The 144,179-nt window shown below is 39.0% G+C and overlaps 1 protein-coding gene across 2 annotated transcripts; it reads left to right on the top strand.

Annotated features, from left to right (window-relative positions):
• Positions 1 to 45,877: 45,877 nt before the first annotated feature.
• On the top strand, positions 45,878 to 140,204 carry LOC113029339 (cadherin-18). Of its 2 annotated transcripts, XM_026180171.2 has the most exons (12): positions 45,878 to 46,096; positions 67,674 to 68,206; positions 86,905 to 87,199; positions 91,334 to 91,453; positions 101,868 to 102,035; positions 103,061 to 103,248; positions 103,885 to 104,138; positions 114,937 to 115,073; positions 117,796 to 117,917; positions 120,386 to 120,503; positions 132,686 to 132,937; positions 139,377 to 140,204. In XM_026180171.2, the coding sequence occupies exons 2-12, from the start codon at positions 67,976 to 67,978 to the stop codon at positions 139,880 to 139,882; spliced, it is 2,391 nt and encodes a 796-aa protein (XP_026035956.2). In that variant the 5' UTR covers positions 45,878 to 46,096; positions 67,674 to 67,975; the 3' UTR covers positions 139,883 to 140,204. The 2 variants fall into 2 exon arrangements, with proteins under 2 accessions (XP_026035956.2, XP_080162313.1); XM_080306187.1 differs by lacking the exon at positions 45,878 to 46,096 and having other exon boundaries at positions 67,137 to 68,206.
• The last annotated feature ends 3,975 nt before the right edge of the window (positions 140,205 to 144,179 follow it).

Genomic DNA, 144,179 nt, shown 5'->3' with positions numbered 1-144,179 from the left:
AAAACCAAGACATCTGTTTAGCAGTATTAAAGACTATCACTTATTCTCATGGGTTTTAGCATATTTTAATAAATATGGTGGCAAGGACTAGAAGAGCCATAACCATCCCTTCCCACACACAATGTATTGGTAGCGACTAAAAAAGCGGGACTCTGTAGACACAGCTTTTTCAAGGATGGTGACTTGAGGTCAATGTCCCACCTAAAAGTGCAATTAATATATGAGATGTATGAAAGGGAAAGGGTGAAGGTGAGAGAAATGAGAGAAGGACAGGGAGGCAAATACAGTGGATACACTGACGGTCAGATACAGTAGACAGTCATTTTCTGTGTGCTCTGCATTACCAGCTTCATAATCATGCTTTTCATGCTTTTCATTCAGGGCCACATTACCATGGCACACACCCTACAGGCTGTCTGATTTCTCAAAGGGCCTTTGCATATTGAATCAATTCAAGTGAAACAGAGCCAGCACAACGTAATAGGAAATCCAGCTCTATCACTGTAGGACATCAGAGTCTCCTGTATGACAAAAATTTTCATTCAGCTGCTCAATCCGAGCTAAAAATCCAAACAATGCAAATGTTTTTGTTTTTTTTATTTTATTTTAAAAAAGGCTATTAACATCAATCTATTTATAAGACAAGAATTAGAGTTCACAGCATCCTTTAGATTATTTCAGATGTTTTTGGTTGTTGGGCAATTAAAAGAGAATATGAAGGCCATACGGGAACAAATGTAGCCTTTTGTCTACTTTGATCGTACTTAGCGAGTATAAGAGGAAGAATTATTTCTGGGATTTCTTTTTTAATTAATTTATTTTTTTTAATCGGGTGAAGTTGTTTTGTGTGCAGTTCTTCTCTCTGTTAGTGACGAGTACTAAAGGACACTTTGTGAGTATTTCTGTCACCCCAGCAGCAACAGACAGAACAGCAGCTTTTTACACCATTAAACAAGAAGGTGCTGGACATCTGGAGTTTATTACAACATGTCTTTCATGCCTATCCTCATTTAGCTTCTTGATGCGTTTGACTGTGGTGAAAATGGCACTGTAACCAATTTTCCTCTTTTTGTTTGTAGCTCAAAAGCATTTTGGTCGGTCTTCAGTACAAAGAAATGATTGCTCTTTGTTATGAACAATGCCGGTAGCTATTTTTCAAGTGTCTGTCCTTTGTTTCTTCACATGACAAGAAAGGACCTAATTACATTCATTCAGAAAGTGAGCTGGAGTGTTTTCAAGTGTAAGATGGAAACATAAACACACAAAACAAAGCCCAGACATGAGGTCAGTTAGTTGACTTATATCGATGTTTCTCACTGTCAGCATGGGTCAGTACTAATGCAGTTTGCACTGACAGAAAGGTAGACGGCAACTGTGACTGTAATTGTTTAGATAAAAATCGAATTAACAAAGCAATTAATCAAGTGTGGGAATTATCTTTGTGAAGAATAATAACAATAAATTACAGTGAACCTGAGGCTGATTATAGTACCCTGCTAAGCAACAATCAATCTGACTACATTTTTTTAAAGTGGCAATGACTTTTACAATCTCATTCGCCTGCAGCAGTGTACCACTATTTAGATATTCAGTTAAGTTAAGAATAAAATGAATTGAAGGATGCTGACAAACCTTTTCTCTTCATCACGTGGTCATGCCTTTGACATGTGTTTCCACTCCACAATCTCCAGCAAATTGTTGATCATAGAAAAAGTAATTTCTGCATACACAGTAGAACCTCAAACATGTTTCTAAACTTTATGCCCAGTGACGGACATCACATTAAAGGATGCCACAGAAACTGAATAGAAAACATTGATGGTGCCATGTTTACATTTTTGTCCAATTACTCACCATAATGTTTCATCGGTGCTTGTGTTCCTTTCAAAGTGGCGTTTTGTACTCACAATGCAGAATACATTTGTTGTGCAAGGAAAACATCAGTGATGAAGACGGCTGAAAAAAATTGGCATGCTGTCAAGAACTGAAACACTTTTCTTTGTGCAGGCACCAGAATTTCTCTTCTTTTTCTCCTGTTTTCTCCCCATCGTGTTTGCTCCTGCAAGTGACATTAAATGTGTTTTTGCGGGTGAGTTGAAAATCCATAGCATGTCTTAACCTGCAAATGTGGCCTTATTGTGGGCTAAAAACCTCAGATTCCACACAACCTTTCATTTATGTGTGGCAAAAGTCTGATCGGTGTTTAAAGATTTCTTGGGAAGTTTTGTTTCACTAGTAGCTTCTGACTGGTTTTTGAATTCAAATTCCTGAGAGGGGGAATTAAGAACTCTTCTCTCCCTGTGTCTGCTTGTTTGCTCTCTGGCACTAGTTTAGCTTCCCCCCTCTTTCCACTGCTTCCCGCTGTGTTCTTAAACATTGGCATCTGTGTCTCTGCGGCAGGGTCGGTGGATCAGCTCGGCCGCCGCGGTGGCGGTCACAGCAAAGCTGCGTGCTCCATGTCAATAAGACCTCAGCTCAGCTTCAAGACCCTAGGCTGTCAGAGCCTAAGTCTCATCAGCTCGCAGTAGGACTAACAAAAACCTCAGCAGTTCATGCAAATGCATTCTGGTTTTGAGTCCCTCAGCGGTCCTGTGGTTTTTGTGCAAAAACACAGATTCCAGTGATTCCAAAGGCTTACTGAACCAGGGTGGTCCAACAGAATTAAATTATTAATTGCTACAAAATAATATCAAACTGGTGGTCAATGGGATGATTTAAAGGGTGGGATTGGTGATTTAAGTTAACAATCAGAAAGACAGAAGGCCTGTTTGCCCTGCAGGTCTGTTTACAATGCAGGCACAGCTCAGAAAAGACCAAATCGATCCAGAGCTACTCACCGACTCCAATTACACTAACAGGAGAATGATGATGGGGATCATCTGGTATGCCACACAAACCCAGTCAGGGTCGCATCGGCCACATCGCCTACTCATTTTCTCATTTTTCACTCAGAATCTCATGGGCTCCAAACAACCGTGAACTGATGATATGTATTCTAGCCTTCCCAGTATGAGATGGGAGTTTGCTGATTTAGAAATATAAGTTTGCTCCTTATTGGGCATAGATGTTTAATGATTAATAATTCAACGGGTGTAGAGAAGCTGCTGGACAACTAAATTGTTAGATGACACTTCTTCTTTTGTTCCTTTTTTTTGCTTTAAATATTGGGCTTCATCTGTATATGAACAAACCCAAAATAGATGAGCATTTTACACTGCACGTATTAATGTGAAATTCCATGTAACAATCTGTTTTCCACTGGAACAGCAGCTGGTGTTGTTTTGGTTTTTTGGGGTAGTATGTATTAAAAAAAGAAAAAAAGGCTGCAGTTGGAAATACTCTTTTCTAAATAAACTGGGTAATTTATTGTGCATATAAAATTACAGGTATACAATAGTTACATTGGTTGTTACATTTAGTCTTGTGACGTTAGCTGGGAAGACATAGCCGTCAAATTTGAAGGTTCTATTATGAAGTAATAGAACACAAATAGTTAAAAAAAGAAGAAAACTGAGTGAAAACAGAATACAACTGAGTCTCTGCAGCACAAACAATTCCACATTGGCACATACACTACACACAACAGAAGACAAATTTTCAGAGTGCTACCACTGTCACAGAAGTCCTGGGGCTAAGAAGCTTTCTGATTTACTTTGGTAATCCCAGCTGTAAGTCCCCTTATGACTGTCAGTGTGCACCGCTGATGCTAAATAAGAGAAGAGAGCGGTACAAAATGTAATTACTTTAAATCTTTATTTTGTTTGGATGCAATTAGCAATGCAACGCTACAATCTTGGGAAGATTTCCATTCATGCCAACGATCTGAAGTAATATTAACTGTACAGTCATGGTTTTGGGAGGGCCTGCTAACCACAAAACATTACGAGTTTTTCAGATTTTATATAAATGCCAGTGCTACCTCTACAGAGCAACGTAAATACAGTATGGTTTTTAAAAATGTGCCGTATTGCCCTTGGACAGGTTTGCTGCTTTTACATTTTTAAGTGAAAAAAAAAACACAGATGAGTGGTTTTTAATGATGGTAAATGATGTTAATAAATACAAAAACTGGTCTACAAAGAACATAGAGGCATACAGGTCAGCAGCTACTTGCAAGAAGGGGCATTTTGATGCATTATTACGAGATGCCTTCTTTCCCCTGGGAGAAACAATCAGACTTGCATGGAGATTGTGATTCTCAGACTGGGTGAAACATAATGCACTTGAGCTATGTGCCACACAGTAGAGAGAAAAAATGGCTTTCATTAAATTACACTAAAGTTTATACATCAGCGATGATAAGCTCTCAGAGGGGCCAGCCATAAGATTGAAATGTGCCATCTCTCACTATATGAGGGGAAAAAATGAAATATTCAATTGATTTTCTTTTTCCTTTTCGAAACGTGTATATATAAAAGGAAATCTCATGACAGAGTAAAGACAAGGTGAAGTGACAAGAATGTTGAGCATCACAACCACTGAGCTCATATGTTGGCACTGAGATATGGACACCAGCAATGTAAGTGCTTGAACAGCGTGCCCACAGCTACACAGTGGAGCTTAATAATGAGTGTTATTACAAAGACCAGATGTTCTGCGCATAATCCATTTTCTAATTTGATTAACAAATTGTCAATATAAACTCAGCCTCTTTAGGGAGGCTACATTAAGTTGCATCAAGCACTAATTTAGCTGTCTGGTAACCACTGCAGCTTGTAGCAGGATGTGCACCAGATAGCATGCATATGCGAGTTTGTTTGCCCTTTTAAAAGTAATTTCAAGCATATGTCAAACAGTGGTGTCGTCACTGTCCAGATATTATGAAATAGGTATCATTATCCCTCTATTCAGCTGGCAAACACATTCTGAAAATCCTACTAGATGCTCATGACAGTGAATGTTCCATAATCAATGTGGTTCCTTTGCTAGAAGAAGAAATGTCACAATTAAAGCTAGGATGACTTGAGATGCTGCTGCTTTCGCAGTTACATTTTTACAAATTAAATCAAATTGACTTTGCTCCGGTTTGATTTTCAGTTCCACTGCGTGCATTGGATCTTCATCAACACTAATTGCTCTTCAAAGAGGGTAAAAAGATTGAGGGATCTGCTGTGACAGCTCAGGACATGGGTAGTAGGCATGTATCCAGAATACAGTAGTGGGGAGAGAAATGGAAAATATACCCTGCTTGGTTACAAGATAGAGCAAAAAATTAGTTTTCACACTTGCTCACGTTCATCATCATCAGAGAGAGAAAGAGGCATATGTGACAGGCTCTAAGTGGTTAAAGCAATCTTAACAAGCCAGCCTTTGGAAAAATTACAAAATGGTAAAACACTTGGCTACCATTTGGACATAGTGAATTAGGATAGTTGCACTTAAACTCTAGAGCTCTACAGTAAAAGATGGATGGCCGTATCAACGAGCTTTATGATTCAATTTGACGGGATGACAATGGGGGTTTTTTTGCTCTGTGTCAGGAAAACTGTTTTCTATTCAAGTTTGTTGATTGCATAAAAGCTTCATATCTCACTTGGGACGGCTGATAGTGACTTGATAGATCCAAGGGCATTAATCTGTCAGGATCCATGACCTGCCATCTTTAGATCATTTTCTTCTGAGTAAAAGTGTTGTCACTTGCACTGGACTCAGTACCTTTGAGTTACACATTATCAAGACCCTGTGTTGCAGCAGAGAAATGTAACCGATAATCTTGATGTGTTGAAAGTTCCTAAGTGTGTGGTCCACACTTATCCAGACGGACAACAACAAAATTTGTAGCTTTGTGAAGCTTTTGGAGTGAGGAAGCATAAAGATGATCTTAGTCTCAGAGGTGCACGAAATGACAAAACATCTTTTAACTTCGGTTTAGGAAACAATTCTGAATATTTTGGACCCAATCTTGTTGTATATACACACCAAAAGTTCTGCATTTTTATCAAAATGGTATCCTCAAAAGACACACTGGCAGCAGCAGGAAGAATTTCACAGTTTGACCCAGTAGTTGAAGCTGTATCACGACCACTTTCATACATATATCAGATGTCAGTGGGGCAGTTTGAGCTCCTGTTGGCAGAGTTGGGACCAGATCTGAGGAGGCAGAGAAATAATTTCAGCGAGTCGATTGACCTGGAGCAACATCTAGTTGAGTGTCTGAGATAAACTACTGGAGAATAATTTCACTATTTCCATATAACTGTATATTCAGTACCAGTTTTGAGCTACGAGGGCACTTGTTGCAAAATGCTGTTGTCTGATTGGTCAGGTATGTTTATTCATACAATCAGAAAAGTCTAACTTGATCAAAAACTAAAATAAAACAAATTCTGTAAGTTCGCCCTTCAAAATCACACGGTCTGATTCATGGGCTGCATTAATAGTTGAATCTAAAAAATATTTTTAACCCTCAAAACATTTGCACAAATTTCACACTGTGTGTAAAGGCCTTCAGGGTCACAAAGGCTGAGGTGTATAATGCATAAGAGTCACCAATGCTCTGCTGACTCAATAACTGCAGAACTGCAAATCTTCTCTTGCAGTTAAATAAAAAATAAAGAACAATGTGCACCACTAGCTTTGTTATATGGCATTTAATCTGCAGGTTGCTCAGTACTTTTATCCATATGGATTAGGTAATCTGACATTTTTGTAGCAACATTTAAATGTGTCAGTCATCCTTTAGTTTTGCAGTGTTATCACAGAATAAAAAAACTGTTTAAATGTTATCTATTCTCAGGAAATCATGCCGGGCATCTTATCACCAACATTTATTCATCATTTCCCGTGTCAGCTCTAAATTGGATTAGTTTACCTAGCGCCTATGTGATAATGTGCAACATTTCACACAGGAGGAGTTTTAGTTATATATTTGCAGTGAATCCTTAACAAATATGTCATGTTGGATTGTGCGACTGTGGGTCGAAAAAGGCTTTTTTTTCTTATTCACCTAGCAGCCTTGACTTAACAGACTGTTTTACAAGTTAATGTGGGAAATGACTTTGTTGGAGCTGACAGCTCAGATCACTAATGAGGATTTGGCTTTGTTCTGATTGAGGCACCCCATTCTGAATCAAACAATCACACATCAAATGAATGATGTTGTTTGCATTTGTCGCTTCCCTTGATGAGGGGGCAGGAAAACAACAGAATCTGTTTGTGTTCGACTCGTTTAACAACCAATTAGTCATAAAGCTTAAGCTTTAAGCACAACTCAACTGGACAAAATGAGAATTCACATTCCCCACTATGTGGAATTAAAAGTGCTTTCTAACTTATAAGCCTATTTTTTTCATGCCAAAACAATATTAACACATTTTCTTTCTTTTTTTTAAGACAGAAAAGTCCTCCCATAGGAGCAAAGAGGCCATTATCAGCGGTGCACATGCAGTATCACAACCAGCATAGTTGTCATCTCCCTGCTACAGGTTATTCTTCATGCAAGACCTTCATTAGGGAGCCTCTGATTCATTGTCTAGTTAAATCCTTCCTCATCACGTCAGAACGAGGATAATGTGTTTAAGGCTGACATGCTGAAATGCAATGTTGCATCGCAAAAAAGTATGAAGAGACAAATCAGGTCATCTCTCTGGTAGCAGCAGCAGCTCAGGAAAATATTTTAGGTGTTTAACCGGACCATCATTATCTGAAAAGGTAGAAATAACCCTTAAAACAAGAACATTACAGTAAAATCGGAGTCAAGCAAGCGATCCTATCAGTTATGTTTGGTTTGTTGGCTTTTTTAAAAGTCTTTCTTTTGTGAAGCAAATTGCTAAGAGACATCTGTGCATGGCCAGGAAGTTTCTTTTTTAATCGTGATTACAAAAGAAGGGAGTGTATTTATTTATTTTTAATAAAAGAGATGTCATTTGTTTTTAACAGACTCAACAGAACACATTTGTCTCATTTTGTATCATTTTGCTCTCCAGAATTTGACTGTTGTTTAACCATGCCCAGTTAAAGAAGATACCAGTGAGGGAGAAAGCGGTAGGTGTAAGGCATGCAACACCAGGCACAAAGAGCATTCCAGTTCTGCCATATGAATAGAGTCGAAGACTTTAATGATGGTGATGGTGATGATTTTTGTTATTATAGCTGGCTCTTTCCAGAACTCGGATGTTTTTGAAAGGTGTCAGAGAAGCATCGTGGTGCAGTTTGACAACTTTTGAATATGATTCAAAGCTGCTCTATGTCTGCAAGGCCAAACACGGGGTTATTTCAGGAGTAACCTTGGTGTAATGTGCTGTAATTTTACAGCTTCCCCTCTATGAGATCTAAGCACATAGTTCCAGCTTTCATTAAAATAGCTGCCATTTTCATCACAACAGATGCCCCTGCACTCAGCACATGTCCAAGGTCATAAATCCAGATTACCTACTTCTTGTGTCGCATCTTGCGCCATCTGGTGTGATTTAAGCAGCAGGCAACAGTGTCTTTTTTGTTGTTGTTGTTGTTTTTAACTCCAGCCCGTTTCTGACCAAAGAGAAAGATGGTAACTGCTTAGAAATTACTTGGCCACAACTTCAGACAATTAAAAAAAGAGCTTAAAGCTATTAGTGATTCAGCATGCTCCCAAGATTTTTCTTTTTGCTTATTTGTATTTTTGTGTGTTTTGAATTAACATTTGAACTCTTGCTGCTCAGAAGGAATCTGCTTTAAATTACATTTTGCTGCAGAATTTGTCTTTTATGTTCTTTTTATGATTCCTTGGAAAACAAAATATAAGGAAGTAAAAGAGTTTGCTGTCTAATTGCACTTTGTTAATTGCTGTTACTCAAACAGGTGATATGGAAATGATACCGATGAAGCTGTTTGGACAGTGCAGTTGACTTTTAAAGTTAAAATTGCAACCTAATGCAACAATACATTATGATAATACATTGTTGTATTTTATGAACATAAAAAGAAAAAGAAGTCATAGTTGTGGAGTGAGTAAATGTTTGGACACCCAGCTAAGTCAGTGGGAAGATGACACACTCTTTGAAGCTAGTGAGGTTTTCTCATCTTAATTTGGATTTTCTTTTCAGCCCTTCTAACGTCAGATTACTTTAGGTTTTAAGGCTATTTTGCGCTCATAATAATGTTCAGTCAAGGACATTGTGAAAAGTGTTCCTACTTACACTGCCTTATGTAGTTCATTGGTTCATGGATGATTTTGTAGTACAGTCATGGTAAAAAGAAAGTACCCCTTCCAATTGATATGTTTTACATATCAGAACATAGTCCGAATCATACCAGGACTTAATGAGGCAATGAGGCGAAAAGCAAAAACATGTATGTAAACAACTAAATACCCCCTATGATTCAATAGCTTGTAGAACAACTTTTATGATTTTAAGTAGTTGTTTTTCATATGACTATCAGTCTCTCACACATCTCTTCACAGCACTGTCTGTTCATTGAGGTTTTTGGGGATGTGTTTCAGCACATCTCTCTTAAGTTTTCCCCCCACAGCACTTCAAACTGGTTGAGCTCAGAACTTCGATTGGGCCTTTACAATACCTTGATTCTTTTCTTTTTCAGTCATTCTGTTGCTCATGTGCTTGGGATCATTCTCCTATTGCATGATGAAATTAGCTTTAACTGTCAGACAGATCACATTTGACTGTAGGATGATTTGGTATATAGATGACTTCATGGCTGACTCACTGACTGAAAGTTTCCCAGGCCCTGTGGCTTCAAAACAAACCCAAATTGTCATCTTTCAACCACCATAGTTGACAGTTGGTGTGAGGTGTAACAGTGCTATGTTTTCTCTGAATGCAACTATATGGGCTAAAATCGCCTAGAAGTCTTGTGATTCATTCAGATACAGCTTTTGCAAACCAAAGCTGTGCTCTTATGTTCTTTTTAGGAAGTAAAGGTAACTCCTCCAAATAAGCAATACTCATACATTCTTGTAATTCTAGTTTCTAATTGTACTGTAATGAACTTTAACATTTAACATGCTAACTGAGGCCCGCTGGGTCTGAGATGAAGCTGAGATGTTTTCCACTGGTGAATAATTATTTTCACTGTAGAATGATGGACTTCAGATAGTTTGGAAATGGCTTTATAACTCCTCCCACACTGGTGGTCAGCAACAACTGCTTCTCTAAAATAATTAATGATCTTTCTCTATCAGCCTTTGAGGCTGAAGTCAAGGTTTCTTTTTGTTGCTGTGAGAAGGTCTGAAGGAATGAAAGCTCCTATGCAGTATGCAATATAAAACTTATCTTTTTAATCTTATTCTATGTATTTATTTGTTTTTGTATTATTTTTGTCTCTTGTTGCTCTTAACTGCTTAAGTTTAAAGCATTGTCCTTTTTCCATTAGGTGAGATAGTCCCAGGAAAAGGGAAAAGACCATTTGCTCATATATACAAGGTATATTCCTGTTCTGGATTCATAAATTAGCTTCTTTTCAGAGCTCTTAGTTGTTGACAGTTATTACAACTTTTGAAGAGTCTCATAATTTAGCAATCTCAGGAATTGTCAAGAGATGACAAATGACAATTCTTAGTGTATCTTATAATAAATCAATGAAGGTGTGATTTAGGAAATTGAGTTCTGAGACCTCCCATCTGTAAGTATTCTGATACGCCCTTAGAGGGTCGCATTGTCATTTTGATTGACAAGGCCATAACAAATTATGTAATCTATTAATTACCTGTCATTTTAATTGTCTTTTGTTATGATAATGATGCAAATATTATGGCAGTTCATTTTAAAAATAACTTTATCACAATAATATCTAGTTTACGACACAGTATGCAGTATGCATTTGAGGGCAAAAGATGAACAGTGGCACTGCTCGTGTGGTCACTTTTTATGTCAGCACCCCAAATAGGAGATAATTATTTTCCCCCATAATAACCTCAGGGACCACTGACACACCACAGCTATTGTGCCTAAACAGGCAAATATGAACTAAATTAACTTAAACTGGATCCTCGCTTGATCGGGGACATTGCTCCAGAGGCAGCTGCATGCTGTCTTTTAGTTTTGTATTTTTCCCCAGATAAATCATTTCTCATGTCCTATTTAATTTTTCTCTGAATGTTGAACTGTGAATGCTTCACTGGAACACCGGTAACTAGAATTACCTGTGGTGTCTAATGGCTCTGTCTTACAAGACTAAAAAACAGGGCAGCAGACTCCTCGCTTTTCCACATTCAGTAACCGATTGCAAATATCTATAGCAACTACGTCATTCTTTGTGACGGACTTTCTGTTTCAACTATACAAGATTCTGACTGAATTCTGTTGCTATCTGCATGCACAGAAATTCACATTCATTACTTGCATTCAGAGTTTTTTCGGTTTGTAAATCAGTCACAAACTGGTAGCAGCCTGAGATTTTTACCATTTTATCACCATCTTGGCTCAAAGAAATCTTACAAAAGTGAACTGGCTCTCACAAACCTGGTCCCTGTCTGTGAAGCAACCATTTCAAAGGCAACAACATCCAAATTCACTGCACACATTAGCAATAATCTTGGTTTTTAGATGGTCTCCAAACACTATTTTCCCTAGTGTGACTGTAGCAAAAGCCAGAGTTTTGAGCGACCGTTCCACCTGGGCATTGATCACAAGTTGTCAAGATTGTCTAAAAAAGGGACTTCCTGTGAGCAATAATGATTTTTCTTTCATTTTCCCATATGTTTATTCATGTGCATTTATAGAAATCACTTGATGAGTGATCAAACATGATGTATCTACTGATTTATTATTCTTTTTGTTCTTTTTTTGGTTAATTGTTCTAAGGGTGCAATTTGAAAAATGTAACTGATTCCCTTATTTTTCAGTTTTTTTTAACCTCCTGGGACCTGGCGTCCACATATGTGGACATCACATTTTGGGTTATTTAGACCAAAATACTCAATTTTGCTCTACAAGGGCCTGATATCCACTTACGAGGACGTTATACTGCTACTGTTCTATCGACATTTTAAACGAATATCCTCATATGTGGCTCTCATTTTTCTTAGAAACAAAAATTCTGTAAAATAAAAAATCTATTATTTCTTTGTTTTTACATTCATCAGGTCCCAATCAGCCCAAATATCAAAGAGAAATTAAAAATGCCGTGGAAAAGTTCAGGTCTTAGGAGGTTAAAGTTCAGCCAAAACTTTAGAAGACTAATATTTGACCAGTCCATTTATATACTGCTGAAGTGTCAAATAAAACTTCTCCCAAGCTCCAGTGCACAGTCTGATGTTGAGCCAATACATTCAAGAATAAAAAATAACGGATTTATATCAAATAACCATTAATGCTTGCTTGACATACACTGGTATCTAATCTTCTGTCTGTAGCGATAACTTTCTGCGCACTAGCTGGAAGTTTTTCCCATCTAGTGAGTTTCTAGGTGTTGAGCGAGACACCTGTCACATTCTGTAAGAAATTAAAGAAATAAAAAGTGTTAAATGTCAGCTTGAATGTCAGCCGGAGGAAAAAATAAAATCTTATCAGTTGAGGCCATTTAGTGAAGTTTGTACTTCACTCTTTCATTTTCAGTTCGCCTGGTTTGTACCTCGCTCAAGAATTTTATCATGGTTCAGGACACTTTTGTTTTCAAGGAAAGACACAACAACACTCTAGTATATAATTAGGTATGTGGATTATGAGCATAATCCATAAGGTGCAAAATCCTTTAAACCAGCATGGCTAAATCACAGAGTTCAGTTATTGTCAGAACAGTTGTAAACTAACATTAGCTAACAGTGGCGCTACCTAAGCCATTTGGAGAGCACTTGGATAACAATTTCTTTACCACCATAAGTGTTGCAATCAGTGGCCCACAATACAATCTCATAACTCTGTTTATGTTATATCTGAGTCTTTTCCCTTTTCTTTCCTCTCCTCCAGTTATGTCTAGGTGTCTTGGCTCATTCAGCTGTCCTGCTGGTTTGCTGACATGATCAAAGGACCACACACTAGTTATGTTGTTATTATTATTATTTTTTATTTATTTAAAAGGCCTGCAGTTTAAATTTTCAGTATGCTTTCAGTATGCTTGGACAAATTATGACATCACCGTGCCACAATAGAATGTGCTTGGTTGGGGTTGCTATGGAAAGGAAGAGGATATTTTTTAAACTTGCTGAAAGAAATATACCATTAGAATATATGTAAGGGCACATGTTCACAAATTATATGAAAAAAAATAGACATGTTACAGATTAGCAAGGGGATAATCACAGCTTTTCTTCCATGTATCTGTCAGCAGAGTAAATAAACTGTCTTTCCTCCAGATGAAACCCACTGACAAAGTTTGCTTGCTTTTACTTGCATTGCCTTTAGGTAGCAGTGCTTTGACCATAAACAGCAGGTCCAGACAAAGTAAAAAGTGCTAGCACTGCTCCTCTCCTGGGTCTCATTTTGAGTGCTGCCCACTGGTGACACTTTGTCCTTTTATGTAACATTCCTGCTTAGTGCAGCTTTAATTTTGGATTCTCGCTTTAGAATAAAATCAGACACTGCAGTCAGTGGCAATAGCTGTGCCAGGAGGTCTTCTGTATCTGCCAAGGACCACTGACGATATGGCACTTCTTCACTGTAGCACAGTGGGAGAGCTACTGACACCTTAGTAACCCTGGGCCCTGTGATGGAGAATCTCGCTTTTCCAGGTGGACATGCTCATTGTCCGACTGCCTTATCTCTTCAGGGCCATTCCTCCTGAAGATCACTGGGACTGACAGAGCCGAAGCGTAGGCATTCCTACAGAAATTTCTGGAGCAGGCAAAGCCCCGGAGAGAGTGTTGGCGATGCAAGCAGGAAAAATCTAAGGCGTCTGGACTAAAGGCTGTCTGGAGTATCCTAAACGGTCTCTCTGAGATTTAAAATCTAGTTTGTTAATTACCATCGCTGGGCTATATTAGGGTGAGTGGAGGCTCTCTCTTGCTTTCACTGCCATAGTGTTTAAGTGGTAGTGAAACAATTTAAAGCACCCTTGAGACTGGATCGATGAGATGGCCCATTTGTGTCCTAATCCATTATATTTGACAAGAGATTCTATATCTCAGGATGAATTGTCACTGAAGCCTGAGTGTAGTTTGATGGGATCCCATTACAGAAGAAAAGTTTAAATACAGCTGACATTGCGCTGTCAGTGTATGTTAATAGAAATTACTTTTTTTTTCTTCATAGCAAGAAAATTGAATTACCTGGTATGATTTTTTTTTTCTTTGCAGGTTCTCCCTGAACATATATGGGTTTCCTCCCACAGTTCATGTGTATGACCATGTTAACTGGTCATTTTAAACTGGCTGTAAAGGTCCTTTTAAGGTGCGCCCTGCAGGGGGTGGCAAGAGCACAACAGAGGGAGGTACCCAAGAAATCTGAATATTTATCAAAAATATAATAAACGTACAAGACCGGTACCTGGTGGATCTACATAAGAATTTAAACACGATCTTGTGTTGGATATTTGGTTTGCAAACTGTTAAAGTATTTCAACCTTTTACTTAAGTAGATTTATTACTGATTCATAGTGAACGAGTATATTTGAAGTAACAATTATTAAATGGAATGACACACTGTACTCCTGATATCATGATACTCACCAGAATCAAAATTGAATCATAATTATTGATTCACTGACATTCATATTACTTTAATGCTGCAGCCGTTGATGTTTTTAATTACTTGTATATTGCTCGGTAGCTTGATCTATAATAATGCAATTGATCAGCACCATCTAACTAAAGTTTTAAAGTAAGTAGCATGGAGTACAAAGAAGAACAACTACACCCAAAGTAAAGTGGTGTAGAAGCAGATGACATTGAAATATTTCAACAAAGTACAAAGTTTTTAAAATACTTGCAGTTAAACACCAAAGAGGGAGGCAATCATATTTCATGGGCCAGGTGCCATGCTACACCCCTGCCCACACTTGACCACAAGCTCGACAGGTGGTTAAGAAAAGAGCTGGATAGTAATGTACCTACATATATATTTATTATTATTATTATTTATTTATCATGTAACCTACTAATGGAAAGTAATGTTATGTTAGCTACATTTTTTTTCCAATTTGGCTTTGTATTTTACAGAACTAAATTATGTTCACAAACAAACTCACTGTTTGTATTTCTCCAGTGGATGTATTTGTTCCTTCTTTTTCTTTTTTTTAATGCTGCCACCTGGTTAGAAAGATTACAGTGATGACATTTTGAAAGTTCAGAGATCTGTACCAAAAAAATAAACAAACAAAACGATAAAAAAACAAGATAATAATGATTTGTTACAAATCAATCATGCAACAGCAATCTCTTTATCTGTTTATTTCCCTGAGTTAATAAGAAAGGATTAATCAGCTAATAACGTCAAGCCTGGATAAAAGTGTCTTACACTTGCTGTGTGTTGCTTTTCACACAATGCACCTGCTGATGTCCATGTGGGATTTTTCCACCACAGTGACTGGAAATAACACTGGACTCTGGAGTCTAAACTCTTCTCTCCTGTGCTTGGAATGAGAATTTTATTCCACATTATACAACTTAATGAGGTAAGAGATTAAGATGTTGCCCTTGCATTGCAAAGGCTGTATTGGCACACTGGACTCCAAATGACTCTGCTCAGCAGTTACCTCTCATTGCATTGTTTGGGGCGAGAGTCATGGAGTGGATTCTGATTACTCAACAAATCTGTAATTTGAATGTAAATTCTAGGGGTGGAATTTGGAGTTGGTAGACGGGGATTTCTTATGGCCTCTTAGGTTGACTGGACAATTCGAGACAGAGGTTGAATAATGTGCTGATTCTTGCACAGATAAACAGAGGTTTATTTAAAATAAGAAGCATGAACATAATGGCATTATTATTCATATCTAACAGGAGTTTGCAGTTCGTCTGCTAGATTCCTATCATACTTATGATACAAGTTTACTGGGTTGCATTGATATTTGAAGAACCACAATTCAAAAACAACTTAAATGAAAATTATGTCAAATTCTCTGAAACTTTACTATGAAACTATGAAAAGGAAAAAGACTGAAATGGACACCACAGAAAGTAGAATAATTTACTTCCTTTCATAGATTCGTTGCGACAAAGTAAATCTTCTCTAAGACTTCTCATGTCACACTTAAAAGGTGAAAATGAGGAAGTGTTACATTTGAAAGGCTCTTTCATAGTTGAGGATATGGTATGAACAAAAGATGTATTTCAACTTCTATATCAACCTCAGAGGTAACTGCCTCTGCCTCCATGGGTCAGCATGCAACGCTGGAGGGCTGTTATGGGTGGATAGTATTGATTGGGCTAGGTGTAACAGCAACTGACATGGGAGTTCACAGTAAAGATTATGTGATTCTCCAATCTTGGATGCACTCTGTAGAGAGCCTCTAGTTTGTAAGTGTGATGTCTGGAGGTCTGAATTTGTTAAATATGGTGGTAGGGACACAATTCCTTCTGACCCTATGGTAAGACATGGTTCTTTTGGGCAGTGTAAAGAGGAACCTTACTTCTCTCGTTATTTATATGCTTTTAAAATACTTACTTTTTTTCTTAAATAAAAAAAATAAATCAACAAGCATAGAAAAATAAACGCAGCGTTATCTCACAATTATTTTACCTTCTGGTAATCTAAAAAGAGACTACAAAGCAGTATTTTAACTTTCAGAGTATTCATAACTCAGCGACCTGTTCCAGTGAGTTGACCTACAAACACAGCTTGTTAGAGTAGGTGAGACGATTATCTCACCGGATTCTTTCTGCCATTCTGCAGAACACCAGCTGGAGGCCGTATTTAGCAGCAGACGCTGACTTGCGTGACCTCTGCCATTGAGACGCAAGCTGGATTACCTGGTGATATGGTCCTGATTCTCTAATCCCAGATCTGTCTCTCAAAGATTAGTGCTAAGGAAATCAACTTTACATGAGACTGAGAAGTGACACGCCTCAACTCCCCACAGTGCACCCCACCACTTTTTTTTTCTTTCTTCTTGAGCCGCTCTGCAAGTAGCTCTTAGTAAATAGCTGCTGGTGCAAGTGGTTTTAAAATATTAATTGAGCTAATTCCAGCTTCCCCAAACATTGCTCTCATTAGATAATGATTTTTCCCACAAGCAGGAGAAGGAGGAAGTTGTTTGTTGGGTTTCATCAGAACAAAAACACAGTAGACTTGTCATTTTTACATTTTCACTTCAGACAAACTATGCCCGGATGAAATAATTTGCTCTACAGTAACTTGAAAAGAAAATGTAAAAAAATAACGGTAGTACTTTAATTAAAAGAAATGTTTTAATTAGTAAATATTATATCAAATGTTCATTTGAACAATGCTTAGCATTTCTTGAGGATTGTTGTCAGAGTTAAATTCTTAATTTACATCTATGAAAAAAAAGGCGAAGGATAACAGTCTGACAGAGATAAAAAGTGATTCCCACAACAGAGGGAGGTCCCCAAGAAATTTCTAAAGAGCTATTGGTGTGATGAATTTAAATTTGAAATTTTTTTTATTCAAATTTATGTCAATATGTACAGAGAATGTCAGGAGAGGGGTACAACAGCCATCTGTAAAAAACAGTGGAGGCTCTGTCATTGTTAAGGGCTTTATTCCAGCCAGTGGAATTGGAGATCTTGTAAAAAATTGGTGAGCACTGAGAAGCAGATTTCTATCAACCATGCAATGCTGGAACACATTTGGCAACACAGTGACAGTGTAGTAAAGTCGTATCTGTGTAGAGAAACACACAATAGAATACTCATGGATTGGCCTCCCCATAGCCCTGATGTCAACATTACTGAAGCAGTGCCAGATCATCTCGACAGAGAATGGAATAAAACTAACTCTTTATCCCAAAAGGTTGATTCTGTTGACGTAACGTTTTCAATGGGAGAAACGTTTCGTCACTCATCCAAGTGACTTCTTCAGTCTCAGCTGACAGCAGGTTTCCCCGACCTTATAAACTTAGAAACCATAGAAACATTTGCATAATGACAGAAACTAGCACCACTGAATGAGCATGCGCTGTGAGGTCAATCCCCATTAATATGCAAATTCTCATGACAATTCACATCTTTATATATCGCTAGAAAGTAGTTTCAGGAATTGTATAGACATGATATGTATTTTTAATATTGTTAAGATTTTATAGCTTTTTTTTATTATTTCCCAGAAAATACTTGGAGCTAAGGTGTAAACAGCTGAATTCTGCTGTATCCGAGACACATGGTCTTTGAATTTAATGTCTACTTTGGTGTTATGGAACATAATGAGTGCCTCCCATGGAACACTCTGTGTTGGAGAAAAGAAGCTGAAACAAGGCCTGCATACAAATCGAGACGCTTGCAACATTTGTGAACAGTCTCACTTCTCAGTGGGAGAGCATCTTGTTGCTCCAAGATTATGGAGCCTTATTCTCAAAGGAAAAGATAGTGTAATTTGCCAAAGCAGCCATGACTGAATGAGAGAACTATTCTTTCTCTGTAGAAGATTTAAAGCATGCCTGATTATGATCATCTTTTTTTTTTTTTTTTGCATCATGTCTTCTTGGATCCAGAGTTTTCCTCAAAATGCTTTTTTACCTGCACTGAATAAGGACAGAGGTTTATTGCTTTAGTTTGAATATGATTTTATGAATAAAACAAAAGTTTGACATGACAGTATGATACCTAGAGTGCAAAAGAAGTGTAATTTTTTTCTTCCTAAATGGTGTTACTCCATGCTATCGTAAGACAGTGTTTGTTCTGCTGAGAAATATGGCTTATATAATCTGAAACTGTCTGTGTGGCCGTGTGCCTTTTGATAATATTGTGCTTAGCAAACTCAGCTCATGGTTACAGGTCAGCAAAGCCAGCTCGCCCACTTAGTTTCTGTTGCAACCCATGTGTTTAAAAAACACATAGTAGGCTCAAGATTAGAAAACATGTAATTATGTTTACAGTAACGCAGCACTGTAAAGCGTTAATGTGCTAAATTCAGTAATCAGATTACATTTACAATTATGTTGTTACTTTATTTACAAAGGTGTTTCAGTTATCTGCATGTCGGGTGGATAGAAAGAATACAAAAGTAGTGGAGGTGTGGTCTGCAGGGCTGGTGCAGCGGGCAGCGCAGCTGGGGCCACTCAGGTAATCAGGCTATAACTATTTTAGTGATGCCGGTACCCAGAGGAGGGTGGTCGCCACCAGGCTGAGATATGTTAGCTTGAAACTTGCCACACCAAAATAAACGCTGTGTGTTTTCACAAACATTGAACAAACACGCTTTTGTCTTCCTGTCCACTTCCACGACAACAAGCTGATTTTAGCTGATGTAAAATTGGAAATGAAAAATGGTGGAGCAAAACAGCGATGCAGCTTTTCAGAAGCAGGGATATGGACATTACTTTTATTTTTATTCCACAAAAGGAAAAAGCATGATAGGAAAGTGCAAACTGCGTCCAGAAACGCTTTGTGTTTTTGCAAATATCTGCACAGACAGCATACTAACAGAAAGACAGCCAAGAATCCACAGTGATGATAAAGCTATGAATGCAGATGCCAGCCCAGCGACCAGATCCCGATCTTTAACAAGTAGCAAACTGATGAACAGTCTTCGTTTTTCATGCTCGTGTTTCTACAGTAGAATCAATCAGGCGATAGCTTTGAATTCTCTATGAGCTATTATGTTTTTTTTTTGTTTCTTTCTATTTTTGTATTTTTTTTGGGGGGGGGGGGTTGCTTTTTGTTCACATGTAAACTTGTAGGAAGGATTGTATGCGTGTCTTCATTAGGAAAGGGATTGGCGTTAGTGTGTGGGACTGTAACTGAGTAATGAGAAAGTAATATAATGAGTGGTGCAATAAATTACTTTCTCCTTTCTCCAGCGAGTAATTAAGTAAGGTATTGAAAAGTAATGATTGGGTGAAATGCATTAATTTTTTTGTAGTAACGACCACAACACTTGTCATGATTGTCTTGAATGCCGATGGTGGGCACACCATTGTTTTTCCATCCATCCTTTTCCACTTGTCAAATTCAGAGTGAAAGGGGGTTCACAGCTTCACAATCTTAGGGTAGGTGTGGGGGGAGGCTGGGGGTGTACACTCTGGACAGGGTGTCTGTCTGCTGTAGGGGAGACAGAGACAGACAACTTGTCACGGGTAATGGGGGAAATACAGACTCAGTCGCGGAGCTCTGGATGCGAAGCAAACAGTGCGTTTATTTACAGTGCTCAAAACAGTCACAAAGCGAAGTACAAAAATCCAACGGTGATCATCTCCAAATTCCCAGTGGTGTGCAGGTGAGTCTCCCAAGTGATTATCTGAGTGTGTTTCTCCTCCGAGGGCTTAATCCAGCGGACTCCTTCTCTCCAACCTTCTGCTCCGTATCACTTCCTCCTATAAACAAGTGACGACAGCTACAGGTGAGAAGGGTAGCCGGCTAAGGCTATGTTAAAAGTAAGAAAACACTCTTTACTACCGAGCCTCCAGTACAATCCAGCGTCGACTGCCATCCAGACACATAGTTAAGTACCTCAGTCCACAACGAGGATGATCAGTGACAGCTGGATGGCAAATTAGGTGCAGGTGTGTCAGCCACTGGGTGGAGGAGGAGAGAGAGAGAAGCACACACATACACACACAGACAGGTCGCTCCGGGAAGGACCGTCCGACCATGACAGTACCCCCCCTCTAACGGGAGCCCCCGGGCGACCCACGAAACTTGTCAGGGTGCCGACGGCGGAACTCTCTCACCATAGCGTGGTCGAGAACCGCAGACCGCGGCACCCAGGAACGCTCTTCCGGACCGTACCCCGCCCAATCCACCAAAAACTGGAAGCCCCTACCGCGGCGCCTGGCATCCATTATGCGAGTAATGGAATACGCCGGAGCGCCAGCGATATCCAGGGCGGGTGGCGGGGGCCCGGGAGGCGGGCACAACGGGCTGGTCCGGACCGGCCTAATTTGAGAAACATGAAACACGTCGTGTATCTTCATGTTGCGCGGGAGGGCCAGTCGGACAGTCACTGGATTCAGGATGGCTTGCACAGAAAAGGGTCCAAGGAACCGGGGAGCCAGCTTCTTGGACTCAGTCCGCAGAGTGATGTTCTTAGAGGAAAGCCACACCTGCTGGCCCACCCGATAGGCCGGTGTAGGGACGCGGCGGCGGTCAGCCAGTCTCTTGTTTTGAGCGCTCGTACGCAGCAGTGCCGCTCGAGTTGCCCGCCAGATCCGTCGACAGCGCCTCATGTGATGTTGCACGGAAGGCACGGCCACCTCTCCCTCCGTGATGCAGAGGAGCGGGGGTTGATACCCCAGGGATGCCTCGAAGGGAGACACACCCATAGCGGCCGACATGCTAGAGTTATGGGCGTATTCGGCCCACGCCAACTGCTCACTCCATGACGACTGGTTGGAGGAAACGACGCAGCGCAGCATGGCCTCCAGCTCCTGGTTCGCTCGCTCAGTCTGCCCATTAGTCTGCGGGTGGAACCCAGAGGACAGGCTGACCTGGACCCCCAGCTCGGTACAAAACATCTTCCATACCCGCGAGGTGAACTGGGGCCCACGGTCAGAAACAATGTCCAGAGGAATGCCGTGAAGGCGGAAAACATGTTGGGTCAAGAGCTGGGCAGTCTCTAGAGCGGTGGGAAGTTTGGTAAGGGCAACAAAATGGGCAGCCTTAGAAAAACGGTCAACGATGGTGAGTATAACAGTTTTACCAGAGGACGGAGGGAGGCCAGTGATGAAGTCCAGAGCGACGTGCGACCACGGCCGGCTGGGGACAGGCAGTGGTCTGAGGAGTCCCGATGGAGGGGAGTTGGACGTCTTATTTCGGGCGCACACAGGACATGCGGCCACATACTCCCGGACGTCCTGAGAGAGAGAGGGCCACCAAAACAGCCTTTGTAAGAAGGTGACAGTTCGGTTCCTGCCCGGATGGCAGGTAAACCGTGCGGTGTGTGCCCAGTGGATGACCTTACCCCTGACCGCTGAGGGAACGTACAATCTACCTGCTGGACCGGTGCCGGTGCCGGGGTCGCTGAGCATCTTGGACCACCCTTTCTATCTCCCAGGTGAGGGTCCCCACGATGCATGAGGCTGGCAGAATGGGTTTCTCCTTCTCCTCAGGGTCCGTGTCTGGCGCGAACTGGCGCGACAAGGCGTCTGGCTTCGTATTCCGGGACCCGGGCCTGTAGGTGATGGTTAGGTTAAACCGTGCAAAAAACAGTGCCCACCTGGCCTGTCGGGCATTCAGGCGCTTAGCCGCTTGGAGGTAGGCGAGGTTCTTGTGGTCCGTCCACACGATAACAGGATGTTCGCTCCCCTCCAACCAGTGCCGCCACTCCTCCAGCGCCAACTTGATGGCAAGAAGCTCCCGGTCGCCCACGTCATAATTCCTTTCAGCCTGAGTGAGCCGACGGGAGAAAAAGGCACAGGGGTGTAATTTACCTGCCTTGCGCTGAGAGAGAACCGCCCCAACTCCAGAATCAGAAGCGTCCACCTCCACCACAAACGGCAGGGCGAGGTCAGCCTGGGCCAGGATGGGGGCCGAGGCAAACAAGCTCTTGAGACGGTCGAATGCTTGCTGAGCCGCTGGAGACCACTGGTACGGCTGTTTGGGCGACGTGAGTTGGGTAAGAGGCAATGCCACCTTACCGAAGTCCCGGATGAAGCGTCTGTAGAAGTTGCTGAATCCCAGAAAACTTTGCAACTTCTTCCGAGTGCCGGGCACAGGCCACTCCAACACAGCTTTGACCTTAGCCGGGTCTGCTCGCAACCGGCCCTGTTCAATGATGAAACCCAGAAAAGAGACAGTTGAGGCATGAAACTCACATTTCTCCGCTTTACAAAACAGCCGATTCTCCAGCAGGCGGTGCAACACCAGTCTCACATGCTTAACATGCTCAGCTCCGGACCTGGAGAAAATCAGAATGTCATCAAGGTAGACGAACACGAAGTGGTTTAAAAAAATCTCGTAGGACGTCATTTACCAGGGCTTGGAAAATGGCAGGGGCGTTAGTGAGTCCGAACGGCATTACCAGGTACTCGAAGTGGCCCAGATGGGTGTTGAAGGCCGTCTTCCACTCGTCCCCCTCGCGGATGCGGACCAGGTGATAAGCATTGCGGAGATCAAGTTTGGTGAAATGGGTGGCTCCTTGAAGGAGTTCAAAAGCTGAGGTGAGCAGAGGTAGAGGATATTTGTTTTTGATAGTGATCTTGTTCAGTCCCCGATAGTCAATGCAGGGGCGTAGGGACGCATCTTTCTTTTTAACAAAAAAGAAGCCTGCACCCAAGGGAGAGGTGGAGGGACGGATGATGCCTGCTGCCAGGGAGTCTGTGATGTAGCGCTCCATAGACTCGCGCTCAGGTTTCGAGATACTGTAGAGTCGGCTAGTGGGCAAGGGGGCGCCTGAGAGCAAATCAATCCCGCAGTCGTACGGACGATGGGGGGGCAGCGATTGGGCCCCGTCTTTGCTAAAGACTCGACCTAGATCATGATATTCGGCTGGCACGGTTGACAAGTCGAGGCGAGAGGGCGGCCCCGCAAGATCGTCTGACATGCAACCCGGCACAGCAGAGCGTAAACACTGCTCATGGCAACGGGTGCTCCACCCTACGATACATCCCTTGGCCCAATCAATCTGTGGATTGTGTCGCTGGAGCCAGGGGAATCCCAAAACTAAGGGTGTGTCAGGTGCCTTGAAGAGAAACAGGAACATCTGTTCAGTGTGGTTGCTGGAGAGAGTGAGTGTGATTTCTTGAGTGCGGTGAGTGACAGCGGCTAAAGGCCTGCCATTAAGCGCTGACACCTGGAGTGTTTCCGGGAGAGGAACAACAGGCAAACCCATCTTGTGGGCCAAAGCCTCATCCAAAAAACTTTGTTCAGCTCCTGAGTCTATTAGTGCATCACAAGAATGGGTGCGGGAAAGAAACCATAATTTAGCAGGGCAGCTGAGGTGGAGGAATGTATTCACCGGCGCACCCGTCAGTATCCCCACCTTTACTGACGGGCTGAGTCTTTTAGCCGTGAGGGACAGGAGTCCGCGAAATGCCCCTTCTTCCTGCACACAAAACACTCACCCACCAGTTGTCTTCTGCTCCGGGTGAATTTAGTCCGTCCGAGCTGCATGGGTTGCTCCTCGTCAGCAGGTGAGTCCGTTCCCTCCTCTCTCCACTCGAGAGAGGGGAGTCCAGTCGAAACTCCTACGACCCCTACTGACCGTCGCCCATCTCCAGTCCGCCTGCCAAACTCCCGCATATGGTCGTCTAGACTGATACACATGTTAACCAGGGCACTTAACGATTTAGGAAGCTCTTTAGTGGCCAACTCACGTTTGACATTCTCGTTTAAGCTGTTTAGGAATGCTCCTCGGAGCGCCTTTTCCTCCCAACCCGTCTCCTCGGCCAGGATCCAAAAGTCCACGGAGAAGTCTGCCACGCTTCGCCGGCCCTGCTTTAAAGTAAACATGCGATGAGCAGCACTGTCAGGGTTAGAGCCTTTGTCAAACACACACCGAAATTTGCTCAAAAAAATCACTATATGAGATGGAGGATTGGGCGCTCAGGACTGCTTGAGCCCAGAGTAGCGCTCGTCCAGTCATGAGCTCCACCATGAGGGTGATCTTGGCGATATCAGAGGCATAAGCTCGAGTCTGCTGCCTAAAAATCAGAGAGCATTGAGCCAAAAACCCCCGGCTCTTGTCCAACTCTCCACTGAATTTTTCAGGTATAGGGAACGTGTGTTCTCGCTGAGGCGGAGGCGGAGATGGGGGAAGGGGACAGGCCGCCGCTATATTTAGAAGCTCCACTGGTGGTTGTGGTGGTGTACTGGGCTCTGGTGGTTGAATGGGTGCCCTAGGTGTAGCAAGCAACATACCTTTCAGTTCAGATACCACCTGTAGTAGCGCAGACTGCTCCTTGGCCACATGCTGCAGCATCTGTTCATGCCGCTCCAACCGTTCAGCTTGAAGCGCGAGCTCGCGCTGGACGGGGGTTGAGTCCGCTGAGTCCATGGCTGGCTGGATTGTTCTGTCACGGGTAATGGGGGAAATACAGACTCAGTCGCGGAGCTCTGGATGCGAAGCAAACAGTGCGTTTATTTACAGTGCTCAAAACAGTCACAAAGCGAAGTACAAAAATCCAACGGTGATCATCTCCAAATTCCCAGTGGTGTGCAGGTGAGTCTCCCAAGTGATTATCTGAGTGTGTTTCTCCTCCGAGGGCTTAATCCAGCGGACTCCTTCTCTCCAACCTTCTGCTCCGTATCACTTCCTCCTATAAACAAGTGACGACAGCTACAGGTGAGAAGGGTAGCCGGCTAAGGCTATGTTAAAAGTAAGAAAACACTCTTTACTACCGAGCCTCCAGTACAATCCAGCGTCGACTGCCATCCAGACACATAGTTAAGTACCTCAGTCCACAACGAGGATGATCAGTGACAGCTGGATGGCAAATTAGGTGCAGGTGTGTCAGCCACTGGGTGGAGGAGGAGAGAGAGAGAAGCACACACATACACACACAGACAGGTCGCTCCGGGAAGGACCGTCCGACCATGACACAACTATGCATGCTTTTGTTCACACCTATTACCAATTTAATATTACCAGTTAACCTAATATTCATGACTTTGGACTGTGGGAGAATCCAGAGTACATGACATCAAGGCACACAGAGAGAGCATGAAAGCTCCACAAAGAGGTTTGAAACTGGGATCTTCTTTCTGTGATGTGACAGAGCTAGCCACCACAGTACATGGCATCATTATTTTTGAGACACTAACATCAGTATTTTTGTTTTGTACAGTACTTTGCAAAAGTTCTGAGCCACTCCTCATTTCAGCTTTTTTTGCTAGGAAAATATCAAGGTAGAAAAATGTCTTTCTTTTAATTTCTTTAAGTATTTTCTTGAAAGACATTTCAAATGACTCTTTGGATGCTGTTTGCTTTTGTTCCAGTCGCTGTCAAGATCATCCCACACTGCTTTAATAATGTTGAAACATGGGCTTTGAAGAAGCCAATCTATAAATTACTGGTTTTTTTTCCATCTATGCTTTCACTTCATTGGCAGTATGTTCTGGATTATTGTCATACTGAACAATTAAGCTGTTGCCAAGCAGATGCTTTCCAGATGGTATTGCATGGTGGATTAAAATCCGGTCATAGTTTTCTGCCTTCATAATTCCATCAGTTTAGACAAAATCCCCAACACCACTATCTGAAATGCAGCCCCAAACCAAGACACTCACTATTGTACCTCTTTCCTGACCTCCTCTTTACCTACAATTTCAACAAAAAAAATTGTTTGGATTCATCACTCCATTCCCTTCCTTAAGAATGGCTTTCGTCCTCTGTTATGTGTAGACACAACTATTGAGTGGCTTCCAAACGGTCCTCTGAAAATTGTCAGTTAAAATTTTGAAAGACCTTAAGAAAACCTGGAGAACTACGGCCCAGAACCACTTCAGGAAAAGTTTAAATGTTCTGGTTCACTAGAAGCAAATTAATGAATAAAGAAATGAGGGCTTGTTTAAGATTTAATCAAGAGTCTGTTTTGTGTGCCTACATTATTTCATACCTTAACATATGAAAAACAATGAAATCCATGTTAACACATTTTAATAAATGGCAGTTTTACCTGGTTACAAACAAATACACCAGTTAAAGAAAAACAGGAAAATGCAAAATAACAAACAAAAAAATCGCTAACATAATAAATCGCTATTCATATGTATCATGTTGATAACAACAATGTTTATATTTGTAAATTAATTATTACATTTATTAATCATGTAAATTCCCTGCACCTGTCATAGACGTCCACATGGCGGTCAAAAACATTGCCCAGTAAAGTTCAAATGTTCAGCGTCATATTAATGTCCAGGTCGGGTCATGGTTTGACGTCCAAATTGTGGACCAAGTTTTGAGTAGGAGGACATAAATCTCATTACTTACACTTGTACTTGCCCAATTAAAAACAAAAGACTTCATAACATAGTAATAAAAAATCAAAATGGGTATGAGTGTACGTTTATTCCTTCGTGGCCAATGACAACAAATCATATCATGAGAAAAAAAAAATGTTGGTAATTAGTGTTTAAGTCTCTATAATATTATTTTTATTAGTTGTGTTTTTGGGGGTTTTTTTTACTTCAGTCTAACATTCACCACCAAAAAATTATATATAACTAAAACTTCACATATTTTAACTTTCTGTAATCATTTCCTGTCTACAGTGTAAGACTATTTGAGTGACACAGGTGTTTCCACATTGCTTCCTCTTAATCTGAATGACATCTGACAGTGTGGATTTCCCCTGAATATTTTTTTCCCTCCCAGGCTTCAGGCACCTTTCAGCTTGTCTCATCTGCAGCAAATCCCTTCCAGACATTTAGGTGGTGTTGCTGTAGAAAACACGCCTGTCACTTCATGTTTTATCACATGCTCTTGACTCAGCAATGAGTGAGAACCTCTTAAAGCCACAACCAAATTGTAACTTGTATCCATGCCAGTGATGCCTTTGAACTAACTGTGTTTAACCATCCGAAAGGGTGTAAAAGATATTGGAAATGATCCACAGGCTTATTAGTGTTAGTATAGCTTTTTTGCTGTGAATGAAACACAAGATGAGACAGAGGCTGACTGGGACTTCAGCACTAAAAGGACATTATTCTAATTGGTCCCTTGAATGTTACAATCCCCATGTATCCCTGCCATTATAAGAAAAGATTGCAATTTCACTTGTCACAAAATATTACCTTCATTTTATATGTGCACAGCACCATCTAAAAGCTTCAGAGAGCTTGTTTAGCAGACGAGTATCCTTCAAGAAACCACAGTATTTTGTAAGCAATACTTTCTCCTAGAATAATAACACAGAAGGTAAATGTAAAAGGCAATTTACAGTAGTAAGTTTTGCATGCAAATTTCAGCTTTTTGTAATATTTATATTATTATTGATTAATAGTTAATTATTGCATTACTCCACTAAGCTAATGTATTTATCAAGTTGAGGGTTAAGGGTTAGAAATTAGCATAGTTAAGTAAAGTGCAAAGTGTGTGATTGAACATTTTGACCTATGACTTTCTGCATCCATCCATAAATTACTGGGTATTTCTTTACATAGATTACTAAAGATCATTTGTTTTTTAACAACTAAAAGTCTGGAAGCTGTAGGCTGACATTTTAAAGGCAATTTAAAGTCGTTTTTACATGGCCTGTTTGCTTTGTATTAATACATGCAATAATGAACTATAATTGACTATAGTGCAGCAAAAGCTGATAGAAAATGAAAAATAATAATGGCTAAACAATGCACCCACCCCGCTGGGTTTTAGGAGCTACTTAAAATATATTTTATGTCAATATTGCAAAGAATTTGAAATACAGTGTAATCAGAATGGTCACATGCAATATTGTCAGATTCTCTTACAAAATACATTATATGGAAGCATATTATTAAATCAACTTTAAATTATGTCTTGATCCATTTACTGACTTAGATATCACATAAGCAGTTTAAGTGACAACACCATTTCTACAGATCGGATCCCAAATGACAGTGTGACATAAAAGATGTTCCACTGCTGTGTTGAAGCAATACCCTGACCAGATTCTGATACCCGAATCAGTCTTGGATGTATTGCATTTTGAGCCCATCAAAATAGCCGGCACCGCAGCCTGACACGCACAAAATGTGACAACATGTTGTTGTTAGGCAGACCACAAGCGGTTGTTTATTTTAATAGCAATATGCCATGTAAGCACTCAAATTAATATAAACATGGAAAGCTGATTTCTGGAACAATATTTCTCCTGGCTTGCTGATGATGTTGATGTCTGCTAGCATGGCATCTCGATTGGTCTATGCTTTTTGCATTGCAACAATATGAGTAAAATAGTTTTGTTGTTTGTTTTTTTAACATTTATACCATATTTGCTTCAACTATGACATGATGCACTGCCCACTCAAAAGTTAGAATTTATTTAAAAGGAAATAGATAGGGATATTGCACACAATTCATACCATGAACATTTTGCAGACAGAAGACTGGCAATACAGATGGTCAGACTATAAATTGAAGTTGTTGTTGTTGTTGTTTTTATCTCAATTTGATCAGTTGTTATTTGCTCAGTTTTTGAACTGTTCAAACAAAATCACAAACTAAAGGCAATACTATGATGGACTGCAGCTTAAGAAAACACCAATAGGAAAAGTCTGCAAAAGAAAAATAAAACAGCAATAAAAACAGAAATTGAATAACAACGTGACAGAATTCAGACAGAATGTGACTCATTGTAATGAAACATGTTTAAAAGAATATATATATTCTCTTATTTAAAAATAATAATAATAGCAATATCTTGTTAAACTAGATCATGGTTAAACATTTTCAGAAACTACTCTTAATGCCTTTAAATGATCAAGTTCATCTGAACTATGCTGACACCCGTTTCTCCCACACTTACACAAGTGTTATTCAAATGACATATAGCTCAATTTTCCAGGTTCAGAGTACAACCTTGGCAGAACTTTGTTAAAGCAATTCTGGTTTACAAATCAGTCACCTTCACACTCATTGCATCAATAGGGGAGAGTTCATGGTGTCTCATATCAATCCTCTCACACAATCTTCTCAACCTAATGAGCGAGTCGTTGTTGATTGCTTATTTGTCCCAAAATCCTCTTTTCAACCTTGCTTACTGGGTAGCAGTGAACTGATGCTGGTATTTGTTAAGGGAACAGAACCCATATCATCACGAAAAGTACAAGGCAGGCTATATTAAGGAGCTATTCAATACAGTGATGTACCCCTTGGAGTCACCTTTCATTTCATTTTCACAACGTGGAGTCATGTAGTCATAGATATGTACTATTATTATCTGTCCCATGAGGTTTGTCAAACCAAAAGATGAAATGAATCCATGTTTTCAGCCTCTTCTGGTGCATTGCTCTTAATGCATTTGCTGCTAACTGTTATTCGCCATGCAGTCTCTCATCCAGCTATTAGGACAGATGATTCAATGCCTTGTGGTCGCTGTGCCTGACCTGATATTAACGTTCCAACTTGGATTTCATCCACAGCTGCAGTACTCAGACGCAGTATTGATCACATCAATGATTCAAAGGGTAAAGGGAGTCACAAGCAGCAGACAAATGACAATAATAAACAAATATGCCATCACTGATAGTATTTAAATTTAGAGCATCGTTTTATTTTTATTTGCAGCTGTCAGATAAGACAAAATACGTATGATTTGTCTTTATTGAATTAAAGGATTAATTAAGTGGCATAAAGTGAATCAGTGGTGTATGTTAAGCCTGTGGCTTCCAAGGAAAGCGATTGTCCAGCTTCTTTGTACGAACATTGCAACAGCTCAGCTATGTTCCTTATGTGTATTTGAATGGAATAATAAAAAAAATTAAAAAAAACTCACAGCATTTCAAAAGATTCAGGTACATACATATCCTACTTAGTTGTAAACAGTACATCATCAGATTGCCTATCCAAGCTGTCTTAGGGCAAGAGGCAGAGTACACCCTGGACAGGTCGCCAGTCTGTCGCAGGGCTAACACATAGACACATGCCTGATTATATAACATATATAACGCAGCACTGAAGGTCCACATAATACATCGAAGAAATTTGGAAACACCAGGACTCTTCCTAGAGCTGGCACCCCAGCCAATCTGAGTGATTGGGGTAGAAAACATTTAATCAACGAGATGACCAAGAACCAGATGATCCCTCTGACAGAGTTCCAGCATTGCTCTTTACAGAGAGCAGAATCTTCTAGAAGGACAACCATTTTTGCAGGATTTTGCTAATCAGGCATGTAGTGTTCAGAACATTTCTAAGTAAAAGGCAAAGTTTGACTAAAGGCAACTGGACTCAGATTATGCTGGAGGAAACCAGGAAATGAACAACACCACCCCTGTAGTGAAGCATGGTGGTGGCAGCATCATGCTGTGGGAATGGTTTTCAGCTGCAGGAACTGAAAGACTAGTCATTGTCAAGAGACAGATAGATGCAGCAATGTACAGAGACATCCTTGATGATGATAACCGACTCCATAGTGCTCTTGAACTCAGACTGGGGTGAAGTTTTGTTTTACAGTAGAAAGAATACCCACTTATGTATTATATATTTTCACTGAATCCTTATTACAATAGACTGAGCTTCTGATGTATGTAAATGGTAAATGGCATGTATTTGTATAGCGCTTTACTTAGTCCCTATGGACCCCAAAGCGCTTTACACTACATTCAGTCATCCACCCATTCACACACTGGTGATGGCAAGCTACATTGTAGCCACAGCTGCCCCGGGGCGCACTGACAGAGGCGAGGCTGCCAGACACTGGTGCCACCGGGCTCTCTGACCACCACCAGTAGGCAACGGATGAAGTGTCTTGCTCAAGGACACAACCACCGAGACTGTCGGAGCCGGGGTTCGAACTGGCAACCTTCCAATTACAAGGCCAACTGCCAACTCTTGAGCCACGATCGCCCCCATGTACAAAAATGTACAAAAAGTATGATAAAATACTTGAAACATTAAGAACTATGCTCTACAACTTTAATTATGCTGAGTGCCTCAGTGTGAACTAAGTCTTTGAGCGAGTCCTGATTGGTTACACTGGCTATAGCTAAGGTCTCTGTGCATGGGAGGACAGAGATCATTGGGCTAGTAAGAGGCAGGACACACAGCTGTGGAGGGTTTCCAACATTAACCTCCAAATATTCTATGGTTTTTGAATTACTGATATAATTTTATAATCTACACACATAAAATTCAGTCTCATGTAAGTGTGACTGCAAGAAAGAAAGGCACCCACCTACAATGGCATAGAAACACGCTTCACAATCACACATACAGTATCTGATGGTGTAAACCGCGCCATACGTGATGTTAAGTAATTCATTCACAACTACATTTTAGCACTGCCATTTAAAAATGGAATAGAAAGGTTTTCACACTTCAAAACAATGAGACACCTTTAAAGCAGAATAAGATTTCACTCAATAACAGCAGAATTAATTACCACAAGGTGAAAGCTAAAAAATGCTACTTAATTTTTAATTTCCACATGATTTCCAGTCTCAATTGTAACTTTTACAGATGGGATTGTCAAGACACTAAAGAAGGTGGACACCTGAAGAAGATGCACAACCATTTTCTTTGTATAAAGCTTGGCTATCTGCAGCTTAATAGCAAGATCTGATTCGTCTTCCCAAAAGAGATGACGATCAGTTGTGTGAGAGGGTGGCCTACAGTTAGATAGACCTTTCAATATAGACGTATCATCTACTTGTTTTGAATAGCTGTAGCAATTTAAATGTAAGATTTTAAAATCCATTTATTATTGTAAAAGTGATGTATATTAGTACATATCTTGATCTTAACCTTACAGTAACTTAAAAGCTATAAACTGAAAAATTGAAAATATCATTATGTGAGATTCAATTCCTGGTCTCTCCTGTTCAAACATTAACTAAAAGTATTTGCACCACTACTACTCTGTCTATGCAGACTTTATAGATATTTTAGAAAACAGTTAAAGCACGTGTTATTTCAGGAACATTTAAGATGGCAGGAACAAATAGCAGATGATTGTCTCACTGGAGGGTTTGATAGATCTGGCATGCTGTACCTCCCTCACAGCTGAATAACTGAACAGAGGACAAAAAGCAGGATTACAGAAATATCTACTATTTTTCAACAGGTTACCTTGGAGCCCCCAGTTAAGCTTTAAGATATGACAGCTGGGACTTGACTCATCCCTGATATTAGCGGGGTAACTACAAACCAACAGTTTCTTTTTCTTTTCTGTTTTGGGTGTTTTGGTTATACAGGGAGTGCAGAATTATTAGGCAAATGAGTATTTTGTCCACATCATCCTCTTCATGCATGTTGTCTTACTCCAAGCTGTATAGGCTCGAAAGCCTACTACCAATTAAGCATATTAGGTGATGTGCATCTCTGTAATGAGACGGGGTGTGGTCTAATGACATCAACACCCTATATCAGGTGTGCATAATTATTAGGCAACGTCCTTTCCTTTGGCAAAATGGGTCAAAAGAAGGACTTGACAGGCTCAGAAAAGTCAAAAATAGTGAGATATCTTGCAGAGGGATGCAGCAGTCTCAAAATTGCAAAGCTTCTGAAGCGTGATCATCGAACAATCAAGCGTTTCATTCAAAATAGTCAACAGGGTCGCAAGAAGCGTGTGGAAAAACCAAGGCGCAAAATAACTGCCCATGAACTGAGAAAAGTCAAGCGTGCAGCTGCCAAGATGCCACTTGCCACCAGTTTGGCCATATTTCAGAGCTGCAACATCACTGGAGTGCCCAAAAGCACAAGGTGTGCAATACTCAGAGACATGGCCAAGGTAAGAAAGGCTGAAAGACGACCACCACTGAACAAGACACACGAGCTGAAACGTCAAGACTGGGCCAAGAAATATCTCAAGACAGATTTTTCTAAGGTTTTATGGACTGATGAAATGAGAGTGAGTCTTGATGGGCCAGATGGATGGGCCCGTGGCTGGATTGGTAAAGGGCAGAGAGCTCCAGTCCGACTCAGACGCCAGCAAGGTGGAGGTGGAGTACTGGTTTGGGCTGGTATCATCAAAGATGAGCTTGTGGGGCCTTTTCGGGTTGAGGATGGAGTCAAGCTCAACTCCCAGTCCTACTGCCAGTTTCTGGAAGACACCTTCTTCAAGCAGTGGTACAGGAAGAAGTCTGCATCCTTCAAGAAAAACATGATTTCCATGCAGGACAATGCTCCATCACACGCGTCCAAGTACTCCACAGCGTGGCTGGCAAGAAAGGGTATAAAAGAAGAAAAACTAATGACATGGCCACCTTGTTCACCTGATCTGAACCCCATTGAGAACCTGTGGTCCATCATCAAATGTGAGATTTACAAGGAGGGAAAACAGTACACCTCTCTGAACAGTGTCTGGGAGGCTGTGGTTGCTGCTGCACGCAATGTTGATGGTGAACAGATCAAAACACTGACAGAATCCATGGATGGCAGGCTTTTGAGTGTCCTTGCAAAGAAAGGTGGCTATATTGGTCGCTGATTTGTTTTTGTTTTGTTTTTGAATGTCAGAAATGTATATTTGTGAATGTGGAGATGTTATATTGGTTTCACTGGTAAAAATAAATAATTGAAATGGGTATATATTTGTTTTTTGTTAAGTTGCCTAATAATTATGCACAGTAATAGTCACCTGCACACACAGATATCCCCCTAAAATAGCTAAAACTAAAAACAAACTAAAAACTACTTCCAAAAACATTCAGCTTTGATATTAATGAGTTTTTTGGGTTCCTTGAGAACATGGTTGTTGTTCAATAATAAAATTATTCCTCAAAAATACAACTTGCCTAATAATTCTGCACTCCCTGTACTCTCTCAATGGCAATTTGTATTTGCTAAAATATTGCTTGTATAATGCCCAAACTCAAGTGGATTTTAGGAATCTTACATTTTAAAAGTGTGTAATCTAGTCCTATAGGACTGCAGACTAGACTAATTTCCTTTAGTTATATTCTTCCTTTGAACTGACAGGTTCTCAGCTTTAACTGGTTTGTTGTCATTTTTTCACCCATCAAAGTTCTTTCTCAGGCGCCAAAGTTGGAACGAAAATAGCTGAAATACTAATTTGAAGGAAATGGAGAATTTTCCTACTTTCTTGCAAATTACAGTGCATTTTCCAACCTTGCATCCCAAAAGAAATCCTAACAATAGGTATAGAAAAATGTTTAGTTGCTGCATTAATAGTAACTAATGGAAAATAGAATATTTTGCAACTGAGTGTTTTGAACATATTTGTTGACATATACAATTAGCCACTAATTTAAAGTATTTATCCTGCTTACACAGAGAAAGACAAGCATTCTGACACGACATCACTAATCAAAGTTCCTTTTTTCTTTGCCATTTAAATATTTTATAAACTCTCCCACTAGGATTTATAAGCCTTGCCAGTGTCTCTTTTCAGAAACATAATTTCTTGAGTTTAGTCATCATTTACGAAAATGGAGCTCAGCTACATGATGTCACTCAAAAGTACGAACAAGAGGTTTGAAAGTTGATGACTTTGTTCTGTTATAGGGTTGATGCGTTTCTTTTCAGATGTAATGTTTGCTGTTTGTCAGATGTTACAGTTATTACAGTTTGCCTTTATAGCTGATAATTCAAGAAAGATGTGACTTGAGGGTACTAAGTGTTTCCAATGAGTGTCTAGGCTAGATGCTTAAACTTCCCAAAAAATCTGCGACACATCAAGTGCAGTTTTAAAATCATTTACACCCTATGTGTAATCCATCATGGCACAAAGACAGCACATCAAATGCTCAAACTGTTTCGTTTGGTTTGAGTTTTTTAAAGAAATATGTGCTCATTTGGAATGTGTTCATGTTGCAAAAACTTTGGGATATGAAAACATCTTCTGACAGTCATAGGGATGTGAAATATGATCTACCTTCATTTGCACCACTATTTTCCTTTTTGTCGTTCTTTATTTGTTTGTTTATTTGTGCATAAATCAGAAGTCATTGTAAAGGGATGCACGTTTACCATGGAAACCCAGTCACGATTAGTGGGTTATTATCAGTGACCACCTTGCTGAGGTGGAGGACGTATTTTGTCACTCGTAAAGCTTTTTCTGTCGTAGGCTTTTGTTAAAGTTACAGCCAGTGACGGCCACTTAGACTTCCTATCTTGTGCATCTTGTAATGCAAATCCAACGCTTGGAGTCTTCTTAGTGTCTCATAAAAGAATAAGGAAACAAGATCATATAATTTAGCAATTTAACTTCCGGTCAGTCATTTCTCCAACAGCCTTTGCAGGTCAATGACCTTTGCAACTAAGCCTAAAAACAGAGCTAAAAGTCTACATTTTAATCACATTTTAACTGTTATTATTTCAAATCCATTGTGTTTCTGTAATTAGGCAAATTTATAAAATCAGGCTACTTTCAAAGGCCCTTCAAAACTTAGTTATACCATTTTCCAAAAGCATATTTTATTGTAATAATTTCAACTAATATCATGTATTCTTTTAAAAGTTCTCTAAATCCTTTAGTTAGCTACTCAGCAGATTTTCTAAAACATTAACTGTAGACACTCAGATATTCACAAACCATTGTGCATGAGATACTGTAGTGTTGCAGCCCTTTAGAGGCAGCGTGCTCTTCAGCAAGACGTTTGATGCATTCTAATGAGGAAACAATGTTTCCATAGTCGGCAGAAAAAACAGCGATTTGTTTGATTCCTGAGCAGCAATTTGTTTTGTCTGGTTAAGTGCTCATGTGTAACAGTACTCCAAGTATTCTCCACAGAGGGAAAAGTGGTACATGTATTTTAAATGTTAGGGCAGTGTGTAACCTTGATGCTCGTCAGCAACATAAATTAAATGTGCTGTGGAAGGAAAACAAATTCCCAGTCCTACTCTGCTGATATGTGTCTCCCAGCTTCAGTATAGCCGGCTGCCTCTGCCATTTGTCTGTGTCCACAACAGTTCCAGTGCACACACCCGCCCAAACCAGCAGCTTGAAATGAGATTCACTCAAGTGCATAATCCCTCAGTTCTGCTTAGCTGTGATTAATTGACCAAATATCTCTTATATATGAAGTGTCCACAGAACCGTTCACAATTAAAATAAAGAAATAAATAAACGGGCTATCTTGTACAACACAACGTCCTCACAAGTTAATCGCTTACAAACTTGTCCAAGGAGCACACTGTAATCTCAGAGTATCGTTAAAAGCTCTTCCCCGTTTAGCCCCCCTGGCAAAATGATTTACTGACACGTCATTAAAAACCCGTCAGGGAAATAGACATCATGCAGAGAAATGGCCCTGCAGATCGATACCCAAGTAACCTCTGAAGCAATGTGTAGCTTGTCATAAGGAAGAAGCATTCGTGTTTACAGTTTCATACTCATAATTTCAAGGAAGTTATTTAGGCCTTCATTATTGAACCATCGTTGAAATCATTCACTTCTTGTCACCTTCATACAGGTTTACTGGCTATTTGCTACTCTTTGATGAAACTTTACATTTTACCATATTGTGAACTTCATACACTTTTTTAAAACTTGAACCTGGTGTATTTTATGTCATAATAAACATTTGATCCCTTAAACACATGCAGTCTTAAATAGAATCAGGAAGTTGTCACCTAATAGCTTAAAGTGGAGTTTAGAGGGAGAAAATAATTAATCAGCTTTAATTTAAGTGCTGGTTACCACAAGCAATTATAACTTTATGGACAGTAACCAGTGACTGAAGTTTCTGAGAAACCAGAATGTATGGATTGCTTTATATCAGTCTGCCAGAATAACATGTCCTCATCTCACTTATTCCACCAAAGATTTTACAATACTTTCAAGTGAACTGGAATCCTGGCCTCCTTAATGACTGAAGAGTAGAGAAGTAGTAATTCTGTCACACTATTCATAGCGATGCAACATTCGACCATTCATGGAAACGATCAACAATATTGACAAAGTGCTGCAGACCATATAAATGTTAACTATAAGTACTGGTTGCATGTCCGTAGCCTCCTAAATTCAGTATAAACAGGATATAAACTCCCTTATTCCAGATTGTGAGGTATAGTCAATGATCAAAATGCAATGAGAGACAATTTTTGCATTGTCAGCTTTTTGTATGATCATGAATTCATTTTTTACTTTGGGTTTAGCTTCAATCTGGATCAGTATTAATGGACAGAATACTACCTCATTCTGAAACAAATCATAAAAAAGGAGCAGGAAAGGAGTTACACTCATAAGGAATTATAGTCTCCAGCAGGAAAATACACAAAACATTTATTGTTTTTCACAGTAAGAGCACATTAGGGGTGAACTAAGCTGTGCATTTTAACTGCATCTGCTTGATATTGTAGTTTCAAAACAGCAGATATCAGCTGTCACATTGTTACAGATTCTAGTGTAAGTGCATTAACCATTCTCTTTTCCTGAGTGTTTATCAATTCTCCTTTGCAACTTTCCTCGACATCATGATGGTTTCCACCAAGGTCTAGGAAAATCAATTAGGAAAAGGAGATAGGAGGCAGTATTTCTGGGTATTTCACCTTACCCAAACATTCAAAGTAAAACAAGGAGTAACCCCAACTGACACAGAGACATGGCATTTAACACTAAAGATGACGACAAAGACTGGGGAAAACATGAGGCAGGAAAACTAGAGGCACAAGGAAAGTAACCAAACTTAAAGTCAAACCAAAACACAAGACTAACAATACAAAATCTCAGGAGCATTATTTTGTGTTTGCCAGACACATGAGTTGAAAGTCAGAGGTTTTTGTTTTGTACAGAACAGAGCAGACATCAGTGACAAAAGTGACACAGTAATTAAGTAAAAGGAGGAGATTGGATGGAGGTGGGTTGCAAAGAGGTTTGCATATGTGCAGCAACTAAAAAGTGACCAATGCAACTTAAATATCTCACACTATTTGGAATTTGCCAATTGGACACAAGGAATTGTGGCTTGGCACTCAGACTAGCTGATGTCAACAATGTGGTTTGCCTGATATAACATTACAAACGATTCTCTTCTAAACCTAATCCAGAAAAATCAGCTATAACGTCTACAAGTGATGCATATATTACACGGCAGAGTCAACAAAGGCTTTTAAAATTAGTTGTGTATTAATATTTAATCTGTAGGAGACAGCCCTGACTACCTGTACTGATATTGCTGCAAAGCATTGCCAGTGGTTATAAATACAATTCTTAAACTTAAAATAATTGGGATGATATTTTGCAACTAACTAAAACCAGAAAGCTGCATGCTCTAATTTTTTTAGAAACACAAACAGCAATAATTTAGGACGACATATGAAGGACCAAAAGTAACACCAGGATTATGATTTAAACCAGCTACTTGTACTGCACAAATGCCTGTGAAAGTGTAAAATACAGCCTGAACATCTGGCAGTAATGGAAAAGTCAGATCCTCATGAAGTGTGAGAGGGTTTTTTTGTTTTTTTTTTGGTTTAAGTGCTAAGACTAAAAACACCTGCCTGCCGTTTCAAGGAGAGTCATTACTTTGTTTAATATACTGAGCACATCCTTTTTAGAATGTTTTTGAAGCTGTATGCCAACTCTGGATCCAGACCAGAAACACAGTTGTCTTGGCAGGAAGAACTAGGCTTGGATGATAGATGAAGCTGGAGGCAGTGTGCTGAGGAACCGATGCCTTCGAGACCCCTGTCTCTCCATGTCCACTTCCTTCTGTCTCTCATCTTGCTGTTCTCCTCCTCGTCTCTGACGCCTAATCTGTCTCCTCAGCAAGCACACTCTGGTTTACAGAACCCCGTGATGCATCAGCCTCCATTCTCTTCATGTCTCCTCTGTGGCCTAATTGATGGCAGAACACTAACAAGTTGCCCTCCCTCAATCTCTCCAACGTATCCTGCTCTTGAAGGGCCTCTCTCTCCCCCACTCCTGTACTCATCCTCCACCCCCACTCTCCCATTTCACCGCTGTGTTCATTATTCATTAAGTTTCCCTTTGGATCCAGAGAGAGCAATAGCATAGCTGGATTCATAGGCGAACTCAACAGCTGGCCCAAGGGTAGCTGAGTGATGTGAATGTGTGTGTGCAGAAGAGAGCGGTAAAGAGTGGTTGACTGATAGAAAGGAAAGAGTGAAAGTCAAATAATGCAGAGCACCGTGCTGAAAAAGAGTTTCCAAACAGTGTAATTGGCCTCTGAACCCATGAAACACAGTGCAGCCAAGCTGAGAAGTGCTGGTTATAGGAGATGATTGTATTTTGAAACTAAAAAAGGACTGTCGTTAAGGTAAGAGGCGGAATGCACTCATGGACTCGGGATAAAAAGCAGACTTATTTTGTGTGTTGTTTTAGCAGAACAGTTCTATAGAATATCAGTATAATTTCAAAACATATTGTTTGCCGTTTGCCCTAGTAATCATTAAACAACTGGACTTCCTGGTGTTTCCTACACTGAATAACTGCAATGCCCTTAGAGATTTTCATCTGTTTGGTTTTTTCTTGTTCGTCTAATGGCTCTTTTTTGCCTTTGTCTCCACTTCACCCTGTCAGTGTTCATTGTTTTGTTTTTGTTTTAGTCTGAAGTCACCTCATGCTTTATTTTAGTATTCAATTTATTTGGTGTCTCTTTGGTTGGTTTGCTACCTTTGTTTTCTTCCTTTCGCCCTAATCGTTTCCACTTGTGGCTCATTTCCTGTCAGCTCCCCATACAGTGCCAAGTGTTTCTTGTCAGTTGTGTCGCTGCTGTGAACCTGTCTCAGCTTTATTTCCCATGTTCTTGGTCACCTATTGGATTCACTCTTGTTTACATTTTGGATTATTCTTTGTTGGACTCATCTGTTAATTGCTGGGTATTCGCTATGTTTCATTTGTTGCCCCATTGTACCAATGTTACCTCCAACAGATTCATGAAAGAACACTTTTGTTCCTTGTATTCTGCCTCTGTTAGTTTTTTTGTTTGCATTTAGATCCTATTTTTCTTCTGAAGTGAAATGCTAAATCAGGACAAAGTTGTAGTACATCATTATTATTAATGATATCATCACTGCACCATCAACTCATCATTAAAAATGATAATAATGAATGGCATATACATAAATCAAAAAATAAAATAAACAAAAGAACAAAAACTTGTGTATGGCAATGCATAAAAATACTAGGGAGCTACACAGCTGGCAACAAAGACATATATTAAATAACTAAAGCAAGATGCACAAGAAAAGTGACTCTCAAAATTAAATGGAAAGTCAAGCGACAGAACTCAGGATAGTGGGAAATAGTGAGAAAGCTTGAAAGAAACACCTGCAGTAGAGGATGCCAACAGGATGCACAGCAAGCTAGAAGAATAAAAGAATAATTAAGGACATGGCAGAGTATAATTTTACATGGTTAACTTTAAATCAATTTATACTGCCATTTCACTCACCTATTATTATTGTTATTATATTGGAATTCTATGGATTTATGGATTTACTCAGATAATAACATCTAACACATTTAGCTAATTTAATCCATTCTCACTAACAGGCTAAAAGATTGTTTAGTGGTTTACTTTTGTGTACTGGGGATTAGAGAATTAATATTTGACCAGCTGTTGAATATATTAAAAATAAGTTTTGCATATTCTGTGACGCTGTTTGTTCATGCTGTGAGTCTGTGCATTTATTCTTGGGTCAAGTTGTGGCCAGACAAACAACATCTAAAAGCCCCAAGGGACAGACACTGTGACAGCCTGACAGTGACATGAGATGTGCTGACACTTGAGTAGGAAAGTTTTTCTTTATGGATGCACATGTGGCTGAAGATGCAGCTTCAAATTTCATAGAGCATTGTAAAGCAATACAAGGACAGATTCAAAATAAAACATAGACCTTGATTCAGTGGCTCAGTACATTACATATGCACAGCAAGGCCAGAACTGACCAATACATTTCTTTTTTTTCACAAAGGAATCTATTCTGTACAGAAAAATTAAAATTCAGTTGGTATGAATACATGGGACAGCTGGACTCAGTTCATGGATCTTAATTTATCATAAATGTTGTTTTTGTTTGATAAGCTACATAAATGACTTATAAGTCAATGTTAAGTATTAAAAACACACCTACATAATTTAAAATATCAACCAGTGTTGTGTCTACATAAAAACAACTTGGCAAATTACCTGTTTTAAACTGCTTTTAGGGCACTTTATTGCTAGCAGCATGTCACAAAAATCACATAATTTGTTCCCATTTCTTTAGCTGAATCAATGAAAAATCCCAATGATAACACAATTTGATAGGCACTAAAAAGGTGATTTAGAAACAGCTTTTAAGGAGGAACAGAAAGCGTGTAGTGTGTCCTGAAAAAAGTCACATCCTTAAGAAATATCTAATAAATCCAACAAAGACCTGACACGAGGTCTTAGAAATGCATCCTTTGGCCCTTCAATTGAACCTGTTCACTGAAACCTTGTTAGAAATGGTTTCAGTGGAAGGATGGTTGTCAAGAAGCCATTCTTAGAGAAGGGGAAAAGTAAGAAAGCAACGAGTTATTACTCAAGAACTGGACTGAAAAAAGTGGTAACTGGTCTTATGAAGTGAAGAGACCAAATGTTGTTAATATATTTGGAGGAGGTTGAAAGATGTACAACAGAACAAGAAGCTGATTGTACTGTAGCTCATTAAACTACTGCATCCTAGCATTTTCCTAGCAAAAGATGACCCAAGACTTTTGCACAAAGTGTGGAAAACCACACTCCTTATGCCTGGAGTCTATATTTGTAACAATGAGGTTAATGTGTAAAACTTTTGAGTCCTTAAAGACACTGCAGACAACAGTTTGCTGGAGCAGAAACTAATGTATATAGTAAACCCAGGAGGGATATATGTTTTCATTTCTTTGAGACATAAAAGATAAGCTAGTAGAAGAAATTTCAAATTTTGAAATCTATACATTTTCGTCTTAGAAAATGCCAGAGAAGCAAATTAAACTTTATAAATCTTCACCATGTTTTACTTGAATACCACTGCTTAGATGTTGACCTCACTCCCTCAAGCCTTCTGAACTCACCGGAGTAATTGCTAGCCATGCTTCGCTTATGGCACTATTGAGATTCTGGAGGATGAAAGTGCTCAACTCCTAGTGGTTCAGAAATCTCAACCAGAGAATCTAATGGATGCTACATGTTTTTAACGAGTGCTCCATTTTAAAGCTAAGTATGTTTGATTGGGTTGAAAGCTTTTGAAATATTATATCACATATAAATGGGTTTTTTTCCCCATCAGAAAATTTTTTATGAGGAAAAAAAAAATCAGAAACAGACCCTCCTGCTAGCACTGCACTGGGCAAAGATCAACCTCAGAAGTGTAGCTTTTATCCCTCCAAATCGCAGACCAATTATTTGGTCAGGCATGTTCGTAATAATAATAATAATAATAATAATAATAATAATAATAATAATAATAATAATAATAATTATTATTATTATTATTATTATTATTATAGCCTACAGAAACAGTTTTGCAATATAAAAAATTATATTATAGTCTTGTGTTGCATGGAAGCTTTACAGTGTATCACTACCAGTTGTTTGGCATTATTAATCTGTTAAGTTTAAATTTAGCACTGAGTTGAATCCCTGTAGAAACTTTGTCATTGTGGGCGACATCGCTGTTTGCATTTATATTTTGGTGCTGGCGTGTCAGCTTTGCACGAGTGAAACTGAACTGTTTATGTTGGATTTTGAGCTAAGATATCATAAGCTAAAGAAAAGAAACAACTTCAGAGCCAAGTGAGTCAATGCATGTATAGTCAGGGCCATGAAAACAAAAAAGCAAAACAAAAAATGTCTACATTGATAAAATACAAGGTACTGAATTAGCATAATGTGAAACATAAATACAATTACAGTCTATTTTGTTTTCTTTCACAAAGACATTATCCATATGTCAATCAATATACTGTGTTTACATCTCATATTACTTCCAAGCATACTTGTTACAGTTGCGGCATAGGACACGCCAGAGCAACAGTGTAGATTTAATGCAGCACTATAAATCAAGCATTAATTTAGTGTTACTGGTGCAATCTCACATTTTATTGATATAATAAAGTACTACACATCTATATGCGTAAAATGCATATATATGCATCATCCCTCATGCTAAACTGGGACTCAACTTGCATGCCATCACCTGTGTACCTTGTTTGATGAATTCTGGCAAGATATCAACTTAAATCAGCTTCTCTCATGATTCTCCTACTATTTGCAACTCACAGTTATAACACAGCTGATGAAATACTGCTTCTGAAAATTTTAGCACCCCCCCCCGAAGATGAGCACTGGCCAGACATTCTCATTTGCTACAGAAATCTTGACAATGGTAGCTATTTGCTGGCTGAACCTTCATAATTTTGTCAGCCATACAAAACACTGGAAATCCCATTTTCACAACAATCACATTCAAAACTCAACATGACAAACAACCAATACATCACAACTAAATTAGCAGTTTGAACTTAAACACACACATTCATGTGAGTCTTTTTGCCGGCCAGTACAATATATGACATTTTATGCCTACTTTTCTGCTTTTTCATTTCTTTATGTTGATGATGAATCATGTCTGGGCTTGAGCAACTGAGTTACACTGAGGTCTGATTTAACTATAAGAATTTCTGTTATGCTGTAATTTATGACTGAACTGTAGCTTGCTGTTTATAATTTTCCCCCTCGAGGGCATCAGCATTTACTTTCTTCTACTGTCCATTTATGTGGTTTAATGCTTTTGTTTACTATTCATTTCAATGCTTTGAGTCAGAATTGCTAACAGTAATGTGCTATGAATTCATAAATCTTAATCACAAACTTTTGATTTAAAAAATATATTTTTTTATTTTAACAATTGGAAAACTCAGTGTGGGAAGGGTAAAAGAAAACAAAGACAATTTGGAACTGAATTAGTTTTAAACACTTAAAATGAGAACTTAATATTAAGTCTGTTGCTCCCACTGTTCTAAACACCAATTTGATTTATAGTCTCTTGTGCTTTTAAAATGAAACTCTAGCTTCAAGTGAAAAACAGACTAGAACACATATACACTCACCAACCACTTTATTAGGTATACCTGTTCAGGTGCTCGTTAATGGAAATATCTAATCATATGGTATGGAGTCATGATAACCTGCTGTAATTCAATCCAAACACCAGGATGGGGGAAAAAGGTGATTTAAGTGAATTTGAATGTGGCATGGTGGTTGATGCCAGATGGGCTGGTCTGAGGATTTTAGAATCTGCAGGTCTACTGGGATTTTCCCCACACAACCATCTCTAGGGTTTACAAAGAATGGTCCAAAACAGACAAAGTATCCAGTGAGTGACAGTTCTCTAGGAGAAAATGCCTTGCTGATACCAGAGGTCTGAGGAGAAAGACACAGACTGTTTTGAGCTAATGGGAAGGTAACAGTAGCTCAAATAAATGCTTTATCCAACCAGCTTCTGCATTCAGAGATGCTCTTCAGCATAACACATCCAACTTGAAACAGATGGGCTACGGCAGCAGAAGACCACACTAAGTGCTACTCCGGTGAGCTAAGCAGAGAAAACTGCACAATTCAACCAGGCTCATTACGACTAGACGACAGAAAAATTGTTAAACACCATCATGTCTGATAAGTTTCAATTTCTGCTGTAACATTCGAACGCTACAGTCAGAATTTGGTGTAAACAACATGAAAGTATGGCTCCATCCTGCCTTGTATCAATGATTCAGGCTACTGCTGGTGGTGGTGTTGCAATGCTGTATATGCCACAAATAACTAAGGCACTTCTGAAGGCAAAAGAAGGGTCCAATCCAGTGGTAGCAAGGTGTAATTAATGAAATGTTCAATGGAAGTAACTTTTTTAGATGATTTGCACATGAACATAATAATAATGATATTTAGAAAACGGTAAAACACCCTTAGTAACTTTTTAAAGCCTTTAAACTTTCAATTTGCCATTTTTTTTCCAGTTTCAAGTACACCCCTTCTCTTGCCATGAAGTAGTGTTCGTTGTGTTCTGTATTCTGCTGGGACGCTCTAGGAAGGTAGGCTGTGTCTGGTGCTCTGTGTGTGTGTGTGTGTATGTGTGAGTGTGTAAGAAAATGAGAATGGGATAACGTATCGCTTCCTGATCACTATCTTACATAATCACGTGTTAACAGAGAAAGACAGGAGAAGAGGAAGAGAGGGAGATAATGGAGAGAGGTGGGGGAGCGGAGGGGGGGGGGGGGGGGGCGCTGCGAGGCGAGTTTCAGAGCCGTGGATTGATCTGAAAACCGACCAATCCCGCGCCTTCCTCGACTTGAGCCGCCTCAGTAACCGGGCACGATTGGAGGATTCATTGGCGGAGAGATGCGCACACACGCACCGACTCGGCTCTCGTCCGGTCGCTCGCACATACGCGCACACGCACACGGGAAGGAAGGGAGAGTGTCGGCTCTCTGCAAGCCGCGCTGTGAAGCTTTGCCCTGGAGAGGATGACAGTGGTAGAGGAAGGGAATTGAAAGAGACGCAGAAAAGCAGAGGATGGGGAAAAAACTCAAACGCGAGCATTCTTTTCGCCCTTAATCAGCTGTCATGTGGGTTCAGGGGGGTGCGCGTGGACAGGTAAGAGAAAAATAAGTTTGTCTGGCTTTTTTCGCTGTCTAACCTATTTTAAGTTGCCATTTGTATGTGTGCGTTTAACTCTCGGTGGCGTGCTTGTGCCTCCGCGTATACGCTGCTGTGCTTCATAGACCTGGTAAATAAATTGCCTGGGGGTCTTGCGCGTGTGAGTACGCGCTTCTAAGCCGAGTTTGACCGTGCGCACGTTTGCGTTTTCACCCCGCATGAAATTGAGCATTAGGCGGAAAGAAACGGACATAAGAAGGTGGGGGGAAAAAAGTAAAAGAGTGCGCACACGTCATTTTTTGGGGTTATCAGAAGTGTATTTGGCTCTGAGGCGTTTCGGTCTTTTCTCCCGGGGTGTTGTTTCACACATCGGCTCGGTGGAGTTATGAATGATGGACAGGCTGCTCTAACAGAGTGGGAGTTGGAGGCTATCCGATACCTCTGATGTGTGTGCCGCACCAGTGTAGCCAGACTGAATTTTACGCGCACTGCAGGAAACAAGAGTCCACTCATTGACTGCAGCTTCTCTAAGTAGAGCTTTCTCTCTCCGCACCAGACCCCGTCTCTCTGTAGGGAGACAGAAATAAAGGCGCATTTAGAGTGAATGCCTCAGTTATCTGAATTCTGGGAGATGCTTTGACAGTCGTGTGTGTGTGTGTGTGTGTGTGTGTGTGTGTGTAAAAATGTAAAAATGCCTAAGGCAAGTGTCAGTTGTTTAGCTGTCCCTGTTAATGTTGCGTTGATTGGCTCCTGGTAAGCACAGGGTGGATTGTATAGCTGCCAGTCTTGCGCTGCATCTTTCAGGGATCCTCACCTCTTTGATGTGTTTGCAAATGTTTGAGAAAAAAGATGCCAAGTGTCATGCAATTCAGTGGCATGTTTTGGGCTGCAGTGTCTGGGAAAAGGATGATATTTGCTTCATAGCTGAATACTGAATGGCTTTATTAGAAACCATCTGGTTGTTACTGTTGGAGTTCTGACATTGATGTAGACAGAAATGCAAATCCTGTTTCTTATGAAAAAGGTTCTGTGTACGAATGTTCCTTTTCTTTATTTGGGGCCCTGGGAATACTCACAGTGGATACTATTCCAATTGCCAATTTAGATATAATTAGAGGAAAAACAACTTTATTTTAGTAGTTTAGTATCAGTTAATTTGTCAAACATTTGCCAGATACTTGGCCAAGGGTTTAGTTGATAGGATGGTGAAAGATGACTTAAAATGGCCATAAGAGTATTCCATGGTGCAAAAATCACTAAAGGCCCACATTTGGAAAGCTTTTACCAACACTCACTTCGTACTTCTGCATTATAGGTGGCTCCAATAATTAATCAATCAAACATCATTGATTAGTTTCAGAGCCAGACTGAAGACCAGTAGTTTGGTGACAACAGTGACCATCTGTATGTAAAAGGCATCACATACTTGCATTCATTTCATGAAGGAAAGGCCCTCTGCAGAACTGTGCTACAAATTGCCAGTCTTATCTTTCTGTGTTTGCCTGGATAAGCCATTATCGCCTATTTTTCGAATATTTTTCAGAAGATGTTACAGGAGCACCACACGATTACTGACCTAAGCTTTGAATTAATTATCACAGCCTTTAAAGTCCAGTTATAATGATAGCAGGAACATAACACAGCAAGTGTTAACTTTATCATCATTTCTATGCATGTTGTTGAAGCAAAACTGAGGCAGCTGACTGGGTTCTAAAGAGGCCTTAAGAGTTGGTGCTTGAATCTGAAATGTACTGGTCATCTGCCCAATTTAATCTGGCAAGTGGAAGAGTCTGGAATAGCATGGCAACATATGCAAAACATAACCCACCAGCTGCACTAGCAAAAATAAAATACCTAAAAAAATAAGAGCTAAAGAGGAGCAGATAGACTGACTTCGCAGTTTTAGGTGATCAGCCTCAGTTTCATGTTCATCTGAGTAAGATGTGTTAAATCTACGATGTTGACATGAACCTGCACACACCTATTTTTTTTTTAACCTGGTAACATGGCCCAGATAGTAAGTTTTACAAATTATAATGAACTTCTGTGAAATAATGAGTGAATGATTGGAGTTAAATTCATTTTCTAAAAACGTGTACACACACACACGCACATGCGCGCGCACACACACACACGCACATGCGCGCGCGCGCACACACACACACACACACACACACACACACACACACACACACACACACACACACACCATGTAATTCCAGCATTTAACAGACCAGATGATCATGTAGGATGCATCTATCCAATAAGATGGAGTGGCACATTAGAGATCATTACCTGCCTGGTAATAATCCAAGGTGAAATGCAGATGTACTAAAGTAGCCTGACTTGACTTCATTAGACACTCTTGGTTGATATGGAAGATTTTTATTTTCTCCAAAGTGTCCAGAGCTAATTGCACCATTCAGTCAAATTTGATTTTAAGCAAGCTGCATTTAAAATCATCTGTAAGTGTTTGAATATCACGCTGATATATAATGCATATGGTTCATAGTGTGATAAATGCATCAAGGCCAAAGTGAACATGTTAATCACTGAAATCCTTGTTTGATGCGAGTTATGCAAACATTACCATAAAGTCAAGTGTCAACTGAAGTGTGAAAAATTTAGCAATTATCAGTCAATTATCAGTGTGTTTGTAACAGAGCAGGCATCTTAAACACTCAGCATGGCAGCTACAAAATAACAGTTTGTCAAACTAGGTGCAATTTCAGAGAAGGCATTCAAATTATAGGAAAGCTACACTCAGCTACCCCCTGCTAGCCACAAAAAAAACTGTGCCAAAGAACTCTGAAAGGCAATGCTTTGATCGTTTCTTTGATAAGTTTGTCTAACTGAACACCAAGGTTCTGTCATATCTCTAGGAGACTAGACAGCAATAAGAACAGTGGATTGTTATTGCTCCAACAGCACATTCAAAAAGGTCATTTAAAAGATGAATCATGCCTCCAAACAATCTCTTCCCAGAGAGCAAAGGTGGTCATACTCGCCCTATGTGTGCTCAATAGCACATAAAACATAAGAACATAATTCAAGGAAGAATAATAGATTCGGAAAAGCAAGTGTTGACGAGTCTTGTCAGCACTGCAATCTTCTTCTAAATCCAGGATGGTGAAATAATCCCCTGCTTGTAATGCAGCAGTGTGACTGTATTGTGTGGCTTGCAGTGTTAAATGATGTATGGGATTTTGTTGTTAAACTTCTGCGACATGACACCTTGATGGGAATGTATTCATACACGCAAAAATGAGTTCTCAAATTGAGAGTTAATCATGCACTAAACACTGTATTTTAAATTCCCGGCAGGGGCAGCAGTCATTAATTTGAAACAAGTAAGAAAAAAAAGAAAGAAATAGCTAATTTGAACAGCTGATGGAGGGAGAAAAAGCAGCCCTAATAAAAATTAAGGAACTGAGAGAATCCAGGGGACACCTTTACCAGGATATAATTGAAAATGATTGTTGCAAATGAGGTGCAGAACAAAGTTAAAAAATAAAATAAAATATAGACATCTTTCAAGCTGAATTGTAACCCATTCTGGTTTCATCACTGCTTTTTTAGTAAAATAGTTTTAAGATTTGTAGAAAATCATTTAAATGGGGTGAAGTCTGTTGGATTCACTGATATCATACTGTCTGGAGTTCATATTTTATCACATATTCCTGATATTTTGGTATATAATCCATTGTCCTATGGTAGGTGCCTACTGTACACTTGTTAACCAGTTTAGTTAATCAGGATCGGTGCTTACTATCATCCATTGTGAGATAGTTATAAGATAGTCATTAGCATTCCATAACAGGCACCTTTTGCTAAAGTTTCTGTGCTCTCCTGTTCACGCTATTAAAGTTGCAATTATGGACAGTTAGTTGATCAGGTCTTGGCCCACACTGCTTAACTGATACGTGGCAGTGGCTCAGATCAAATAATCCTGGAGGAGCCTTGGTCTTCCTTTTCTTAGAAGAAAGGCAAAGAAAAATCAGTGATTCAGCAAAACCCAATAACACAAAGCTGGCTCATTAATACCCACCAGTAAGAGCCTGAATCATTTCTTCTACTTTTAACTCGCCATTTCAGGTCAGTTGGCATCTAGCGTTTCCTATATTTTGATTTAGGATTCCACTGCTTACAGTGGAACTCCGAGCAGTCTGCATCACCCTGACATTATTGCACTATGGGTGTCTTCTGTATGGGGGAGAGCAACATTAGAATGATTCATCTCCTACTCTCACTGTCAGTGACGAAAGAGCAGTAAAGCATTTCCTTATAGAGCACTCACCACTATAAATGGAAGTGTGATCATTGGCAAGCCTGTAGGCCATTGCTTTGTGGTTTCTCAGTAACACAAAGTGAATGATAAACCTGTTCCTATTTGGCTAAAGAATGAATCCATAACCAGAGTTTTTCGTTGAACGATTTTGGAGGAATTCTTTTGGCTTCTTTTAAACTTTAGGATCCTTAAAATGACTCGTCCAATCTTAACAGGAGCCCCGTCTTCTCCCCGTCTCCAGCATCTGCTAACTTTCAGCAGACAAAAGCCCCAGCTCACAGCTCTCTAAGCACTGAAAAATGCCTTTTAAGGATTTAGTTGAAACACTGGTCTCTTGTACAGGAGACAGACTTTGTGTTCTGTCAGAATGAGTATAGTGCCATTAAGGAGAATTACATAAAAACAATGCATCTAAAAATCAGTTTTTGCACAATGCTTTATTTAAATGAAGACAAAAGTGTATGAAGTGAAATATAAATGAATGAAAATATAGGTGTCCTGTAAAAGAGAGAAAAAAGGAAAGTATATGAGAGCATTTTGTCTGAATATTTGTTCAGTGTTTTATTGGAAGAATGACTTTGCCAGCCATGAAAACAGAGCCATTTGATTGCCAATGTGCTGCATGAATACTTAATGTACTATTAGAGGGGTTGGATTTCCATTTCACATTTGTTAGGGTTTGTTCAGAGACTTTCCTTTTTTTTTTTTCTTTTTATTACATAGCTCTTACGGGTGAACTGTCATTATGTAATCACTGTGCATTTGTGACTGGGATCCTGAAGGCTGCCTCACAGTATTTTATTTTCTTCTTTGCTTGAGTGTGTTGTGGATACGCCTTTTTGGTCACACTCACCATATTCACCTGGTTACATCTTTTATTATACGTAGTCCCAAGTACAAAAATTCTAGAACGTCAGAATGTAAATCTAGAGTAATGTGGCTGATATTTAGCATTATGCTCAAGAACAGTTCAACACTGTTTATGCACATTTATTCATTTCATTATATCCAAAATGGGATTAAACCTCCGGTGAACGAAACACATTCTTTTCATTAACAGGAGACATCTGAAGACATATTGTGTTTTTTAGCGTTAATAGGACTTTAAAGAATACAGTCCATCTACAGTAGTGTGTAAAAGTCTGGAGTCAATCCACATTTCTTCATATGTTTCTACAAGGCACTCAGACTTCCTGGTAATTTTTAAAGTTGTCTTCCGCAATAGATCTTCAGGCTTTCTGAAGGTCGAAAGATTTTTTTAGTTTGTTGAACCACTTAACATCGGCTTATGACTCATTCAAGCACAAACGAGGCTCAAGAAATGGCTCAAGAAATAAACCAGTGTTGTGTCTACACATAGCAGACAGTTTAGCAAAGAACCCATTTTAAGTTGCAACTTTAGGAAAATGTGTTGAAAATGGAAACAAATTATATGGTTTTGTGACAGGCTGCTAGTAACAAAGATAACAGTTTCACAGGAATAAAATTTTCTGCACCAACAAGTGGAATACCTAAAGAGCTATTAGTTGAAAATTTAGCATCTCTCAGCATGGTGTGTGTCACAGTCTGTTCTTAAAAGATTTGAGGAGTGGACAAATGGAGAACCAGTGAACAGAATTTGAAAGTCATCTCCTTAAGAAACAGGGAAAATAAATCCAGCAAAGACTTGAAATGAAACCTGAGAGATGCATCTGGAACTTCAGTGTAACCATATAAATGCTGTTTGTGGAAACCTCATCAGAATTGGGTTGATCTGATATCCTCGTGTTGGTGTTGTTCCCAGATCATCATACTAAATGTTGTTCCAGGATCAACATTGCAAGTGACCAATCAGAATGTTGTGACGTCATACTTTTGCGACTTCGGGAAAAACCGGCGTAAAACAAAAAACTGTACTAAAGCTGCGTGAAACCGCCTCTGTCCGCCGATCAACGGACCCTGACCCTAACCCTAACCGTAACCCTTTAATAAACAGTAAGCAGAACTGATATTGTCCTTGCAACATTGGAATTTCATAAATGCACGAATGGCAAAAGAATAACGTCACAACAATGTGATTGGTCACTTGCAATGTTGAACCTGGAACAACATTTTCATGATGGTCTGGGAACAAGACCAACACGAGGATATCAGATCATCCTCAGAATTGGTTGGTAAAATGTTTGTCATACTATACATTCAAACTTGAGGGGCATTGCATCCACAAACTCAGGTGGAAGTAACAACTCAGGGTAAATACCTCAGGGTCCTGTTCATGAGCATACAGGGGAAGAGTAGGCTGAAAGATTGACAGATGGATCTGTGCAGTTTGTAGTAATGTAGATAATGTACTTTTGTTCTTTTGAAAGGAGAGCGATGCCAAGAGGCAAAAACTGATGATTTATCTACATTTCTACCCATGACCCCATCGCCACGAGCTATGAGTGACCAAAACAAAAAGATTATAGATATCAGCCCCTGTTGACAGACTGATATCATAAAATCAATGTTTTTGTATTACCAGTATGCACTTTTGTTCTTTTGTGTATTTTTAACAATGTATAAAACCCTAACTGTGACCTAAATCATAGTTCTAACCTTGTTGTTTCATTTACAACCATGAAATTAGAAATGCATCAATATGTCGTGTAAAGAGGAGTATTATTATTAGTAGTACTATGTTGACTGCCTTCAGCCTTTAATCAAATAAGATTGCATTTACCAATGTTTAGGTGTTTCGTCACATCCGTTTTACTCTCACTGAGGAAGGGAAAAAAAAGAAAAACTTTTTTTAGTTTTAGGTAATAAAATGAAATGAGTTGGTACAAAAAGTTTAAAATATGTCAAGTTTACATTTGAAGTCCTTGAAGTGGTGTGCTCCTTATACCTATGATATGTGTTTGAAGGCTGTATGGACTCGTCCTTTAATCAAGGAAGACGAGCTAAATCATTATAGAGGGGCCCAAAGTACAGCTAATGTTCTTCATCACCAAAAAAAAATAAAAAAATAAAAAATAAACACAACACAAGCATACCCTGCAAGGTGAGGTGTGTTTGGCATGCCCAACTGGCATGAGACCTCAGATCAGACCCAAGAAACAGAAAAAAGATGTGTCTTAACTGGCTTGGGGACCCTTTTGTGTCTCTAAGGAAGAGCTAGAGGAGATGGCAGGGGAGACTGAACTCTCAGTGGGTCTGCTCTGACTGCACCCCCCAAGACCTAGACTTGAATAAGAGGCAGAAAATGGAGGGATGGCTTGATGGGTGGAATGCAGACTAATTCAGAAGTCATGTAGTGAGCTGACAGAGTCAAGTCGGTAAGTTGTCTGTGTCACAGAGCGGAGAAACCCTGGTGTGTGGTGCTGATAAAACATTAGTGTGCTCTGAGTCTGTCAGACCTGTTCACCCTTCACGTGCATTTCTGGCATGCGAAAGAGATGTTAATTGGGCCATGTCAATGCTTTATGAGAGTGAGAGGGCAAGATGGGGGATGGATAGGGTATCCATACTGATTCACAGGCCTGAGGAACACGAGAGAAGCATGGGAGGCTGTCCAATAGAGTTAGACAACACATGGAATTTTAACACCCCTTGAGTTACTCCTGGTAATTGTTAAAGTTAGAAAATAGTCTAACAAGCTATTGAAACTTCAATTCTACTCCAACATCACCTTTTAGAGGAGTTTAACATTACTGTTCCCACATAGCAAGAATGGTGCCATGCTTGCTCTTTTCCTTATCCTAGTTTAAATTTTAGACTTTGAATTGTATTTATACCCAAGTATTCATACGTAATATTTCTGAAATAACAAAAATATAATTTATCCTGTCACAACACTGACTGTACTGACTCACTGCCATTACTGTTAGTTCTCGAGCCAAGTTGCGTGGCGTGTAATCAGCCTGTAGTTTTAAGACTCATGATTGAACCATCCATTTTGTAACATCTGCCTGTTACCACAGCACAAAGACTGTACGTGTGAGCTTGTAAACTGGCACATGGTTTGACAGTTTGACTTACTCACGCACATTCAATTAATTTCAATGCATGGAGAGACACTTTGTTGCCAAACATGCCAAGAACAAATCTTAAGCTCGATAACCTTGACATCCAGTTGATGTTTGATTATTTTTGTTTTTTTGCATTGCATTTTATTTGTGGCATTGCACCAAGTACCACCAATTTCTCTGTAACGAGCAAACCAAAAAGGCCAATTTGATATTCTTTTGCAAGAATGCATTAAAAACTAAATCCAGAATCTGGAAAATAAAAAGGTTTGTGAGAAACTGACATTTGCTTTTGGAGCATGAGGCAACATTAGACATTTTCAGATTTGTCGACTGGATTATAAATCACGAGAAATCTAATTTGCAATATTTTTGAGTACACAATAAGATCTGAAGACATCAACACGGGGCCTGGGTAAAGTTGATTGTAGCAGTGATAATCTTGTATTACTCAAATCTCCTAGCACAGAATACACTGAACTCTATACATCCATCCATTTTCTTCCACTCATTCCATGCAATTCAGGGCTAGAGAGTATCCCAGCGGTCATAGGGAAAAAGGTGTGGTACCCCCTGGACAGGTTGCCAGACTATTAAAGACTACAATCAAACCTCCAGCCACTTTAGAGTTGCATAGAGAAGCAGCACAGGCACATGCAAACTCAACATAAAACTGTCCCAGTGGGTATATTTGAACCCAGGATCTTTTTTTTGCAATGAGGCAACAGAGCTAACCATCACACCAAGGAGCTAAAGACCATAGTCAGAAATGTATAAAACTCAACAAAAAGGAATGTAGATTGCATCAAGACATGGAAACCTGCATTAAGCCAGGGTGGTGAAAGAAAACGTACCATGTGTCAGGTCTCACTCTAATTACTGAAAAAGTAATTGTTGGAGGAACGATAAACAGAAAACTGAAGGAATCGAAATCTAGGAAACCCCAGTGGTGATTCAGAGAACATAAATCAGATTCTCAAATTCATAATAAATAGGGCTAGATTACGTTAACGATATTACAGTTATTTTAGTTTTTGACAGTCCTGAAAGTTATGTACATATAAAAAAAAAAAATGAAACCTTTACTGCCCTCGTCTGCCCACAGTCCGCTGTACATATACCTCCTTACACGTTTCTATGACTATTCTCTCCTCTCACTGCCTCTGCCGTCTGCATCACCAGCTTATTCTTTATTTGGATGATGAGGTGGCATATTTGTCTGTTGATGCTCCTAACACCCTCCCTGCTAGTCTCTGTGGGCACTTGAAAAGCAGTGCGGCAAGCATCTGCGAAACCCCCAAATCTCTCGCACTTCATCCTCTCATGAGGGAATCTACCTGGCAGCAAGAAAGCAAGCTTATCTGTGTATGAAATGCTAATGTGAATAGCCTCAGCCCTACTTTGTGGATGAGAGCACAGACACCCTCCTTGTTGTAAAACCCACCTGCTCTCTGTGTTTTAGCATGTGTGAAACAGTGAAGCCTGCCAAACTCCAGTAGCTTCAGCTTGAATTTAGACTCCTCAGACATGAAGAGAACCGAGTGCTGTAGGTGATATGAATATGTTTCCAGTCTGAATCCACCTTGTGCCTTTTTCTCTTGTTCTGTTTGACTTAAATCCCAAAAAGCATGGTGTTCATTCAAGTAGTGCTACAATGAGTAGTCAGTTCAATGACCAGCCAATTGGTGGAAAATTATTCAACAAATTCTCTGAGCAATTAGTCATTTATTAATGCAGTATGGCCAATATTTCTTGAACCACCTCCTAGCTATTAAATGTGATCATCAATGCCTTTTTTGTTTGTTTGTTTTGATAAAAAAATAAATTCATCATTTTGAAGATTCATTATAGGATTTATAACATTCATTATTTCCATCTCAAATTCATTTCATCCTTATTTAGTTGACATTGCTATCAAGGAAATATGGATGAAAACAGTGTAGATTTAAAATTCTTCTCAGCCCCCTTTTCCCCTGCATTTGGACTTATAGTGCTGAATTACCACTGAAAACTAATAATGTGTAGGCCTGTCACGATACTAGATACCCAAGAAAATACTCAATACCATTTTTGATACAATGGCATTATTTTTTTAAATAAAAAATTTATTACAAAACAATGAAAGACAACACTAGTTATCTAACAAAAACAGCTGAAAAGGTAATTTAACTGTAAGGTGTATATGATCAGTTTCCTTTAGGCAGTGCAAAGAAACAAAACAAAAACACAAAGAAGACAGTGTTTTTAGGTTGTTTGAGGCCATATTTTTGTTGCTGATCAAAGAGAGATGTTAAAGTAGGCTGCCACTCTTTCTGTGTAGTTACCAGTAGATTTTTCTCACCATCAATCTGGGATTTTAAGAAAAACACAACACTTCTTAAGACATTAATAATCGTGCAATATTGATGGGCAATATTGATGTTGTTTGGTGCCCAGCTCCAGTATTACAGTCATATTTTAATTATCCATAGCTTCTTGTCACTACCTTAATGATAAGTTAGCAGAATATGGCTCTCAGACAACTGCCAATAAACACGTTGTAATAAATATTAATATTTAAAAGAAACAAGTGTGACGGCCAGGTTCACATACATGATACTTTACAGTTTTACATGTTTTAAACCTCAGCGTTGGTGAGATTTGAGCTTTACTGGCCTCTCAAAATTCCTCTTAAAGTGTTACTCAGTGCCGTGAATGTCAACTACTTCAGCTGCTAGTGAGGGAGGCTGTGAGCCTGTCTGCAGTGGCGCTGTGTGAACTACAACACTACTGCTGGTATTGATACTGTTGTAAATTAGTATATAATCAAGTGGCAATATATAGTTTTCTTCCCCTAATCTCTAACGCTACCAAAAGTAAAGAAAAAACAAAGAAACAAAGAACCAAAAAAAGACTGCAGGTGACCTTTTGGAGCATTTTTCAGTGCAGCTATACAATCTCTTATAGAAATGGAAAAAAACCAGAGTAACAATGAACTGATCATTTCATAGAAAGTGATTAAATAGCGACACAAAATGGTGCGCCTGTTGAACCGGCTCATTTTATGTTTTTCCTTGATTACAAAAAACAAACAAACAAAAAAAGATAAATAATAAGCTCCTACATTTAGGCATTTGGCAGTGTGCTGTAGTCTGTCTGCATAATTTTGATGGACCTCTGCTGGAGTGTTTTGCTGCACTCAAAGTGAAGAGACATGATGATGATGCGAGCTGAAAAACTGTTTTTTCCCTGCAGTGGCCAGCAGATGGGTGCTGTCTACTCCATCCTGGCAATCCTCCTGTATGAGGAGAGCTCAAGAAATCCAACCATTAAACACACAACAGATGGGACATTTTCCATCTTCCGCCCAGCTCTCATTAAGCAGCCAAACAACATATAGTGTGGCTGACGAGTGCAGGCATGTTTTCTAATTTGACACCAAGAAGGGGAAAAAAAAGTCTGGGAAGGAGTCCTGCTTCACAGATATAATTAAGGTTGTTTAACTTGTCAACATGGGGAGATGAAACCATTAGAGGTTTTGAAGAACTACACGTTTTGTGTGTGTGCTATGGATCATATTGAGAGAAACGTGTAATGTAATGTGGGGCATCTCTGCAGTATTGAATGACAGACTGTGTAAAGCACCAGTTTTAGTTATCTAATACTAGACGTACCATAATAACTTTTTAAGATGGTCAGCGCTATGTGTGAGTAGGTGCTCATAAACATCGGTCATATGGACCTGGTTTGGGTTTAGGCAGTCGGAAGTTGAGCAGAAAAATATCATCTGCAAATTATGCCGGGCGACAGTAATAGCCAAGAGAAGGAGTACAAGTAATTTGTTTTATCACCTGAAAATGAAGCATGTTTTGGAATATGAGGAAAGCCAAAAACTGCACCTTTCACAAACGCCCAGTCAGTCAGGTGGAAAGAAAAAAGGTGGCCCTACACACTAATAGACTGATATTCTCCAAGCCTTTTCCAAAGGCACATTTTGCACTTTATTTTAAACCATTTAGAATTTTGTGTTTTATCGATATTTTACTTGTATCTTTTTACTCAAAAAGATTTTTGCGCATTTGTCTTCATTTTTATTTGTTATTTAAGAATTTTGTGTCACATTGAAAACAAGAAAAGTTTTGCACAATAAATCTTCTTAAAATGGCATGATATACTGTTCAGTCATTTTGACATACAGAAGAAATAATATATCGCGATATATATCATTACTGCACATGCTTCAAATTTTACTGCAATATGGATTTTAGGCCATATCGCCCTAATGCAGATCATTGGTGGAATAGCGTTGTACGCATGTTTCAGTGTTTACTATTCTTGTTGGGACACTTAGTGTTAACCGGAGTTTGATTGTACATATGTGCAGCTATGCTCACTGTGTTCACTCGAGTGCCAAAGACAAACTTCTGTTAAGGGAGACAACAAAGGCTAATCTAATTCTCGCTCTCATTTTGCCAATCTTTGCTTTGCCAAGTCAAGTGAGAAATGGTGCATTTTAGGTCTGAGGTAATCAAAGCTAAGGGTTAGGACAGATGGTGTTTGGAGGGCTGTTTACTAGAAGGACAAGTTGCTGTTGACTTTGGGAGAAATGGTGGGAGGGGGTGACTGACACACCATCCTGCCTACATGACTCAGTGGGAGTCATTACTGCAATGGGCCTAATTACCTTCAGGCCTAATCTGTGTTTAAAAACCTGCTGCTTATTGCTTTTAATTACCCACAAGTGTTGGAAGAAGATTGAAATGCAAGGCTGGAGCATTTGTCTCTTGTGTTTCTGCATTTGCCATGTGCATGAGAGAGAGAGAATATATGCAGGAATGTTTACAATATGCCACCTTTTCAAGCTTCTCACGCCTAGTTGTAGGTACTGTGAAGTTTGGAGTCTCCTGCACTCTGTCGATTGAAGGCTTTTACTTCCCTCATTCTCTGCAGCACAAGTGTTTTTGACAGCCCAGTATTCTCTGTTTTTTTTTTATCCCACAAAATACACATTCATTTAAAATGTTAGTCAGTCAGTCAAGTTAAAACACTCAGCTCGCTCTTTCTTCTTGCCTAAAATGATGAGGCCAGATTCTCACTTCTTTAGATCTTGGTTTGACAAGATGAGGGAAATGTTATCTATAGAACTTACTCATGATTAATATATGATCCCGAGGCTGTTTTGTGCCGACCATCCTTGGGGTATGCAATGTGATCAAAGTTGATTCTTGCAGGTACTGGAATATATGCTCATAGTAACTTGGAGAAGAAAACAGTGAAAGTACACACACACACACACACACACACACACACACACACACACACACACACGAAAAAAGTTTGGGAAGTTCTATTAAAAGCAGCAGTGTAGAGCAGTAGGATGTTAGAGCCTTTCCAGTGTACTGTTAATGTTGGTGTTTTGTCTTTAGGGGTCCTGGAATTTTGGGATGTTAGAGAGACAAGTGTGTGATTTGCAATGTGGGTTGCCTGTCTGAACTGCAGGACATATTTCTGGTTTAAAAACTTGCAATATTCTCTTGAGGAAGACCAACACCTGAGCACCACTTGCTGTAACACAAAAACTGTATTATTGTAGGGTAGCTTTCATCTGTAAGAGTCATTTTCTTAAAGCTGTTTGGACCTCTAATGCATCAAGACTGGAAGGGTTTTTTTTGGGAAATCACCACCAACTAAAGCCAGATTGCATCTTAGAAAGCTTATGCCAGAGTTGTAAGATCAGGCATTTGGGTCAATAAACTAACCACTAAAGCAGTCCATTCAGACATGATTTCCTGCATACTCTAATAAGATTTCATTGTGGAAATATTACCGCTTGGGTAAACCTCTGAATTCCTGGCATCTCTCTACAGCCTATTTGTCTCCAATTTCATGGAACCTCCAGGGTTTGCCACACATTCAGAGGATTGCCCTGCTTGTGAAGCTGATCAGACTAATCTCCTTTCTTTCATCAACAATGAGCTGGGTCGAATGACCCAACAGACTCTAGCTAAACAGTGGTTATTTTTAGAACAGGTACAGATCAAATGTGATTTTTACAGTTCTCATAAAAGTAACTTTTCAATTCTGTATTGTAGTAAATAGGTAAATTGTGTTAACAGGGAGTCATTAGACAAATTCCAAACAGCAGGGCGTCTTACCGTTAGTCCTCAGTTACAGAGAACTGAGCAAAGAATAGTTAAAAACTTTGTGAAGAAAAAATGATCCATAAATTGTCTCCGCTTGCCTTTCTGTAAGAGTCACCACACGCCACTGATCTCTATAAATCCAACACTTGCCTCAGGTGTGGTTTTAAGGATAAATATCTCTTATAGTATGTTAAGTTTTACATATTTGTTTTAAATAGGATTGTTTTAGGACAATGACAGGACAAGGAGTCTGACAAAGCAAAGTAGTTAAAGACTTCAAAGGTTTGGCAAATCCTTTGCATTGATTTGCAGCATTGACCAGAACAACAATATAATGAGGACAGATCAGCAGCATTTATTGCTAAAATTTGCTTGCCGAATAACCAAAAAACCCTTTAGGCAGTTAAAATCAGCTGAGAAGCAACATCAGAGAAGAGAATCTCAGATGAAGGTAAGAAATAGTGGTTTTACACCCCCAGGGTCTTTATGGATAAGGCGGAGATGGGCAGGAGGAAGGATGTGCAATAGATGGTCAAAAGGTAAAGTGAAGCACATGGGCAGATAGATTATTGGAAAAGAGAGTGGTGTTGACAGCATGGGAGAACAAAAGTGATGAAGACAACTGAGCAGCAAGATTAGCACATATGACCAAAAAGATTAGGGACTCCTTATTGACCTTACAGAAGACAGAAGTACAAAACTGTAGCGGGGGGATTTTAAAAGACTAGAACATCATAATTAGAATAATAAACCACTAGAAGATAGATAAATCTATGTTGTCTGGCTGCTTCTATTGTGACACTTGGCAACTAAATTGTTGTCTTTCTCCTCTTTTCAGAAAATGTTTGTTTTTTAAAGAGGAGACTAAATGACTCAACGGACCTATTAGTGAAAAATATGCCATTAAATTGGCTTCTTTTAAGCATCCATTAAAACAAGTTTATTGAGAGCCCTTTCTGAATCAACAGAAACACCAGAAACATAAAATTATGTTCAGGCCTCAGGAACATTTCACAGCAGTGTTTCAGTCTGATTTCACATAATCACGTATTGCTGTGTCACTAATTTTTCTTTGTTGCTTGTTTCCCTGTACTCACTTCAGCCCTCTTGTTTACCTTCTTCAGCTCAGTGTAACATTGCCTGAGACTACAGGCAACAAACAGGCCCTATAAACTGGTGGAAAATGTTTGTATTTCTCTCCTCTGTGAGGTGACAAGTCAAGAGTCTCTTTTGCTGTGGCCGTCGCTCTCTAGCTGGCCCTTTTTGTTCTGAGGATAGAACAGTAGTTCACTGATATGTGTTTTGACCCGCCCTGTGTTCTGCTGTCTGGTGTTTGACATAGACAGAAAGCCGATGCTGTGAAATCGAATGCAGTGGGTGAGCTCTCAGCAGGAGGCCAAAACATTAGCTATTAGCAGCAGGCGACAGACGCCTGTTCTCCATCTCTGCCATACTGAATTGAGGTGCATCTCTTCTGCGTTTTCCAACATCTCTTCCACCATATTGGTCCGTCATTTTGTTTTATCTTTCTGTGTTTTAAAGTGTTTCATCTCCTGCAGTGTCATCAGCGGGTGTGATTACGTGCAAAAACGATTGGCTCTGCCGAGGTCTTATTAAATTCAAGTTGTTTACAGGACCAGTCGAGTCACTGCGATTGAGTTTTCCAGTTCCCATGAATAAAAGAGGAGACAGAGATATATTTTTTTAAGTTGTTTGATGTTTAGAGAGAACAAAAGTAGAAGAAAAAGTATGTAAAGATTGAAGTACCACCAATTGTGGGAGAAGTCAAGGTGGCTGATCGTTCTTCCCCATCCCCGAACAACAGGACAGTGATATCAAACACACATCACCATTGGTTTTGGAATGAATAAAACAGGCTAACATTAAGGTTCTTGAATGGCCTTTTCTTGGCCAAATTGGTAGAGTTATTTTAAATTGGTTGGTTTTTTGGCAAGAGGCATACTCATAAGCAGAGTGTTAAAATGTTTGCACTGAAGCACCGCAGCAATTTCCTAATGTTGTAAACCTGCTCAACATTTGGCAATAAACCCCATTCTGATTCTGATTCTGAAAATGTCTTGTCAAAACTAGAAGACAGAAGCTTGTTGATGGGCACCAAAGGCATCTGGTCAAGGTGCAACCTGCTAAGGCAGCGGTCCCCAACCTCCGGGCCTTGGACCGGTACCGGTCCGTGAGTCGTTTGGTACCGGGCCGCAAGAGTTGAGGCCCAGGTCTGAAATGTATGGTTTTCAGGGTTTTTATCGGTTTTCAGGGTTTTTTTTGTTATTGTTTTTATTGTTAACTCTGTTTTCCTGAATAAATCTTTTTTTCGGTACCATTACTAGTTTTATTTTGTTGTATTTATCCGCGACACCTTAAAGGCCGGTCCGTGAAAATATTGTCGGGCATAAACCGTTCCGTGGCGCAAAAAAGGTTGGCGACCGCTGTGCTAAGGGATATTTAACAAAATATCCCATAGCTGATATTCATGCCTGTATGTATAATAAACAAACAAACAAACAAACCCTGGGATCCTGGAAGAGCAGTGTGAAGAAGGCCCACGACATCATAAATGACTCCTTTCCAAACCACAAACAATTCACTGTGTTTCCCTCTGGGAGGTGGTACAGGCTCCAATTCCAAACCAGCTTCTTCCACACAGCCAACAGACTGCTAAATTCTGGACAATAGCAACACACACAAAGTTTTCTGGTGGTTTTTGTTTTGTGTATACACACACATACACATTTATTTATTTATTTTGCATAGGGTTCTCAATATTCTTCTCAGTGCTGCCTAGTTCAGGATTTTAATATGGCAGTGTAGGGGATTGACTCCCTTTTGGAGCCAGCCTTAAGTGGCCTCTAGAGATGTCGTTTCTGGCACTTTGGGATTGGCTTCATTTTTCAGCCCTTGAGGTTGCCACTAGGAAAAATCAGAAATATTTGCAGAAGGAGCTTTTATGCCAATATGCTTTTGTTTGCAGATACAGATATTTGTAATGTAATACATCTTTCTGTACTATTTATTTTGTTTGTATTGTTGTATTTAAATGTTCTTGCTCATATGGGCCTTTGGCTATAGAAAAAAGCTGTCCTACTACTGTACAGTAGTTGGATCAAATCCATTAAAACCAGTTAACCCACATTGGATTTGTTATAGAAAAATATCAAATATTTGGTGATTGTTGATATCTTTATCCTTTAAAACTATTGTAGAAACATTTGGTTTGGCATACTTTGTCAATGCAGTACTTTTCATTATATTATCCCAGTTAAGTTCATGCACAAAATCATATTGAAATACAACTGACGCGCTTATAAATGTAGACAGTCTAGCAAACATTCTGCCAAAATCGTTGCGGTTGCCTGTGCTGCATAACCCATCCTGTTAAGCGCTGCACATATTTAAACATGCCGTGGGCTGAAGGCTGCTCAAAACAATATAATCATCATAAAAGGGGGGAAATTATTTCCATTGATGGAGCCAGATGCTGTTGATTTCATGGCTCCCTGAAATGTATTTTGCTTAGAATCAGCACGATAATCAGACAATTAGGAGGCTGATTGAAGTGAGCCCCAGGAGGTGAAAGTGAAACTACTGGAAAAGATATTCTGACACCCAGTCTGACTTGCTCAGGTACCTCAAATGGTTCACCAGTGCTTTCCCATGTAGGAAAATGTTTTACACTGTCACTGAATTGTATTATTGAGTCAGAAAAATTATTGTGATCCAAGAAACAAACCTTAAAATCTCTAAAACACTTTATTTATGATATTGCTTTACAATTTTCTGCAGGGTTTGGTATAATTTTCTCAGATATAGGTGGAGAGCAGGAGAAGCAGGATTTGGGCGTAGCTACCTATAGAGATGAAAATCATTTCCAAGATTGCAGGTTTAGTGTGTGGTTGAGTATTTATCCTGCTCAGCTTTAATCCAAGACTTTGTACCACACCACTTTTCCTTTCCTTTGACTGCACGGGCTGACATTCAGTATTTCACATTACAACCACTGCACTTAGTGAACATGACCAACAACTATAGTTTAGCTCAATAATTTGTGTGTAAAGATATTTAATACATGGGGATTAGCCAAGGAGTTCTGAGCACATCTTAATCCACATGGAGAAAAAAAATATTTCTAAAAAAATAATTCAGTGATTATCCTTCAAAGTATGTGACAGTGGTAAGTTGCATTAATATCCTGTTTCAGCATTTCTCTCTAATGTTGACACATGCATAGAAGCACACTTTGAAGTCTGTCAGCTCCTTTATCCTGTTATATATCAAATGCAAGTATTTGTCCTCTTGATAATCCCTGTGAAGCTGCTATTCTGCTGTAACACTTGAATGCTAGACCAACTCTCTGCTGTACGTTAGTATTCAAGACTGTGGAACATTTTATTATGGGGGGAAGAGAAGGGAAACAAAGTACAAACACGTTTTTCCTCCTTGTATTTATTTCCTTTTTTTTAAAACTTTTTTTGTATTCTTGTACTGTATTTGTGTTTATTCACACTTCATTTATCATTTCATGTTCAAATGGAGAACTTAAGTTTTAATTTAAAAGCAAAAGACATGGGGAGAGGTTTTTAATTAAAAAAAAAAAAATCCATGCATTATAAATAGTTTAGTATAATATTTGACATTATTACTTGCTTCAAACATGGTTTTTTGTCATAAGCATTTTTTTTAACTTCCTGTCTTCTCTCACCACTGGTCACGGCAGGTGGCCGCCCCTCCCTGAGTCAGTTTCTGCCGGAGGTTTCTTCCTCATAAAAGGGAGTTTTTCCCCTCCCACTGTCGCCAAAGTGCTTACTCATATGGGTCCATATGATTGTTTATAAAGCACCAAATCACAACAAGAGAAAAACCCAACAGAGTTGAATTGAAAAGTCAGTCAGTATGTTCCAATTCTACGTCTGGATGCAGTCAACATGCATTACAGATGCTTTCTGTAAATATGGAGCGGACATGTATCCTGTCAGATACCTAGTATGAGTGATTAATATCACAAAAAGCTCCTCACAACACTTGCTCTCTCTTGTTTGTTCTTCGCCCACTTTGCACTAGAGAGAGGAAACCAGCGGCTGAACAACAGCAGCACATTTAACCTTGATAAGCTGTTGTTAGATTTTTTAGTATTACTTTATATACCAGGATCTTTTTCTACGCAGCTGACGGCTGGTAACTGGGCAGGGGCGGATCTAGCAAAGTTTTGACAGGGGGCCAGGTGGGGCATTAACAGGGAAGAGGGGGGCACAAAGACAGACTTTTCTTTCTTATTCTCATTTAAAATGTCTAGCTTTTAATAAATAATTATCTGAATCTTACACCCAAAGTTTTAATCTGATGTAAAATGTATAGACGTCCATTACTGTATATAGTAACTGTTAAGTCTAATATACCCTAGTAAGCTATAGTACTTTTTCCTTTGGAAAGATACCATCTGTGCAGTCTGCAATTCTGTAGAAGAAAGATGATGAATCTATTTAATTATTCTTGAAAAATAATTTAATTCTGTGCAATTTTTTTTCACACTGCATCAAATTAAAGTTGATTACGTCGATTAAGCATCATGAGGTGGTTCCCTATTTATTTATTTTTTGCTGGGAGTTTGCAACCATAATAGTTAGAAATATAAAGCAACCTAAGTAATCTTTACAATACCAGAATAGGAAGGATGGAGTAGGTTTAAGTTTATTAGATTGATCAGTATTGCTGAACTATGAAATATTTTGGGTGCAGTGTATTGTTTTACATACAGGTATAACAGAATAGCTTTAGTGTTGTTGTTTATTTAAAATTGAGTATGAACTTATACAAAATGCAGCAAGATATTAAAAAAAACACTATCGGATTCATATTGGTATCGGCAGATATCCAAATTTATGATATCGGTATCGGACATAAGTGTTATCGTGCCATCTCTACTCTAAACATGATTTACAAAAATGGTGCAAACTTGTCCATGACAAGGTGTTTTGTTTTGGCCTAAGGTAATTTCAACATTTGTGTTCATTTAAGTTGGTAACAGCGGACAGCTCTCCAGCTAAGTACTTTTAGCTTTGCCCATTACAAGGAAAAGAAAAAACCCAACAAAACTCATTATGCGTCTCTGTGTCTTTACAGTTATACCTACTACTAATGCACAATTTTTCCTCCTCCTGTGTCCCCGTGCAGTAGAATCACATATCAGACACTGAAGTTGGACATTTTTCTTTAGTTGTGGCATCAAACTGAAGGGCATTTCAGAATAGCAAGGTCACATTGAAAAATTTCCTCAGCAAAAAAACAAAAAGGAAAATGAGCAGTGAATACTGATGTCATGCTTCAGCAGCAGTTAAATAGCACATCTAGCTTTAAAATACACCCCAGAAATCAGACAGTTCACTCACTCATACCTCCTCCTTAAAGGCCGCTGAGTTGCAGGTGCGCCTGTAATGCACATTCTTTTTAAAGGGAATTCAGGGACTGACTGCGCTTCACTTGAATGCACACTAAGAGAAATCCAGCAGTGCTTGCAGTTATTTTTTACTACTTTAATTCCATCTTCGATACTGTATATAATTTTGATTTAGGAAAAATATTCCTTCTCCCTTTTTTCCATTCCACTGCCATCTGAAAATCACCTTCTGCCTTACGTCTGAGTGGCTTGATGTCTGTCCTTTTCATTATAAATGTGTTTCTTCCTGCCACATTTATTATTCACTGTGCATGTGGCACAGTCTTCAGCCTCACAGTACGCCTTAGCTGTATTTAAAACATCCACATTAAAAAAAAATAAAGCTAATAAAGGTTTTAATAAAAGGTTTTAAAGTCCTTGTTTGGGTCACACTGTTGCGATCCATGAATCAGACCTTACAGGGCAGGATCAGTCACCAAGCGCTCTGACCTCATAGGCACGGACAACCTTATTAACAGCACTGTTACTCAAGAAGTCAGAAGTTGTTTTGTTATCTGCATAATGGCAAAATTGGCTGCAATACTAAGCAGGATTTCTTGCTGCTTTTTTTGTTTTTGTTTATCACAGTCAGCCAGTTTGAAGTGGGCATCCTCATCTGTAAGGATTTACGAGCTGCAATTTAATTGGAGGGAATTAGTGAACATTTAGCTTCTAATATCCATCAAATTAATCTCTAACTCTGTGTTTCTCTTCCCTCTTCTCCCTCTCCCAGGAAATCCAGAATGCCTTCCGGGATTAACCTCTGCTCTTCATAGATCTACCCAGAAGTTCACGTCCATGTGTACAGCCTTTCTTAGTCGGGGAAATTCCATAATGTAAATGTATATCGCTTTGGGTCATGAACCTTAGAGGATCCTCCCGGACCATCCCATCTATAGTTTGGATTTAGATTCCTCTTTTGCTGGGACTACTGCACAGGTCTGCAGCGGTGGCTGTAGGTGGCAGCTGCAGCGGCGGCGGGAGGACCTTGCCACCTCGAAACGCGGGGATAACTTTACAAAAGCACACGCCACCATGAGGATATCCACCACCTCTTGTCTGTGTCCCTTTCTGGTCTGCCTCTGTTTCATCCAGAGGTGCTCTGGGGCGAGCCATCACGTTCCTACCAAAGTGCCCTCCAAGAACCAGACCAAACTGGCTAATGGGGAGACGGAGGTGCACCACAGGCCTAAGCGTGGATGGATCTGGAACCAATTCTTTGTTTTAGAAGAACACATGGGACCAGATGCACAGTATGTGGGAAAGGTAGGGTTTTTATTCAATTGACTGAAACGTGGAGGAAAAAAAAAGGGAAAAAAAACACTATTTTTATCTCAGGGAACTTGCTTTTAAATGCTTACTTGACATTTTTCCCCCCCCTCCCCCATTTTCTTTATTATTTTATAACAGTTTACAAAAGGAGCAAGCTGTTTAATTGCTGTGTTGGCATTATACATGTGCCCTCCACTACACCAAATCCCTTGTCTTCTGATGTGAAATATTCAGGTCTCATTTGTAAAGGTGTGTAGTTCTGACATTATGATGTCCAACCAATTCTGTCATGATAATGTCCAAAAATGTGCTCTTCTCTGGAGTTAATGAGTGCCTCTCAGCATGCCTACAACTCTGGGAAGCCAGCTATGCGCAAGAGTGGATTAAGGCTGAAAGTGAGAGTAGCCCTCTACATCAAGCCATCTTTGAAGTGAAATATTAGATTTGGTTTCTCTGTGGGAAATAAACCCAGATTTGATCAGATGGTGGGAAATTAACCACTTCAGTAAGAAATTGGACACTGGCACAGTAAGCTGGGATGCCTCGTCGTTGGAAATGTTACAAGTGCCACCGGAGTGTCAGAGTGACTGATATCCCTCACAGTGGAAAACATAGTAGTGGGTGTTCTTCCTGGTTGTGCAAGGTATGATGCAGCCTAGTGTTGGCGTTTGGTTGTGACTTTTCTGTCAGCTCCACAATAAGCCACAGGGAGCTGGTTAAGTCCTCTGCTTGCAGATTGCCTGCCCTTATCTCCTGAAATGTGAAAATGTGTTTCTCCGCTGCAGTGATCATTATTCTAGGCACTCAGGCACAGACTAATCCTCAACTGCGCTCTGAGAAAAAGGGAATGAGAAAGGCAGAACGCTTCTCTGACTCCACATATGTCTGTATTTCAACAATGGTACTATTTGAAGGGGGAAAGAAAGGAAAGAGGGATGACATGCTTGGACAAAGGGTGAGATGGGAAAAAAAAAAAAAAGCATCAGCAAATATCTCTTTCAACCTTAAATGTCTGCTATTCGTGCCAATCTGGGATCTTTATTGTTGAAAAGTTTTCTTTTTTCCCTAATATATTGTAAAATCCCACATCGGCACTCCCAGAAAACCAAAAATATATAATCCTTATCATCGATGAGGCATCGCATCCTTAGTAGAAGCAGTAATAAACAATAGCTGCACCATATCTGGGGCACCGGTTTGTTGATGCACTTACTGCATAAACATGGTTACTTTTATATTAAATTTGTCCACTGCTTTGAAGTTCACGATTGTTAAGTTTGCTGACTGCTCTGTGCTAGATCTGCTGCTACCTTAAGGGTACTCTTGTTCTGCGTGTTCACTCTGTGTTTGTGTGAGTGTTTGTATATGTGTGTGTGGAGGGTGATGCTGATGAAAGCAAAGTAAACACAAACAGCTAATCCTGGATGATAATAAAGCACTGAGAAGAAACATAAACATTATTAAGGAGTCAATTTGACATGCATGTTTAAAGAGATGAGGTCTCCAGATGGTAAGCACAAAAACATTTAATTATGTGGGTTGAGACAAGTGTGCAGTGTCCTAATGTGGCCAGGAGACAGAATGACCCTTAATTAGACAAAGACAGGGGAGGAGGAGGAGGAGGAGGAGGAGGAGGAGGAGGAGGAGGAGGAGGAGGAGGATTAATGCACTTGGCAATTTTTTTTTTTTCTTTTTCCCCCCTTTGCTTGATTAAAAAACTCTGGACGTTAGCAAGCAGCAAATGAGCAGCTCCACTGCAGGGAATTGCCAACACTCATCTAAAAATGTAAAATTTGAAACAGACGTTCCGTGATCATTAAAAAATTCAGATAAAGTCATTGCATGGTCAAAACCCCCCAAAACAAAACAAGGAAAAAAAACCCCCAAAAAAACCCGCCGCTTTGTGCTAGGACATCTACACAGTCAAACATACGTGTCTATCGCATTATAAGATTTGGCCTTTGACAGTCAGATACCTCAGGTGAACTTTTTATCAATACTTTCACATACGACAGCATAGAGAGACGCCTGGGAATAAGTGAAACAGCCAGTCTGTCAAGAACATTTTAATCCCCCGAGGTATCCTATAATCCCCAGTGACACCTTTCTGGGGGGGTTGATGCATTTGGAAAATGACAGCTTCGTGCATGAGTGAGACGCAAATGCTTGGCAGGGGACAGGGCTTGTCCAGAGAGTAGACAGGAGACAACCCATTCTCCCAATGGGAGGTGCAAATGTATCCATGTCAGTCAGCTCAGCAGGCTGCTTTGAAGTCGTAAGACGGGTACAGATTGGACCGTAATTTTTTGAAAATGATGGAAATCCCCAAACCCTGAATACAGTATATGAGTGAAGCTTCACTGACTACTGTGACGTAATGGAAGCTGTTGGAACCAGATCCCCTAGTCAGGAAATAAAAAACTTCAAAATGAGTTTCACTGGGTATGCGCCTGCCACTAAATTATACCTTAAATAATGCGATATTTGACGGAGTGGGAGCTCCAGCCCAAACTAGAGGGAGCACCAGTTGTCTTATCCTGCGTTCATTTGCAGAGCAAAGTGGCAACCTCTAAGATGGCTAAATGTTTTATTCATGCATCTAAAAATGGATTGTGCTTTGACAGAATCAGGCAACTGTCTTGTTGTATGTATAGTAATAGCGCAACAGTGCGAAGAAGAAGAAGAAAAATAGCAAAGTAAAGTTTTTACATAACATTTCTTTTCATCATCATTCTTCACAAGGGCGTTCAGATGTTTTCAGCATTAAACCATTGAAGCGTTACATGAAGTAACAAGAGAAATTTCACAGCCAGCATCTCACCATTAAGCTGCGCTGTTGGAAACTTTCTAAAAAAGGGCAGAAAAATATTCAGCAACCACTGAGAAATATTTAGGGACACAGTCATCCGCAAGAGCGAGGATGTGTGTCTGTATGCATGCAAGAGCGCTAAAGATGCACTTTTCAGTATTGATTGCACTAAAATTACTGTTCAGATGTTGATAAAACATGCACGGATTGACTGGCCACCTTGAGTTGATGTAGGTATAAATGTCAGCTGGGTTTGCTTTCAGCCTGATCTGTGACACCAAACTTGCAGAGCTGATAGTGCGCTATTAATGACATGTTAAAAGCTGAAATACCTTCGTCTTTGATGTGCCTGTTAATTCAAAACTGAAATATTTTCCATTCATATGCACATCAAATAGATTTTTAGGAGCTGCACAGTGAATAATTTAGAACAGCAGCATCATATTTATAGTCCTACTTGATTTATTTACAAATCAAGTAGAAACTTATCTGAAGCTTTCTGGGCCGCGTTCCAGGAAGCAGGTTTAGTGAAGAGTGTATTAACCCTGAGATGAGGGAAACTCTGAGTTTTCCTTTAAAAAGAAAAACTTTAACTTTGATTCCCTTAATGAAGCAACAGACCAGGTCAACCTAACCTGCTCGCTGGCAAGCTTTCTTCAAAAAAAACAAAACAAAACAACAACAACAAAAAAACCTTGACTCCTCCCCTCCTGATGCACCTAAGCTAAGCGATTGATATTTGGAGTCATTTCATCATTCTTCAGAGCGCATTAATTTGCATCCGTTTATGCTCAGGTTAGACATTAGCTTGTTATTTTCATTCGTCCATTTGTGTTCCCTCTGCCTATACAGTTAAGGGTTGCAATGTGACAGCCTATGCCAGCGGTCACAGGGCGAGAGCCAGGGTGCACCCTGGACAGGTCTCCAATCTGTCGCAGGGCTAACACACAGAGACAACCGTTCACGCTCACATTCACACCTCAAGTCCGTTTAGAATCAGCAGCTGGCCTAACATCAGTTCCTCTACACTGAAACATTTACTGTTTCCTATTGTAGGAATCTTTTTTTTTTTTTGTGATCAGCAACACTCACAGATTGGATCTTGGAGATGATGTGAACATGAGTCATGTTTCTAAAACTGGATTAAAAGCAGAGTTTTAATGTTTCATCTTAAAAACATGCTGGCACGATGAAATACAGTAAAATGCTGGGCAACATTTTTAAATATATGTTGTCTGAAGTTTGAACCTCCACATCTCCAGGAAATCAACTAAATGAGTCTTACTGGTTCTGAAAGTCACAGACCTGTAAGTAAACTGGTTAATCCCACAGTAAACTGGGATTACAGCTACATTTATTAACTATAATAAATGTAAAGTTGATAAATGATGACTGCATGGCACTGAATAAAAGGACATCATCATCATCCACACAGACATGGATTCATATTCCTCTCTCCACTGGATTAAAAATTAAGGTGTTGCTGTTTATTTACAAGTTGCCATGGTGAATATAGGCAATAAGTTCCATTGATAACGATCCTTCCCCCCCCCCCCCCATTAGTCATGGATGCACTTAACTCCGGTCGAACACATTCACAGCTGTTTGAACCAAATCTGGTTAATGCAGCATCTTAAGTTAGACTCCTTGTTGAACAATTTGCTGGTTTTATTTACCAATGTTTGAGCAGAAGCCTGTACTATAAAGGCAATATTTCACCCCGAGCAGGTAACTTTTTTAATAAAATTTTATAAAATAGTCAATTATGATAAGTCTGTCGCTTACAGTGTCTGCATTTTTACCAGTTTTGCTTCCTGGCTTCGAATAGGTTTAGCTTTATTAGCGCGCACACACACACACACACACACACACACACACACACACACACACACACACACACACACACACACACACACACACACACACGTTAAAGCCTGGGCTGACTTAGATTCATGTCACGGCTTATTCTGACTGCAGGCATCAGGGTAAGTGAATATAGAAATCATACAGATTCTGTGGGTATGTTGAAATTGCTTTCCAGCGCAGGCCTCAGGTTTGGCTTCTCTGCAGGTAAACATGCGAAGAGCAAAATGGTAAAGACATTTGTCAAAATCCATTCTAAACAACTCGCTATAGTCTGACAATGATTTCACTTTATGAGGTTTGTTTTTTAAATTTATCAGAGTTTGTAAACACTGACTGGCAGGTAGTGTCATAGCATGAGGATTGCAAACGAGAGAGGATCCAAATGCAGGACATAAAGGCAGACGATAAACAAAAGCAAGCTCTTTATTGGCCAATTTAGAGTCTAAAAAACTAAAAGTCCAGGAAAACAAAAACACAGTTAGTAAAACATCCAAAATTATCAAAGTCCAAATGATTAGATAAAATAGGAATCCGGAAAAACAAAAGTCTTGGAATTAAAAAAAAAAAAAAAAAGGAACAAAGAGGGCTGCACAAAACAGATTTAGCACAACAGGGAGCACAGACAAATGAGCTGACAAAGAGGAAGACAAGACTATTTATACTCTCAGGGCAGATTGGGGGATGACAAACAGGAGGGGAATGAGACACAGGTGAAAGCAATTAACGCAGGTGAAAAAGAAATTCAGGGGAGGAATCGCAGGATACAAAAGAGAGCTAACCTTTAAAATGGGAAGTAATTAGAAGTAGATGGAAAATGAGGAAAAAAATGGCAACAGACAAAGAAACAGTGAGGGAACTTAAACTGACATTAATAAATAAATAAGACGTATTCGATTTTAAAAGTAATAAATAAAAAAAAACACAGAATCACAACAAAAAAAAAAAAAACTAGCAATGGGAGAGCCCATAATCATATGGAAGAAAAAATTTTAACTTTGATTTCAGACACAAAAAATGATTAAGAATGAAACCCAAACGGTTTGGATAATTTGTGTACTTTTTATTATTATAATAAAATAATAATGATTAATGAATTTCAGTATCAATTAGGTTAGCTATTAGCAAGGTTATTGACTAAAATGGCATGTAGAAAAAAAAAAGATATTTAAAGGTTAAAACAAATTGAAACACCTAAAAAAAACCCTGTAATATTTGTAAAAAAATAAATAAATAAATGTTATTCTAATTTAGCTGGTGGATGTGTTCGCAGAGACATTGGATGTCTACAAGAGTAAGACTCAGCTGCTTTCAAAATGTGTGTTCTGATTGTCATACCTGTGCACATGTCCTTAAATGCTGGCATATATCCTCCATACATTAAGATTGAAACTAACGCAAACTAAACTAAATTGAAAAGAAAAAGTCAAATCAAAATAAGATTAAAACCTTATTAAAAAGCTTTGGGTATGAATATACAACCAACTTTTGCATGATGACCATATTATATGAACACAAAATTAAGTTTAAAGAAACCAAATGATTTATTATAATCAGTCTTCATTTGTAAAAGCTGATCAATATGTTTTTATATATTCTAAACGCAACGCAATTACTCTTTGACAAAAGAGAACAATTAACAAGCGGAAGCTGGGTTAAGTAAATTACACTTCAGAAAATTATACAACTATGTAGACAAGCCTTATTTCCAAGGTGCACTCCCTCCTCTTTTTGCTGAAGCACTCAACAATATTAGCACAATTTAGATACTTGGAGCCTCAACCATTTGCCTTCACTCACTATGACTGACTATGAGGCAGAGGCTTCAAGTTTTCAAAAGCTGATGTGCTCACATTTTCATTTCTCTCATTCAAATATCAAATTTAGCAGCGGTTAGAGGCAGAGCTGTTAAATTAGTGTCAGAGTTGCTTCCGGGACAGTGATAATCTTATTACTGTATATCAAGAAGTAAACCATCCTTCTGCGAAGACAACGACTCATTCCGTTTCCCCCCAGATGTCAAAATAGAGGACAACTATCAGGGCGGATCCGCGATGTGCATCGACGGCATGTCTTCAGCACGCCCCTCATCACCACCTCTTGATGTATGGTCATTAGGCGGGTGCTTCATCATCAGGGTTTACTGTGACTGTTACAAATCAATTTAATAGAAGGGGGTACTCAGAAGAGTTGATTGGGAGGGAGCATGGTCAAAATGTGGTGATAATCAGACAATCAAGCACACCCACATAAAAAGTGATTAAGTCCTCTTGAGTGGAGCATAAGAGCCGCGATTTAATCAAAAACAAACCCATCCCCTTCACTAATTGCAAATATGAAGCCAAGACATTGATTATCAGCAAGGGTGCATAGCCTCCTCATTTCTCTTTCCTTTCCAAGCCCCCACCCTCACCCCACTTGCCATGCACATTGTTGATGAAATAAATGTTCTTCGGTGTGACTCTCACCTTCAACTCCTGTGCATGCTTTAGAAAGACCTTCTTTCAACATCAAAGCAATGTTTCAGAAACAGCATGAACTAAATGTGTCTATTCTTTGTCTAGTGCTTTTCTGATTAACAGAGTTGTGAAACTACGACAGTGCACATTCACTGGTAAACAAAGATGTTGACCTAGAATTATGGACTCGCTGCTTTGTGTCCCACTAGTCCCCAGGCTGATTTAACTGGTCATAAAATTAACATGCGACTGAACATTAGCTTTCTGGAAAACCAGTTAGAAATAGGATAAGATTCATTTCTGGAAAAAGGTTGTATTTGACATGTAGTATGAAATCTGATCGAGAATTTTATGTACTTCGTTTTCTGTCTGCATGGAGAACATTCTTCTTCACTCAGTTGATATTGATTGGACATATCAGCTCCACAGTGGCTTCCTTTAAACAAACAGAGAAAACAAGAGAAGCTAGGCACATACATTATGTAGATCTCCACACTGAATACTACAAAGTCATTAGAAAGGGCATTCACCAATAATGCAATCCAACGAGACACATACATTATCAGGCTTTGTACAATGAATGGGATAGATCTAGTGAAGGAGAGAAAAGAAGTATAAGGGGGGAAACAGATGAAGGTCAAACTGCGTAGCCACTAATAATGTATCAGGATGGCACTCAGTAGAGTGTATCGCAGCTAGTGTGATGTAATTGTTAATAGGGCTGTTCGATATAACGATATATATTGGATGACGATATAAAAACGTCTATTGTTTCTTTTTCTTTCTTTTTTTTTTTTGGCCTGTCCCGTTTGGCTCTTTTGCCATCAGAATTGTTGTCTAAAGGCAAAGAAAGATGCCCAACGGATTTACTTTACCAAACTGACCATCCCAGCCTTGCCGTAATGGTCCATTTGATTCACCTTTTATTGTTTATTTTATTTTCACTTACTGAATACGGGACAGACTTGACTGGGGGAAAGAAGGGGAGAAAGAAAGAGGGAAAGAGAAACAGCTGAGAAGAGGGACGGGGGAGAAGGGCAAAAGACAAAAACCAACAGAACGGGCAGAGAAAAAAAAATGCATATATCAATCACCTGGATCACCTGCTGAGAAAGAAAAAAGAAAACAAGCAGAAGAGAACAAGAGTAATAGAATAAACAACATCACAATGATATATGGGAATATGACAGTAAATACTAAATGTTAAACATTATTGTGCAGCACATAAGATCAACAGAACACAGTGTGCTTTGAGGTAGGAGCCAAAAAGGGTGTAGTTTGTGGGTGTGATCACCCGTGTGTACACCTGTGAGCATGGACGCGCTTGTTTTTTGTTTTTTTTAAAAGGTTCCTTCATGTAATAATCTGCTAGAGGGTGTGGGGGGGCCACAGCCCCGTCCTCCAGGGCGTGAAGCAGGTGTGGAGGAGATCAAAACTCCAGACATCCAGAGGCCCCCAGAACACAAGAGACCAAGGAAGACCAACAGAGGGGCAGCTGCGCCACTGTCCCGGAAAGAGCTGAGGAGAGTCCCAGATGAGGGCTCACTCAGCAGCCGCGGAGCAGAAGCCAGGGGGAGTTGCAGTGACGCGCCCGTGAGCTCCGCCGGCAGCCAGCTGCGCCTGAGTGACCGAGCCCCAGGCCGAGAGGCTGGGGGCACCCCACCTCCGAAGTGGCCCGAGCGAGCCCCAGGCTCCAGGCCCCGATAAGCGGCCGCCAAGGAGTGAGCCGGCGTGTACCTGGACGCCCATCCCCGGACACAAAGAACCACCAACGCACCGATGTCTGAAGGGGTCCGCCACTGGCAGGGAAAGTGGTGGTAGGGGGAGATAGGCCTCCAAACCCTGGAGGGCCTGGGTCTATCGTTTCATTTTACGCTATCGTTTGTTTCGTGGTGTCGCAAAATAAACTGTTTCCGGCAATATTTTTTCATCGTCCTGATGGTCACTGTAGTGGCTATATTCATTTCTTAAAGTTCTCTCTTTCTCTTATATTTAATACTGTTGTTATGCGTTGTGGTTAGCAACAACGACAGTAACACCATCGCGTGTCCGCTTGTTTATGTTCCACAAACCTTTCACAATAAAGCTCAAGATCCTGTTGAGACTTTTCAAAATAAACTGAATCACTTGAAAGAGCAGATTATTTACGGATGAGAAGTAAAAAAAAAAAGAGCCGTCAGGTGCTAAAAAATAAACCTTAGACTCAAACGTTAGAAGAGGCTTTTCCCGGCAGCACGCCGTGTATTAAATACTCACAAAGAAAACTGCAGCCGTTACAACTTATGTCTAAAAATGTATAGTTTCATGCATCGGTAAAACACTCGACTCCAGCTACATGACGCGCAGCTTGAAACACTTCCTGCAAGTCGAGCTGCCCGAGATTCACAGAATTTACAGAAAATGTTACATTTTTGTGATTTATATCGTTATCGGGATGATAGAATTCTTATATGAGATTTTGGTCATATCGCACAGCCCTAATTGTTAAGATTCTGTTACTGTTTTATTTTAGGAAGTTGATATTTGCACACTCCATTTAAGTTCACAGGCAGGCTTTAAGTAATTTTCCCGTCTCCACCTGTAATGGGAGAAGAGTTATTCTGGTTTGATTTGCACACAGCTTCTAAGCCGTTTGCCTGATTGCTGCAGAACCAGGCAGTCATTCAGCTCTCTTTCTTCAGCAGAGAAGAATGGAAGGAAGAGAATTGTTGGCATGGTGGTTATGTCTAAGCCACAACTTAATGCCTTAATAGTTCATGTTCCAATATTTCATAAATTAAGACTTTTAATCTTTACCTATAATTTTTTTGCCGTTGCATTTAGAACTGTTTGTTCTCTGTATGTTGTTGGTTGAAAAATAGCTATGTAGGGGGACTAAACAGCTCCTAGATAATGTCCCTTTTAGTAGTAAAATCTGTTAATACATTGGATGATCAGTTGACAGAAAATTGCTAATTCAATATTTGATGGGTCAAGCTTAGGGATATGTGGTTTTGATGTGTTTCTTTCTCATTATAAAACAAAGGATTTAATATTTTTCAGTTGTGAAATCTGAATCTGTCAAATTTGTATTCACATCCGTTTGGTGTAAAGATTCATTGGCTCACTGTACCCTGTGAGTCAGCTAGTCTTCGAAGTCTTTCATGTCTACTTACTTGTACCTTTGAAATTACATTTCTAAAGCACAACCTTCACCCGAAAGTTTTGACAGAGCATGCTTGCCAGGTTAGGCTTGATGACTGGGCAGACAATGTCGATTTCATTCACATTTTTCACACCAACTGCAGATTGATACTTATACTGAGTTTTAATCAGCAGCACAGACACAGACTGGGACTTGACACTGCATTGACACTGATTGGGTCAGTCACTATAACGTGCAGAAAATTGTTCGAATTGAAAAAGTACACGGAAAATTACCTTCAGATGGAGAATGCACACCAGCCATTTTTGTTCTTACCACCATTGAAACGTTAGAGAATACAAAACATGAAGGTTTTTCATAGAGAAAGTTATAATCTTCTCATAAGAGACAACCCTGAGAACTATACCAAAAAAGAGGAGAACTGCTGTTTGAAGAAAATTAATCTATAGTGTCAGGACCTTCAAAAGTCACAAATTTCCTTTGGAGAGCCGATGTTTTTCTTCAATTTTTTTTAGGGACAAAAAGCAAGGCTTTGGCTGCAATAACCAAGGTATTGGATGCCATAGCCCCTGAGACATGGACCGTGGCTCAAGTCCAAAAAGTTTGACACCAAAGTGGATGTGAAAAAATAAAAGCACCAAGTGGAGGACAAGGAGCTGTTAGCCTAAGATTCAATTCAATTCAATTCAATTTTCATTTGTATAGTGCCAAATCACAACAGTTGCCTCAAGGCGCTTTGAGTAGAAAGCGACTGCTGTTGTATAACAAATATTAAACTAGGGCATAATCACTATTTTGTAGAAATGTTGCAGTTGTGGGACAGCTAATATTATGAAAGCCGAGAGTCTCTCATGAAGTGCGGAGAGTTCTCTATCAGAATATTTTAAAAGAAAAATGTACACTTAAGCCTTTCAGCTAAGATGTTGTATTCTTTTAAAATTGTGTTTATTTTATGAGCTTTTTTATTGTTGTTGGTTTTCAGACTATAAGTAAAATCAGGTAAGAAATTATTGAGGGATCACATATTTGTGTATGAAATATTTCTTTGCACAGTTTAAACACAGCAGTGGTTTTATTTATTGACTGTAAATACCAAGGCCCTGGTGCCAGTGTTACTAAGTGAATTTTTAAAGCTCTCCCGTTAATTTATATGAAGTTATGAAACTTTTTACACTTAACTCTTTTTTTTCCAGCCATTTTAAATTAGATATGATGAGAGGGTCCAGTAACAGGCAGCACGGTGGCACGGTGGTTAGCACTGTTGCCGCACAGCAAGAAGGTCCTGAGTTCAATTCCACCATCAGGCCGGGATCTTTCTGTGTGGAGTTTGCATGTTCTCCCCGTGTTTGCGTGGGTTCCCTCCGGGTACTCCGGCTTCCTCCCACCGTCCAAAGACATGCAGCTTGTGGGGATAGGTTAATTGATTAATCCAAATTGCCACTAGGTGTGAGTGTGAATGGTTGTCTGTCCCTATGTGTTAGCCCTGCGACAGCCTGGCGACCTGTCCAGGGTGTACCCCGCTTTTCGCCCTATGACAGCTGGGATAGGCTCCAGCGCCCCCCGCGACCCTGAAAAGGATAAGCGGAAGCGAATGGATGGATGGATGGGTCCAGTAACTTAATTATTATAGCAGATGATGATAATAATAATAATAATAATAATAATAATAATAATAATAATAATAATAATAATAAATGTTACAAATTAGTTTTGTTGTTGTAGTAACATTTTTGGGTACACAATTTCTTTGAACCTAACGATAAAAATCAGTTTAAATGTGGCACGTACTCATCAGAAATATTGCTACCATTAAGTGTATGTATGTGAGCATGGTGAGTTGTGGGGCATTTTGGAGCATGAACTAAATTAAATCACCAAAGAATGAACAGTCGCAGATGGAAAGCCACAGAGGGAGAGAGAAGGCTAAATGAGCTGGAGTGGCTTTTATCCTGGCTCCCCAGACCAGATATGCCAAATCAGCTGATTACTTCAGCTGAGCTTTGCCATGGTGTGTTCAGGGACATCTACATAGAAAGACAGGTGCTGTCCACATATTTAGACAGGGTTTGTTAGACAGGGTCCTTTTAAAGGGAGGGTAAAGTATGAAACCACATTTGTAAGGCTACATAACTGTGTGACCCTCTTATTAATTAATTCTACTTGTAAAGATTTAATAAATACACCAGAAGAATTGTGTGAAAAGTGAAAAGTGTGTGAGTGTGTGAATGTGTGTGTGTGAATGGGTGGATGACTGGATGTGTAAAGTGCTTTGGGGTCCTTAGGGACTAGTAAAGCGCTATATAAATACAGGCCATTTACCAATTGCACATTAGCAACAATAAATATAATTAAACCAGCTATAACTCAACACAGCAATCTTATATTACAACAAAAACAAATCAAAAATAAGCAAAAGAAAAGAAAAATACTGCAAATACTATACTATTTGATTATTTTGATCAGTTGTTAATGTGAACCCTTTCAAAGGCTGGTAGTCAGCTGGTAATCTGACAGGGCTCGTCAGTGTGGAGCATTTATATGCTACCCAGGATTGCATGAGTTACACAGGGCGCTGTGGTTTCTCCCACCATCAAAAAATGTGCCAAGATTATGCTGCCTGTCTCATCCCAAGACACTCGCGGAAAACACATTTCAAATATGTTTCCTGGTTAAATGTTATATGCAGGTGTAGAAGAAATTGTTCGTGTGCTGCTCAGTTATTGTAATTTGCGGGTGCAATTTTTCACATCATGCTTTAGTAACTCATAATTTGTAATTTGAGAATTTCTATTTGTCATCAACTCTGACAGACTAAATGGGCGATTCTGTTACTGTAATCATAAGTTACAGCTTTAGTTTGATTACGTCTGACCCATTAACTTTATTATGCTTTCCAGCATGACTACAATGAGTAAAATCCATGTTTAATGTTGCAGAACTTATGTTCTAGCTGCAGATTTCTTTCAGGTTGGAGGATCCCTCTCTTCCTCAAATCTCTTCTCTTCCTGTAATTGGCTTGACAGTACCAAAAGTAAACTGGTTGGCTCTGAGTACCAATTAGCTTGTGAACACAAACAGTTGCAAGCCACTCTCAAGAATGAGTCTACGTAGCCCAAACTGTGAAAATATACAGCATGTTGACAAAAGAAAGTGAAGATACGCTATAGATACCGGGTTGCTCCTGTGGGCATATGATGAAAGCACAAGGTTGGTTTTCTTTGACATTGGAGTGTTTTCGCTATGCAGCTTTAGAGCTCCAGACTCTGTTGATCTCTTTAAACTCCTCAGAAATGCATTTCCAGCTGCCAGCCACATGCCAATCATCTATTCGACTAGTCTTTAATATAGTCACCAGTGGAGGCAGAGAGATAAACACAATCCTGTTTTGATGGCCTGTGGATGAAAAGAATTCCTCAAAGATTTTGTGCAGAGATATCAAAACAACAAGGTTTAGAGGTTATATTTCACCTTCCTCATAAATTCTTGGACCTTTCCTGGCAGCATTTGTGAAAGATTGTCATGCATTTTCATTTATTATTTACTGCAAGACTTGGACATTGCCATCATTTTCAATCCCCCATCATCTGGATTGCCACACATGGTCTTGATGTATGCTAAGTTCACATCAAGCCCACTCTGTGGTTTAACAAAATTGACACTAATTGCATTAAGGCAGGATGTCATGAAATTTTCCGTGTGATCAAAATTAATGAAGTATAAATAAAATATTCCAACACTGAAGGCGGAATGTAGTGGAAGCACCCACTGCAGAGAAATAAAGCCTAGTTTTCAAAATAGTGTGACAGCAAATTGCCACAAGCTTGTTTTGGTACAGTTAGGGGAGGAAATATGTGAAGTATAAATGTCCCCCTTAATAGCAGTGATGGGGACCATAAAGGGACAGTGGTAAAGTCAGGGTACCGTCCTGGGTAAAGTCTATTAAGTTTCACGGTATTTACGATTAAATAGGTTATCAGACTTTTTAAAATAATGTTGATTTAAACCCCAAAGTAGGCAGATTTTGTAAAATTACTCGACATTTGGGTGATTTGGATCACCTGTGGCCTGGAAGGGAAAATAATATCTAGGGGAAAAAAGTTTGAAAGTCCACCTCTATGTTTAGAAACTATTTATTTCTGTTTATGGTATAATGGATGGTTACCTACAGCAATGTTATGATTCACCCAGAATTCATCCAAATCAACAAAATGAAGGGACAAAAATGAAGGGACGGGGCTATTTTTTGAACATGAATACATTTGAAAAGCTGATCTTTTCACATGAGGATCAAGTCCACTCACACCCTCTCACTTTAATACATACACCTTGCTAATTCCAGGTCATCTTTTGAACTGTTTTCATTCTTTTTGGTACAGATTCAACAAGGTGCTGGAAACATTTTTTAGAGATTTTGGTCTATTGTGACTGTGTCATGCAGTTGCTGCAGATTTGTTAGCTGAACATCCATAATGCAAGTCTACTGTTCCACCACATCCCAAAGGTGCTCTACTGGAGTGAGAGCTGATGACTGTGGAAGGCATTTGTGAACTCATTGTCATGTTCAACAAACAAGTTTGAGAAGATTTGAGCTTTGGGACATGGTTTTTTATCTCGTTAGAAGCAGCTGTCAGAATGCTGACACGGTCAGCAACAATACTCAGGTAGGCTGAGGTGTTTAAAATATTGTTTAGGGAGGGAATAAGGAGGGAATAGGGAGCCCAGAGTGTGCCAAGAAATTATCCCCTGCACCATTATACCACCACTGTTAGCCTGAACTGTTGATGCCCAGAAGGATGGATCCATCCTTTCATGTCGTGCCAAGTTCTGACCCTGCCATCCAAAAGTTGCAGCAGAAATCAAGAATCGTCAGACCAGGCGACATTTTTTTTTTTCAATCTTTGCAAATTGTTAGCAGTTCTCATTTGACAGGAGTGGCGCATGGTGTGGTTTTCTACAACTGTAGCTCCTGTGCTTCCATTTCCCATTGCTCTACATTCAGAGAAGCGTTTCTGCATACTTTCGTTTAACAAGTTGTGTATTATTCACTGTTGCCTTTCTATCAGCTGTGACCTCTGGCATCAACAAAAAACTGCCATACACTGGATACGTTCTCTTTTTCAGATCATTCTCCATAAACACTGGCACAAACAACCATGCCACATTCAAAGTCATGTAAATCCACTGTTTCCCTTATTCTGATGCTCAGTTTGAACTTTAGCACATCGTGTTGACTATGTCTACATTCTTAAATGCACTGAATTGCTGCCAAGCTGGAAATCAACTTGCATTAACAAGCAGTTGTACAGATGCAAAAAGTGGCCGATGAGTAAATGTTATAAACTCTGAAATATTAAATGTAATGAAGGGAAAATTTACCTCAGTTATATTTTGCTGAACACCTATGGTTGTGATTTACTTTTTATAGCAGAACCGTGTCTTCTAAGGCAGCAAGGTAAATGGACTAGAGAAACTCTAAAAATGCTGAAGAGACCATATTTGTTAGCAGAGAAGGTTGGGGAGCTTGAACATGTTGATGATCAAAATGGACAGACTATTTATCAAAGGCATTGCATGTGCTACATGTCTATCATGAAGATGAGTCAAGACCACTTACCATACTGAGCAGGCATCCTTATTGCTCATTAAACTCCTTTGATTTAAACGTTCATTGTCTTATTGTTTTATTCTCAGCTGCTGTACTTTGAGCCTATGGTGTTTATGTAACGACCCGCAACCTGTTAACAATCATTCGTCATCCATAGATTTTGGAAGGCAATCATCACCATGTGCATCATTGGTTTGTGCTTTTGCCAAGCATAATATATTAACTCCTTCAAAACAAGTCAATGGCTAAATTAGCAGTCTGACTGGAGGCAAAATTGTTTATGAGCTGGAGCAGAGTGCTGCTTGATAGAAGCGAATACGTGCATGTTGAAGATATAGAATTGAACTGTTAAGTAATATCTGTAATTCTCTATGTTTGAATTATTTAATATATTGGGTGATTCGATTATCCTTCTACAGCCAACACTTGAAGCTAATATTTCTAAATTGCTGGAACTGAATTAAAAGTGGGTCAAATCATGTCTGAAAAGTAACTTGTGTCCACTAGTATGTGGACACATCCTGATTTCTTGCTTTGTAGGTTCATATTAGTACAATCAAGAAGCTGATTAACCACCTAATTCAACAGGATCTTTGACTGCTTATCTAATTACAGGCTTGATATTTACCACAGAAAGGACAGTCAGCTCTCATCAAGAGTCAGGCTGCAACCAGCTGCAGCTTTCTAATTAGTCATTTATTTGCTAGTCCAGGTTTTGATTAGATGTGGCCAGAGGACCTCTGCTGAGGACATGTTAAATAACTCTGTGTATTCTATAACGATTGTACATTTTAGACTATGTGTCCTTCTTTGCTATTTTAATTCAGCTTTTCTTTTACTCACATGAAAGTGAAAATAGAGCAGCGCTTTAACATCACATGTCCTATTGCATGTTACAGGGAGGTTATACAGCTTTTCTTGTGGTGCAAAAAGCAAACACAAAAAAGACACAATATGATGAGTCTTAGTCAATAACGAGTGCACTCCTAAATGCGCTCAATGAATTGAATGGTAAGATGAATTGCTACTATATTTAGGTTACTTTGAAAATGGGCTGTCTTGTCTTCAGTTCTGCACTTCAAAACATTTTAGCTGTGTCCTAATTCAGACGCTGCACCAGTCCTTTTTCTCCCCCCCCCCCACAATAAAATCAAAGCTGCTAGCTGGCCACTTATTAAAAATCCTTGATAGCACATTACCAACACTTTCATATACACTAAAAATAATCACTTTAATTATTTATAGAAATAAACAATTCTTTGTCAAATGATTTTCAGTATAAGCCTTTGTGACTCTTACTTTGTAAAATGATACAGCCAGAAAGCTAAATACTTGTACCAGTTATGTTCCATTGGTTTAAAGTTCTCATTAATGTCTTGTGCTAATACAAAAGCAACTGCTTCACAGTAATGTTGCTCCAGTGTTTCTATGAGAGCCTTACTGCTTCTTTATCTCATCTAGGAAATGGGTCTAATTGCTGTGGTTTGAGAGGGTGTGCTATGCAGAGGGTTTTCTATCTTATTTGGTTTAGGTTTGTATTATAATACTGCATATACTGTACATTATCATCATTTGGTCCTTGTCAAACTGAATTTGGGAGAGTGTGTTCCATCTCAAGGACAAAAAGGTTGATATTCTTAAGCTGACAAAGCACTGAGGAAATTCTTTATTGCGTTCAGTGTTTTTAAGTTTCATATCGCTGAGCCCAAACTCGATATGTCAGTGGAGAAGGTTATTTGTTGACAAACTAGTTTAGGCATCTAAGGCTTTGACTTGTGTCTCCCTGGAAACACTGCTGCTGCACCCCTGCAAATCAAACAAGTCCCAGCTTGTTTCTTGTCTGTGTTTGCAATTTTTTAATAAATACTGATTTTTTTTTACGTTTTTTCTTTAGCGTGTCTATGATTTACCCTCTGTGGTCCTCTGTTAGGAACTGTTGGTGACTGTGAAAATTTAGTGCTATGACAGATGCTGCTAATTGTCATTGAACAGAAATGTGACTGTGATTTATTACTTCTCAGCTAAAAATAGTTAATGTGAGAAATCTTTTCCACTGATCCACTGAAAATATCAGTTTGTATGAGTTTATGTTCTTTCACCTTTTGTGTTGTGCTGCTTACTATTTAGTCTTTACAACTAATATAAATTATTTATCTAGTGCATACGTGCCTACATCTATGTGTCTCCATAGACTAAATCTTCCCTCAAACCAGATGCTTTTTTTATTGCTTAAAGATGAAAAAATTAAATTGTTTAAATCTGAATCTTAATACCATCATATCCTTCTTTTGACATTCTGTAAAATAGTAAAATGTTATTCATATCTAACTGCCTGCTGAGCTGTGGGGATAAAAATCTTAACCCTTTTGGTAACAATTATGGCTTAATAAGTGGCTTGGTTTTCTCTTCTTCTCTCCCCTGGTGAGAAAGAAGAGCAGCTTTGGAAGGATTGTCCCCCAAAAACTTCAATCTCCAAGGATGCATTACTTTAGCACGAGCCAGAGAAAGGATTTTCAAGTTAGATGTTACAATTCTAATACTAATTTTAATATTTTTCAACAGTATTTTATCAGTTTTTCTACAGATCATTTCCAAGACTCCAAAGCCTTCATGTTACTAAGACCAAAATCTGCAGATATTCCAATTAATTTCATGATGAAGTTGTAATTAAAATGAGAAAAGCTTAAAACAGACTTTAAGTGTGCCTTAGTAATTTTATCTTGCAGGTATTTTGCAGTTGTTAAGAAGAAATTTGACTTTGCACTGTTTTTTCTCCATATTCACACACACTTTGTCTGTTTTTCATTCCAGCTTCACTCAAACTCAGACAAAGGTGATGGATCTGTCAGGTACATTCTGAGCGGCGAAGGAGCTGGGACTATATTTATCATCGATGAGGTGACAGGGGATATTCATGCCACTAAGAGCTTGGATCGGGAGCGGAAAACACATTATGTCCTCCATGCGCAAGCATTGGACCGTAACACAGAGGAGGCCCTGGAACCAAAGTCAGAATTCATCATCAAAGTACAAGACATCAATGACAATGCACCCAAATTTCCAGATGGACCCTTTGTAGCTTCGGTCCCTGAGATGTCTGAAGTGGGTGAGTAGCTCTTCAAAATATACTGGACCTTCAAGTGATTGTTCTCTACTGCCAATAGCAGTAAGCCTCCATTTGAATGGTTTGAGAGATGAAAAACTTTTGTTGCTTTTCAAATCTTCTTCATGTTTATAATCCTTTTTAATCCATCATCTTAAAAAAAGAAAAAAACGTAAAACAAAACAATAAATTACAGTTAGATCTTTGCCTTTACACACTAAAGTACAACCCAAAGCTCCAACAAGTTGGATTTAAAGATATAAGTGTGAAGAACCACTATCAAATATGTCATTACCCCATGCAGCATTCTGGTTTGTCCTCTGCGATAATGTTCTCCAGAATGTTTGATGTTCTGTAAGCCAGCAAAGTCCTCTTTCTCATCTTTGTTTTCTGGTTGCTGCGATGGTTTCCGTCCCTGGTGGGCAGGTCTTTACAAAGCACTCAATAGTGGCTCTGCAGCAAGTCTTCCATATCACGGAGAAAAGTAAAGCCTCTATCCACCTCCACCGAGACAGCGTCCCATACGCATAGCATCTTGTGGCGAACATCGATGTTGTATGTCTTTACTCTCTTGTTCTGTTTTTAGGTTGTGTGAACAATAGCCACCATTTTCTCAGTCCAGTGGATTCTGCCTCAAGACACAATAGCTCAAAAAGGTTACTCTAATATTTCACAACACTCTTTCAAAATATGTAGGTTGTCCAAATGGTAGACAAACTGCTGTCAGAGCAATTTTACTCGGTATACAATGTGATAATAAATTCTTGGCGCTGACAGTTTGTTGAAAACATTCCATTTCTATCCATCTGTCTAAAGGAATCTCCTGAGTTACTGGAAAATTCTTTAAACAGAAAATTAATAACTTCATCAGCTCCATGCAGGAGCGAGACGGAAATGTGATAAAAGAAATTAAATATGCAAACCCCAGCAGACCTGTACGCTCCCTCTTTATAAACAGTCAATATCTTCCTGGTTGTGTTCATGATTATTCATGGCAGGCCTCATGAACATATATTTCTAGTCAGTATATTTCTTTCTCAGAAGTGTCAGGCGCATGCCTTAATCTCTTTTGAGAGTGTGCTTTAGCACTCTATGCTGTGATACCTTGTTTACAGACTATCATTAGGTTTTTGGGTCCAGTTTTAAGTACATTAAAGGGAGAGTCTTCCCCTTACACATGTTTTAAACTCCACATGAAACGGTCGTAATTAAAAAAAATTCAGCAGTTGCTGTAATCGTCAGCACAAATTAATTCATTATAGGTTAATGAAAACAGCACTAATTTCTGTATTGGCATCCTTAGTTTAGTTCTAACAAGACTTCTTATTCTAAAGTTCCCATGTTCGCTGCAAACTTCGTCATCGGTTACACAATAAGAATCAATCACCATTGATGACCCAAGGGAGGAAATCAAGGACTGTGAAGAGGAAAATAATTAGCCTTTTTTCCCCCCCACCCTCTCTTTTGCTCATGTCCATTAAAGTAATTCCTCTTTGGTTTGGCATCTGCAGCATCAAATCGGCTGTAACAATCAACTGTCATCACACTCTAAAGCGCTAATCCCCCTGCATTTGTCAATACCGGAGCTCCCAAGTGTGGGAAAGGGCTGTCTTGGAGTATAGCAACTAATTGGTTGTGATGTTCTTTTTCCTGTCTAAATTGATCAGCTGGGCATGCTCCAGGTTGTCCAACTGTTTCATTCCTTTTATTTAATTGAACAGTTATATTTTGAGTACAAGATGAAAGGAGTATCAATTTCCTGCTTTATCTTTCCCACTTGAGATGGAGTTATAGTTGCTCTTTTCTTTAAAGGGAAAAGTTAGTGGTTTCAAAACCCAAAGGCTTGGATAGCCCCCTGTTTAAATGAATAGTTTAGATTAAATGCGTGTTATTGGGAATATAAATCTTATTGATAAGAATGTTAAGCAGAATCTCACAATCAGGTAAGTCTTAAACTCTTAATGAGCATAATAAAATGTAATGCTTGTACGCATTTGACTTATTTTTTTTTTTTATCTCTTGCTATTTCCAGTAGATGCTGTTATCTATGAGAAAGCACAGATACATTTTGTTCTAATGTACTTGTAGCACATGTTGTTTTTGCTTTCACATTTCAAGTTAATTTATCCCAAACTAGGAAAGAAGCTAACACAAGAGACGTGACTCAGGTTGTGAGAATAATCTACTGGTAACCTCATTATCCAGTTTCACAGTCAGACGAGCCTTTATCCCTTTAAAGTTAATTTGTTGTCCCGTATGACAGAAATATTGCTAAAATCTTTAAATAAGGTAATGAAATTAGATGTAAAAATTGTAAACAGGGTTTAGGTTAAGCAATGTTTTCCATAGTTCAGCTGGTAAAAGTTTCCAGCCTCCACTTTAGTTAGAGTGGTTGTGTAAGACATGATGGTCAAGCAGCCACCAGCTATTTGTGGTGTAAAAGTGTTAATCCCTTGGAAGACTGTAACATGAAATGAAGGCACAGTGACCTTAAAAGTCCTGAAAAAAAAACAGATTTCCATTTAACTTCTCTGTTCTTTTAGAAATGAGATTTAAGTGTTCATTTTCTGCTGAGTACAATCAGAACTCATCAAGTTAATAACTGTAAATATACGGTACATATATACACTGAGTACTTGAACACTTGAGTTGAAGTGCGTTGTGAGCAAAGCCAAGCACACTGTACAGTGTATTAGGGCAGCATAATGAGTGCATTATCACTCAGAATATGCGTTAACACGAACCCGTTACCGCCTCTTCCAGCAGCCGTACACACAAAAACATTATATATGCTATTCCTGTGGGGACACTCCCTCATATAATGCAGCCTTTAGCCCCTTAACCCTACCTTAACCACCATAAATTAGAATCTAACCTGAACATTAATTCTAAACGTAATCCTGAAATGAAGTCTTTACCCTCAAAAAACGCAGTCTGGTCCAGTCTGCATGGCTCCGTTTGCAGTCAGTTTAAAGTCTCTACTGGGATATTACAGCAAAACATTACCAACACACACATACACGCAAACACCAAATAGAAAGCAGAGTAAAGCTGTTTTGTCGTTTCTGCTACGATTTATAGAGACGTTGCTTATGCCTGTAACACGGAACAAGCTAAGGTCTGTCAGTTAAATCATGTTCTAATAAGTTTTAATTGACAGATGATTTAGAACCAGTTGAGTTTCCAGAGCAATCCCAGAGGTGATGAAGTCCAAATAATTCCCGGCACAATTTCCGCTGCGAGGCTGAGAGTACACAAGCATACTGTGAGGTACACGCTTCATTATGGCTGGCATTTTCCTCTGCTCCAGCAGGATTCCAAGGAAAAAATAAATCATATTTGGTGGGACACAGTAGAGTGAGTTTCCCTTTTTCAGTTTTCTTGTTTAATATAGTTTAATTCTCTAAGGAGCACAAGAAAGCAAGTGTCCAGATGCCTTAAGATATTTATACTTTATCTATCTGCATGCCTCTAGATCTACCTCTAAATACACATACATATACATTAAATAATGTTTTAGCCTGTAGTCCAATTACAGTCTACTCATCAAGTAATTATAATGAGTTAATGAACCTTGTAATGAGTAACACTCCAAGTGTTTAATTTCTAAATAACAAAAAAAAAAAAAAAAATTTCCCATTCAAGCGTAATCGGAAACACAAATGATCTTTTTACATGACATGACATAGCTCATGACATTCTGCAGGCAAGATTTTTTTTTAATTTAGATTCATTTCTTTATTTATTGCAACAATAGTTCAGAATTTATGGATAAGTTAAGAAATGCCCAGCATTTTAAATATCATATCATATCATTCTGAATCTAGCACTGTTATCCCATATTCAAATTACTATTATTATTATTTTACATGGAAATAATTTTTTTACATGAATCTATTTGTTAAAAAAAACAATTGCACAGTTATAGCTTGGGTTGTGGCAGGAAGGTCATCAAGGATAAAACTGCCAAATCAAACATGTGGAGCTGCCCGCTGTGGTGACCTCTTGTGGCAAAGAAGCAGCTGAAAGTAGCCATAACTCATAGTTGCATTAACATTTGTAAACCTTTTAAAGAAACAACAAGACTAATGTGCTGGATTTTTGTTTGTTTGTTTGTTTGTTTGTTTGTTTTTTAAGGCACATCTGTGTTGCAAGTCACAGCAACCGATGCGGACGACCCCACCTATGGAAACAGTGCCAGAATAGTCTACAGTATCCTACAAGGACAGCCATATTTCTCTGTTGACCCCAAAACAGGTATGGTATAACTGCATGCTTGGGGAAAAAATGCATCCATGCTCTTGAAAGCATGGTAACAATGAGTTATAAATGGGAGGTATAACTTTGGTGTCGATCTCCTAAAATGATGTGTGCGTCATGCTGTGAAGTCTTTGCTTCTCACAGTGGAACATCCTGTTCTGTTATTGCAGCACGTCTCATATCGTAAAAGCTAAAGCAGCCACAGCAGAGTTATGGACTGCTCATACAGTGCAACTGCTGTATTGTTAAGCATGCGATCCACTTTTTGTGAGCAATAACTGACTCCTCAGGGGTCAAAGGAGGCATTTGTTGAGATGCCTTCAGAAGCCATTGTTTCTTACCTTTTTTGAAAGGGGTTGGTGGGGGCCGCACAGCGTTTTTTAAAATCTATTTTTTGTCCAGGGAGGCTAATAGAATCTATTAAATGTTAATAAAGCATCTAAAGTGCAAGACATATATAACTTTTATATAATGTAAAAAAGCACGGAGGACTGTGCATGTGCATACATGTCTGACGTTTTGCACGCTTGCCTCTGTTGCTCCTGCTGCTGTTGGTTAACATGAACAACACTCTACTTGTAGGAATTGATTCATTGCTGTCTGGAACAAGTATTGGTCCCTGTGAGACCATACCGCCCATGTAAAACATGAATTCTTTGCTGAATTAGCAACACAAATAAATTGCTGAATATTTTGGATTTGCCTCGAGGGAAAAGGCAGTGGGGATTGATGGAGCAATTTCACAAGGGTGTGGTGATTCAGAAGCAATGCCGATTTTTGAATGAAAATTGGCTCTCTCGTGCAATGTAGCATATTTTATCCTCCCAGCTACTGGATTCGTAGCTTTCTATTTAAGTCACGTTTTTGAGGTATGCCTCTGCCAGATAGACACTGGCACTTTAAATTCATATGTCTACAGAACTAACTTTTGCGATTTTGAAATTTTGTCACAGCTTTTGTAAAATTGTGACATGATTTGCCACCAAAATAACATTTGATGGGATCACAGTGAACTTTACCCATAATTAGTTCACCCTTGAGTCCACATGGCATAAAGCATAAGGATTTTCTCTTAACCATTCCTGAGACAACATGTTCACGAAAATGGGATGTACAGATCAACATATGTATGGACAAGTGTACAAAAAAAGCTCTCTTTAGGCATGATTGCCGCCAGCTTGGAGGCATAACAATGATTAATCACCAGTGATTTCCTTTTCCTTTTTCCATATGCAGAGTGTTTTTGACACATCAGATGGCTTGTTTTGCTTGAGCTGACTAGGCATCTTGTCTTCATTGTAATTCAGCATAGGGTGCAGAGGAGGAGGTGGGGATGCGATCGAAGGCTTTTCCAGCTGCACACTCTGCACAGCGCTGTTCCACCTACACGTATTAATCTATACGAGTTGGCTTTTGATTTTGCCACTAGCAAACCGCTCTCCTCCCTCAAATTAGGACAAGGGCCTTCAGCGGTCAGTGGAAAATGTGCAGGTTACTCTTGCATGTGGTCTTTAATATGCCAAGTCCAAGTCTTAAAGCTGTTGGAGTTGGCATGCTGCCACGTTTGAGTGCCACAATGGGGAAATGAAGCTGCTTCTGCATCTGTCTCACAGTGCATTAGATTGCTTACACCCTCTCCTAGCCTCATGTACCTGGCTCCCACTATGCTTAAAGTGCAGAGATGCTGTCATGGGAAACACATATTAGTAGCAAGATTACAAGAACATACAGACAAAGACAAACAGACACACACATACACACACGCACCTCTTCCCATTTGACCTTGGTCTGGTGGCCTGATACAGCAGTGATAGATTTTACAAGACTCATGAGGTAGACAGAAAGATCACTTAAGGACAGGGGAATAATAGCATTTGGCCTGCACATATGGCATTGAGGGAATACCCAAAGGATTTTCTCAGACTTGACCCAAATCCTCACTAAGAAACAAAGTGAACAGTTTTACCTGTGCTTTCTCCCGAGCACAGTGGTTTTAACATTATCATCCCAACCACTTGTGTTATGAGATGGATGAATTGTGTTAAATGCTAAATTGACCACAATTACAGTGCATTACTCTTTTCAACCTCAGAGGAGGACAAAATGCTGACATTACAGGTTGTCTTAGCAAAGCATTCAAAAATTGTTGTTTCAGCTCCTGAAGCATTTGTGTATCCAATTAAGTAATTTTTAATGTCTTGCAGCTGTCTGATTAAATAAAATTACTTTACCTTAATGTCCCTGATCAAACTAAAGGGCACCTGCGGTTGTTGCTGTGGGGTACTTTATGCCTTTCAGTAATCAGAAATATCATGTATATACTGCCAAAACATTTATATTTTAGGACTCGGATTTCCCAAAAAACCCTCAAGTAACAAACAAACCAACCATTCCTGGATGTATTATTTAGTTTATGTAAGCTTTTCAAGTGAAAAAAGAAATCTTTCAGCTATTCAAAAAGGATTACTTGATCTAATTTGCAAATTAAGTCCATCCATTTGTTTCCGCCTAACCTTATTAGGGTTACGGAGGGGCTGGAGCCTATCGCAGCTACCAGAGGGTGAGAGGCGGGGTACACTTCAGACAGGTTGCCCGTCTGTCGCAGTGCTAACTGCAAATTAAGTGTTAGCTTAATTTATAACATCCCATAAAGCTTTAAACACTTCCTGAAACAGTCAAGCTTGACATTGGTTTACATTTATGTTTGTTACTTCACCATTTTTAAAAAGGTTAACACACATAGTTATAATATGAAAAAAGGCTTTCTTTAACCGTTTTAATCCTACAGCTGTAGGTCACTGATTCTAAGAGTGTGATGCATTTAAAATTGTGGATACAACACATAAAACATTGGTATCAAGAAACCAGTATATCAAAGCATTTGGTGAAGGACGTGGTGTCAAACTGATGTTTTGTTCTTTCTAGAGTTTCGTACATACCAGATATTAAAACACAAATAAACATCTGAGATATTTACCTAACCGTGGTCCAATTCTGTTTTACACTGTGCATTTCAAGGTCAGTCACAGACTGATGAGACAGATGTGCTGAAGCGCCCGTACATTTGGGTCACTCAAAGGTTCCTTTGTGCTGGGACTTACCCTGACAAAAGGAGCTAAAATTGTCCACAGTCTCTGCAGTGTAGAAACAGAAGAGAAGGTACTTCAAGTAAAAGAATGAACAGTTCCTAGGTTGTAAATTTGCCTATAAATAATACTGATACAACTGGTAATGATGGAAGGCCAGAGGGGACAGTGTGTGCAGGAAAAAAAACAAAAAACGAGGCCACAGAATCCATTTTCATTTGTAATTTTTCCCATGTTGCATAGAAAATAGTAAATTTGTATGCAGGCACATACTGTATATAACATAATAGGGTTTTTGCCTACTCTAGCGATATGATGTGCAATTTAAATGCTCTGATTTGTCAGTGCAGATAATGACAGTGTTTGACAGAATAATATTTCTATCACAACCATTTCAATTCACCAGTATGTGCAATATTTAGGATCTGACATCTGGATAAAGCTCATTAAGTCCTTGTAAGCTTGAAGAATCAGAACAGGAGAACCAGATTTAATGGTTAAAGGTGCCCGGCAGTCTGTCTTACTGATATAATTAATTACGATGATACCGGTTTAATAAAAGAGTAAGTAAAGAGGAGATTGCTAAAGCAGAAAAAGAAAAAAGGTAATGACTGAATTAGCCCGTGGACACTGTCATGATTTTAACATTATTTACTGTGAAACCAAGCGTTTCCAAGACATGTTATGAATTGTCTTAAATAACAGTTTCACAGATAATCAAAAGACGTATATGTATGTATATTAAAGTAACACTGACATTGCTACCAAATGTGTACTTTAAACAGACTGCTGCTAGAAATATGATTGCATGCTAGCTTAAACTTTGCCAATAAATGTGCGAATAATGTAAATAGTATTTATGCAGAGCCAAATGTACACGGTGTCCCTGGTATTATACAAAGCAAATGTAATTTAGAGGTGTGTTATATTATTCACTTGTCAGAAATTGATGCACGGAGACTCTGCAGCAGCACGCTACAACAGCATCACATATTCTAGAAGTGTACACAAGCTTATCAGTGATTACCCCGTGCGTTGCTAACTTCAACACTCTTAAAACAATGCGATTTTTTTTTTGTGTGTGTGCATGGAATTATTGTATATAGCATTTTCCTAGAAATGGATTTAACAAAAAAGAAGTGCTTTGATATTTGACATTTTTCGAAACATATTAAATTGTTGCCAAGAGGTAAATGAGAAGACTACAACTTCTGCAGGGGGAAACATGCAAATTGTCTACCGGCACTTTTAAACTCACCAATTCACTGGATTATTCTTATTATTTTCTTCTTTCCTCTTTTCCACTTCAAACTACAGCAGCTTTCATGCTGTCTCTGCTTGTCGCCTACACTTTTTCTGGAGAGTACCATATTATTAACTGAACTTTACAGTTGCCGGTAAGTGGATTTTACCCTTGAGCAAAGGCAGGCTAGATGTTTTATCTTAATTCCAGCCTTGACACTGGACTATCTACTGAAGGCTATAGAGTTAGATAACATTTACAGAAGTGATGCATTATATGGACATCTGTAAAACTAACATTTTAAAAACATTTGGCGGTTAAAAGTTTCCAATACGAGTCACAAATCATGTCAAGGTGCCCTTTGAGGAAGGACCTGGAAACCCCTACCTGCTGCGTTTGTTGTGACTTGTCTGGGGATTTGGGTCAAACAGAAGAGATGAAGCACAAGGACAACAGAGAATTAGACAGACAGACTGAACTGCTTTCTGCTGAGTGAATGTTAATCACTGCAGAGAAAGAGTCCAAAATGCTGCATGGGTGTGCATCTGACACATATTTCTCTGTGATGGCTCTGTCCCTTTTTATCCGAGTGCTGTTGAACTTTTTAAGAAATATTGATAGTCTGATGTTGGAAGCTTAGCGACTTGCTAACTCTGTTAAGAACATTCACTGCAATGGATTTGCTTGATTGCATGGTTTGGAAATCACAAAACTGCAAGCCAGCAAATTTAGTAAGCAAAAAGTCAGCAAAAGATGGTGACAGCATTTATCCTTTTAATGCTGTGGTTGGGTTGTAACTCCTGTTTTTACTACAGTGCATCTGTCACAGAGGCATCAAAGTGGTTCCTTTTGAGTCTTGCCCCTTAACCCTTCTTCACTTTTATACACACACACACACACACACACACACACACACACACACACACACACACACACACACACACACACACACACAGACAAACCACAGTACAGGCCCACTAAGTCCCCTTTGCATCTTAAATAGGCTAATTTCTCTGCTGATCTGGGATTTGTGACTGTTCGAGTTTACTGATGGAGCTGACACAGATCAAGACATTTTCACCGTTAACGGATTAAGTCTTACCTCTTGAATCAGGGAAAGTCATTTGTGATGTAGGCTTGAGCAGCCCAATCAGTTTTTCACAGTTAGATAGATGGACTGATATATAAACAGAGAGAAAAGTTTGTAAAGTAACAAGAAGCCGTGTTTTTGTGCGATATCTTTGATTATTCAAGTGGCTTTTGCTGAAGTTATCTACCTTTTTTTTTCCGGGAAATGCTCTTCGAGTTCAGACACACAGGGATAACATCGTATTGGAAGGGCAAAAAACCAAGATTCCTGAAGCTGGAGATTGAAGAGCGCTTTAGTAATCTCCTATAATCCTTTTTGTTCACCCAGGAGATTGTCCTCCTTTAGAAGTTTCCAGCCAGACAAAGAGGTGGATAGTATGATGGTATCAACTCTAATAGACTGGGGAGGTTGAGGAAAAGGCTAACCACCTCACTGTGTCAAATGGGCCTAGGTTGAAGGAAGTCAGCTCTTTCTCAATTATTTTCTAAATTAACTGACGAGCTCCACTGAGATTTAGCAGAGACTTTCTGGGTATTACAGCTCAGAAATGGTCAGGATAGGGAGTTCAGGGGTGCGATCTTTGTGTCAAAGTACTGACATACCTTTCAGGTACTTGCACTTTCTGAAGAATACCCTCATCGCCTTTTCTGTATTGTTATGGGACTTTTATTTAATACTGAATGCAGTTCGCTGATTGTACATTACTACAATAAATGCATTGCAACAGCTGTGAAAGAATGGTCACACGTTGCAGAAGGTGTTATGTCATTTGCTTGTTTGATTTTAAATGTCTGATAGTTGTCCATCCTCATTATTGTGAATACCAGTGGAATTCCCATAGTAAAAGAAGAAAACCTCATACTTTCGTGTTTGCTCATTGTTCTTAAAACCACTGCCGTGAAATATTGCTGAGGAGCGATGCACCCTCATGAGTAAAGGGGTAATAAGAGACTTGAAAGGTCAGATCGTCTGTCTTGGTGTGGTTTTAATGGAAAGCATGGCCACTTGCCAAGGTCTGTGTGTCTCAAGGACCCCAGGTTAAGTAATGCCAAGACTGCAGTTAATAACAAAGGCCTTCCAATAGAGTTTGCAAAGCTCGCATCATTACATGAAAATGGCTGCAAGCGCTTTGATTAGTTTTAAAACTAAGAAAAGCAGCAGAGCCATGCTGAGATCTGGCATTTGAAAAGAACACTGTGACAAGAATAAAATGCTTGTGCTCTAATGAAAGCTTTTCAATAAAAATCTGGAGTATTTTCATCTCCTGGAGAGGCTTAAAAGACAAACATTGTGTTTCTACCCTCTCTGATAATATATTTTATATGTGAAATATGTTAGTCATTATATTTAATTATTTAATGTCTTTTTTATTATTTTATAATAATAATAATAATGTAAAACATATGCCCAATTTAAACATTCCATAGAATGGTTATTAATTATGTACAATGACTGCTTGTTGACTCAAATATCTAATCACTTGGTAACATGGTAACAACTCAATGCACTGATGCATGCAGCTATGGTCCAGATGACCCAGCATCAGAATGGGGAAGGTAGGTGATTTAAGTGACTTTGAGTGTTACATAGTTGTTGGTGCCAGACAGACAGAAACTGCTGTTCTACTGGGACTTACCTGCAAGACAAAAAAGACAAAACATCCAGTTAGTGGCAGTTTGCTGGGCAAAATGCCTTGTTGATGCCTGAGGTCAGAGGAGATTGGCTTCAGGCATATAGGAAGTCAAGAGTAAATCAAATAACAACTTATTACAACCAAGGTATGCAGAAGAGCATTTCTGAATGCTAAATATGTCCAAACCTGTTAGCTTAGCACAGGAAATTCTCAATGGCTCGCCAAAGTTGGACAATAGAAGTTTGGAAAAATGTTGCCTGGTCTAATGAGTGTCAATTTATGCTGCAATAATCAGATGATAGGGTATCAATGGCTCAGATTGCCAACACTGGCAGTTTAATGGTATGGGGTGTTCTTTCTTGGCATACATTGAAACATGAGAATTGTTTAAATTTCACAGCCATCTTCCAACGACTGCATTTGGCAGAATACCACGGGCGACCATGGTTCAGGGGGTTGGGAAGCTCATCTTGTAACTGGAAGGTTGCCGGTTCGATCCCCAGTTCTGTCTGTCTTGGTTGTTGTGTCCTTGGGCAAGACACTTCACCCTACTGCCTACTGGTGATGGCCAGAGGGGCCGATGGCGCAATATGGTAGCCTTGCTTCTGTCGGTCTGTCCCAGGGAAGCTGTAGCTAGCTTGCCTCCACCAGTGTGTGAATGAATAGCGGAATTGTAAAGTGCTTTGGAGGTCTCGAAAAGCGCTAAGTGCAATCCATTATTATTATTATGCTTGAAAGCATGTCACCAAAAAACTGCTTAAAAGTTTAGTAAAAAAAAGTAAAGTATAATGTCCTTGTTACTGGATATCAGGCCCTTGTGGAGCAAAATGTATTATTTTGGTCTAGACATCCCAAAATGTGATGTCCACATATGTGGACGCCAGGTCCTAGGAAGTTAAAGCTTGCATTAAGATTACACAGTCACATTGGGGGAAATCCTGGATGCCTTTTTTAGTAAATTCCTTTTCCTCATAAAGCCTGCCTTTATATTTAGATAGTACTTGTCCACTCTGGTCTTGATATTTAAAGTGTGGCAAGGCTTTTGTTGATTCACTACTAATGAATCCCAATTCACTAGCACTCTGTGGGACTTCAGCCACTGCTCTGTGTGACAGGTGATGTTTAACCTAAGATCCCCTGGATCTTAATACTATTGGCTGCCTTACTCCTTGACCCACTTTTAATGATTATTCAGCCTGAGGCAAGTGGATTAGTTTCTGTCTATAGTCCAGGAGAAAAGAAAGAGGAAAATGGCCCATCGTATAACTCAGGTATATAGCTGCCTCTTTTGGGGAATTTTGGAAATCATAGCCCTGCCTTAATTCACTTAACTCAATTTTTTTTTAAATGCTGAGTTTAGAACACAAATCAGATGTTGATAACTTACTTGGCCCCTCAACTTTCAGACATTGCGTAGCAGCGAACAATCAAATGTAAAATGCTGTATTTTCCTCCACTTCATTAAAGAGCTATAGCATCACACACCTGCAGCAACAGCATCTATACTGTCCCCATATTGCAATAGGTGCTGTGAGCATTTTATGAACATAACACAGGAGTAGTAATTTCATTTATTATTTTAATATTCTGACTTTCCATTGTGATCTTATGTAGCCTTATTACATCCCTCTCTCTCTATAGCAAATTGCTTCACTGCTTCAGACTCACAGTTTCTGCAGTGAAATCATTCTGAACAAAACTCCCACTCAGGATGAATCCAATGGCACTAGAGTTACATTTTTAATTTCAGCTAAATCCAAATATTGTTTCCCCTGGAGAATCCTCACATTTTTTCCTCTACCATATCAAGTGGATTATTGCAGATAGTTTAGTTTTGCTGCTTAAAAGCAGCTTGCTTGCAGTAGTGGCACGGCTGGATGCATGAAATTGATCTAACCACTCTGTGAATTAAAAAAAAAAAAGGGGGGGGGGGCAACAGACAGACAGTTGACCCAGTAATGAAAACAATTCACTATACTGTGACACAGCCCCCATCCCACTGCTCACATATCACAGTTTAACCCCTGTTAAATTTTCCAAATGCAAGTGTTTTACATCAAATATAATAATATCTAAACGTAGTCTTCCTATGATAGAAATACAATACTGTAATTCTTTTTTGTGAGTTAAAGTTTGAAGATAACTGTAAGGAAGGTGACCTTATAATAGAGCAAAATTAAGATACAAAAGGGATGTTTTTTTAAATAGGCTCATGAAGGTGATTTGATTTTTTTGTAGAATGTAAGCAGCAGGTGAGGGACACACAACCCCCTTTATGTCAGGGCAACTTCATATAGAAATGAATAAAATAGCCAAACAATGAGGAAAAACGTGGTTTTATCATGCAACACAGTTGATGGGAAACCTGTAAAAAGCCAGGTTAGGTTTTTCCGAGACCTTAGAAATGCCTCGATTAATTCTCTCATGTTGATTGTTGAATCACAACAGGAATCGACAGCAGCAATGTGGATTTCACCCTGTGATCAACACCAACCCGCAGGTGTCACTGCACTGCACCGGGACAACCCCTGTGAATTATGGCAGGGTTCAGAAGTTCAAAAGAACATGAGTTCAGTGGTTGCCAGAGGGTCTCTGCTGTGGGGAAAAGCACAATTTACAATCAACGCTCATGTAACAGAACATATTAGATCAGGCTCCATGTGCTGCTGTGGTTTCAGGACCAAAGATGGCGAATTAAGCCCCGAGCACAGATATAGACATACACGCACACAAAGCTATATAGGCTAACAAATAAGATATAGTTGCAGTCAAACACACACTCGCACGCACAAACACATTCCCATGAACCTATTACATTCAATAAATCACCTACTAATGGCAACACAGGAAGCTAATACTGCTTCCATCTTTTTAGCTTGTTATTGTGCTGTGATTCACCTGTGTACAGTTTCTAATAGTGGGAAGAGTTCCGGTCATATATCACCGAGTTAGTATTGTGAAAGTTCATGGCAGTGTTTGCTGTGTTATTGTAGTAATAAATGTGACAAATTGGGTCCCCCAGAAAGTTGCATTCTGCCTTAATCCAAGGTTGCATAGTCATTTCCTATAACATAATGAATATTAAGGAAAAGCTAACCTTGACAGTGAGAGATGAGGAAAATCAAAGATAAAGAGGCACGGTATTATAGTGTTAGCCTTTAAGAAGAAGAGTGACACAGCGCTGTGTCAGTGGTACAAGAGGTGTTGGTAAGAAAAAAAATATAGCAATGTAACAGTGAAAAAAGTATATTCTATCTGTCCTCTAGATAAAAACTAATAAATAAAAAACGTGTTAACTGCAAAGTTATTAACCTAGTTTATGTTTTGTGTTTATTTTTTCCCTCTCAAATGTCGCACAGGAATCATCAGGACTGCCTTAGCTAACATGGATCGAGAAGCCAGGGAACATTACACTGTTGTCATCCAAGCCAAAGACATGGCAGGTCAAGTTGGAGGCCTTTCTGGTTCCACCACCATCAACATCACACTGACAGATGTCAATGACAACCCGCCCAAGTTTCCCCAGAGTATGTACAATGCACCTGAAGACGATGTTTGACCTAACAAAGTTTAGTGCTATTTTAAGGGGCATTATAGTAAATTATTATGCTGCAGAACTGACCTCCTCCAATTGCATTTGTGCTGGAATATCGTGCAATTCCATTTGGGAGATTGTATGGCAGCGCATTTTAAACTGGCAAACTAGCCACAAGGTGAATGTACAGTAGTTAAATAACCAGTGCCAATGTTGACATCTTAGTTTGCTTATCTGAATACATTAGCTTCTGCTGCATTGCATGACCATGCAGGCTTGGCCTTGGGCAGAAGACTTACAACACACCTGCCTGAGGCAGTTACATTAAAGATGCATTTATAAGAGGAAGTTTCTACTGTATTTTAAGTGTGTTACGTTAAAGGGAAGGCGTTTCTAAAAGTCCTAATGCGTTTGCACAGGAAACATGGGGCTGTTTTTCTGCAGCATATATTGTCATTTCATACTATAAATTTCACCAACTCAGCAGTCGTCACTGTGATGAATGATACTTGTTTTGTAACTGTGTATCCTCACATTGGAGTCAAATTTTCCATAATTAGCTGTTTAAATTAAATGAGCATTTCATCAAAACCCTGTGTTTTGCAGTCTGAATTTTCTCAATTATAATGATAAATTTAAGTAATGACAAAGTTGTGATTCTTTGTCTTTGGAAGCGCCTCATCAAGTATAATCCCCCTCGGCTCTGAGTTTTTTCCATTTGTGCTGCAATGAAAAAAAAAAAACTATTTCAAGACCATCAACATTTTCTGAATAATCATCTGCCTCTGAGTTTGATGTGCTCCACTGCAGCGCTATCAACCTAAGTTTCTCATTTAATGACAATTGAAACACAGCAAAATATTTTTAATTACATTCCCCGAGGAACAAGTGGTTACACATTAGAATTGCTTAGCTAAGGCTTTTTAGGAGAATACTCAGACAAGTGTATGAGGCAGAGGAGGCAGATTATGTGTTTAAAATTGTTCTGCTGTCTCTAACATCAATGTTCATCCACAGAAAACTACCAGCTCTACGTTCCTGAATCAGCTCAAGTAGGGAAACCTGTAGGAAAGATCAAAGCCAATGATGAGGACCTTGGCGTCAATGCGGACATTCGGTACAGCATCATCAATTCAGAGGGGGCCAACATGTTCTCAATTTCTGCAGACAGAGACACGAGGGAAGGAATCATCAGCCTAAAAAAGGTAAGTGCATTCTCACTTTAGTGCTTGGAACATTTGCTTAAAATGTCGTTGGAACATAGACCATTAGGATAAAATCCTCATATCACAGATCTATCACATGCAGTGTTGTAATAGCATATAGGAGCAATTGATTTATGCACTAATTTCACCACAAAGTACACACAGTTGTGTTTGTGGAGTTGGTCCAGAAAGTGTGTTGTTGTTTGGAATTAATGGGTCAGCTTTAGGATTTTTTAAAGTGGGCTTGTACTATTTACCAGCAGGTAAATGAAGTTGTTATATGAATCTCTTCAAAACCACTAGAAGGTTATTTTACCCAGCAGAAAACAACCAACTGAGGAAGCAATAAACTAGAAACTCCTTTGGTCTGTGAGGTAAAATAATCCCTTCTGCTATAACAGTCTCACTTTCTTGATAGAAATTATGGCAAGATAAAGCCATAATCCTTTACAGTCTCTTTTTATGTTGCTAAAAACTGGGGGCACGCCTACTCCCATACACACTAGGCCCTGACCACAGGTATAAGTTCCTCACTACCCCGCTTTAAAAAACGAAAAGAAATAGTGGGTGCGATTAAATTAGTTGTACTATGAGCATGCTAATCATGTGGCCCCTGTGGGGCTTTTTCCCCAACAGCCTCTGAACTTCGAGAGGAAGAAGACCTACACGCTCAACATCGAGGGGGTGAATACACATGTGGATCCTCGTTTTTCCTATCTTGGCTCTTTCAAAGACACTGCCACCCTTAAAATTACAGTTGGGGATGTGGACGAAGCCCCTGTGTTTTCTATGGATTATTATATCATGGATGTTTATGAAAACTCACCAAGTGGCACGGAGGTGGGGGCTGTAACAGCTCGAGATCCTGACAGCAGGAACAGTCATGTCAGGTGAGATACTCTTATTACATTTACCAACATATACAATCTGCTGTAAGAATTATAGACATTTCAGAAGAAGGGCAGTCCTTAAACACTGGACACTTAAACACTTTTAGACTTTAGTTAGACTTTTTTCAGTTGATAAAACATAAGTTTGCCAAGCAAAATCAGCTGGGAATAAAGCATAACAAGTGATGTAGCCCATGGATAGTATCTTTAAGCAACACGTGTGAAATGTTAAAAACTGTGCATTATTTAGAAGACTTACAGTCCGTAAGTCTCGAGCAACCCCTCATTTAATCATATCTTTTGGGAAAATTGGAAATAAGTGGAGTTATGTATCATAACACATGTAGTGTAAACATCCAAGGTACACAGTACATAAGGCAAAAGCAGAGTTTTTACAATTCTGAGCTTGAAAGTCAATATTTGGTATGACTACCCTTATTCTTCAATAGAGTCTGCTGAACTATTAGCCAGATTTTATTTATTGTATTTAAGTAGTCTTGAGGAATAGTTATCTAACACTGTTAACCCTTTAGAGCCGATCGGAGCGGGAACGCTCTGTTATGCGTAACTATTTTTAAATCCCAGTAGCACTGCAACCACGTAAGCTAGCGCAAAAATTTTTTTTGCATATGAAACCGGAGGAGTTGTACTTACATCTTATGCCATCAGCTTGTCCTAGGTCACGGTTTCCTTCCACATAAAGCTTTGCAAAAACTGCATAAAAAGCACTTGCAGGAACAAAAACATAATATTCCAGAAACACGCTTTACCGATCCGATCAGCTGTTCATAACACTTCCTACGTTGGAATAGACGTCAGCGCGAACTTTTGCATTTCCGCCATTACCTGCCCGAAACCGGAAGTGACGTCATTTTCGCGGAAATGTAGTCTTTTTTGCGATCAGGGCCTCAGGGCCTATACTGCTCTTTTTAAAAGTCATGTTTGACTTTATGACTTTCTGTGTCGTTTCTGGGATGCTTAGGACTCATATTGCACTGCTGGAAATAGTTTATTTTGATGCACATGCTGCTTTTTTGCAAATTTGCACTATAATATTTATTTTAGTTTTTCCTGCAGTGTATAAAAATTGGTGTATTTCAAAAATAAAACTATGAAGACACTCAAAATAAATTTCCTGTGGTGGGAAACTATTTTGTGCAACTTTTTTGTATTTACAGTTTTGAGGGATAAGCCTCTTAAATTTCTCTAACTACAAATATATGTTAAAAAAAATCAAAAACGATTTTCAATTTTTTTGTAGTTTATTGCACTTTTTTGCAATTTATGTAATTACTATGCACTTAATGAATACATATTATTAAAATCTGGGCTATAATGGTTGTATTGATGTATAGCAACTTGAAATGCTCCCAAAAATGGCTCCACAGCATGTAAAAATATAATATAAGCTCTGGCGGACTTGGTTCTATGATAGGTCTTAAAGGGTGAAGTTCAACTCTGTAATCTTCACTGTGTCACAGAGTTCAGTGAGTCCCGTTATTCACAGTATCAATCAGATCATCAGAGAACAGCTGATCAGCAATCAGTGGTGCCAACAGCGCCTCCTGTGGTGAGAGGATGCAATAATGCAATGTAGCATTTTTCCACTCAACACTTGCAGTCATGGAAACTGTCTGTTGGATCTGTGTGACGTTGCTTTCTTGGTTAGAGTTCCTCACAAATGTCCAGATGATTTCAAAGCTTTTCCCTGGAATTTGGTTGCCTTTTGTTCCATTTTATGTTAAGATTTGGGCTCTGGGGAGACTCTGTGTTCTATTGTGTGTTTTTACATCCAGATATGCTTTTACTAGTATTGTGTTTGGGATCATTGTCATGCTAAAAAATGAAACTATTACCATTGTCAGATGCTCTGCAGATGGTATTCCATGGTGGATCCAAATCTGATGATACTTCTCTGTGTCAAAATTCCATCAATTCACCACTGGTTGAAATGCACCCCAAAATCATGACAGATCCTCCACTATGTTTTACACATGGCCTCAGACACTCACTCTTATAGTCTCCTGACTCCCTCTGTATATAATAATAGTTTGAACCAAAATTTTCAAATTTGCATTCATCACCCCATAAGACCCGTTGGTGGGATTTCTGGTGTAGTTTAGTGTAATCTGGCACACCCCAGCCTTTTCTCCCTGTTTCCCTTTAGTAACAATCAAGACCTCAAGACCATATCTGATTTAACCCGATATCATGACAAAGCGTGTAATAGATACGCCAGTCCACCGTGTCCATTTCACGCTTTAGCTCTCCAAAACTTGAAGTGTACACGCATGCAGAAGTTGCAGTAACAGCTGAGGGGGATATTTTATTTCAAGCCAGCATGAAAATAATCATGGGGAAAACATTTAAGCAGAAATTATTAACACATTTACATGTCCATACATGTTAGACCCTGGTGTGCATTTAATATTTTTTTTTGCTCACTGCTGACTTCCTGGCTTTGAATATATCATCTCCCCGTGCTTGTAATTTCAGCACGTGTGTCCATTTGACAGTTTGGAGAGGCAAAGCGTCAAATGGACACAGTGGACCAGCTTGTTTATTACACATTTTGCTGTGATACTGAGTCATATGATGAGGTTTCAGTAAACAGTACGTGGATCATCTTCAGGGGCAGATGCGTTTCTCAGGTCCTGTGTAAAAATAAACAAATAAAAGAAAATAAGCAAAGAGTGAAAAAGCTACCAGTGTCCAAAAAAGGCCTTGGAAGACATTTAGAAAGCCTGGAGAACTATCACTCAATGCCACTTTAAAAATGCAAGAATGTCTGTCTCTTTCCAAGAAAATTATCATTCCTCTATGTTCTTTATATTCTCAGTGTCTAAAGGGTTTTTCCATGGTGCTGTACAACATCATGTTTTATAGATGCCCTGCAACATTTCAAATAGACTCTTGTCTTATCCTGATACTAGAATTGTAGATAAACACAAACACAAAAAAACAACTGCAGTGTAGATTGTGAGCCTAGTGAATCTGAATTTTTTGGCATCAGACGGCTGGTTATTTTGTCTCTACGCTTATGAAGTAACCTGAGGCAATGCAACTGCTTAGCACATTTGTATGCACTATAAACACATGGTTTTGCACTGTTGAAAGAAGATTGGTATTAGCCTTAGGCTGTGGACTAATCCTAGGTTGTCTCTCTGAACAGGTATCTCATTTCATGACATTACACTCAAGCAACTGTCCTGCTTGTAATCATTTGAATTCTCTTTATAGCCTTGATGTAAATGGCGGACCAGCTGTAAACATGATACTCCTCTTGAGATGAAGTATTGCTGTTATATCAATAAGAAGCAATCCTATATTGCTGTTAACCCCTTATGCCGTGGACCACAGAGCAATGGGTTTTTTTAAACAGCAGCATGGCACTTTACAGTTTTGGTTGATACTACACGTAGTGGGAATAGTAGGTGAGCAAGAAAATTACATTATTATTCAAAGATTATGAGTTAAAATGGGGGCATGGATGCAGGCAAGGTACGATACGCAAATCCCAGTTCTTAATGACAATTTTATTTAGTTATTAACACTAAAATACTCTAAAAACCACAGAAATTGACTGTAGAAAAGTCTAGAGAGAGTGTAGGACACACATTTTAACAAACTAAAGATCTGAGACTGGTACATGACAAGGCATGCTCCAGAGGTTTGTAAGAGAGTTGCAGTTAAGGATGTATGGGAAAAGCTGTGTCAGCCATTATCAGCATCAGCTGGACTCAAACTGGAACATATTGGCTCATGAAGTGCAAAAGAAAAAAAAATGTGGACTGGCACTGAAGGTTTATTTTCATTAGTACATACCCTAAGGTAATATAAAGGGGTTACATGGGGGGGAATATATATACCCAGAACTCTGAATTGTAATCTCTCCCAGTAATTTGTTTATCCAGGGCATCATGCAGTGCCTAAAGACTCTTCCATTAATGCTGGAGCCTGATGGGAGCTGCAGTGGCGCATGTCATAAGCACAAGATTGTTTGGGTTCTTGATACTGTACTGTTGCAGCAGCAAACAGTTACAGTAAGCCACTGGTTGAAATCATCTCTCTGCTAGTCACCTCCTACACAGCTTAAGCAAACGAAAGTGGTGACCTCAAATGTTGAAGTATGTCACAGCTTTCCCCGAAGCAGAAGCAAATTTTATCAGTCAACATCGATTTGACCTTTCACTTCAACAAATTAAAATACATGTTCCTTTTTGCAGGCATTTTAGGCCCAGTTGGTGTATGATGCTTTCTGAATCTTACAGCAGCAAACATCTCTGTTTAATATTAAGGTCCTTTAACCATGGAGAGCTTTATTTATTTATTTGTTTTCATTTAACATAGCAAGGTTTTTAGGGTGTGTGGATTTTAAAGTTTGACTAGATGAGTGGAAACTTGGGCACAAGAAGAGTCTTATTTGCACATTGGTCAGGGTGTCACACTCCAACAGCTACTGAAGGAGCAGTCTAGCAAATAACCAGCAGGAGAATTTCAGTAAATGTACAGCTGCAGGTATGTAGTTGATGTCTATAAGGTGTCCCATGGAAATGGGTGGAGGTGGTGAAGGCCACAGAATTTATTACACACCTTTTTTTCTGCAGGACAGTGACCAATAGCAAGTGTACTTTCCATTTCCATATCCATTGTGGCCGGCTTCAAATGATGCTCAACGCATCAACTTCAAGGACAAAGCTAATGAAAACTTTTACTCATGCTATAACAACTGTAAACATGAGCCAAAGACTTTATTATGTATTTTTATTACCTCACAGGAGCCACATTATGCTTGAGGCTTATTTATATCTACATACATCCTGGGATCTATTTTTCCGTCTAAAATTAATCAAAGGGGCAAAAATGCTTGGAATGAGTCCACTACTGAGCAAAGAAAGCCACGAATTGTTTGTCCATCTCTTTATCTTTACTACTCACTTGCTTGGATGGTAATTTGAAAAGGAATTTATGATGTTTATACACTATCTAAAACAAGCTGTTCTTCCAATAAGGACAGTGGCCCTTTAAAAACCTTCTCACTGGCTGGTCCTAGCAAATGAAAGGCTTGAAAAGCAGGTGGCCAAGAGTAGAAAAAACTGTCAGAAGCAAGAAATTACGTGCACTGACTCTAATCACATCAATAACATGACAGAAATACGAATATGAAAGAAAGCACTAAAATCACAACAGGTTTACTTCTGACATTTTCATGCATTTTTATTTATTCCTTCTAATTAACTGCAATGAAATGTGCACATACCAGAGCATTTACATACACGTAAATTCAATAAGTTACTGCTCCCTAAAAGGCACTTACAATGTGGAAATGCTTAAACCCCAAGCCCATCAGTCTTCATCCACTTATCCAGTTCAGGGTCATGGTTGGGCTGAAGCTGCTGTAGGGCATGGCACTGGATACACCCTGGACTGGTCACCAATCACTCTCACATTCACAACTATGGCCAGTTTAGAATAATCATTTAACCTAACAGTCATGTCTGTGGGAGAAAGCTGGAGTACCTGGAGAGAATCCACCCAGACACTGGGAGGATGTGCAAATGTCCCTTCTTGCTTTGAGACATAAATCCAAACCACTAGATCACTCTGCTGCCCAAACCTCAAGCCATTATTATTATTATTGTTTTAATCTAACCTTTCTATATTTATATATAGAAAGCATATATTTACTATGTACAGTATTGTTACGCCACATTGTCTGCTCTCTCTAACTCGCACTCACCTTAGTTTTAGGTTGGCATGTCTCTCTTAGTGAGACTTTTGTTATATTACAATCAAAACCTATTGTTGGCAGCTATAACCATTTTTACTAAGTGGACAGTTGGCCCATGGCATTGTATCACGACTGTTTTGTAGTTGCCAATACTGAAAAAATTCTAAATATTTTTGTCGCTTTTAATAATGCAGAAGCCAAAAGTTAAGAAATGGAGGGTGGAGGTTTAAAAATACAGGATTTTTCCTTTCATACTCTGCCTGAATGCTTCCTGTGTTGACTTAGATGGAGCACCAGAGATGTTGCTATAATTGTGAGTGCAAGGTACATGACAGCTGCTGCCCTGCTAATGTGCTGCTCAAGCTACACTGTCTATTTAGGCAGGCTGTGTTCTTCATACCTTTGAAACTTCACTCAGAATTTTAATGCCAGAAAGGTTATTTAATTTAGAAACAGTTTGGATTTCTTTCCATTTTATTAAGTCTATGTTGGGATTTTTCTGCTTCTTTTCCAGCAAAGATGAATTACCAGTCAGAAGTTTTTTTTTGGAATAATATCAAAACCAACTGTATGCAGAGGTTTGTTTGAGGTACCTGGCATTGTATCCGGAGCTCAACATAATATATGAAATATATTATATGATTCAGCTCATTAATCATTATTCTGCCTTATTTTTCACATCTAGACCAAAGCACACAGGTCAAGATTAATCAAACCAAGACTAATTAATCAACTGTTTGGCATTTTTGTTGTCACAGACAAAGTAAAGGTTTCACGAATTTAAAAGTATGCAATCATTAGTCTTTACTTTTCTCCTTGTTAGTTCAGATTTCACAACTCTACATATAAATGATGGTTATATGATCAAGAGGGTCTTAAAAATACCAAAAATAATCAAGTCCAGGTTTGAAGAGTATTTTCAAAGCTGTGAAGCTGGTCTATTGTAGAAAAGAAACTATATATTGTTTTTTAAACTTACATTTTGGAGTTGGTTTCAAACAGCATTATGGTTTTAATTGGGATACTAAATTCCTTTTCACATTGGAGTGGTAAAAAAAAAGATTTCTTTCTGTCCATTATTCTATTCATTTTTCAACATTTCTTTTGGATAATATTATGACTTGCTGTATTGGTGTCAGTCGCACCACACAGATATGACACCCGTTAACTTAATCAGCCATAAAACCCCCTATCACAGCATCTCTAATTAAGTCTGTTTTGCATGAGGTGAGCTTCGTCGTCCTTGATGAATGTTGTACAGTTTGAAATGTCTGGAAAACATAGGGTGAAGATTTGTTTTTCTGATTCATGTATTAATCTTGACAAGCTGTGAAAGATGTGTAGTAAACAAAAAGGTAATCTACATATGAAAGACTTTTCCTTGCGTTCCTAGAGGAATACCTGGTCCATTCCCGCAGTACATTACTTGCGCTGTTCATCACGTAAAGAAGAAGGCAGCAGGAAGTATTTTGATAACATCCACTTGAACACTGAAAGCTAAACAAGTGTGCCTCTGCTTCTTGTGTCTGCATCAGAATGTAAAATTCAGCAGTGTTTGCCTCTCTTTGATCATCAGAAGTCTGCCCATGCATGCAATGAAATAAATATGTGATTGAAGTGACATTTGAAATGTTGGGAAATGGTTTGAAATTGACATCTGAATAATCAAATGAGTTTTCCAGAGGTCTTTACCTCTGATTGCTCTTATACATTATCATATTTATTAGGAATAGTTTTGAAAAGTTTTTTGGCCTAGTTACCATTACTCACAGCACAGACTCCCATCTTCAGCCAGTATTAACTGACTGCATCAATTGTAGTATCAAACAGACTCATTAAAGTAAGACGGGAAACAGTGAAATACCACTAAAGTCTACCATTATAATTATTATAGTGTTTTACCATTTTAAACACTGTGTATAAATTAAAATCTTAGGTTAAATGCTTAGTTAAACAATTGGCAGTTTATAATAAAAAAAAGTAGAACAAAACATATTTTTAGTGTTGTGCATTGTGTACGTTTCACTGTGGTTATCTGACATGCCATCAAACTATAGGTTTTTCTTCTGAAGACCTTTACTTTTACAGCTGAAAGGATGTCATGCTCTTATGAGCCTGAAAATATTAAATAAATCATGACAACATGCAGGTTCCAGGAACACTGGCAATCTGAGCTCAAATATTCAATAAATGCAATCCTGGCATCAGTAAACCCACTGCATTTCTACCTCTCATGTCGATTGAAAATTGTCGACTTAAGGGTATATTGCACAGGAGAATGAATGCTGGATTAAAGGTATAAATAGGTCATTAAGAGATAAATTAGGGAATACGTAGTCAATGCTCACTTTGTGCTTGAACTCTTGAGAAGCACTGGAGCTCATTTCTGCTTTGTATTCCACAGACTCCTTTGCATTCAGTTTGATAACACTGTCGCTAGAAAGCCATTACAAGAGTGTAAACATTGCCAGGAGAACACTGCCTTTTGTTATTATTAAATATTGAAGATAATTGCTCTTGACTTAGAAATGTGTATTTTCAGAACATTCTGTCAAGACCTAAAGTCCATTTAAAAGCTGTAGGGATTATTCTATTCATGTGCTTTAGTGGAGGTACCAGGCTTTGAAAATCACAGGAGCATAAATATGTCTCCTTTGGCTCACGCTGCCTCTCCACTTCAGTCACGTCAGTGTGTCAGTTTGTTCTTGTTGTGCTTTACTAAATCTTATTAATTCGGGGTTTTGTTTTACTTCTTTTTTTTTTTGGTTTTTTTGTCCATAAAATGGACATAAACAAAAACAAATAGATATTTATTGCATAGTGTTTTGACTCTGGCTTGGTAAACTTTAAGCCAGGGTCAAAACACAATGCCCTTGCATAATATCCTGAGGCTTCTATAACTTGGTACTGAAAAGGATACTAAAAGAATTACATACAAAGATGCAGCAGGGATAGACTCCATGCCCTGGTGATTTTGAATTGGATAACCAGAAAATAGATGGATTGGTGTACGCTTGACCAGTATCGCTCAGTGATGGTGGTTGTGTGGGTCTAAAGGAGCTTCCAAGAGTTTTGTTTTGTTTTTTTAATCTCCTAATCACATTATCAAGATTGTGTTGGAAAAATGATGCAAACTTGAGGAACCAACTTTAAAAGAGTTTATTTATGTCGTCTTATTTTAGTTATTTTTTGTATGACCGGAGGAATTCCATCAGGTTTGGTATCAATTAATTAAAATTTTGCTGATCTCCTCTTTATGAAATGTCTGTTCCTTGTGCAACTCTGGACCGCTTCACATGTTCCTGCAGATTTTAGATTTTTCTAGCCACTTACCCTTGTGCATTTGCAATTTCACCTCAATGAACATCTAGAGCAAACAGTGTGTGAGACTAACCCCTTAATGTCACGATTCTAGAATAATCACTGGTAATAAAAGCTCCAGGACTCTGACACCAGACTTGTTTCTTTTCTTGTTTTTCTTTTTTATTTGTTTTCCATGAATGAATGTGGAGGCTAAGCCTAAAGGTGGCACACAAGGTCAGGAACTGACCATGAGCATCATTATTTCTTCCAAATACAGAGTTGTGCACAGGGAATTCATCCCCTGAGGTCAGATTGTTAAAACAGGGTACAGCTGTAATGTCCTAAGGCATCTGGGAAGAGCACAACATGCGGTGTGGGCCATTGTTTACCATAGCAGAAGGCAATGAAAATACAAGAGCTTTTCGGCCTTGCCGAAACAATCTTTCCATGCCACCTGCTGTACTCACCAGATTAGGCTCCCTGCAAGTTTGTCCTCTTCCTCAATGTGGCATTAAAGTTGAAGAATTGCTGTCTTGTCACATTGGGTGAGATCCAGCAAGCTTCTCAAATGTGCAAGTGGTCAGGACAGGACTAAATAAGAATTATCTAAAAGTAGCAGCAGCACAGAGAATGGTAAAGGGATGGAAAACAAGACTACCTATTAAAAACAGATGCAGTTTTGATTTTTGTGATTTGACCTCATATATTTTTGTTTTGTTTTAATGTTTCTTACGAGCCATTTAAATTTATGCAATTTAGGTAAGTTAAGTAAATACTTAAAGTTTTATAATTCTTTATTATACATTAAAAGTATTCTACACACAAAATAGGAAACGAAGAACAAAATTAGTACAGAATGGCACTTTTAGAGATTTTAGGTTGTTGATAAACACGTTGCTGTGGCGTAGTGTTAATGAAATACTGAAATGTTAGATTAGTGTTTAACAAATTAGTGTTTATTTCTTTATGTTTTTTTTCCAAGACTTTCTTGTAATGTTTATAATTTTTTAAAGTGATCTTGACCAATAGTTCTCTAGGCTCAAGAAATAGTAAAAGGCTTTCCAAAGAGACAAGGGAAACAGGAAGAATAGACTGAGGTAAGGACAGAGGCTCAACGGTGACCTCCTTTTACACGGGAGAGGTTCTGTCATGGTTTGGGCCTGTCTTTCAGCCTGTGATGTTGGGGGTCTTGTCAGAATTGATGGAATCAATGAAAACATATACTTTCAGATTTTGATCTTCCATGCAGAAGATTTGACTGGCAATGGTGTCATTTCTCAACACAACAATGGTTCTAAACAAACATACCTGGATAGAAAAAAACGAACAAACATGAAATATAAAGGTGGTCGTACCAAATATTTACTTCAAGCTTGGTAGAACTGGGAGACTTGTAGAATTGGACAAACTCTGGGTTTTGCCTTATTCAATGTATTTCTATGTATGAATGCACAATAAATAAATTGCTGTTCTTATTCACCTTTTTACTGGCAAAATAAAAGTGAGGGGTGCGTTCAGACTTTTGGCCATGTGAAGAGTGATTGTCATTTATGCTCAAGTCTGTTTAGCATTTTGAATTTCCTAGAATACAATAAGATATTAGCATTTCAAAAACTTTCTGACATCTCAATGTAAAGAACAGTGTGTAGATATCCTTATCCTGACAACACTGACATCTCTAACAGAGGGTTTCGCTGTGGGTTTGTACTGCACATTCCAAATGTATACATAACATCAAATGCAATCTTGTTTTTCTTTCAATAGATACTTCTTGGACAGAAAAGAGGAAGGTATAAATTATTTCAGAGTCGACGAATACAGTGGAGTTATATATACAACACTGCCCCTGGACAGGGAAGATATGCCTTGGCACAACATCACTGTTATGGCCTCGGAGGTTGGTAGGTATCCAGGTTGCTTTCCGTATACAAAATGTTTACAAGAGTAAGTAAATGTAATGCCACTGGTACATCTGTTATGTGAATGTTCATGAGTGGGTAGTGGTGATACCAGCTGTGCTTCATCTTAACAAAGCTTATATGAAGTAACAACTTGCCTTTTCTTGTAGCCCTACAATTTCAGGTAGTTAATTAAACTTTAATTTTACAGTTATAGTATTTAACAAAGTGGATTTTTTTTGTTTTATAAATCCATAAAAATTAAATGTACTGTTTGTTAAATGTAAATAAGCAAATTGGGAGATGCACTGCACATAATGAACTGAACAGTCATAAACACTTGAAAATGCTGTAATGCATTCGGTTGAAAGAGGCACTCAAGAGATTGATCAATCTTTCCACTCTTGTTTTGTTTTGCCTCAAGCTAATAAGAGACATTATAAATCAGAATCACATTCAAACTATGGTTGAGTTCTGTGTCATGACAGCAAGATGATTCAAAAAGCAGAAATTACAAAATAGGTGTGTGCTGTAGTTCTACCCCGAGTTTGTTTTTTTCTTAAACGCTCTCCCACCAGATAACAAGACACCCTGCGGGGATCATATACTCAGACAGAGGGTAAAATTGGAGTCCAAATCAATATCACCAAAATAAAAGGTTCCAAAAGGAATGAGCACATGAATCTGCACTGAACAGTTTCCATTTATCTACTGAGCAAAAAATGCATGTAGATAATCATATTTGAAGGTGCATCAGTACAGTGTATGTTAATGGACACTTTCATTGCTGCAGATTTGTAGCAGTTATTTAATTTTCTATATTAAATGTTTGGAATACAAACAAATATACTTGTTCTACCCAGGTCTACCCAGGTCTTCGATTGAAAACTAGTTAATATTATGGCTCACAGGTGTACCAACTTCTAAATATATAAAATCTTATATTCCTCTTATTTTGAAATACAGACCATAAATGTGTGTTATTTGAGCTATGCTGCAAAAATCTAATGTAATTTGAATGGTAAATAAAAAGGGAAAATATTTTTCTAATCATTATTAAGAAAACTGCTTAAAGTCAAGTAATTAAAGTTTTGTAGTTAACCAAAAAAGGTGTGCAGTCTGTGGACTGTTTATATTTTATCCACGTTTAACTCAGTGCACCAAGATGCCTAAATGGGATTATTAACAGCAATACAAAAATAATCAACAGATTTAAACAGTCCAGTGTAAGTAATGGAATTAACAGTCTGAAGACTTGAGAAAACAACAGTGAAGGATAATATTTGCATATTGATTAGAATGTGCAGTATAATTTTTTCTTATAATTAACTAAAAAAATCAAATTAGTCTCAATTGTTTCAGTGTCCTTTCCTGCAGTGAAAATTAATTAAATCAATACATGCCCCTCTAACTCCAATTGCTATCAGGTAACTTGGATAATTTGTAATCACAATTAGGCAAATCTCTTGCCAGGCGAGTGGGATTCTGAATGCTAATGTTTCTTTTAACTTCTCTTTAGTATTCAAGGATACAGTTACATGCCAAGACACTGTCAAAAGGCAGAATGATAAATTTTTACCTCTTTGAATGAGCAAGGACACAGTGTCATCGAGACAAAGCACCAAACAGTTCACTGCGAACCATCCTGTAGAGATTTTATCCTGAAAAGGCGTGGGAATAGATGGACTGTCCAAACTGAGAAAGTGAATTAGAGGATGAACGTATGATAAAATAACATTTTAGTGTTTGGGGGTTTAAATTGGTAGTTTATGGTGGAAATATTGTCTTGGAATACCATTGGTGCAAAGTCAAATCTTCAATTAGTGGTGAAAAAAATGCTGCACAAGATAAAGTAAGTAAAGATGCAGGAGCATTCATTTAAATCAAAGACATGAACACCTGCGTTAACTTTGTGTGTGTGTATACATATATATATATATATATATATATATCTTTTTCTTTCACTGAAGGTTCTGCTGAGGAAGCATGCTATTTTTCAGCACTGTTCTGGTACACTCATAATGTAAAACATACTCGCACCTGGAAGCTACAAAACAACTCTTCTGTCAGTGACAGAGGGGCTGCAGGCTGCTGAGGTTAACTAGATTGCTCAAGGGCCCTTGCTGTGGGGCCAGAGAAAAATTACATGTGACCTGTATACTCCCAGTCATAAGAGTAGCTCAATCTGCCATTTTCAGACACTTGCATTATAACAGTACATTTAGCCCTGCTTTTTTTTTTTTTTTTTTTTTGCTTAGTACTGATGCTGTTTCAGGTGGTCTTCGTAGGTCATAAAAGCCTTTTTCTTAGACAATGTTGCAGTCTTGGACCTGTAACATCCTGTAAATACTAATGTTCTTCACATTACACAGACAGTAAAAAAATGTTTCACTAAATTGACTTTAAAAATTAACCATTGAGTATATTTTTTTAATCTTTCAAAGTGAATATTTTGCATGTAAGATGGGTTATGTATTATAACCAAGAACTACAACTGAAAAAAATGCCATGATTATATCAATTTTAATAAACAAAGTTGATTTGTGCAGCATTGCACCCCTCAATGCTTTTATAAGGACAAACCGACAGACAAAACCCATAAACAATCTAACAGGAAGAGCACACCATGCCCTAGTTTGAAATGTTGAATGTTTCACTTTGCTATTAAGGTTCACGCTTGGCTTTTATCTTTTTTGTCTCTTTTTCTTTTCTTTCTCTGCTTCAGACAATCCCAGCCTTCTCAGTCACGTTCCTGTAACTGTTCAGGTCCTCGATGTGAATGACAATCCACCAGAAATAGCAACAGATGAGGAAGTTATTGTCTGTGAGAGCTCAAGACCGGGACAGGTAAGTGTCAGGGACTCGCCTAGAAAAACACAAAAACACCTATTTCCGTTTTTTGGTTTTTTTCCCTCTACATCTCTGACTTCAAACATTAAAACATTCCTTCAAGTCAAAAACACCTCAGAAGTAAAGTGTTGAGCGCTGTCCATTAAGCACAGTCATTTCCCTGGCTACATGAATTCTGCACCGAACTGTTGTTTCCCTCAGCAGTTCGGGTTGCTCACCGAGAGCTGAGCAATAAGAGACTGCGAAGGCACTGGAGAGAGCTGCTTAATCATCCCTCATTCAAAATGAGTATCTCAGCAGCAAACCATGACAGCTCTAAATCGAAGCTCATTCCAATTTGCGCTCAGTAGTCTTTGATTCATTCAAATTAAGAAGGTTTTTGAGATACAGCGCGATCAGCAGCATGGAAAATGGCTGAAAGGCTGGTTCGGCAAAGGATGATGAAGTAAAGACTAGGAAGACACAACTAAATACATTTTTAATAGTTTTGAGCTGTTGGAAGAAAAGTTTGAAGAAAAGTTCGAATGAAAGTTTGTATTAAATTTGTATTAAGGTTACATTGTTGCCTGAGGGTTCTTGGCTCAGGGGATTAACTGGTAAGTATTATAATGCACCGAATGAGACAGCAGGATACCACTATTCAGAAGACAATGCATTTAAAAACTGAGCTTCTCATTAATGTTTTAGAATATGTTTGTATTTCTTTTTAATACCACAGCAATTCGATTTTTTTCTTTTTAATTTGTTGGAAGATGACAATCAAAATTTTGACACAATACCTCTTGCCAATAAAGAAGTAACATTTTATCACACCTATATTTAGTTATATATATACGTTATATTTAGTGGTACACACTAAATGGTTGGGAACTGGTTCTTATATAGTTCTTTTTTACTAACTGAGCACGTTTTTGCCTTTTACGGTACATTTAAGTTTAAGCTGATTTTTTTAAAGCTTGAGGTGTCCCATGGTTAGAATAAAAAAATGAGTTACTGTTACAGCAATACTGGCCAATTGCTAAAGGAGTAAAAATGCTTGACTTTTGTATAAGTGACCTCGTGTGTTTAACACATTTATTAGACCAATAACAAAACACAAATATTTTAGAAACATGTTGAAAATTAAAAATTACATTCAGCTATTAAGACACTTGTTTTCTGTTTAGGGATTATAGCAATAATAATTGAAAATGTAATAATGTTCTTTACTATTTTTTGGCTTTTTTTGTAAAACTGTATATTTGAAAATCCATGAATGGCAACAATAATTACATCTTAGCATTAGAAATGTAATTTAAATTAAAGAGCTTGCACATACTGGTGGATTAATCATTACATAAACATGAAGCACGAGTTTAGTAATTAGAAGTACTTTTAATTTAGTGCAGCTGTGGCATAAACCTTACGTTAGGTGGTGGTTAAGCAGTGTACATGTCCTTTTAAAAGTAGGGATGATAACACTTTTCAAGATGGGCTGTTTAGTTTTATAGGTGACTCTTTCAATGCAACAAATTCAGTGTGAATTCTCACTTCAGCAGTCACTGGGCTGTTCTGGTGTATAATTTGACATTGTGACATGTAGGATTTATTTATTTATTTACACTAAACTAATTTACTAATTAGATCAAAGACCACTGGGCATGTTCAGCCCAAAAGATGCCTACAATAAGAGCTGATTGTCACTATCTGCCAAACAATGGATTAATGGAAGACAAATTTGCACCCGCTATCAAACCATGCAGACATTTTCATGCTGACAGCAAATTGTATAGCTCCATCTTGTTTGCTAACATCCCACTGAGTTTTAAGAATGATCTTTTTAGCATGTGTCTGTTTTTTCTTACACTGATTAAAACGACAACAATTAGAACTTAGCTTTTGAGCCCTTAGAAGAAAGAGAGCTCTGCTCCACTCAGCCACTCTGTCAAGCATTACATCCACATAAGTACAAATAGACACAAAGGACAGAGGCTTGAGCAAGTGCACCAGGAGAAGAAGAAAAAAAATGCCCCTAATCTCACATTTAAACTTTTTCTCGGTGACAGAGGGTATCAGGTCATTGTTTTCTCTCCTCACAATCATTTACATTTACTCACTGTGTCTTTTACCAATTAAGCGTAGTAATCTGACAGAAGTGGCAGTAAGGTTGCCCCGAGAGCACGTCTTTCATTGTTAGATTCCAGCTCCCCCTTGCACAAGCCAAAAGCTCTCAGATGCAAGTGTCACAACTAGATAGTCTCCTTCGAGCACCGCACACAAGTAAAGAAAAAATAGTTACATGAGCATTTGGCTGTAGGTCAGAGGCACTCTTGACTGTGACTAATTATGATCAACAAATCACAAGACATGCTAGAGAAACTAAATCAGCTCCTTGTCCTCTGTGCAGAGTTAGTGTGTGGCAGATAATTAAATGTTGCAGGTGTCGTCACTGGAACGTGATTTATCCTTTGTCTTGTGAACAACAGGTGATCCAGACTGTCACAGCAGTGGATAAGGATGACTTTGCCAACGGACAGCGGTTTTCCTTTGCTTCACCAAGCCAGCTACCAGTTAATCCCAACTTTACCCTTAAGGACAATGAAGGTAATCAAAGTGATCAATATGTTTGTTTGCATTCCTTATGAGTTTTGCACTCTGCCTACAGAGATATCCTCGTTGCTCACGCTTCGAGATCCAATAAGCTGCACTGATATTCCAGCACCTTGGAGGTGCAATAAAAATATTCTCTCTGTCAGCTGGGTATGGTAAGCATCTGAAGACTCAAATGCTGCCAGTAGTACCTACTGCGAGTCAGGTTTGCATGAAACATAAGCATCATAGAGGGTTGGCATGTTTGAGCATTGTGTTGTCAAATGGATTACCTGCTCAGGCACTCTCTTTCCACCTCATGTGTGCATTATTTTGTTCCAGCCCAGGGCCAACAGTGGGTGTTACCATGGCAACAATTTCAGTCTTAGGGGAATACCTAGCCCTGGGTTGGTCTGCAATCACAGGGCTTTTAAAAGCTCTCAGCCTGAAGATCTCACAGTTTCCCACTGAGAAGAGGAGTTCACAGCACTCCAGAAGAATCTCTGAGCCAGAGAGGGGCATAAAAACAGAGAGGAAGGTAGTATGAGAGAGATCAAAAAAATCAATGTGATAACCAGAGATGAGTCTGTTTAGCCCTTGGTCCAGTTACTTCCCACCACAAGAATTCCCTTGCCTACTTCAACTACATTAAAGTGCAGAGGGAAGTTTTGCTGCATTCATGTAAGTGGCACTCAAAGACATCCCTCACTCCCTGCCCACCTCCACACCTAAGGGGTACATAAATCAAACAGGGCAAAGATCGACTTTAGCACTGCTCCAAAAAACATTTCAGTGGATACACAGTATAAGTAGTTAATTTGGCTCCTGTTTTTTTTTAGCAGTTTTACACATGACATGCATACAGAGCAGCTCTGCAGTCAGCTATTGAACCTCCAGATAGTGGTGTGGTGCAAGAGTTTTTCAGAGGAAGCCAGAAAGTTTGAGTTTGCTATAAATCCTACAACTGTTTTAGATATGTCGGTGTGTGTGTGTGTGTGTGTGTGTGTGTGTGTGTGTGTGTGTGTGTGTGTGTGTGTGTGTGTGTGTGTGTAACTGTCCTGGAAAAACACTTGTTAAATATAGTTCTTATTTTTGTCACTTTAAAGGGTATGAAGACATACACCTCCACTGTCACAAAAACATCTCTTGCTGATTTGCCATATGCTGTGTTGAAGTGACCATATTTAGCGTTTTTGGGTTTTACCTTAGGGTGTTACATTCCTTTTTTGTGCACATTAAAAGCCTGCCAGGTAATAAAGCCCAACGTTTTCGGCAAAGGGAGAAAGCAGTGCAGACAAACTGCCTGCAGGGCTTCATTAGGAGTATATAATTTTCTTCTTCCAAATGTTGTGAGCAAACAAGTTTTCCTGGCTTCACTCTTGGCATCTGAGTTACTGAAATGCGCAGTGGATTAATTTTATTTTTGATGGCACTCTTCAGTGTTGGCACCTTGTGCGGTTAATGTGGTTAAAGTATAAGCTGAAATTTTATGCCCATACCTAAACAAAATTGAAAGAAAGTGATCTAGAACTACAACAGAACTATATAGGTTCTGCTTTGGGCCATGTTGCTTCTCTCTACAGAGTTTTATGACATGTGGCTTGGTTGTTTAGTAGTCTTGTGTTTGGGCCAGTTCCTGTTTGGAACAAAGGATTAAACTTAGCTCTTGGAGTTGTACTAAACATGCACTGATTACAAAATGTTCTTGGCTGATTTCAAATATACTCTTAGTGTGACTTGCCTATACCAATTTCGCTGATTTCAGTTTTATTTCTAAGAAACAGTAACTGACAGCATATATGAACAAAACTCAACTTTTTCTCTGTGGAAACTTTTTCATAACAAAGACATTATTAAAATTAACAATTTCCCCCAAATAACTTACAGGATCCTCTCTCACTCTCACAACTGACAATATATTGTTATCCTACTGAAAAGCAACATAAATAAGGATCTGAAAATGAATTGCTGTACACCTGCCTTTACCTGACATATTTTACCTTACCGATCAAAAGCAGGTGCATCAGATTTATACAACAAAAACCAGATTCTGTCACACATCATTTTCCAATATGTTTATAACTTCACCAGGTAACAGGACATTGACCCTTTCTCTTCACTTTTTATTCTAAATGCTTCAAAGCTAAGTTCTTCTCTTGACTCTAGAATTTTTATTCGTGGCAGCTTTCATCTTTTACTGTTCGCTGCTGGCTTGTGGCTGATTCTGAGCTCTCGATAGCTTTAGTGTTAGCCACTTTTCCTTTGTTAGCTTGATTAAACTGTCCATGTGCATTTGCAAACTTTGTTTCTTCGTTCACTTTCGTGCTAACAGCGTAGCATGGAGCTGTGAGGGTTTGTGCGACTGTTTACCTCTGTCACAGTGCACATTTTCCATGTATTGGGTCGCTTGTATGAAAGGATGACCAGCCAGTCACTAATCCGAGCTTTAAACACTGGAAATCAGTTGAGTCTGGTCAATTGATGTTCCTGAGATGCACCTGGGAGACAGAGGAGAAAGGACACTTGCCAAAGGAGCTATTATTAAATTTCTTTGTGGAAGTGTTTTTGTCTTGAGTGTATTACCTGGAATATGCCAAACACAGTGGGAGGGTGTCTCTTTAAACAATTCATTATTATTAATATTGTTATTGTTAACATTATTTATTAATGCAAAGCTAAGAAAAGGGACAACATCAAGCTGTCACAGTGAGACAGTAATTCTTTGCTTTGCTCTTTGCTTTTGTTTTTTTTATTGTGACAGGGGTATTTTATGGTTTTGAACTTTAGAAATAAAATGATGCTCTTCACAGCAGACAGTATCAAAGTGTAAATGCATAGTGAGGTGAAAGGGGCAGTCAACATTTTCTTTGGTGCCTGCTTCACTGTAAAAGTTTAATCCAGTGATTTACAGACCTTTGGTCCTGGCAGCTTTTCTGTGTAGGGATAAAAGCTCCTTATAGGGTATAACAGGGTAAATTGGTTTCACGTTACAGATAAGAGTGATTCACAGCCCTTCTTGGATCTGAGTCTTTTGAAAGATCTGCTTGTATTAGGGAAACCAGGGCATCTTCCTGGAGCCAGGTGTTAGAGGCTAGTGCTTCATGGGTAATGCATGCCTGTGACTATTAAGATTGGCGAGGACTGCATCATTCAAGTTTTTAAAGCTTTTGAAAATCTACACGTCCAGTCCACATACCCATCATTTGAAAATATTTCTCACTCTTGCAAAATGATTCTTTCAAAAGTTCTTAGATTTATTATAACAGAACCGTCTGCAGTAAAATATTCCCAAAGCATTAAATAAAAGGAGCTCTTCATTCTTGAAGGATCGATGGCAAGAGTTAGGGTTTTTTTCATGCTGTTTGAGTAATAGTGCTTTTCATTTTAGATTTCGTTGAGATTTGAGTGCATACCATCTCAGAGGCTCTTGGTTTTTGACATAGTAGATCTTTTATATAATCCCATAAAGGATCACCCAATTATGTGTTATGGCATGGAAAGAGTTTTTTAGAGATACATTATACTAAAAGGAAGAAAATCACATTACACGTTATACAATAATCATAATTTGTAACTTTCAAACCTCCTAGTATTTCCCCGTTATGTTAGCATAGAAGTACTAATGACTATCTTAACTCAAGATGTGCAGTTGTCCAGATGAAGGATTGACACCTCCAAGTTCTCTCGGAAGCACATGTGCTTCTATTCCCACATAGCATTGAGCTTACCATTTGGCACTTTCTGATCTTTTAATTCGCTTGCCTACTCATTTATACTACAATTCCTTGTCCACTTAGAATGATTCATATCACCTTTTATTCTAAAGTTGTCTCTCATCTGCATAAATCGCTCTCTGAAATGTTAAGCTGCTGGACTCAGAATTCATGTGGTTTCAGTTCGCTCAAATATTAGAGCCTACATGTGCTGCACGCAGAAAATGGTGTAAAAAACATATGCGTAGCTTTTTGCTTGCGCTCTGTGTTAGAAGGTATCTGCCTGCTCACGATATATGAGTGAGAGTGAGAGCGAGGCACAGTGAGCTATACTGTTGACTCCACTGTCTGATAATTAAAGTAAGCTCTTCACACTCAAAGCAGCTTCTTTCATTTCTGTTGTAGCAGACCAACAGTTGGTAGCAGCTCTCTGCCAAGGCCTAATACCCCCCTCTGTTGTTGTGCAACTGATGAAAATCCCTCTCAGTCACTCACACGGCTAACTCTCTCGTGACCTCCTTTCCGTCTCAGTTACCATTTGCACAATGGATCGCCATGAAACGTGAATTATGGTGGCTTTGTGCCCAGATTTTTGTGTGAGAAAAACAGGTTCAGCTGGACTCACTGATATATTTTTAACTAATTAACCAATTAGAATCCACCCTTTCATTCCTGATATTTAGTATTCACTTGAAAAGAAGATGACAGCTAAAGTTCTGTGTGTGTTTTGGGTTTTTTTTTCCATCAAGCTATTTCTTTACTTCACCATATCACATCTAATATCATATTACTGCTAGTGCGCTTCCTGCAGAGATGTGCAACAGCACTGGCTCTGTTTCACAAAATCACATCAGCAAAGAGGTTGAGTGAGGATTTTTAGCTAAAAAGGAAAACACAGATTTAGTCTTAAAATTAGATCAGTGCCTTCTGCTTGCAGTGGAGCTGAAGCCAGGACACCTGAAATACTGAGCTGTCATGCAGACGTGTTGATGCAGCTGAAGTGGTGGATGCACTACAATAACTGCAGGTCAAACTCCTACAGCGTATTAGGCACCATTAAAGCTGAAAAGCAAGGGGATGCTTCTGCTCAGCTGCTCTGGGAAAGCACTTTGTGACAAACCTATTCTGTTAAAAGCCCTTTAAATATAATCAACTTGACTGTGCCTACATTACAATGACTGAAAATTGAATGCCTCTTTGATCTTGTTATCTTTCACATTGTGATGGCATTTTCTTCTAAAAAGGCAATTAAACTAAGGCTATCATCTCTGAATAAGCCACATACGTAAATAGATCAATCGATTTCTGAAAGCATCTTCTTCCACTATACAGAAGCCGTTATAATATTTCAGTTAATCAGCCGTTCTGAAAGTAACGCTGTCACGCCACAGCAATATGGGACGTTTAATTAGCTTTTATGTCATTCACACTTCACTTGCAATTGGTGTCACGCTGCTAGATTCCCAAGCACCTAGTATCTGCTGAAACAGCATTGTTTGTGTAGACCTGTCATGTGCTGCTTTGTCAAAACCTATAGCAAACAACTAAACGCTGTCACAAACTCACACTGAAAGATTTGATTAGTTTTCCTTTTATTCATTTGAAGTTCAATTGGTTTTCTAAATGATCAGTCGTAACATTTTCTTGGCTTTGCCCTTGTGTCTGTGAGTTTTTTGTTTTGTTTTTTTCATCTATATTTTCTTAACTCTCCTAACTACTTCCATTCTTTTATTTCGAAGGCTGATCCCTCAGGTTTTTAATTCCTCATGTTCTTCTCTTCCCAACCTCACCAGTGTCTGTTTAAGGTTATCTGTGTCTTATCGCTCTTCTCCCCAGTGTGTAGTTTCTCTGTGTGTCTTTCCTACTGTAGGTCTTTGTCAAGCACTTGTGCACCCTTTGTGTGTTTCCTGAGTTAGTCTTTTTCCCCTGTTGAAAATTTGCTTTTTCCTTGTGGATTTCTTTCCCCCTGCAACCCTGCTGCAGGCTCTTTTGTTGTTTCACAATGTTGAGATTAGAGTTCCTTTTAGTCATACCTCCTGCCAGTCAGTCTAGCTTTTTTGTTTGCAACTGGGTCCATTTTTTAAACTTAACACAAAATCACGGGGGCAAAAACTCATATGCATAAGCTTATGTTATCATGAAAGGCCACAGCAGTCACGTTTTATAATTGAACAAATGTGATGCAGTAACAAAGAGGTGCACAACGGCATCCTGCAAAAGTAAAAAGATGAACCCATAATTAACTAAACATGCAAAACACAACCCTTTATCACACATGATAACCGTAAACTCAAACACAAACTGCTATCTGTTGTCACTGAACATATTGTCATAAATTAAGTTGAGTCCCATTAATCTTTGTTCAATATAATGAGGAGTCATGTGAAACAATGGAAAGAAGTGTTGATTGTGCATGAAATGTCTTATATTTTCTCAAGAAAGATATGTTAGGGCACAGTCACATAAGCCTAGACACAAGTCGATGATCCCCCTGGATGACTGAATGACAAAGAGGGCAGTGCAGCAAATCCTCCTTGCGATTACTTGGAATTCCTCTGCAAAATTCCCATGGTCGCCCATAGTTTGGAAGATGCCAACCTGTCTGAAAACACTTGCCTTTTATTCTCCAAACTACAGTGAAACTTCAAAAAGTGCAATACAAAGTGGATACAGAACAATCACCTCCAAAATAAATGTTTGTAGTTACCTACAACTTTTACTTTGAAAGCAAGCCTTGTCCATTTTCACTGGACTTCACTGTCACTCAGCGAGTAGTCTGCCAGTGTCATCCTTGCGAACCACGGGTTACTTTGGTAACCTGCTACCAATCAAAAAGAGGCTTTTAGTGCACCATTGTATACCTCTTATCAATCAATGTCATTTCCACTCACCAATCAGTCATACAAAGCACATTTTTCCTTTACAACACTTTCCCCTGACTTAGTCTCCAGGCCTGTGTGAATGGGACTTTGAAATCAATTTCACAACAACTGACAGAAACCTTGCACTTAGTTGTCAAACAAGCATTTTCCCCTTACAACCAGTGGCTATCAGAAGGTCACAAAGATGTCTCTAGGAGCGTGTGATTGAAATCTAACCTAACCTATATATTTAGTCTGATTAGTCTCATTGTACAGTTTCTCAACCCAGTAACCTTTAGCAACATCGAAGTTTACCGGAAGCCCACACACACGGACCAGTACCTCCTCTTTGACTCCCATCACCCTTTGGAACACAAACTTGGAGTAATTAGGACCCTACACCACCGGGCAGAACATGTTCCCTCTAAGCCTGAAGGAAAAAAGAAGGAACACACACATGTAAAGGAAGCACTCAAAACGTGCGGCTATCCTAAATGGGCGTTCTTAAAGTCAGCAAAGAGGCACAGAAAAGAAGACCAGACACCAGCGAGGGGGTTTACAACACCAACTCTCTGCCATCTATAATCCAGTTTTGAGATCCCTTCCCAGACGCCTTAACGCCCACTCACATCCTGGCCCATCTGACCTCAGGAATTCGCATGATAAGGTGGGGCCAGGTTTCACAATGAACACACCCGAAACTCTGGCTGATTGGGACCCACACCCAGTTTCACACCTTGGCTCAGGCGATTAGAGGATCATCAGGGGGTCCTTTTGTCCCTCTGTGGGGGGTCACTCCCACTAGGTTTATATCTGGGACTCTCCACCATTTGACCTTAGAACTGAAGAAGCTTCTCGGATGAGAGGTGAAACGTCTTCAAGCAACTTAAAGAAGTCCAGACGCTTTTCTTTGCAAGCTCCTTTGACTACGATGACCTGGATGACTGAGAACCTTCACAGACAGTAGTTTGGTTGTTAAACTGCTTGCCAGCAGACATTAACCTGGTTAGCTTGAGCTACACTACATGAAAATCCTCACAGTTTTAGTATTTTCATATAGTACGCCAGAGCATATAAGCCCTCCCACAATATTAAATATTTGGTAGCATTATAGTTTCACAGTGAATTATAACCTTAATTGAATTGGCAGAAAACTGTGTTTCTGCATTATTCACTCAATTTCAAGTGACCTTATTTTCTCTGATAAAAGCTTATTTGGAAAAAAGAAAAAGCACCTATTTTGTTTAAATAGGTCATAAGACATTGTGCTTATGATGTGCTACCATACCACATTAAAAAAGTTATTTTTTCTGCCTTTCTTTGGAAACTAGCCAGTGTCATTCATCTGTGATAAATGATACAGTCTCAGCATCCAAAGTAAAAGAAGTTTCAGCAGCATTGAGTGATTTATAAGGTGACACAGGGATTGGTGCCTTGTGCCAAAATTGTCCGATTTGATTCCACGCCTTACACTTTGACACACTTCTTTACTGAACCTTATCAGAAAGTGTTTTTAATACTCTTTGATATTGTAAATTAAACTGTTATCTGAGTCTCATATTATTGTCTTATGAATTAACTGTGAGATTGTAGCCACAAATTCAATATACTGACACATCATACTTACCCTTAAATTAATTAATAAAAGTATTGCTGAGTCTGTAACACCTAAATAAACATATTTTCTTATTGTTTGTATGTATAAGCCTGTACAAACATCTGCAATGACTGTAATCATTAACTTTAAGTACCCACGTTTGCTCTGTGACCCAGAATATATTTTTCCCAAAATAGTGGAACTATAGAACAATGTTAAATTTCAAGTGGCAGCTAAGAAGAAAGTTCGTGCTGAATCCCATCAGCGGCACCTACACACACCCACCAAAGTTCACAAGGAATCCAAGTAAGTGCATGTGTAGGCAAGTGTGAAGTCTGCAGAGATGTGGTTGCGTCGCATGTGTCTATTGTTGGTTTATTTTAGCTCTGTTTTATTTTTTCAGGCACACTTCATATGTTCTATAGAGCATCAGAACAAGGATTCCCTATTCACACTATGAACATTACCAATAGGAAAATACAACCCTGAGCACACAATTGAGTTCATAATTGACTCATTATTGAGTAAAGACATTGCCATTAACTATCCTGATCATCTCTGCATGTCTACCAAACTTATTTGATAGGTCTTTATAATAACCATGATTAATAAACTGCAACATTGTAGTGAGTTAAACTGCAGTTTTCATCTGTTTGAATAGAGAGCAGTTTCACTCTATCTTTTATTTTGTTATTAATCATTATTAACCCTTAGATGTCAAACACAACATCTCTCACAGAACAACAGCACAAATGGTGACCTTGGTACAAACTGACACTGGCAATTTCTAAACAATTACAAGTGCATCATAAAATATTGTGTGTGTGTATTGATACCATCAGAATGTCATGGCAGCAGTGTCATAACTAATGATTAATATTAATGCTGTTATTTGTCATTTCATGGTTAAGAGCAAAATAAGGCAATAATAAAGTTTAAATAACTGGCTATTTAAATTTTATCATAACCACATTTTATGAAACTTACTTTTTTCTGCTGTAAAATTTCTGATGCACTGTATAATAAATGCCTTATCTCAAAAAAGGAGAGACTGGAATGAATAAGTGGCACAAAGTTATGTAAGTGATAACCAACATCATGCTAATGCTTCTGGTAAAGTAAAAAAAAAAAAATAGGCCATTTTAAAACCCAGTGTAAGGAGGCTTTCACCATGCTGTAGCAGACACCAGAAAAAAAGGAGCATTTTTTCTAGTGATTGCCAAAATATAACTTTCCTAATACTTTCCTAAAAACCAGATCTTCTCTCATTTGCTGTTTGATTACCTGTCATGTACTGCAAGAAATGCCACATGGTATTGGAGACGCCACATGGTTAAACTGAGACTTTACGAAAGAGTACTGTGTTTCCTCTCACGTGGATTCAGTGTGCTTGCAGATGGCCCTTCTCGCTGCAGTATTAATCAACAAGCACAGAGCTCTCCTCCACCCACCTGTGATGACAGGAGGTTTAATGTGAAATTAGCGTGACATAATTGATGCGAACTTCCTCGCTGTGGTCTGTACAAGGACCTATGCTGCTGTGGAACTGTGCTTCAAAGTGCACAAGCTCTGTTGGAGAACATCACTTACACAGAGCTTGTTTGTCTCTGTGTGCTTTAGCCTCCTTCTCCATCCTCAATACTCCTTCCTTTGGCTCACACATACATACATTCCTCCTCCATTCATCCCCATGCATCGCCCTCTTCTGCTCTCATCTTCCACCTCCCCATCTTTCTCTCTTGTTATTTGCATCTCTCACACTGCACTCTCTCAAAACCCCCACCCATCTGCTTGCTGATACAGTGATACTGCGAGTCTGACTTAATAAAGCTTGAAGTACGTGTTGTCATTCCAACTGTCGATCATTATAATTATTCATAGATGGAGCAGAGATTGGAGTGGGAGGCGAGGTCTCTGAGCAGCAGAGCGATAGTACAGCATGGCGGAGGTGTTTTCACTGAGTGCAGAGAAAAGGTTGCCCTTGTGCACGATTCAGCATTTTTGAAACCTGAAATACTTCACGAATATGTATCAGCATGCAATGTGTCATCTGCTAGTTTCTGGGAAGCCAGTCATGTGAGGCCCAAGTTATTCATCCAGGTAGCTGATTCACCCATGCTTATAGCTAAAATGAACAGGGATGGCAAAGCTGGTTCTGTTCAAGGATAGTACTTTGATACATCATCATCATTATCTTTATGTTACTATACACCTACATGTCTTACGTCCAGTTATGTGCAATACCTTAAAAGTCCTGCTTATGCTGCTGTCCTAGTGTTCATGTTACATCTGTTAACGTTTCCAGATTTTGCACACCGATGCACGTTTGTCTTCAAATTCATAAATCTACCGCCAAATATTAAGATTTGCACTAGTATGTATCGCACTTAAGTTGTTACTTAAACCTGCAATGCATCTCTTACACTGGAAGAGGGGAAATTCCTTTTCCAAATCGAATATACAATACAACTATCCAGTTTTATGTGTAGCTCATATTTTAAATATGTATTTGTCGTTATGCACACACCTATACCAGCAGCAGCTAAGTTGTCATTAATATCCCAAAGGAATTAAAAATAAAAGATCTCTAAAGCTTGGTGAAGCTGCAGCATATAATTATATATCTGCATAATAATCTGCAACTGATGCCACCTCAAAACCCTCTGTTCCCATTAAAAATCTATTAATGGAATTTACTAATAAGGCACTGTGTCAATTTTGCAGATTAAAGGCATAGACACAAGTATTTATGCAGCTGGCCGTTTTGGGAGTTTCCTTTTTGGAGCTCAAAATCTTGGAAGGAGAGTTTTCCAATTGGTCATGCAAACCTGATTTACTATCCTTTGTTGTAGGCAGTTTACGGCAATTTTATTGTTTTTGGAATGCCAGAGGCATCAAAACAAGTGTTTTATTGGCATGGGTGAATCCCGTCCTGTTGCTCTTCACTTAGTCATCCTGAATGTTTGAAAACCAAGCCTCGCATATGAATCTTTATCAGAGCTTCCAGTATTATCCAGAGAATTACTTTTTAAACCCTCAAGATCACACACAGCTCAAATACAATTTCTTTGAGAAGAATTTGCTCTCTATCAAATTCATATTGAATTTCCTTCAATTACCTTTCATTGATCTGAATTGCTAAACTCTTCCAGTGGAGAAATACACCAAGTAAACCTGAGCTTACATTATATTGTATATGTATTTTTCTTATTAGATGACTTGCTTTCTCAGTGGTTCTTCTTATATTTTGGCCCACTACTTTGATGGTGTTGACTCATTGAAAGTAAACTTTGTTTAAAGATGATTGTACTCTTGGAAGATGTTGTTTGAATTTTTGTGTCCTGCTAATTTACTTTGCTTTGTAAATCCAGCCCTTAGATTTTATATATCTGTAATTTCATTATTAAAATAAATATTTGCTACTATACTCCCCAGTCTGTCCAATAGATGTGGTGAGTGCACACGATTATAAAATGGTACATTCAGGGTAAAGGTTAGTAAAATATTAATGTAATTTCCAAAGATGATTTTTCAGTGATTTTGTGTGTCTTGTCATTTGCTTCAGTTTTATTGCTCAGCCTTGCTATAGAACCTACTAGAAGTCTACCTCATTTCCTTTTTTCCCCAGCCTTTTTACTTTTGTTTATCTAAGTAACATGTTTCATTGACAGAAATGTTTCTGCAAGGGCCAAGGTGATCTGCTCTTTTGCAGCACATTAAAATAGTAAATGAATACCTTTGAAATGAATTAGCTTTGGCACACAGGAAAGCTGTAGAGTTTGTAAGAAATCGACCAGCTTCAAATACTTCAAAAGAAGAAGAAAAATAGCATTCACAATACCCAGTGAATGCTTTTTTTGATGTATTTAGCTAATGACACTTATACATAAACAGGAAATTATATACTTCACAGGAAGAGACATCTGACTAAAAAGACATCTGACTAAAATGAGGAACCAGAGAATAAGTCTTTTTAACCAAGGACACCATTTTTATTAACTCTTTACTTTTGCTTTTCTTTTACAGACAGTACAGCCAGCATTATTGCAAGACGACGCCGTTTCAACCACCTGACACAGGAGCTCTACGAGCTGCCCATTGTAGTGTGGGACGGTGGGGAGCCTTCGTTGAGCGGAACCAGCACCTTGACCCTGCGGGTGTGCCCATGCCAGCGCCATGGCAGGATCCGGATGTGCCAAGGCGAAGCATTCCTATCATCAGCAGGTCTCAGCACGGGGGCCTTGATTGCCATCCTGCTGTGCATCGTTATCCTGCTGGGTAAGTTGGGACAGCCACTGTGGGGATTTCGGCAGGGGTGCGCTGCCCGGGGGCAAATATATGGAGGCCATGGATGGAGGAGATGGACCATAGAAGTGCAAGGAAGAGTGGGAGGTTTTGAAAAGCTATGACAAGGGCAGAGGATGAAAAGGCATGTGAGGACACAGGTAGAATCTGGAATGAGGGTAGAAAGAGTTAGAAGAAAAGGAAGAGCATGTGAAGGACAGAAGAGAAGGAGAGCACACAAAGAAGAGTTTAGAAGGAAGGTGACTAAAAAGGAGATGGGAAGGACAAAGACAGTAAAAGGTGAGAGGAATGATGATTGTAGGGTCAATACGAGAAGAGAGAGGCGGTGTGTACAACTGACAGGCTATTATGAATGACGCTGCGCCACTTGAAGACGGGAACTTTTTTAGTCTGAGGCAACTCGATTCAGAAAGAAATGTGAATCCAATCAATTTCTTTAAAATTGGGAATTTAGTTTGAGTCTTCTGTCTTACTTACAATCAAATCTCTTTTTTTTTAATCCTTCCATCACTCCCTGCAGGGAAAGTGTTTGACATTGCATGTTGTGACTAGAAGAGCATAGGACAAGCTTGGAAGGATATGGTGACAGCCAACATAGATACCACTCTGCTGATTTCATGTGTGAAGGATGTGTTACGCGCCACGAATATAAAAGACCATCAGAAATACATTGAAAATACACAGGGCTTATTTGGTGTTGCCAGCTTGTCACAGCACCGAGAAAACATGTCTTCAATGAAAATGCATGCCTTGTTACTATGGCAACCCCTCTTTGCAGTGACAGTAAGTGATTATATGTAAACTTGGAAATATGATCTGGCCGCATGAATTTAGAACATTGGACAGCAAGCATCAGAGGTCAGACCAAAAAATAAATAAATCTTTGACATATTTTGAAAATTCAAACAGAAGATTGAATGAAAATTGTTAAATTTACTAAAGGTGTGAGGATTGCTGCAAACCAAAGTACATCAGAACATGATTAGGAAAAACTATGTAATAACAAAGGTTCATCAATGCTCCTCTCCCCTCCTCTCTTTACTGATTGTCTGTGGACATTAGTGCATGAAGGTTATGCATATTCATACCAGCTTTCTTCGTCCTCTATGCCAGCCTCTGGCTGAGACGAACAAAAGGCCATCACCACTGTTTGGTGCAAACCCTTGAGTGAGAGACACATGCTGAATCACTAATCATCAGCACAAGAAAGAGCCTGTTTTGAACAGAGAAGCAAAGAGAACAAGGAAGAGACACAAAATATCACACCTGCTTTCTTTTTGTGTTTCACCTGTGTTGTATTTTGCTTTCACACTTTCTAGTCTCAGGTTCTTTGTCTCTCACGTAGCGCCTCTCGACAGAGGGTCACCCGAAGAAATTTGAGATTTTGTCAGTGTGTCCCAGTCAAAAAATAAATAAATACATTCCATTTTTCTTGCCTGTGTCGTTTTTCATAATTCAACATCTTTTCACCATTCCTCAAAATTTGGCACCTCTGCACCATTCTTTTACCAAATATAATGAAGAAGTAGCTTAATGTCGGATTGAAATGATGGTGCGCGTTCTCTAAACATGATATGCTCATTTTTTTAATTCCCCTGGGAGACTTCTTTTGCATGTCATACACTCCTGTCCCTCAGTACTGTCAGGCTAAGCATCTCAGTGTGTTTAGGCTTTGGTACTAGCATGCAACCAACATGTATCTCGACATTTACCGCATAATGACGTTAAACTTACAGGCCTTTAATCATCTTCCATTATATTGCTGTCATTGTGATCAGACCTCAGTGCAAATTAGGAAGAGCTTATGCACACATGGAGTATCCTAAGTCAAAGAAAGCAACACAATGTGCATGCACTGATTATTTTGAAACTCTTTGCAGCCTTTGAGAGTTTGCTTAAGCTAATTAATGTGCAATAATGAATATGCTATAAACCTTGGACCAGAAAATACAAAAATCTTTTTTTAAAAACATGTAAACTATAGCTAGCTGTTTAGTAAAGAGAAGTGCTACCAAATCAGTGTATCGCCTAAACACACACAGCGCACGCAGTTTCAGTTCTTGCTCATCTTTGCTTGTCAGTGTGACTTGTCTGTGGCTGATTGTTTTCTGTTTGTCCGATTAATGTCCGTGCTTTATCTCTGTGCCCTCTAATAAGCCATTTAATTAGGCCTGCAGCAAACCAGAAAGGGATGCAAACTAATGATTCAGCTGATAATGACCTTTACGCATGCCTTAAATAGCTTAAAATATTCATAAGCCCATCATTGTTTGGATGTAGTTTCCAATACTAATATTAACTCACTATGGAGGAAATAGTACACTATTACTTTACTAGCTGGGTTAAATGAGGAATTTTAGAATAATCTCTACAGCCTCCTTGATATCTAAACCCTTATGAGTTTGTACTGACACAGATTACCATAAATATCATTTCAAGGGTAAGATTTAAGTTCATTTTAGCATCTTATTTTATGTAATAAGCCTTGAAACTTGCCTTTCGTTTTAGTACAAATAAAATGGCTACTAGTCAAAGTGTCAGTGTTAATCTGATTGACTCATTCTTTTCCCTCAGGACTCCATCTCTTATTTACAAACCGCGTTTTTTTTTTTCTAATAATGATTTTAAAGCCTGTCTTGCATATTTGAAATATAAATAATGAACTCCATGGCTTGCATATTGATCCATAAAAATAATAGAAGTTCTGTAGCAATGTTCCAGTTAACCAAGTTTTGCTCTCTTTGACCTTTGGTTTGATGCTTATGAGTTTCCAGTTACTTATTATATCACACAGGGCAAAAGTTCTAAGCTACTACTCATTTCTTTAGTCTTGCTTCCAAGGAGCCAGACACATGGTCCATTGGTCTTGAGCAATAGGCTTTCTGAAAGTTTCTCTATGGACACTGACTGCTACTATTTCACTCATTTTCAGTCCAGTCCTTGTACCTGATCATTTTAGGAGGGATCACACAAAAAAGGAAAACAAACAAAAGCAAACTATTTGTGCTTTAGTTAAATCTATGAAAAAGTCCACAGATAACACAGTTTAACAGGCGTAACATAGTATCTCACAACAATGTGATTTCCAAAGACCAATTAGCCAAAGGTTCAGAATGTCTTGGCATGTTGTCCAGCATGTCATTAAAACGTTAAGGAAACTGGTTAACTAACTGGAGGATAACAGAAAGGCTGCTGTGCAGAAGTCATGGATTTACCTCCCCAGAGTCTGGACCTCAAAATTAGTGAACCATTCTGGGATCATCTTGACAGAGAACAGAGTAAAAAGAGCTTTGGGATGTCCTTCAGGAAGCCTGGAGAACTATTCCTGAGGACTAGTTAAAGACATTTCAAGTAAGATTGTCTAAGACGGTTCATGTCCTGCATACAACATGGTATGCAGGGTGCTCAGTTGCAGACAGGAAAGTACTGCAGAGGGTCATCAACACAGCCCAGAAGATCACTGGCTGCTCTCTGCCCAGCCTGGAGGCCATTGCAAACTCTCGGTACCTCAGCAGAGCTGGCAATATCATTAAGGACTACTCTCACCCCAGTAATCAACTGTTTGAACTATTACCGTCAGGCCGACGGTACAGGTCACATAAAACCAGGACAAACAGATTCAGGGATAGCTTCTTTCCCAGAGCTATCACCGTAGTAAATAAGCACAAAACAATTGAACCTGCTTAACTATACCATACTTGCCACTGTCACTATATTATGCTGCTACTCATATTATCATTATATGAATTTTGCTATTCTGTATATATCGTACTTATTATTGTTTGAGTACTTTGGTTGTTTTATTGTACTTTTTATATTTTATACTTATATTTATTATTGCATTTTGCACCAAGGGAGTGGCACTCCAATTTCGTTGTACCTTGTACAATGAAAATAAACGCTATTCTATTCTATTCTATTCTATGTTGAAGAATAAAGGTGTTCATACCAAATATTGACTTTCAAGCTTGTTAGAATTGTACAAATCCTTTTTTTGCCTTATATGTTGTATTTCCATATTGCTCTACCTAGTTCCCATTTTTCTAGCAAAATATTAGGAAATGAGCAACAGCTAAAGACTTTCGCACACTACTGTAGAAACCTAATTTTATAATACAACACAGTCACATCTCCTATAATCACATAATAAATGTGACTTGTGCAACAGTCTCTACTGTAACTGACACAAATCTGTAGACTCAAATAGTGCTTCCAGTGCCATGAGTGTTATACTGAGCAACACATATACCCTATAGCTGGTATAGGCTAGCCACATGGAATGACCTGAATAGCCCATTATGAAGCTTTAATGGAGAAAGTGTATTCCAATATAGTTTGCACAGTGGACAGGAATATACTTTAAATGCAAGTAGATCATGAACTGTGGAAACTGCTGTCTGGTGTATGAAATGCCAGCAAGTAATAAAGGTGCGTTTTCTCAGAGTCTCAGTAACATTTTTACTGTATCCTAAGGTTGTTTACCTCCAAATCACAGCGAGGCATTAAACTGCAGATAGCGCAAGAGAGACGTGGTGCAAAACAGTTTTAACCGTATCAGCTACAACACGTGCATGACAAAGTTAAATAAATAATCAAAAAATAAATTGTTTCCTTTTTCTGCTCAGTGATTTTCCCAAGTTGCCTCACACAGTCACATGGTGGCTTTGTGTAATTGGTTGCTTTAAACAAGCTGAGTGATAAGCACTGTCCCAGACAAATTGCATTTTTCACCCTCTATAACCCCACTTGGGCAAAGCACCAGGTGGAATAAAGTTTAGGGGGGGTTGTACAGATTAATCACCCTTTTTTAAAAATAAATTTTAAAACACAAGCATGGAAACACACTCAGTGGTGAAACTTTTAATGAATTTGAGTGTAATCACTTTATTCATCAGGTGTATGAGGGTATAGTGAGACAGTTTTGTGTGTGTGTGTGTGTGTGTGTGTGTGTGTGTGTGTGTGTGTGTGTGTGTGTGTGTGTGTGTGTGTCTCACTGCATCAAAGTTGTTATCTTGCCATTAAAAAAAAAATCAAATATTAAAGACATGAAAAAATGTCTCTTTATACATTTCACTATTTGAGTCCTCATGCTTAACTTAAGGAGGCTAGTTTAATTCAGATCCATAGATCTGATCTAATAAGAAGCCAAGCAGTGTTACAAAGTTGCAAAAATAAAAGGGTGTTTTGTGTAATGTATAGATTTTTTAATTCAGTTGAAACTCTGCACTTTGGTTTTACTTTTTTCTTACCTACAAAATTGAACTACTGGAATAAAGTCTCCAGTGGTTGACTAACTCAAGTTTGAAGAGAGGATGTTTTGAGGTACACTGACAACAGAACTGCTTTATAGTCAGTTACAGCATGCCGAATCTACTGCAATATGTATACAAAAAATATTTTGCTTGAATAGATCAGGTAAATGCATCGGTGCATCCCTGAGGTTATGAAAGCTGAATCCTGTTACTCTTTATCCAACACATCACCTTCCTATCTCTCACCTTGTATGCGTTAGGTGCCTCATCATTACAGGCCGATCTAACACAACAGTGTGTTGCTTTTAGGTGAATATAGAATATAACAGTTAGATGTGCAATGCCAAAATGCACAGTTTTTTCTCCTGGTAGCTTGCAATGCAGCTTCAGTGTGAAGCCCAGTCGGCTCTGCAGTAATACTGATATATCTCACTTGTCTGTGCTAATGTAACTTAATGAACTCCTTTTAGATATTGCACTGCTGTAAAAATTTTCTTCTCTCACTGAAGCCATTTTATTAAATAAATGTTCACGTTAACATATTGCTAAGAGGTCATCATTAACCCAAAGAAGTATAACTCTCATTAGCTGCAGTAACAAGTTTCAAACTCTAGCACCTTATCAAGTATTACTTGACTTCATGACTTCATTAAGAGTTGGAAAATATATTTTACACTGTAAGCTACTTGTCAGTACAGACATTTGGCAACATCAGGCCGTATTTCCTTTAATGTAGATGAGCAGGCACATTCTTTCTATTCACATAAAACTTAGAAGTCATTGCATGAGAAAAGTATTTGAAATGTTGGACATTTTGATTGAATATGAGGTTGAATTGGCTCCAGCAATGACTCTGATGTGCACATCGCCACCGTGTCAATCGTTAGCATTCAAATAATAATCAGGGATTCATTGCTAATGATTTCTAATGCTTCTTACTGGTATCCAGCTTTTTAGCCCCGTGTTATTTTAAGCATCCTGGTGGAAATTATATACTGTATATATGCCAAAAAACCCAGCTTTGGTGCAGTGATTTTTTTTTTTTAAGAAACAAACACATTTAACAGGCCCGATATTAGCACATAGCACATTAGCATCTTTTAACTGTCCTCACTGTTATTAGCACTAACACTGCAAACCATCTTTTTTCTGTGTTGCAGCAATTGTAGTCCTGTTTATTACTCTAAGGCGGAGCAAGAAAGAGCCCCTTATCATCTCTGAAGAAGACATTAGAGAGAATGTGGTCACCTATGATGATGAGGGCGGTGGCGAGGAGGACACGGAGGCTTTCGACATCATCGCTCTTCGTAACCCGGCTGCCGCAGAGGAGCTCAAGTTCCGACGGGACATTCGCCCAGAGGGGAGGAAACATTGCGGCCCGCCCCGCATCCATCGCAGCCCGTCTGTGGAGCTGGATGAGGTGGATGTGCATCAATTCATCAAGCAGAAACTAGTGGAGGCCGACATGGACACTAGCGTGCCGCCGTACGATTCACTTCAGACCTACGCTTACGAGGGTCAGGGCTCACCTACAGGATCCATCAGTCCTTTAGACTCACCCGGCACACATTCGGAGCAGGATTTTAACTATCTGGATAACTGGGGACCCCAGTTCCAGAAACTAGCAGAACTCTACGGAGATCCAGAGTCAGATGTGACGACCTAGTCTGTGATTTCAGTCTTGTTCAAACCAAATCTGTTTGAAATCCGTTTTTCAGATTTTCAGTGAAGGATATCAACAAACAGATATGCTAACTGTTTCAGTGGTTTCCAACTTAAACTGTTGAACTAAAAAGGACTGCTCTATTTTTATTTATTTTGTTTTTCATTTTGTCCCTTTGGATCATGGGTCGTTCATCTGGAAGCATTAAATCAGATTTTGAAAAGGAAAAACATAAATATGGGGAAAGGAAAATGATATTTTCCTTGTTGTATATTTTTTAATGCTCAATAAAGTCCTGAAATCCATATAAGTGGATATGTGAAAATTTGTACATTTGTCTTCTTCCTCCAAGCATGGATATAACAGCACAGCATGGAATTATCATGGTGGGAGGCATTACCAAAGCTATTCATGATTCAACACACAGAGGATGGTGCTGAGGCAGCCATATGCGCAACAATGAAACCTCCAGCAAAATGAGCTTACAATGTGTTTTGTTTATTTTATGTGGTTGTTAGGCTGACTTCTCACTTGTTAACTAAGAAAAAGGAAAGTACTTACTTATCCAGTTAACCATCTATACCCCAATAATGTTCGAGAGTCGTGAGAATTCCCAAAGAAAGAAAGAAATGGGAAATCTGGTGAACACTAAACACCTCTCTATTTAAGATTTATAATTTTAGACTTTCATCTCTTTCTCATCCTATTGTTCGTCTGACTGCACTATGTATTCCCTTATCCTCTTCCTCCTTACCTGTAGCCTCATTTCCTGAACTGAAGTCAGAAAACAGGCATCAGCATGCTTAAACATGCTTATGACCCTTCTTGCTCTGGACAGCTGACAACAAGGTGGCTAAATATCAACTGATGATGAACCTTTATGCTAGCTAATGTTAGGCTCAAGTATCCTAAAAATCACACTTTCCTGTAATAAGCAGATTGATTAAATTCCCACTTTGTAAGAGTTTATTTGCTAATTCCCTGAGTCTGACAATGTTAGAAGGTTCACTAACACTGACACAGCATTGAAACCAATAGAAAAGTTAAGGATATTCTCAGCAAATCATCATTCATATTGGTTAAAAGTGAACTGACTCGTCGACCTGTATCGGACTCATTTTACAAAGTTTAACAGCCTCATCCAGAGCAAACATATGTCGACGCTTCACATCTGAGGTGAAACACTGACCAGAACATTTAAAGTATCTCGGGTACAAATGTAAAACACTACAGAATATTTCATTGGCATATCTATTTTTTCTGTGTTGGTGTTATTCAAGTAAATTTAAATATAAGGTCTCAAAAATGATTTCATAGTTGCTTGTAGAAAATTGCTGGCCATCCACAGCAGTTATAGGGAAACAGAGCACATGCGGCCATAAAGGGGTGCAGAGGGCTCAGGTATATATATTTGCAAAGAATAAATGTACAGTGCGTCTGCATGTATTCACAGTGCTTTACTTGTTCCATATTTTGTCATGTTACAGTCTAATTCCAAAATGGATGAAATTCATTTCTCACCTTAAAATTCTACACATACCATAATTACAAAGATTATTAAAAAATAAAATAATAATCCACAGATATTCACAGCCTTTTCCATGAAAGTCAAACTCACTTGCGTTCATCTGTGAGATGTTTCTACAATTTCCAGTGTTACTCTGGCCTTTTCGAAGGTTCCCCCCTCTCCACAAATATTTCTGCAGCCCTTCACCAATCAAGCCTGTATGGCATAATGGCCAGATGGAAGCCACTACATGACAGCTCACCTAAATACCCTGGTCTGATCAAACAAAGATTGAACTCTTTGGTCTGAATGCCAAGTGTTATATCTGGAGAAAACCAGGCACCACTCATCATCTGGCTAATACATCCGTACAGTGAAGCATGGCAGTGGGGATGTTTTTCAGCAGGAAGACCTGTGAGACTAGTCAGGGTCGATGGAAAGATGAATGCAGCAATGTACAGAGACATCCTTGATGATAACCTGCTCCAAAGCACTCTGGACCTTGGAAGGATTATCTTCCAATAGGACAACAACCCTAAGAAGAGAGCCAAGATAACAAAGGAGTGGCTTTGTGAGCACTCTGTGAATGTCTCTGAGTGACCCAGCTCGAGCCCAGACTTGAACCCAACTGAACATCTCTGGAAATATTGGAGAATGACCATCCAAACTGGTAGAGTTTGGGAGGAACTGCAAAGAAGAATGGAAGAAATTGCTCCAAAATAGTTGAGCCAAGCTTGTAGCATCTTACCCAAAAAGACTAAAAGCTATAATTGCTGCCAAAAGTGCTTCAACAAAGTATTAAGCAAAGGCTGTGTATGCTTTTGTAAGTAAAAATTTTTTGCTTTTGATTTTTACTAAATTTGCAATAATTTCAAGTAAACTGTTTTCACTTTGTCATTATGGTGCATTATGGGTAGAATTATGAGGTGAAAGATTAATTTAAACAGTTTTGGCCATTACATGGCAAAATGTGTGTGTGTGTGTGTGTGTGGGGGGGGGGGGGGGGGGGGGGGGGGTTCCATTAATATTTTTCCTTTCAAGATTTTTTATTTTTATTTTTTTAGAAAGAGAACACAGACAAAAAAGATGCAACCTCGATATCCTTAATATCCACTGGAGTCACTTCATGGTTGACTTTTCAATTTTAATGGTTGTTGTGGAGCCTTTCTTCAGAAGCTGTTTACTACAGACCGGACATTTCTGAAAGCACAACTCAAAGTCAAAAAGGTGATGAAGTCAATTTTTGATTTCTCTAGCTTTTCACATTCATATATTATAACTGCCCAACTCTTTCTTGCTCTCACTGCTTGATTTTCTCCTGCAAGCAAGGTAGAGAGAGCAATTAGTGTATTACAGGCACACCTTTGTCGGGCTCAAGCAGGGATAAAATATCCAGGGGCATATTCAATCCCCAAAACAGTCCACACAATTTTGCTGTGGTTTCTGGATTTTGCCAGTTTTGTCAAATGCCTTCACATAGAAATTAACATAACTAGCTTTTCCACAGCTCTTTGATAAAAAGCACAATGTGCTTTCATTTAGGTCATTACAGGAAGCAAAACCTATTAAACACATATCAGAACCTGTAGAAATGTTATAGCACTACCCAGCCCTAACTACTTTTTTCTGACATGCTCTTGTTCAATGTTGGTTGCCTCAGAAATGCTGACGATGCTCTCGAGAAAGACAAAGGGAACATAATGAATATTTCAGACCCCCACCACTCATGACTATAAAAATCGTCTGCCTCATTCTTTCTGCCTCCATGTTTCCTTGCTCAACATTTCCCTCTGCTAACAGAACAGACTTGACTTGCTTTTGTCATTTTTCACAATTTGATTGAAACAGAGAGACAGGCACAGAAATTTTTCTAGCATGTTTGAGGAGCCCGAGGCTGGCCCCCAAGCAAGGGTCACTGAGAGCCAAGCAGAGAACTTCCTGAAACTGACATGCAGCGGCTACTTTTCCGTTTCTTCTATTTGAGGTGTTTTGAATCAAAATCATTTGACTATCAGGGAAAAACAGCAACAGGTAGTCAAATCTTAATTGCCATAATCCTTTACATGTCCCCCCCATCCTTCATAAAATCATTCTTTACTGGTGTGACTGCCAAGGGAACTATATCGTACAAATCTGCAAATTTCTGATGACTCATAGGCTTCTAAATCATCTAAATGTCTTTCCTCAAGCAATAGGGTTGTATGAGTAAACAAGTGAAAATTTAAAGTACAGAAAACATGGAGTCATACTCCGGACGATGTTGGCCTCAACCTAAATGGTTGAATTATCTGCTGGTTGAAGATTGAAAGCGGTATGCATTTACAAAGCAGGTAGGGTCAAAATGTACTTTACCACATTTTCCTCTTTCAGCCAAAACGTATTTTGATTCAATCTCTGTGGCAAATTGTTGCAAGGTCCATCTATGTAGCAAAAATGATTTGTTGATTAGTTTAGAAACAATGTTTCCATCACCAATTAAGCATGCGTTTTCTTTGTCAGTCAGAAACATTCTCTAATGAGCATATGCGCTAATGAGCATTCAGTTTTATTAGCGATCAACATGAACCTGGAATGTAGACTGTGGGATGTTTGGACTATGCACACTTCATCTATTACTGCCTAATCAAAATAACTATGATATACAACTTTCACAAAGTCTTTTCATTAGTGTTACTGAATGTTGCCACTTTCACGCAGCCGTCCAGTGTTTCTTAAATTGACATACAGTATGTAGCACTTTAAGTGGGGGAATTTGAGGGCAATTTGAGGTCCACTGTGAAGAAGCTGGAGGCT

Source organism: Astatotilapia calliptera, chromosome 9, assembly GCF_964374335.1.
Source record: "Astatotilapia calliptera chromosome 9, fAstCal68.1, whole genome shotgun sequence".
Taxonomy (NCBI): Eukaryota; Metazoa; Chordata; class Actinopteri; order Cichliformes; family Cichlidae; genus Astatotilapia; species Astatotilapia calliptera.
The sequence above is the reverse complement of the archived record's forward strand: the minus strand, read 5'-3'. Positions and strand labels throughout refer to the sequence as shown.

Excerpts from the sequence above, each read along its gene's own strand:
- LOC113029339 (XM_026180171.2), top strand. The coding sequence starts at position 67,976 with ATGAGGATATCCACCACCTCTTGTCTGTGTCCCTTTCTGGTCTGCCTC. Across the intron at positions 87,200-91,333 it reads CCCTGAGATGTCTGAAGTGG|GCACATCTGTGTTGCAAGTC; the intron begins GTGAGTAGCTCT and ends TTGTTTTTTAAG. Across the intron at positions 117,918-120,385 it reads AGAGCTCAAGACCGGGACAG|GTGATCCAGACTGTCACAGC; the intron begins GTAAGTGTCAGG and ends TGTGAACAACAG.